Source organism: Argopecten irradians, chromosome 5 (assembly GCF_041381155.1).
Source record: "Argopecten irradians isolate NY chromosome 5, Ai_NY, whole genome shotgun sequence".
Classification (NCBI taxonomy): Eukaryota; Metazoa; Mollusca; class Bivalvia; order Pectinida; family Pectinidae; genus Argopecten; species Argopecten irradians.
In genome coordinates, this window is record NC_091138.1 from 7,341,667 (window position 1) to 7,463,562 (window position 121,896).

The 121,896-nt window shown below is 35.7% G+C and overlaps 4 protein-coding genes across 6 annotated transcripts; 2 read left to right on the plus strand and 2 right to left on the minus strand.

The window, feature by feature from the left end:
• Positions 1–25,627: 25,627 nt before the first annotated feature.
• On the plus strand, positions 25,628–30,106 carry LOC138322750 (polypeptide N-acetylgalactosaminyltransferase 1-like). Its single transcript, XM_069266835.1, has 3 exons — positions 25,628–25,845; positions 27,932–28,585; positions 29,107–30,106. The coding sequence occupies exons 1-3, from the start codon at positions 25,682–25,684 to the stop codon at positions 30,059–30,061; spliced, it is 1,773 nt and encodes a 590-aa protein (XP_069122936.1). The 5' UTR covers positions 25,628–25,681; the 3' UTR covers positions 30,062–30,106.
• Positions 30,107–37,668: 7,562 nt separating this feature from the next.
• Positions 37,669–55,165, minus strand: LOC138322751 (epsin-2-like). Of its 2 annotated transcripts, XM_069266836.1 has the most exons (10): positions 55,096–55,165; positions 52,858–52,939; positions 50,360–51,009; positions 49,919–50,024; positions 49,139–49,344; positions 48,214–48,240; positions 45,360–45,630; positions 44,650–44,904; positions 44,095–44,256; positions 37,669–42,508 (listed from the first exon to the last, which is right to left on the minus strand). In XM_069266836.1, exons 3-10 carry the CDS (start codon positions 50,855–50,857, stop codon positions 42,303–42,305), a joined length of 1,731 nt encoding a protein of 576 aa, XP_069122937.1. In that variant the 5' UTR covers positions 50,858–51,009; positions 52,858–52,939; positions 55,096–55,165; the 3' UTR covers positions 37,669–42,302. The 2 variants fall into 2 exon arrangements, with proteins under 2 accessions (XP_069122937.1, XP_069122939.1); XM_069266838.1 differs by lacking the exon at positions 48,214–48,240.
• Positions 55,166–55,328: 163 nt separating this feature from the next.
• Positions 55,329–86,765, plus strand: LOC138322754 (uncharacterized). 2 transcript variants are annotated; one of them, XM_069266840.1, is made up of 12 exons: positions 55,329–55,431; positions 58,878–59,047; positions 60,076–60,180; positions 60,576–60,630; positions 60,850–60,953; positions 62,617–62,737; positions 65,641–65,707; positions 66,099–66,126; positions 66,486–66,660; positions 79,391–79,526; positions 79,709–80,250; positions 80,797–86,765. In XM_069266840.1, the coding sequence occupies exons 2-12, from the start codon at positions 58,972–58,974 to the stop codon at positions 80,909–80,911; spliced, it is 1,524 nt and encodes a 507-aa protein (XP_069122941.1). In that variant the 5' UTR covers positions 55,329–55,431; positions 58,878–58,971; the 3' UTR covers positions 80,912–86,765. The 2 variants fall into 2 exon arrangements, with proteins under 2 accessions (XP_069122941.1, XP_069122942.1); XM_069266841.1 differs by having other exon boundaries at positions 62,620–62,737.
• A 3,685-nt stretch (positions 86,766–90,450) lies between these two features.
• Positions 90,451–121,020, minus strand: LOC138322753 (solute carrier family 15 member 4-like). Its single transcript, XM_069266839.1, has 12 exons — positions 120,834–121,020; positions 115,024–115,154; positions 114,057–114,367; positions 102,431–102,529; positions 102,119–102,204; positions 101,540–101,679; positions 101,091–101,260; positions 100,537–100,715; positions 96,901–97,087; positions 96,323–96,523; positions 95,770–95,904; positions 90,451–92,365 (listed from the first exon to the last, which is right to left on the minus strand). Exons 3-12 carry the CDS (start codon positions 114,340–114,342, stop codon positions 92,124–92,126), a joined length of 1,725 nt encoding a protein of 574 aa, XP_069122940.1. The 5' UTR covers positions 114,343–114,367; positions 115,024–115,154; positions 120,834–121,020; the 3' UTR covers positions 90,451–92,123.
• Positions 121,021–121,896: the final 876 nt, after the last annotated feature.

The following is a 121,896-nucleotide window of genomic DNA, read 5'->3' on the forward strand; positions in this document are numbered from 1 at the left end:
AATTTAAGGCCACAAACAATCCTTGGGGGAAGGGGAACAGAACTTGTAGTAAATGTTTGGCTCTGACCCCCCTGGGGGCAGGAGGGGCGGGGGCCCAATAGGGGAAATAGAGGTGAAATCCTTATAAATTGCTACTTGTCCTAGAGTTCTGCATGGATTGTAACCAAATTTGGCCACAAACATCCTTTGGGGAAGGGGGAAACAGAACTTGTATAAAATTTGCTCTGACACTCACCGGGCTCTGACCCCTCGGGGGCAGGGGCAGGAAGGGGGCGGGGATATTGTAACCAACTTATGAACCACAAACATCCCAATAAAAATTTTTGGGGGACCTAGAATTGAGGTAAATCCTATAAATCGCGCTACTTGTCCTAGAGTTCTGCATTGGATTGTAACCAAAATTTGGCCACAAACATCCTTGGGGGAAGTTGGAAAAACAGAACTTGTATAAATTTTGGCTCTGATCCCCCGGGGGCCAGGAAGGGGCGGGGCCCAATAGGGGAAAATAGAGGTATAATCCTATATAATCGCTACTTGTCCTAGAGTTCTGCATGGATTGTATACCAAATTTGGCCACTAAACATCCTTGGGGGGAAAGGGGAACAGAACTTGTATAAATTTTGGCTCTGAACCACCCCGGGGCAGGAGGGGCGGGGCCAAATAGGGGAAATAAAGGTAATTCTTATAAATTGCTAATCTTGACCTAGAGTCTCTGCATGGATTGTAACCAAATTTGACCACAAACATCCTTGGGGGGAAGGGCGAAAACAGAACTTGTATAATTTTGGCTCTGACCTCCCAAGGGGGGCTGGAGGGGGGGTGGGGCCCTATAAGGGAAATAATGGTATATCCTTATAAAATTGCTACTTGTTCCTAGAGTTCTGCATGGATTGTTAACCAAATTTGACCACAAAACATCCTTGGGGGAAGGAGGGAACAGAAACTTGTTTATAATTTTGGCTCTGATCCCCCGGGGGCATGAGGGGCGGGGGCCCTATAGGGGGAAATAAAGGTAAAATCTTTTAAATTGCATACTTGTCCTAGAGTTTTCTGCATGGATTGTAACCAAAATTTGGCCACAAACATCCTTTGGGGGAAGGGGAACAGAACTTGTATAAATGTTTGGCTCTGACCCCACCGGGGGGCAGGAGAGGCGGTGGGGCCCAATAGGGGAAATAGAGGTAAATCCTATAAATCGCTACTTGTCCTAGAGTTCTGCATGGATTGTAACCAACTTTTGTGCCACAAACATCCTTTGGGGGAAGTTGGAAACAGAACTTGTTGTTGTATTAAATTTTGGATCTGACCTCCGGGCGGGCCAGGAGGGGCGGGGCCCGAGGGCCCACATAGGGAAAATAAAGGTAAATCTTATAAATCGCTACTTGTCCTAGAGTTCTTGCATGGATTGTAACCAAAATTTGGCCACAAATATCCTTGGGGGAAGGGGAACAGAACTTGTATAAATTTTGGCTTCTGACCTTGGGGCGGGGCAGGAGGGGCGGGGGCCCAATAGGGGAAATAGAGGTAAATCTTATAAATTGCTACTTGTCCTAGAGTTTTCTGCATGGATTGTAACAAAATTTGGCCACAAACATCCTTGGGGGAAGGGGGGGGGTTAACAGAACTTGTATAAATTTTGGCTCTGACTCCCGGGGGGCAGGAGGGGCGGGGCCCACCATATAGGGAAATAAAGGTAATTCTATATTAAATCGCTACTTGTCCTAGAGTTCTGCATGGATTGTAAACAAATTTGAAACCACCAAAATCCTTGGGGGAGGATGGAAACTGATAGCAGAACTTGTATTTAATTTCTGGCTCTGATCCCCCGGGGGGCAAGAGGGCGGGGGGGGCCCCAATAGGCTCCACCAAATAAAGGTAACATTAGAGTATAAATCGCTACTTCGCCGATGTCCTAGAGTTCTGCATGGATTGTAACCAAATTTGGCCACAAACATTCCTTGGGGGAAGGGGAAACAGAACCTGTATAAATTTTGGCTCTGACCCCACGGGGGCAGGATAAGGGCGGGGCCCAATAGGGAAAATTAAAGGGTAAATCCTTATAAAACGCTACTTGTCTAAGAGTTCTGCATTAATTGTAACCAAATTTGGCCACAAACATTCTTGGGAGGAAGGGGAACAGAACTTAATATAAATATTTTGGCCTCTGACCTCCCGGGGCAGGGCAGGACGGGCAGGATGGGGCGGGGGCCCAATAGGGGAAATAAAGGTAAATCCTTATTAAATCGCTACTTGTCCTAGAGGTTCTGTATACATGGATTGTAACCAAATTTGGCCACAAACATCCTTTGGGGGAAGTGGGGAACAGAACTTTGTTATAAATTTTGGACTCTGACCCCCGGGGGGGGATAGGTGGGGGGGGATGATGGGGGGCAGGACCTGGGGCGGGGCCCTCAATAGGGGGATAATAGAGGGTTAAATCAAAATAAAAATCGCTACTTGTCCTAGAGTCACAAACAACTTGGCATAAGGGGATTGGTCAATTAAGTGTGCCAACTTTGACCACAAACATCCTTGGGGGAAGGGGAACAGAACGGGGGGGGGGGAGGGAGGAAGGGGAAGGGAAGGGTGTATAAAGGGTTTTGGCTCTGGTACCCTGGGGTAAGGTTGGGCCAGGAGGGGCAGGGGCCCAATAGGGGAACCTATAATAGACGGAAAAATCTTATTAAATTGCTAATTGTCCTAGAGTTCTGCATGGATTGTAAACCAATTTTGGCCCACAAAACATCCTTGGGGGAAGGGGAAACAGAACTCTGTATAAATTGTGGGCTCTGACCCCCTGGGGGCAAGAGGGGTGGGGGCCAAATAGGGGTGAAATAGAGATAAATCCTATAAAATCGCTACTTATCCTAGAGTTCTGCATGGATTGTAAAACCAAAATTTGGGCCACAAACATCCTTGGGAGAAGGGAACAGAACTTGTATAAAGTTTGGCTCTGACCCCCCGGGGGGCAGGTGGGGCGGGGCCCAATAGGGGAAATAGAGGTAAATCCTATTAAAACGCTACTAGTCATAGAGTTCTACATGGATTGTAACCAAATTTTGCCACAAACATCCTTGGGGGAAGGGGAACAGAACTTGTATAAATTTTGGCTCTGATCCCCTGGGGGCAGGCCAGGGGCGGGGCCCAATCCCGCAATTAGGGGAAATAGAGGTACTAAAGTAATAGAGTTCGCATGGATTGTAACCAAATTTGGCCACAAACATCCTTTGGGGGAAGGGGCAACAGAACCTTGTATTAAATTTTGGCCTTGTCTGACACCACCGGGGGCCCAGGAGGAGGGGAGGCCGGCATGGGGCCCCAATAGGGGGAAATAGAGCGGTCAAATCCTATATAAATCGCTACATTGTCCAGAGTAGTTCTGCAATGGATTGTAAACCAAATTTGGCCACATAACATCCTTGAGGAGAAGGGGAAACTAGAACTTGTATAAATGTTGGGCATCTGACCCCCGGAGGCAGGAGGGGCGGGGGGCCCAATAGGGGGAAATAGACGGTAAATCCTATAAATCGCTACTTGTCCTAGAGTTCTGCGATGGATTGTAACAAATTTGGCCACATAAAATCATTGGGGGTAGCGGAAGGGATGGAGCGGGGATGGGGAACAGAACTTGTATAAAGTTTGGCTCTGAACCCTCATGGGGGCAGGAGGGGCGGGGTGGGGCCCAATAGCGGGAAATTGAGGTAAATCCTTAATAAATCGCTACTTGTCCTAGAGTTCTGCATGGATTGTAACCAAGAAATTTGGCCACTAACATCCTTGGGGGGAAGGGGAACAGAACCTGTATAAAATTTTGGCTCTGCCCCTCTCCGGGGGCAGGAGGGGTAGGTGGGCCCAATAGGGGAAATAAAGGTAAATCCTATAAAACGCTACTTGTCCTAGAGGTTCTGCATGGATTGTAACCAAATTTGGCCACAAACATCCTTGGGGAAGGGAAAAACAGAACCTTGTATAAATTTTGGCTCTGACCCTCCGGGGGCAGGATGGGGAGGGGCAGTACGTGGGGCCAATATTCGATATTCGGAAAATAGAGTACAATGAACTTTTGATAATTACTGGCTACTGGTGTGGCCTACTTAGATCTTCAATTGCATGGTATACATTTTAAACCAAATTTACAAAATGAGACCACAAACATCCTTGGGTTAATCAAAGGTTAAAACAGAACTTGGTATCAAGATATGGCTTTGCTTCACCTGGCCCGAAGGGCCGGGGGGCTTATGGGATTGGGGGCCGGGGCCCAATAGGGGAATATAGAGTGTCAAAATCCTATTAAATCGCTACTTGTCCTAGAGTTCTGCATGGATTTGTAACCAAAATTGGACCACAAAACATCCTTTGGCGGGAAGGGCGAACAGAACTTGTATAAGAATTTTGGCTATTGACCCCCGGTGGGCAGGCTGGGGACGGGCGGGCTCCAATAGGGGAAATAGAGGTAAATCCTATTTAAATAGATACTTGTCTAGAGTTCTGCATGGATTGTAACCAAATTTGACCCCTAATACATCCTTGGGGGAAGGAAATCAGTACTTGTATAAATTTTTTGCTCTGACACTCCGGGGGCAGGAGGGCGGGCGGGGCTCAATAGGGGATAATAACAAGTAAATCTTATTACAAATTGCTACTTTTACTAGAGTTCATAATGGCTTGTAACCAAATGTTGACCACAATAAATCCTTGGGAGAGGGGGATCTGAAACTAGTATATAATTTTTTGCTCTGATCCCTCTGGGGGCAGGGAGGGGTGGGGCCCAATAGGGTGAAAATAGAGGTAAATCCTTTAAATGCGCTACTTGTCCTTAGAGTTCATGCTTTGGATTGTAACCAAATTTGGCCACAAACATCCTTGGGAGAAGGGGAACAGAGAACTTGTATAAATTTGTGCTCTGACACCCTGGGGGGCAGGTGAGGGGCGGGGCCCAATAGGGGAAATAGAGGTAAATCCTATTAAATTCAGCTACTTGTCCTAGAGATCTGCATGGGAATGTACCCAAAATTTGGAACACCATTACATCCTTAGTGGAAGGGGAACTAGAATTTGTATAAATTTTGGCTCTGATCAACACCAGCGGCCAAGAGGGCGTGGCCCCCCCCACTATGGGGGAATTTGACGGTTAAAATTCTATTTAAATCGCTACTTCGTGTCCTAGGAGTTCTGCATGGAATGTAACATAAAATTTGGCCACATATACATCCTTGGGGGAGAGGTGGGATACAAAACAGTTGTATTAAATTTTGGCCTTTTGGCCCTCTCGGGGCAGCGAGGGGTGGGGCACCAATAGGGGAAATAGAGGGTAAAGCCTTTAAATCGCTACTAGTCATAGAGTTCCTACCATGGGATGTAAACCCAATTTGGCCGAAAAAAAATCCTTGGGAGAAGGAGAACAGTACTTGTTAGAACAGCAATTGTATATATTTTGGACTCTGAGCCTTTGTGCGGCAGAGGAGGGCGCGGTGGTGCGGGAACGCCGAATATGGGGATTTAGAGGTAAATAAAATCTTTAAATTCGATACTAGTCTAGAGGGAGTTCTACTTGGATTGTAACCAAATTTGGCACAAACTATCCTTGGGGAAGGGGAAGAGGTTCAGAACTTGCTCATACATTGTTGCTCTGATCCCCCAAGCGGCCAGTAGGAGGGGCGCTTGGCCCACTCCACCCCAATAGGGGGGAATGAGGTGGTAAATCCTATTTTAAATCGCTAATTGTCATAGTGTTATACCAGGGATTGTAACCCAATTGTTGGCGAGTACTAAATAATCGTCACAAACATCCTTGGGGGAGTATTGTGAGAAACAAAAGTTGTCATTAAGTATAGGCTTTGACCCCCGGTGGGGGCTTGAGGGCCGCGGCGGCCGAATAGGGGGGGACCCAGGCTGACCAATAGGGGGATATTGAGTTAAATTCCTATAATTTCGCTACTGGTCCTTAGAGGTTCTTACTATGTAACTTGTTAACCAAATTTGGCGACAAACTATTGCTTGGTAGGGACGAATGTGGGAACAGAACTTTGTAATAATGTTGGGCTACTGAACCACCCCGGGGGCAGGAGCGGCAGGAGGGATAGGGGCGGGGGGACCTCCCAATAGGGACAACTGATGGAGTAAATCCTTTAAATCGCTACTAGTCTTAGAGTTATACAGGGTTTTGGACCACAATTTGGCCACTAACTTCCTTGGAGAGAAGGGTAATAGAAGCATTTAATCATTGTTGGCTCTGGCCCCCGGGGGCGGCAGGAGTGGCCGTTGGGGTACTCAACCACCAATTGGGGAAATAGAGGTATATCCTTTTAAAATCTGACTACTTTCCCTTGGTGTTTCTACATGGATTGTAAATCCAATTTGGCCACCAATATACATCCTTGGGGGGCAAGGGGAACAGAGTCTCTCTATAAATGTTGGCTCTGATCCCCAAGGGATACGGAAGGGGTGTGGCGCACAATTGGGGGGGGGGGGGGGGGAAATATAATACGAGTAAATCCTTTATATCGCTTACTTGTCATTGTTGTTGTCTACAATGGATTGTAACCAAAATTTGGCGAGACAAACATCCTTGGGAGTAAGGGGGATACAGAACTTGTTATTAAAGTTTGTGGCTCTGAACCACCTGGGGGCAGGAGGTCAGTACGGGCTAGACCGGGGTGGGGCCCCTCAAATAGGGGAAATTAGAGGAATTGAGGTTAAGCTAATTTTAATTCGCCTACTAGTCATAAAGTTCTACTTGGATTGTAACCAAATGTGGGGTCACAAAATCCTTGGGGGGGGTAGGGGAACAGAAACTGGTATTTTTAAAGTTAGGAGGATCTGCTCCCCAGGGGCATGAGGTGGCGGGGGGACCCCTTACACAATGGGAAAATTGAGGGTATAATACATTTTATTCGCTACTAGTCATAGAGTTTCTACTTGGATTGTAACCTATAATTTGGCCATAATCCCTGACTTGGGGGCAAGGGAGATCTAGATACTGGTATTAAAGCTATGGCTGTCTGGACCCCCCCGCCCTGGGGGGAAGGAGTGGCGAGGGGACCCACCCCAATAGGGGTGGGGGGAATAGAGGTAAATTATATAATAAATCGGCTTACTTGTCCTAGAGTTCTGCATGGGTTTTGGACCAAATTTGGCCACAATCATCCCTTGGAGGGGATGGGGAACAGTAATTGTATTAAAGTTTGGCCTCTGATTCTTTATTACCCCAGGAGGCTGGAGGCGGCGAGGGCCCATAATGGGGGAAATAGAGGTTAATCATTTTTAAATCTCTAATCGTCCATAGAGTTTCTGTAATGGATCAGTAACCAAATTTGGCCACAAACATCCTTGGGGGGAGGGGAAGGGGAAAGAACCTCTCTTATAAATGTATGGCTCTCTGAACCACGGGGGAAGGAGGGGCGGGGCCCAATCTCGGGTATTAGAGGTAAATTATATAAGTTACTACCTGTTCTAGTGTTCAGCATGGATTGTAACCAAATTTTGCCGAAAACTTCATTGGAAGAAGGGGAACAGAAATCATGTATAATTTTGGCTCTGTCCCTCTGTGGGCCTGAGGAGGGGTGGGGCCCAATAGGGGAGAATAGAGGGTAAATCCTCTTAAATCGCTACTTGTTCTAGAGAATATACTGAGATTGTACAAATTTGGCCCTAAACATCCTTGTGGGGAAGGGGATCAGTACTTGTATAAATTTTTTGGCATTCTGACCCCCGGGGGCAGGAGGGGCGGGGCCCAATAGTCAGGGAAATAGAGGTAAATCCTATAAATCGCTACTTGTCCTAGAGTTCTGCATGGATTGTAACCAAATTTGGCCACAAACATCCTTGGGGGAAGGGGAACAGAACTTGTATAAATTTTGGCTCTGACCCCCCGGGGGCAGGAGGGGCGGGGCCCAATAGGGGAAATAGAGGTAAATCCTATAAATCGCTACTTGTTCCTAGAGTTCTATGGATTGTAATAAAACATCCTATCTTGTCCTAGAGTTCCACCAAATTTGGCACCACAAACATCCTTGGGGGGGAAGGGGAACAGAACTTGTATAAATTTTGGCTCTGACCCCCCGGGGGCAGGAGGGGCGGGGCCCAATAGGGGAAATAGAGGTAAATCCTATAAATCGCTACTTGTCCTAGAGTTCTGCATGGATTGTAACCAAATTTGGCCACAAACATCCTTGGGGGAAGGGGAACAGAACTTGTATAAATTTTGGCTCTGACCCCCCGGGGGCAGGAGGGGCGGGGCCCAATAGGGGAAATAGAGGTAAATCCTATAAATCGCTACTTGTCCTAGAGTTCTGCATGGATTGTAACCAAATTTGGCCACAAACATCCTTGGGGGAAGGGGAACAGAACTTGTATAAATTTTGGCTCTGACCCCCTTAGGGGCAGGAGGGGCGGGGCCCAATAGGGGAAATAGAGGTAAGGTTTCCAATAAATCGCTACTTGTCCAAGAGTTCTGCATGGATTGTAACCAAATTTGGCCCAAAATGACCGTTGGTCGTGGGCTTCTGTAAAAACTACTTGACCTAGGAGTTGGAAAATGGGAACTATGGCTTGAATCGGGGCAGGAGGGGCGGGGCCCAATAGTGTATATAATTTTAAATCTCGCTGACTTGTTCGGGAGTTCTGCATGGGATTGTAACCATTTTTGGCCACAATGCATCCTTGGGGGAAGGGACAAACTGAATCATATAAAATTTGGCTCTGACCCCACGGGGGGCAGGAAGGGGCGGGGCCAATAGGTTAAATAGAGGTAAATCATAAAATCGCTACTTGTATTAGAGTTCTGCATGGATTTTAACCAAATTTGGCCACAAACATCCTTGGGGGAAGGGGAACAGAACTTGTATAAATTTTGGCTCTGACCCCCCGGGGGCAGGAGGGGCGGGGCCCAATAGGGGAAATAGAGGTAAATCCTTTAAATCGCCTACTTGTCTAGAGTTCTGCATGGATTGTAACCAAATTTGGCCACAAACATTGTTTTTAGGGGAAGGGGAAACAGAACTTGTATAAAATTTTTGCTCTGACCCCCCGGGGCAGGAGTTATAGGCATGGCGGCCCAATAGGGGAAATAGAGGTAAATCCTCTTTAAATCGCTACTTGTCATAGAGTTCTGCATGGATTTGTAACCAAATTTGGCCACAAACATCCTTGGGGGAAGGGGAACAGAACTTGTATAAATTTGGCTCTGACCCCCCGGGGGCAGGAGGGGCGGGGCCCAATAGGGGAAATAGAGGTAAATCCTATAAATCGCTACTTGTCCTAGAGTTCTGCATGGATTGTAACCAAATTTGGCCACAAACATCCTTGGGGGAAGGGGAACAGAACTTGTATAAATTTTGGCTCTGACCCCCGGGGGCAGGAGGGGCGGGGCCCAATAGGGGAAATAGAGGTAAATCCTATAAATCGCTACTTGTCCTAGAGTTCTGCATGGATTGTAACCAAATTTGGCCACAAACATCCTTGGGGGAAGGGGAACAGAACTTGTATAAATTTTGGCTCTGACCCCCGGGGGGCAGGAGGGGCGGGGCCCAATAGGGGAAATAGAGGTAAATCCTATAAATCGCTACTTGTCCTAGAGTTCTGCATGGATTGTAACCAAATTTGGCCACAAACATCCTTGGGGGAAGGGGAACAGAACTTGTATAAATTTTGGCTCTGACCCCCCGGGGGCAGGAGGGGCGGGGCCCAATAGGGGAAATAGAGGTAAATCCTATAAATCGCTACTTGTCCTAGAGTTCTGCATGGATTGTAACCAAATTTGGCCACAAACATCCTTGGGGGAAGGGGAACAGAACTTGTATAAATTTTGGCTCTGACCCCCCGGGGGCAGGAGGGGCGGGGCCCAATAGGGGAAATAGAGGTAATCTATAAATCGCTACTTGTAATGGATCAAATTTGGCCACAAACATCCTTACTAAGGGGAACAGAACTTGTATAGAGTTCAGGAGGGGCGGGGCCCAATAGGGGATTGATGGTAAAACTATAAATCGCTACTTTGTTCTGCATGGATTGTAACACAAATTTGGCCACAAACATCTTTGGGGGAAGGGGAACAGAACTTGTATAAATTTTGGCTCTGACCCCCCGGGGGCAGGAGGGGCGGGGCCCAATAGGGGAAATAGAGGTAAATCCTATAAATCGCTACTTGTCCTAGAGTTCTGCATGGATTGTAACCAAATTTGGCCACAAACATCCTTGGGGGAAGGGGAACAGAACTTGTATAAATTTTGGCTCTGACCCGGGGGCAGGAGAGGCGGGGCCCAATAGGGGAAATAGAGGTAAATCCTTTAAATCGCTACTTGTCATAGAGTTCTGCATGGATTGTAACCAAATTTGGCCACAAACATCCTTGGGGGAAGGGGAACAGAACTTGTATAAATTTTGGCTCTGACCCCCCTGGGGGCAGGAGGGGCGGGGCCCAATAGGGGAAATAGAGGTATAAATCCTATAAATCGCTACTTGTCCTAGAGTTTACTGCATGGATTGTAACCAAATTTGGCCACAAACATCCTCTGAACAGGTATAAATGATTTGGGCTTGACCCCCCCTGTTTACAGAATGTTTGTACCACAAAATTTGGCTCTGGTCCCACCCGGGGGCATAGGGGCGGGAGACCAATAAAAATAGAGGTAAATCCTTAAATCGCTACTTGTCCTAGAGTTCTGCAAATGGATTGTTAACCAAATTTGGCCACAAAATCCTTGGGGGAAGGGGAACAGAACTTGTATAAATTTGGCTCTGACCCCCGGGGGCAGGAGGGGCGGGCCCAATAGGGGAAATAGAGGTAAATCCTATAAATCGCTACTTGTCATAGAGTTCTGCATGGATTGTAACCAAATTTGGCCACAAACATCCTGGATGGGAAGGGGATCAGAACATTGATAAAGTTTGGCTAATGACCCCCCGGGCAAAGGGCGGGGCCCACCTAGGGGAAATAAGGTAAATCCTTATAAATCGCTAATGAAGTTTGATATGTGCAAACTAAGTCCTAAAATGGATTTTGCACCAAATTTGGCCACAAACATCCCTTGGCAACTTAAATCCTATAAATCGCAACTACTTTCACAGAACTTGCAACCATATTTAACTTGTTTATGTGAAGGGAAATAAAGTGAGTCAGCCCCCGGGGGTAGGAGAGGACGGGCCCAATATGGAAATAAGATTTTAAATCTTTATAAATCGTTTACTTGTCCTAAGTGTAGTATTTAGAGCGGTAAATTGATAAATTTGCGGCAACCAAATTTCACCAAACATCCCTGGGGAAGGGGAACAGAACTTTGAAAAAATAAAATCGTTTTGGCTCTGACCCCCTGGGCAGAGGGCGGGGCCCAATATGGAAATAGAGGTAAATCCTATAAATCGCTACTTTTTCAAATAGAGTTCTGCATGGATATCTTTTGTAACCAGTTATTGTGCCAAAACAGCCTTCCTGGTTGAACTCAACCAGAACTTGTATAAATCTTTTTGATGACCCCCGAGGGGAGGAGGGGCGGGGCCCAATAGGGGAAATAGAGGCCCCTAAACCGCTACTTGTCCTAGAGTTCTGCATAGAGGAAACTTTTAGTCATTGGGTGTAGGGATAATTAAACTACATTGTCCCTAAGGCCGCAAGGGGATACATTCACCAATTTGGGGTTAGAGTGTAAGTGCATATTCAGAATTCAATGATTTACAGAGGTTCTATATCCTCATTTTTATTTGTTCTTGGAAATCCGCTTGGGGGAATGGGAACTAATTTTTTGGCTTACAGCAAACTCTATGAGGTCATTTCGCTACTATGTTTCATTTGTTTTAACGAACATTACGTGACATTGGCTGGAGGGGCGGGTACTGGTAGTTTCATTTGGCGTGTATTGGCTCGGGTATTATACATTTTTAATCGTAATGCTGTACTATTTCGAATTTCAACGCTATCATTTAAAATGCTTAACATTGACGTGGAATTTGTCAATATTTCATGTTATTTGTTTCATCAGGGGGCAGTAATATTAGAGTTCTGGCGGGGCCCAATAGGGGAAATAGAGGTAAATCCTATAAATCGCTACTTGTCCCAGAGTTCTGCATGGATTGTAACCAAATTTGGCCACAAACATCCTTGGGGAAGGGGAACAGAACTTGTATAAATTTTGGCTCTGACCCCCTGGGGGCAGGAGGGCGGGGCCCAATAGGGGAAATAGAGGTAAATCCTATAAATCGCTACTTGTCCTAGAGTTTCTGCATGGATTGTAACCAAATTTGGCCAAAACATCCTTGGGGGAAGGGGTAAAGAACTTTTATAAATTTTGGCTCTGACCCCCCGGGGGCAGGAGGGGCGGGGCCCAATAGGGGAAATAGAGGTAAATCCTATAAATCGCTACTTGTCCTAGAGTTCTGCATGGATTGTAACCAAATTTGGCCACAAACATCCTTGGGGGAAGGGGAACAGAACTTGTATAAATTTTGGCTCTGACCCCCTGGGGGCAGGAGGGGCGGGGCCCAATAGGGGAAATAGAGGTAAATCCTATAAATCGCTACTTGTCCTAGAGTTCTGCATGGATTGTAACCAAATTTGGCCACAAACATCCTTTTTGAAAGGGGAACAGAACTTGTATAAATTTTGGCTCTGACCCCCCCGGGGGCAGGAGGGGCGGGGCCCAATAGGGGAAATAGAGGTAAATCCTATAAATCGCTACTTGTCCTAGAGTTCTGCATGGATTGTAACCAAATTTGGCCACAAACATCCTTGGGGGAAGGGGAACAGAACTTGTATAAATTTTTGCTCTGACCCCCCGGGGGCAGGAGGGGCGGGGCCCAATAGGGGAAATAGAGGTAAATCCTATAAATCGCTACTTGTCCTAGAGTTCTGCATGGATTGTAACCAAATTTGGCCACAAACATCCTTGGGGGAGGGGAACAGAACTTGTATAAATTTTGGCTCTGACCCCCCGGGGGCAGGAGGTGCGGGGCCCAATAGGGGAAATAGAGGTAAATCCTATAAATCGCTACTTGTCCCAGAGTTCTGCATGGAATTGTAACCAAATTTGGCCACAAACATCCTTGGGGGAAGGGGGGAAAGAACTTGTATAAATTTTGGCTCTGACCCCCCGGGGGCAGGAGGGGCAGGGCCCAATAAGGGAAATAGAGGTAAATCCTATAAATCGCTACTTGTCCTAGAGTTCTGCATGGATTGTAACCAAATTTGGCCACAAACATCGTTGGGGGAAGGGGAACAGAACTTGTATAAATTTTGGCTCTGACCCCCCGGGGGCAGGAGGAGCTGGGCCCAATATGGGAAATAGCGGTAAATCCTAAATCGCTACTTGTCCAAGAGTTCTGCATGGATTGTAACCAAATTTGGCCAGAAACATCCTTGGAGGAAGGGGAACAGAACTTGTATAAATTTTGGCTCTGACACCCGGGGGGAGGAGGGGCAAGGCCCAATATGGGAAATAGCGGTAAATCCTAAATCGCTACTAGTCATATAGTTCTGCTTGGATTTTAACCAAATTTGGCCCAGAAACATCCTTGAATTTGTGTAAATTTTGGCTTTGACCCCCTGGAGCAGAGTGGGGCCCAATAGGGGAATTAGAGGTATATATTCAAATTCCTTCAGAAAAGAATCAATGAACCTGTATTCAGAACATTACTAGGCATTACAAACCAGGTGAGCGATACAGGCCCTCTGGGCCTCTTGTTCTACTCGGAATGTTGTCAAATATATCAAACTATCCACACCTTATATTGGGGACTAATAAAATAGTCAAGTCTTTTCCCTTAACAAGTATACCTGACTAACAGGTCATTGCAAATCTAAGGGTGTCGATCCACGGGATAGATTGGCATCAAAATCTTAATCGCTTTAAATATTTCTTCATACATTTGGAACGTTAAGCGACCAAATGTTTTCACGTTACAACTATTATGGAGTTATTTTGTATAGTGTCATAAAATGTTAAACTAATTATAATGATTATTTTTAAATGCAATTACTGAGATGAAAATTGCATCAGACATGATCAACTATTAATGGATTCCGTTCTTTAAAGGCCCAACACCTTGCCAAATAAAAATTGAAAAGTCTCTTAACAATAATAAAAGAACATAATGAAATTGATATATAAGTCCTAAAATGAGGTTTTTGCACCAAATAAATGTAAAACTTTTTGCGCAACTTATGTTCACAGAAGATTCATTTCACTGTTATGTGAATAGCGCAGTGATAGTCAGCTAACTCAAAGTAGTGAGGACGACCCGCATTATGAAAATTAATATTTTATTTACTTTAAGCAAATAGTTTACGATGTGATAAGTGTAGTATTAGCGGTAAGTTGATAACATTTGCGGCATTACAAATATCACCAATCTCGCTTTATACTCCCCTTTGAAAAAATTAAAATTCGTTTCGGATAGGTAGTAGGCTTTTAAATGAGCCATGTATTGTGTTACCTATATTATGCAAGTAACTATTTTCAAATATATAATACTGCGGATATCTTTTGTATTCCAGTTATCTGTGCCTAAGGAAAGCCTTCCTGGTTGAACTCAACCACACGGCAACAACATATGATATAGAATATAAAGTTCATATTGGGCCCCAAACCGCCTACCTAGTGCGAGAGGAAGTTTGGTAGTCATGTGTAGGATAATTAAACTACATTGTCCCTAAGCTACAAACGGATACATTTACCAATAACAAAGGTTAGTGGTTGAATATTCAGATTTCATGATTTATACATAATATGTGTCTCATTTTTATTTGTCTTTATTTGCAATCCGTAATTTATGTCCGTGATATATTTTTAAAGGGACAATTCAATATCGGTGACAAACTCTATTGCAAATTACATTAACACTTTTACTGTATTATGCCAGGAAAGCCAATTATGGTGAATTGTGTGAGAAATGTTCAAACTCGCTCGCTGTCCGCCGTTACACATTGCAGTCGGACATCTTGTATGCCAAACCCTGGCCGTTGCTCGTGGAATTACTTCTGTCAAGAACTACTCAAATCGCTCTTACAGTAGTGTTTTTACATTATAAGGTAAATTGTCCTGCCAAAAAAATAATTTCACAAAATCCGCAGTGGTTCTGTGTTTCATTTGTTTAACGTACGTGACATTGGCTCGGGTACTGGTACCGCGTATATATTATACATTCTTAACCGTAATGCTTTACTATTTCGAATTTCAACGCTATCATTTAAATATGTTCCACCGCCGACAGAGCATAAATGATATTCATCATTTGAACAATAAATGGTGTTTTAGCGTGTATATATATGTCTAATTAACACAAATATAATAAAAAAGGATTTATTTTCCTTTGGCGCAATCATTCCATATAGGATATATAACCACGGATTTTTTTCGGGATGCAATTAATTATTTTTCATATTTTTAACTTGAAGTAAAATTAGAAGCTCAACCTTTTCAACGGCGGTAATGGTGTAAAAGTAAGTAATTTTTGTAACTGAAGAAAAATGCTAAATCGTCTGCTCCTATTTTTTGATAGTGAAAAAATACCATTTTGTCAGCGGTGGATCATCTTTAAAATACTTAACAATGACGTGGGATTTGTTAATATTTCATGTTGTGTTTGTTGTATTTCATCTGTAGCACTGCCTAGCTTTATTGCTTTTGCAAAATACATTCTAGTTAAAACCCAAATCGACAAAATAACACATTTCGAAAATAAAAGAAAGCAAATATATATTTATTAAATAAATATGGTTCAAAATTTTAAGGTTTTTTCAAGGTACATCCTTCAGTCGACTTTGAATAAAAAAGTAAATTCAAAGTTGTTGAGATTGTATCGTTTGTTTTTCGAAGTGATTGAGTTGTAATAATATGTTAGTCTGATAGGGAATGCCAGAAGTAGTGGTCATATAGATATTGTTCTACACTATTATGCCTATACAGTAGTTCCCCCATATGCCACCATCTTTGTCCAGTGCCGATTTTGCCGTTATAACGGGCGTGCACAGCGGCGCGTTACAGACAAAACGCAACTGGTCAACTTAACCTGCCATACTATAAGGCATTTTTTTTTTTTTTTATTTCTATTATTTTTTGCATGATATTATATATTAGACAAAATTTAAGAAAAAAACACCAACTAATAATATAGATAAACAACTTATAGTATAATATAGGACTAGAACGTGACCGACACATAATACATTCGCTTGTATCAATTTAGTAGCTTAACAATTTAGATACATGCGCATAAATGTCGTATATTTTAAAGATACAACTGAAATAGTTATCATATCCTCTTAGATTTGTAATAACAAACATGTCAGATATACAGTCTATCATCTATGCCATAAATGTAGTGGGTTTTAATTTAATTTTAATTTAAACCGTCAATAGTGATACGGTCGCCTTCTGGCTTCGCGCTAGGGGGGATGTCTCTCGTAAATCGGAGGGACTAGTAAAACTCCAGGGTCGCGGGTTCGAGTCTGGCTGGTGGCTTTACTACTCTCGCCCTGTTACATAAATGTAGATTAAAAAAAATTTCTCGTATGAGAGAAAATCGGGTAATTCTCCAAGTGGAATTTTCTGTATGCCTTAAAATAGAACACAATAGAGTTCCTTCATTTACCTAACGCAATATGCAGGGAACGAGACGTTCTCTGTCTTCGCAAACACACGCCATGTGTATTACACTTAATATTAAAGTCGCAAACCCACACACTACTGAAAAACAAATGACACGTCGACGGACGAATAGTGAATACATTGTATTATAGGTAATTGTAGTCTATTGTCTAGTGCTTATTTACGCATGGTCTGAAGGCCTAGCAGAGTGATTATAAATATTAATGATACCTCAGTCAATAAAGGTGATCCATGTGGTGTTAGGTTCGGGGGACTAGGAAATTTGCACTTAAAGAAGTTCGCAGATGACAAATTGCAGTGTTTGGCGATATTTTTGCGGTATTATAGGGATTTTATGTAGTGAGGCAATCCATTACATACATAATTGTGGCATGTTACTCAAGAACTAGGCCTTATCAACTTAGATATGCAAGATCATCAACTCTATAACTAGATAGGACTAATTTTGGAATTACAATTCTGTTGTTAACTGAATATAGATGATAATGTTAAAAGTATAATTGATCTGCAGCGATATAGATTTTTTTAAAGCAATGCGATTTGTTCCATAATTGTATACCCTTTAATCTGTAATGAAGCTCATTTTTCATTTTGTAAAAATTAAATTTTTACGTGTTCCATTATCGTCAATGAAGTTTTATAAGGACAGTTGTTTAAAACAGGGTTACATTTATATGCTCTTTCCATACCTTGAAGGTACGACGGGAAAACATCACTACCGAGAAGGAGCAACATACGCGATTTCAACCAAAGCGAAGTCATAAATTTTGGTTAATATACTGTATCAAATTGTGAGTTTTTTAATACTTAAAAAATGTTAAACATTGTTATGAAGGCAGTTTTTAACTCTTGGATAATTACAGGGACAGAAAAGAAAAATTATTACCTACTACCTATACTGATAGGGCAGATAAATCTGTGTCCTTGCGAGGAGATGTCACGGCAGAGTCTAACCTCGGCAAGCCTCGAAATTAGATAGTCGTGATCCTCCTCGGTCACAGATTTTTTTCTGTCTTAACCCTCAAGGTAAGGAAATATTCTAATATTTACCCCCCCTCCCCCCGTCTCTCTCTCTCTCTCTCTCTCTCTCTCATCTCTCTCCTCCTCTCTCTCTGTATATATCCTTTTGATTGATCAATGTGGTAGGATCCTATCTAGTAATTTTTATTTTCGGTTTATTCGAGTGGTAACTATTGCAGCAGCAACAACGTTAACAAGAACAAATAAAACAAAAAACACACCATTCAAATGAGTTAAGTCTTTAAGAAGTACCCCGTGGATATACTAGCTATATAATTACCTAATATATGCAGTGTGTGCATGAACAAATTCGTTTATAACCATACCTACAGTCCGTCGATAGCCGCGAAGTCGCAAAAATCAATTGTAATGCTTGGAAACTTCCTGGTTGTGAAAGCCCAAGACACAGAGGTAAGTTCGGAACTTGAATGAAGGAATTTTCTCTTGTTTTCTAAATAATTTTGTAAACATCTAAAGTACAATACCATGTATTTAAGGTTTTGAGGTCAAAAAAGATTTCATCTTATTTGATAGATTCAACATATTAGCATGTGATATAGATCTGATTTACGCGAGAGATTCCTATGCATTGCCCTGGATGTCACCAATGGTAACCGTAATAATACGGCGCTCTATGCGCGGGATCTTATGCACTACTGTCTGCCAAATCAATACTGTTGTTTTTTTAACGGACTCATTGATATTATTGCATGTGACTATGTCACCTAAAGCAATATAAACTTTTGTATGGACGATTTATTCACTTTTTAAACGTATAATTGAATTTTACAATAGGTTCACTGCAAAATATGAATATTAAAACCGAAATACATTCTATAATAATTATTTAGATTATGAAAGATGAAAAGGGTTTCTATGAGAGACTCGTCTTTTCTTTTTCCACTTGCTGCTTTACAGCAAACACAGTTGGAAGGATGCAAATAGGCTTCTGCGAATCTTATTGTAAAAAAAAAAAACATACTGCAATAAGGTAAATGAAAAAACATGGGATAAAATTATATATTGATTTTTGTAATATATGTTTCATAAACTTCTTGACAAGTATGGGGTTTATAGCTTATGTTCGACACCACATACGTACATATACTTGCCTCTACAGGAGATAAGATGGATATGTGAATGTTCTAGTAGTTGCCCGTTCAAAACCTTTATATTGCCTTCTTCTCTTTGTAATCATTAAAGTTACATGTGCCGTAACTGGGGCTAAAAATTTTCGACATGCTATTGTTTTCCCTTTTTGTTTGTTTCTTTGTTTGATTAATTAACGTCCTGAATTAACAGCAAGGGTCATGTACCTAACAACCGTAAGGACTCGGCCTCCCCATGTATGCGGTGTGTTGCGTGTATGTGTGCGGAGGTGAGTTTTTTTGTGAGACTGTGGTATATTCGTGTTGTGTCTTCTTGTATAGTGGAACTGTTGCCCTTTTTAAAGTGCTATATCACTGAAGCATGCGGCCGAAGACACCAAGCGACATACCCCACCCGGTCACATTATACTGACAACGGGCGAACCAGTCGTCCCTACTCCCGTTATGCTGAGCCCTAAGCAGGGAGTAAGAAACTACCACTGTTTTATAGACTTTGGTGTGTCTCGGCAAGGGGACAGAACCCAGAGCCTTCCTGCACAGGGGTTGAACGCTCAACTCCAGGCCATAAAGTGAGGCGGTGCCAGTAGGGAGGCATTAGGAAACATAAAGTCAGTTAGGAAAGAAAAGATAAGAATTTTGTCGCCTTTTCACGCATCATGATAGGGGCAAGTATAAATTCTAACGCCCTACCTAATATTATGTGTTTCCCATTTATAATCTATTGCCATAAGGTTTTGATGAATAGCTGTGAAAATCATTTCAAATTTTTGGTTTCATATAATAAAGATAGTTCCATACACACTTAATACTAGATGTTACTGTTAAAAAATGTGGTTTTTATGCAGGTTTAGTATACATTCTGCAGGACCGAGAACATATCGTTATGATTGCTACTAACTAAATGTGCTAAATGAAATTGTAGCATACAGTTTTATGAAAATTATAAGGAAATTTATAACTTTATTTTATACTAAGTTAAAAATGATTTAACTGATCGAGTTTTAAGTAAACAAATAACAGCTTTGAATTTCAGAGGATTGACAACAAAAAAGATCCAGTTATGAAGAAATTTTCAAAACAGATTTACAATTCAGAAGTAGTTAAAAGGACGATTCGGTCTAAGTAGAACATTAAAATTTGTATAATGGTTATGTCGGGTAAAATCCAGTGATTGTGCTAATGGAAATTAGATTCTGAGTCGGTTTTACTGTAATATGCCTGAAAGAGCCCATGTGATTGTGCACATGTGTGTAGATGTTTTAAATCTCGCTCGGCTGTCCGCCATTACACCTATTGTGGTCGCACAAGACTTCGTTTGCCGAACCCCTGTCCCTTGCTCGTATAGTACTGCAGTCTTTAGTCTAGAACTGGTCAAAGATCGCTCTGATGAGTAGTTGGTGTTTACTTATTTTGTACCCTTAAAGTGAATAGTCGGGCAAAGGAAACCAGGTCTAAATGCGTTCTTTGGCCTTCCAAAAGTCATTGTATACCATAATGATGGTCAAGTTCTGCTTACGGTGTCCAGTTTTGACCATTGAAATTTTGGGGAAGCCCCGTGTAAATTTAGCACAGTTCTAAATATAAATTCGCCAAACTCTTTGAAAACGAGGCTGCGTGGAAATGTCAACATGGACATGTGTTTCTCAGTCGTGTCGGTTTCGTTTCGTGTGATAAACCACTAATGCGGTATGTAAATTGTTGTTTTGAGATGATACATTTGATGCAAATGAAGTATTCTTACATTAATGACAATGCTTTGTTATTATTTTTCGATAAAAGCATCTTTATACATGGAAATCGACACCTATATATTCGGCCGATGCAGAGATGGGGCCCCGGCAAGGGGCAATTATTGCAGCATCGCATTCGTCGTATTTTACATCAACCGAATCATGAAGGTTAAATACAAATAATCGTAACATAATTTCCCATTTAAAACCACACGAAAACGTTCCACAACGTCCATGCATGTAGCTGTCAAAGATGTGAAAATAAATTAGCTCATACATAGATATTTTACAAGTACAATATATGTGTTAAATTATTCGTGTAGTTTTTTTGCAGAGATTTAATTAAATTATCTATGTCTCTTTTTTTTTGTAAACAATATTTGAGTTCTGGAGAGAGATGACATGAATGTCCAGCTGGAAGGAAACAAACTTTTATGATGTATATGTATTGTGCAATGTGTATATGTAAACGTACATTCCATGTAGCTGCTATAGAATTACAACTAGGAAATTCTCTCAAACATTGATAATATTTAATTCTTCACATTCATGTAGGCCTATGCTGTGAGAATTAACACATCATATATATTTCCAGAAAACATATAGGCCTACATGTATGTTACTTTCCTTTTCTGTTGTTTCCAGTTCTTTTTTGTGCTCTGGAGAAAAAGATGATTGAGTTGGAAGAAAAGTAATTAATTAAGAGAAATGTGTACCACAGTACTTTGTCTGTAGCCAGGGGTTCTATACTGTTTTAATAGTCCAGTAATTAATAATTAAATTGAAAATTTCAAAATTAAGATGAAATTGTAAATTCCATTTTTGAATGAAGTGGTTCCCCTCCTTTGAAAGTACACAGTGTGTATACCCTTTTTGGTTTTTAGGAATAATACCTGAATAGGAACCTGAAATAACATGACAATCAATCAGGTATGTGTGTGAATCATGAGGTTGGGAAGTTGTAACTTGAGTGGGGGGTTGAAATATAGAAGAAATAGCTACAGATAACTGGAAGTGGAAGGGTGCTTTATCATTGATCTGGTCATTGCATATTTGGGGTTTACAAGGCTTTTTTTTTTGTTATTTAGTCTCATTGATTTTGGAGCAACTTTGAATCCATATGGTACTGTATATCTTTCTTTTTTCCATGTGTAGCTATTTCTTCTGTATTTCACCCCCGCCCAAGTCACAACTTCCCAATAGGTACCACTTTTTTGTTTAGAACTCAAATCAAAGACAGATGTACATAGTACTACATACTACATTTTAGTCTATGTGTTTGTAATCACTGTTACTACAGTATTAATACATAAATGGTTTATGTACAAGTTACACATAGACAATAAATGTGAAATTTGGTTCAGACAAGAAGATTTTGTAACATTTCAGATAACTTGCTATTTTTATGGTTTTATTTATATGTTGAGTCTACTCTCTTGTAAAGAAGAATTTAGAAATCCTAAGACAATGGTATCTATATTGCTATATGTAAAAAAAATCCTTATATTTTAAAAGTAATTGAAAAGCTATCTCACAAGCCCTGACAAACAAATGGGCAGGCATATGGATGCAAGAATTATAATCACTGGATCTAGAGGACTAATATAAACAAATATTTCTACAAAGTTAAACAATGAAAAAGTATTGCATCATAATTTTATTTAATGATTACAGTTGAAAGGAACATTTAATAAATTAATACTGTTTAAATGTTCTGTTCATGATCTTCTAGGTCCATATTGGTAAAGTTTACTTTCAAGAGCACTCAAATCAACATTCTTCAGTCTTCATATGATGCTCTTTCTGTATTCATGTAACTATGCATGCATGGTGCCTGAAAAAACAGAACCAACAATTTTTATATCTGTTGAATATGACAAAAATTGAAATGATAAATTTCAAATATATATAAATGAATAAATGTAGGTTCATTCTACAGATTTTTTTTAATTTTAGAGAAAACATTTTATAAGTTGTGAATGTGTCACTGATGCATTTGATAGAATCAAATATTGTTTCAAAAAAGATACAAAATTCATTATCTATAGTTCCAACAAAAATTCGGAATAATTATAAATGATACATGGCTGCAGTACATTTCAACTCTGTAAAGTTTGTCATATACACATGAAGCAGGTACAGTTGTAATAAATATACAAACACTATTTATTATTATGACCAGAAATAATACTGTATGTGTCCTCCAAATATATCTAAAGAACAAGCTAAAACCTACATGTACATATGTATATGTGTATATCAGAACATATACAATACAATTTTACCAATTAACCTACAATGTAAATCCTACATACAATGTATCTGTATAACACTACCAGAACATGTACATAACAATAATTTACAAATTAAAAATCTATAAATATATACATCAGAACTGTATGAATTGACCGGTAGCATAATATTATAGATTAATTGAAACAAATCTTAGCTTGATAATGCACTAGCGGTTACATTCTAACTGTACATGCATTACAACGGTACATTTGATAAATATACAGGGCATTCATTACCCCTAAAGAGGCCCCACGAAAGAACCGCCATTTACCCCAGGGTTACGTTTTACGCGATTGGGGAACAGGTATGAAACATGTGACCATATGTGACCACTCATTCATGAAAAAATACTGCTAGGGACTATTTACATAGTGATCAAAATACGAAGACTCACTCACAATCAGCTGAGCAGGGAGTATCGGGTAGTAGGCCTAGGTACATTATGTACGTACAGTAGCGGTCCGGAGCCGCGTGCTCGTTTGAACTAGTGTTCTCTTCACTATAACAAGTTGTATTTACCGAGTCATTTGTTGGGATTGTCGCTGCTCCATTGCCTATGGTGGCTTATATGTGCCATTTCGTCATTTCGTTTTTCGTTATTTCGCCTTACAAAGGTGATAATCATCGTCTTTTCGCCCCGCTAATCATCGTCTTTTCGCAGCGCCAGAACGAAATAATTTCAGTCGCTAATTAGCGACGCGAAATATTTCGCCCCGCTGTTTATCGTTTTTCAATCCGATAATCTTCGTTTTTTCGCCTTCGCCCCGCGCGCGAAAAGACGATAATCATCGTTATTTCGCCTTCGGCTCGCCCGCCTGTTTTTGCAGGTACGTTTGTTCATACATAAGAGTATTGTAAATTGTTGTTGATTTCTGAGTAAGTGTTTAGTAAGTAATTATATATATCCACTACTGTCCTGGTTATATGAAGTTGATTACTGGTTCATTAATTCTAATAATTTAGACTAATTAAGATTTTATTGAGTTTTATTGAACCTCTTTTTAAAAAGGCCTCACTATACATATATATTGTGTTGATTTCATCACAAAAATGACCACAATTTACACAGAATAGAAATATATGTATTGTGCATCTACATATATATGTGTGTTGCCAAACTCTCACTAAGTTAAGTTTCTGTGATGTCTTTTCATAACCCCCGTAACGAAAATAGGGTGGTATACTGGAATCAGCTCGTCTGTCTGTCTGTCCGTCCGTCCGTCTGTCTGTCAGTATAAAAAATATCCGGACAACTCCTCCTATACTACTAATACGATTTCAACTAAATTTGGCAGTATTGTTTGGGACCATGTGTAGATGTGCATGCAGTTTTTGTTTGTCGATATTTTGGTTGCTTTTGTAATCGGGTTACTATGCACAGGTTCCAAAATGTGTCCGAACAACTCCTTCTAAACTACTGTATTTATTTCAATGAAACTTGGCTGTAATGTGTGGGACAATGTGTAGACATGAATGCAGTTTCATGCATATTTTTATATTTTGGTTGCAATGTTAACCAGGTCACTATACACAGGTTTCCCAACAACTCCAACTAAACCACAAGATCAATGAAACTTGACAGATTTGGGATTTTGTCAATATTTTAGTTGTAATCGTAACCAATATACACGGGTTCTTTGTCCGGACAACTTGTAAATTTCCTATGACCATGATATTTTTTTCAAGAACAAGTCAGACACTTCTGCACTTATATCTGCGCATGTCAATGCGGAAGGCGAAATAACGATGATTATCGTCTTTTCGCGCGCGGGGCGAAGGCGAAAAGACGAAGATTATCGTCTTTTCGCGCGCGGGGCGAAATAACGATGATCATCGTCTTTTCGCACGCGGGGCGAAGGTGAAATAACGATGATTATCGTCTTTTCGCGTGCGGGGCGAAGGAGAAAAGACGAAGATTATCGGATTGAAAAACGATAAACAGCGGGGCGAAATATTTCGCGTCGATAATTAGCGACTGAAATTATTTCGTTATTTCGTTCTGGCGCTGCGAAAAGACGATGATTCGCATTTTAGGTGAGTCAGTTGGTTGTTTTGGCGGAAACCTTTAGGTTCAAAACTACGGTAGCCATGTTTTGTTTACTACGGAGAGTGGTGGATGTTGCGCATGCGTTAAGATTGAGCTGCACTGATAGCCGGTCGGGAGGACGCATTAGGATTCCCATAACAAATATTAATTTCTTCGCATACAGAGCGATTTTGATGGGAGATTTTATTTTTCTATTTCATAAGAAAGTATACTGGATATATTAACACCATTTTACCGATTTTAGCCCTTCTTTGCCCGACTATTCGCTTTAAATGTCACATCGAAAAAACATATTATGTGTAACGACTTAGTACCTCATAATACTGACTTATAGTAATGTTGCTATTATGACTTTGTAACTTGTCGTTATTATATTGCAACGTAGCTATTAAGATTTGATATCTTCTTTCAGTGTGACACTTAACAGTCTCCCGTAGTTCGGAAATTACTAGTAATTCAATAATGAGGTCACGTGCGTCCACCGATAGAATGGACTATGACGCAAATATCAGCAGCAGAGGAGTTAACTTTAGTTTCATCGGGGTTTTTTTAAATTTAAAACGTGTGATTTAAAAGGTATTACGCTATCGAGTACATGCTAAATACTAAACATATATACACAAATATCAAGTTTCTGTGTATTTCATAGATGAAAACGACTTTCAACTGTTTCTGTATGTGTTTAAAATATTTATTTTCTTATTTGATGGTATTATAAACGCACATAAAATGCAACTGGTTGTACTTGCATCTTATTTACCGGTCTTTTCATTCCATATCATAAACACCAATAAATATAAGAATACACTCACGTGCTTTCGGGCCATGACAAGTATGTCAACATAGAGATATTGTTCCGCTCGTGTGAACGTGCGTAGCACGATGGCGAAGTTGGGTCTCGCGAGGCGTTGTGGGCTGCTGCCTGTTCTGCTTCTATTCATTGTCGGACAGACATGGATTATTCTGATATCTTTACCAAACTCTCCCCGACAGATAGAGCGGGATATCCGAGATACCCTCAGTATGCAGCATTTCGAGACAGCAAGGTAAGTGTACAATGCTATGATAGGCCTTAGTAATTTCGTCACGAATCAGCACTCTTATTTAGGTTGATATTTTTCAGAAAGCAGGATATGGTATACTGTCTCCGATATAATACTTGCATGTTCGTTGTAGATAAAGTATAGTAGAGTGGTGATATGTTTTATTGTCACTGCATATACAGTGTGTTCTATCAATTTACACGTGTCATGCGTGTGGCAGCACGTCAATTTACACGTGTCATGCGTGTGGCAGCACGTGTGTCGCCATTCGTTTATAACAGTGTTATAAGGCTCATTCATTCTAAAGATGCTCCACCGCCGACAGAGCATAAATGATATTCATCAGTTGAACAATAATTGGTGTTTGATCATGTATATATATGTCTAATTAACACAAAAATAATATAAAATTATTTATTTCGCCTTTGGTGCATGCGCAATCAGTACTTCCTTCCATGTAGGATATAGTGCCACATTTTTTCGGGATGCAATTAATTATTTTTCATATTTTTAACTTGAGGTAAAATTAGAAGCTCAAGCTTTTCAATGGTGGTAATGGTGTAAAGTAAGTAACTTTTGTAACTGAAGTAAAATACTAAATCGTCTGCTCTTGTTTTTGATAGTGAAAAAATACTATTTGTCAGCGGTGGAGCATCTTTAAGACACAAAACCGAGCATAAGTCACATAAGTGACTACAGATACGCATCCATAGCTGAAAAAAGGTACACTAGCATATGTTGGGGTCATATTTGCATTTATTGCAACGATGGCTAAATTGCCAATACATTTCTTTTATGTGTGTCAACTATACATAATTTGTTAAGAGAGCTCTTGCCTTAGATTGTAGATGGTATCATCGGTTCTATGCTGTTTTATAAGTATATGATGTATACGTCATTGCTCTTATAAACATTTGTGGTCAGACACACAGGGATTTGAGAATAAGTTACAGTCAGTTTTTATAATTATGGGTCGACTAGAGTGTCCATAAGTCATTTTTAGACATTGCTTAGAACTATATAGAGTATGATTTGTACCGAGATTTGACCTAGACCCCTAATACGTAAATGGTATATGGGCACTCAGGTGGGTCCATAATTATATTAACCGACTGTTACTAATTCTCAGATCCCTGTGTTTTGACAACGTTCCGATTTAATCGTCATTGCGGTTGGACATCTGACCCAATTTTGCTCAATACTAATTCAATTCAGATTGAGAAAAATACTCATATTTTATAAGTCATTTATTTCGTTGTCGAAGGTAGTCATTTTAGTTCTCTACCAGCATTTCAACACGCTCGCCGAACACCCCATATAAAGCATGTGTATCGCCACACGTGAGTTCAGTCTAACACTTCACTTTGGATGTTTGTTTCCCTGATTACATACAAAAACACTGTGATGATTACATACAAAAACACTGTGATGTTGTAGAACTAAGTACGAGGAAAGATAACTCGCTTGAGTTTGTTCCGAGGTTGTTTGGTGTTATATGTAGATATTTAGACGAATTATTTGTAATAATGAAATGTTCTTTATTCGTTATTTTCACTGGCAATAAGATTAAAAAAACAAGTTGACAGCTTAGAAGCACCGACCACATTTTATCCTGCTGAGACACGACCTCATGCAGGTGTATACCGTGGTCACGAGCTATATAGGGAATTTTGGAGGTCGACCACAGCATTGGAATGCAGGTAGATATAGAAAAAATGACTGCCTGCTCTTTGAAAACGACATGGAGAAGTTTCATAAACATTTCTAGAAATCGGATGCATAATTAGTTTTGCAGTCTAAATTGCATGCTTTTCAACTTCAATAGTCAGATTTACTTACAAGCGCAAGTTGCACGGTATTTAGGCGATATATATGAGGAATTTAATAACATGATTTAAACGTTTAGTTTTACTGTATATGTGATGTCTGGCTCGATAACCTTTTGAGAGATCTTGTACCATGAAGGGACACGCGTTTGAGGAAATAATAAAGTGGTGTGTCTAACTTGTTCAGTTTACTGATATTAATAAGACACTCCTATACAGTGACATTCCACAGTGACTCCCACAAAGACATCATTGTGTTACAGGTTGGGTGCCTTGAAGGACGACATCTACACATCACATCTACAGCAGACCCTTCAGACCATTCTAGCTCGGCACCGGGGATTGGTGGACAACACCCGCTTTAAATATAACGTATCTATCGGGGATAGCCTGTCTCTCCGACGTCCAGTTCCGGACAATCGCAACCCGCAATGCCATTACACACAGTTTCCTTATGATCCATCACTCAGCGTGTCCGTAGTGACCATTTTCCATAACGAGGCATTGTCCACTTTACTCCGGACTGTCCACAGCATCCTAGATAGATCCCCGCCGGAAGTCCTCCGGGAGGTTATCCTCGTGGACGACGCCAGTACCTTGTCCTACCTGAAAGGTGATTTAGACATGTATATATCCATGGTCCCTAAAGCCAGAATAATACGGAACCTCGGGAGGGCGGGACTAGTCCGGTCCAGGATGGTGGGGGCCTTAAATGCCACCGGAGACGTGTTGGTCTTCTTTGATGCTCATATGGAGTGCAACACGCGCTGGCTGGAACCAATTCTGCACGCGCTCACAGAAGAACGCACTGCCATCGTACAGCCGGACGTGGACATCATAAAAGCTGATACTATGGAGTACTTCAGTTATAAGGACGGGGAACGCCGCTCTAGAGGCGGATTTGGTTGGGACCTTAGGTGGGTATGCAGTATGATAACGATATCTATAGCATGAAATCGATCGTTACTGTTAAAACAGTAAATTAATTTTCATTATGGGTGGTAAATGACATGGAAAATAAAAGGTCATTGCGTGTGTTATACTTTTGCGTGCGAAATCAACACTTGTATCGTAAATAGTATGCGTTTGCACGCAGAAGAATTGCAGTCTCCCATTGCACGAAAACCATTGTTGTACATGTAGTATTATGCACTTTTACGACATCGGGTGGAAAAGACTTATATTCTTCACCACTTGCTCGCACTTACAACTTCAGTATATAGATAATGTAGTACGGTCTCTGTCTGGTAACATACACAGCCTTACGGATATCATGTCTAACTTGGTCTTCCACGTAATCGTGCGATGTATTCCCATTACGGCTGATAAAAGTGCAAGGCGGGTGGTGATGCCAGCTTTATAGACGGCCTATATCACGTTGATTGCATATGCTAACTTCACCCTCAGCTAATTATCTAGTCTTTACATTCTTTTGTAGATATGCCTGGTTCGAGGTCCCTGGATTCGTTGAATTAGCCACTAAGTCTAAAACTGAACCGTTTGTTACCCCTGTTCTGGTCGGGAATGCGATCGCCGTACGACGGGACCACTTCTTCAAGATCGGAGGTTTCGACCAAGGACTGGACATTTGGGGAGGAGAGCACTTTGATCTTTCCTTCAAGAATTGGCTTTGTGCTGGAAGAGTTTTAACCGTCCCCTGCTCCAAAGTCGGGCATCTCTTTAAACTAGGCGTTCAGAGCTACAGTTTTGGCGGTGATCGCAATACAGTCATTCTGAAAAATCTTATGAGAGTAGCAGAGGTGTGGTTGGATGAATACAAAGATGTCTTTTATAGGGTAACGTTAGGTCGGAATCAGTTTCTTCCTGAATTTGACAAAAGTTCGATCATAATGCAGAAAGGTTTGAAAAAAACATTACACTGCAAATCGTTCAGTTGGTTTCTCAAGAATGTACTTCCGGAACAGAAAGTGCCCCCTACCGACGCCATGTTTTATGGGGAGATAACAAATGTGAGAACTAAAGCTTGTTTCGTTGCACTGGATGACAACGTCTACATAGGAATGACATATGCATGCTTTAAGTATAGAATCATCCCCGAAAACTCATTTAAATTTTCAAAGCATGGTGAATTTATGTTCGATAATCAGTGTATTTATATTGATTCAAACAACTTCTACCTGCGAAAAGGCGAATGTGACCAAATTAAGGATGTGCTTCCAGGGAAGTGGATATTTGAGACCTCGCATCCAACGTCAAATACGGGAAGTCTGAGATTTCAGTATAGAGACAATTTACATTCGCTTTGTGCTGCACACGTGACAGGTGCGATACCGGAAGTTCATTTTAAAGAGCAGATGGTTCAGGGCTTAACTTGTAACAACACCTCAACTTATCAAATCTGGTCATTCATGTACAGACTGGCTGAGTTGTGAGTCTGAAAATAAAAATTAGAACGGATATCGCATATCTTGATTGGCTGTCATGTTTTGGTTATTTATCCTGACATAATAACGAGACTTCCTAATTGCATATTAGATATTTTGTAAGGCCATTGTGAAACAGGGCATTAACATATTAAACGATGAAGGGATAACCATGTTCACTTTGAATTATCGGATATTTAGTTTACTTTAATAAACAAACTATTAGTGGAAAGTTTTGCGGGACTAACAAAATATTTCGACTTAAACGGAGTATTCGAGTTACGTATATGAGTTGAGTTAATGAGATCCAAGGGTATTGACGATTGATACTTCACCTAATATGTTCAAACAAACAACGATCCCTGAAACAGGAACCTTATACATTTTACGATGTTAACATATCAGATGGACTTTTTGTCTTTGACATTAATGAGCAAACTATATTTTTCTTGTAATGAAAGTTCCATGGAATGATGTTAATTACCTTTCATAAAGTCATTAATGCCTTGTGCTACGTATTACACCTGATTGGTTCAGTCCCTATAGTGAAATTAAACGAGAAACTGATCTTATACGGTAAAGTTTGATACGCTGAAGCAATATGTATACATAAAGGTTTTTTTTAGTGCCAGCATCATACATGTAGTTTGTCCCACACTAGGTATCAGTCTAGATGTGCAGCAAGGTCAACAACGCATCAACCATGAACAAATAATTCATGGAACATTGTTATGTATTTTGTGTTAAAATTGTATTTATACGGTAATGGCAATTTTAAATATCAAAAGGAGCGAGTGTATTATAATACAACTAATTATTATGTCCCAGTGTCCTGGTATATAAACTGTAATTAATATCATATCCCTATGTCCTGGTATATAAACTGTAACTAATTATCAGATCCATGTATCCTTGTATATAAACTGTAACTAATTATCAGACCTCTCTGTCCTTGTATATAAACTGTAAAAAATAATTAAAGATCCCTGTGTCCCGGTATGTAAACTAACTTATTATCAGATCCCTATTTCCTGGTTTGTAAACTGTAACTAATCATTAGATCCATGTGTCCTTGTATAAACTGTAACTAATTATCAGATTCTTGTGTCCTGGTATATAAACTGTAACTAATTATCAGATCCCTATGTCCTGGTTTATAAACTGTAACTAATTATCAGATCCCTGTGTCCTTGTATATAAACTGTAACTAATTATTACATCCCTGTGTCCTGGTATATTAACTGTAACTAATTATCGAATTCCTGTGTCCTGGTATATAAACTGTAAATAACTATCTAATTCCTGTATCTTGGTATATAAACTGTAAACTAAATTTCAGATCCCTGTGCCCTTGTATATAAACTGTAACTAATTATCAGATCCCTATGTCCTGGTTTATAAACTGTAACTAATTATCAGATCCCTGTGTCCTTGTATATAAACTGTAACTAATTATTACATCCCTGTGTCCTGGTATATTAACTGTAACTAATTATCGAATTCCTGTGTCCTGGTATATTAACTGTAACTAATTATCGAATTCCTGTGTCCTGGTATATAAACTGTAAATAACTATCTAATTCCTGTATCTTGGTATATAAACTGTAAACTAAATTTCAGATCCCTGTGCCCTTGTATATAAACTGTAACTATAATTATCAGATCCCTGCGCGCTGGTATATAAACTGTTACTAATTATCAGATCCCTGTGTTCTCTGCTAGTACTTGTTTGTTTAATTCTATACGGATTTTAACTCCAAGTAGAATTCTTCAGCAAAAGCTATCGTACATTATGCACGCATACGATATATATAATTGTAGATACACCAACACAATTTCTAGAAAGATGTGTCCAATATCTCAGCTGATTATTTGACAAAAAACATATCTGTATTTGACCTTGCGAATTAATATCTCATTACCATAAATACTGATACATGTAAATATTTGACATTTGTTAACATTTCTGTCTTTTAATTTACCGTCTTTGACATTTGGCAGCCAAAAAATCAAAACCTGACCCCGATCAGATATCCATTTAGCTCGGATTGATCGAGTGATTAATTTAAGTACCTGTACTCCCCCTCACCTCTAATATCATTGGACACCTGTTGTTATGACCGTTTTGAGTCCGGCGGGATTCCTATAGCAGCCCTCCAGAGGACGCCAACTGTTATCCCTGTACACCAGGAGAAAACATTTGATTATCACTTGTATTAATTCATTACACAACTAGTCCCGAACTCCAGCGATAGAACTCTCGCTATACCTGTTGCAACCGTACATGTCAGCATGGGATGCATTATTAATTCCGGATCTTCCGACCCCGGCCCCGATCGTTGTGTTAGACACGTCCTAATACACCTATCGATCGCTTGTCGTATATGTACTTGAGTACGCTGTTTAGCATCACACAGTTAGTGAAACATTTGTTTCGTGCTGGTAAAAGTAAACTCCAAATGACTATCAGGGTTGTAAAGAGTGTGTAATTAGTAGTCCACTAACGACTATACATAAACGTCTTTATTACGTTTAAATATCGTAAGCGGGTGTAATTAACCCGTGTGCTGTGAACGCTGTAAATATTTCGTGATATTGTGAAGGTTTGTTGTGACTATGGACGAGGTACTGGAGTACAACCGTAAAACTTTGACCGATGTCTACATGACCGAGGTTAGAATAAGGACTGTAGATGTCGAGGCCAAAGTCAACTTCCTTCGGGATCAGCTGACAAGGAATGAGAATAAAGAAATCCTTCAACAGGAGGTCGACAGTATCAAAGGCAGAGGCCGTATTCTCAAGGAGCAGGTTGATATGCTCGCCACTGAATTCGAGACAAAGTATTGTGATTTAAAGGCCGCGAGGACAGAACATCTCAAGACAATAGAGGTAGAGTATTGTTCATTCTTGTTAAAATTAAAATCTGAATCGGAAAAGTGTCACGACATTTGTAAATCTGGAAACCTTCAGGAAGTGGAAGGTGTAATCAAATCGTTAGACGAACTTTTAAATCATACGAATCTGTCTGATATTGAGATTAAAGAAGATTACTTTGAACCGGTCCAAACTGCTGCAACACAACTCAAAGACCTCTTTGGTGAAATCTGCAGTAAGGATATTCCTATACCAGATAGGAGTCACGAACACTCAGTCACGGCTGTTCTACCGGATGTGGATATGGCTGATGACTCGGACATAGCCTCGCTTCTGGATTCAGAACCATCTCCAAAACCCGCGTCTACTCAAGAAGATGAAGTTTCAGAGAAAAGTTTGATTCATAGTGAAGCAAGTGCGAAAAGTTATCATGATGATGAATCGCTTCATGGTTCTGAACACGAAGCAGCTCCAAAACCATCGTCTACTCAGGAAGTTGTAGATTCAGAGAAAAGTCTGATTCATAACGAAGCAAGTGCGAAAAGTTGCCACGACGATGAATCGATTCATGGCTCTGAACATGGAGCAGCTCCAAAATCTGCGTCTGTTCACGAAGATATAGATTCCCAGGAAAATTTGACCCCTTTTGAGGTCCGTGGAAAAGATTTTGATGACGCTGATGACAAAGGTAAGCCTTCTGTACACGATTCGAGTATCAAAAGTGAAATATCTGCAAAGGAAACAGACTCTGACAATCTGCATCAGCTGTACGACAAAAGTAAATCAATGTCGGATAACGCTAGCGAGTCAGAGAAAAGTTCTATTCAAGTAAAAGTAATTTCAAAACAAGAAGAAATTGTGTCTGATCGAGAAAAAACAAAACCAGTGGCGGTTGGACTAACATCGGATGAGCCTCAATCTGAACGGAGTTCCAGGTTAGGTTCTGCTAAAAGTGGTAGACAGTCAGTGATTAAGTCAGATGTATCTGCTGTTGAACTGGTAGATGATGATGTCACTGACACGTCGCAGGTTCTTGAAAAGGAGGACGACAAATCTGTTGCACAAGACACCGAAGATGACGTAGAGTCGGTTCAGTCGAAATATTCATATGCAACCAGCTATGAGGATGCTGCTTCCTCAAAATCAACGAGTCTTCCAAAGTCAAGGGACGCTGCGGATATCGGTGTTAAAACTGTTGAGAAAGACGTTGTTGAGCCTTCTCATGCAGGAGATTCAGATCCCAAAAGTGATGGACTTGGTAGCGGAGTATCTGTCAAGGGCGAGGAACCCGAATCAGAGCAGGGCGATTCTTCTTTAATGGAAGCAGTAAGTAAACCAGTGAAAGAAGAGTTTATTGAATCTAAAGAAGAAACTCCTCTTGGAGAGGAAAAGACAAAATTTACAGATGCTAAAAGTCAAAAAGACCATTTCATTGTTACAAAGGACGATGAAAGGGAAACATTAGACACATCCTTATTGGAACCAGTATCCTCTCCCGTGCCTATTATCGATGTATCTAATGATCAGAATTCGGAAGCAGCTCCAGATCGAATGAAAATGGAGGTATTACGAAAATCTGGTTCTAAGGAATATCCAAAAGAGAAAGTTCCAATCCACGGAAAGATTACTGAAGTGTCAAAACGGAAATCAGAGGAAACCCGTGAAGCGATCAATAAAGGTACTGGCGAGAGTTTGAATGATATGCATGAACGGGAGGAGCTGCGTAGAAGTAGTTTAGACACCAGTAGTGATGATGATGGGGGCCATAATGTTCCGGGTCATCCTGCTCCTGCAGGACCACACGACATTCTGGATATACTACACACATTTAAAGTCCGAGGTGGTGACGAAGTAATATCAATATGCCCCATGTCGTCTGGACAGTCCGCGTGGATAACACGGCAGAAGGGCAAACATGTGTTTCGTGCAATTAAGATGGTGTCAAGGTCGGGAAAGGTCGTACAAACGTCAGGATTCCCACGTGCTGTAGTTGACATTTCTACTGACCGGAGCGACGGGCTTCTGGTCACGTGTACGGACAGTGTAGTTAGGCAAATGCTGGCAGTCGACAAGTCAGTGGTCAAGTTTGAAACAGATGATGACTTGACCAGTTTGTGTCAGTTGAATAACGGTAACATTGTCGTCTGTCATTACCTAACATCCAAGGTCGCGTTGCTTAACCAGACAGGTGGCGTGCTTGGTTGCCTGGACGGCAGAGGACGTGATAGACCCATCATTGGCAATCCTTGGAAAGTCAGAGTTAATGAAAATAACGACGACATTGTCATCATCAATCGGCAGGGTCCGCCTTCAATCGTTGTTGCCGATAAAGATCTCCGATTCCGGTTTTTATTTGACGGGAAATTTACATATACGGCAGCTAATATTCATGATTTCAATTCTTCCGGTTCTCCCCGTGAACAAACAAGTGTCACAACTTCCGGTTCAATATGTGACAGCAGGTTTATACCAGTAGACGCGTGTTTTGACAGTAGTGGTAACATCATCATTGCAGAATACAATAGAAAGGCGGTTCTCGTGCTGGACGCTGATGGTTGTCTGGTGGGCACGCTGTATAACGAATGTACCCGACCCACATCGCTGGCTCTGGACAGTCAAGGTCATCTGTGGGTCGGCTATGTCAATGGTAAAATCGATATCATTAGACATCTTAGTGAGAAAATTAACTGGCTCAAATAAACAACGTGTAAATGCAACAAAATCCATTCAATTATGCAAACGTTAAAAAGTAGACTCAATTTGGAATTTGCTTTCTATCCCGTAAGTACGATTTTCCCAACTTTCTCTCCAATTAAAGCATGCTGAATCTTGTATTATATACTCATCAATAATGTTGTCACTATATGTAAGGTTAAAGAACTGTATAACATATTAAGTATATCTATAATAAATAAGTCTTTATTCTATTCTGTGTTATTTACTTTGTTTACAGTCCACATCAGGTATTCCAGATATTGGAGATTTATATATCCACAGGCTTATCATTTTCAATGTCCGTTTTAAGCTTGTTATGGAACTTTTAATAAACTGGGAAACAACCATAAACGACACACTACGTTTACGAAACAACGCCTAGAAGGTTTACCAGACATCTATTTTTCAAAATATCTAAAGACTTTCTCTAGCTACGCAGTATTAGATATTACTGTACAGGAATCCGAGAATTAGTTTTCTGTCTATATTATCAATTTCGATCAACCAGAGTGCCTATAGACCCTTTATAAAAGTTTTAGAGGTCTTGATAAAAAAATATAAAATCATAATCCACATATAACTAACGATATTTTAATAAATTTTGTATCTGAATCACCGAATCACTGATGGCCATCGAATTAAGCCTTTAGGTTTTTTAGAGGTTTTTTGACACTTAATTTATAGTCTACACGCATACTTTCCCATTTGACTAATGGTGATTCCTATTTTTAGTTAAAACCCATTTTGTGATAGGCATTATATATGTATTGTACATGTTCCTTTGGTAGTTAAAATTATGTTAAAAACCTGCATGAATCATACAGACAGTTTCCACCGAAATTTCTTTTTTTACAAAACTGATGGTAGAAACTTCCTCGGGTGGTCCCTCCGTTAAACCTGCCCTAAAACTGTTTACATTGACAGCGGAAACTAAATGTCCGCGTAATGCATTCCATAGTTGAATCACTCTGTTACTAAAGTAACTGAAAATCAGGTGTTTGTAAAATAACTAATTCTCATATACTTATACATAGTAACCTGTGGAAGGTACCATTTCCCGTTTTGAATTTGAAGTTTCTGTTTCTCTGTTAATTTTCTTTCTCGAAAATGTTTCCAATGGGCTTTTCTTACTTCTTTCTAAAATAGCGATGTCCATCACGACATTTTAAGGTAGTATAAAATAACTAATTAGGTCAATAGAGTAACAATAATGCGGGAAAGCCATGTTGATGGCCAATCTTATTGGCTTTCAATGTGTGACTCTGCTGTAATTAATTCATGGCCCGGAGTATCGCTGATACAGTAGGAGATACAGCACCTTCTACAGGATTAAATCAGCAAAGATAACCAACATCTGGCCAGGGAGGCATCCTTATGTCTATCAATAAAATCGATTTGTTTACCCTATAAACTAGTCTACGATTACGCTACACATATGCAGATAGTAAATAATGGATGGTTCGTAGTACTATATGTTGTTTGTTCACGTAAGCTACCGGTCACTCCGGTAAGACAAACTTTCAACTTTCACCTAACCCTCGCAACCAAGTGTAGGCTGACCAGATGCATTCAGCTCACACACAGACAAACTTCCAACATTGAGATCACAATGTTAAGAAACGTCCAACATTCAACTAGACACGTAGGGAAACTTATAACATTCAGCTGGACACTTATAGACAAACTTCCAACATCGAGATTTCAATGTTAAGAGTCCAACATTCAACTCGACACCCGGGAAAACTTATAACATTCAGCTGGACACTTCTGGTGCGGATTTGGATGCCGACATGGCAACATTAGCCTATTGTTACTCTAGCTACTGTTAAATCAGAAAATATATCACCTTCAAAAGAAAAAGTCGGCCAGAAGGTTATATATTTCCACTACAACAGTACCTACTGGTTGCTCATAACTGGTGAGCTTCAAATACACAGGGTGACCCAACGTACCCATCATCAAGTTACAATAGTCTTAGTGTAGTACCAAGTACATAGTTTATGTTTAAAAAAAAACACACATACGAATTGTTTTCTTAGATATTTAATGACTAATAATTAAGTCATATCTGATAACATTGCAAGTTTGCAAATCAAATTTCATACTTATAAAATATAGCCCACTAGACCTAAGGCATCGAAGCAACACTCAGTAGAGAGATTTCTTTTTGTTTCAAAATAATTTCACTGTAAAAAACAATATTTGTTTTGAACTAGAAATGACCAAAGATTGTTTTTTATCAAAACAATTACAGAAGAACATGTTTTGATTCAAGCATAATTAACAATGAATGGGGAGACAACTATTCTTGATTAATGATGGGGAAAGGCAATGACTGAATAAGAGCTACATCACAAACACAAGACATTTAGCTACCCATCCAACAAGTACTGGCAACGTAATGTTAGTTCTATACTGAGATTTTAAATTCCATAACACCTAAATGAATGATCAGTAATAAGATAAATGTTCTTAAGGGCTAATACGAGGTTTGATATTCTGATGAGTTGAATGATATTTACAGAGGATAAACAAGGACAAACTGTTACCAATGGTTACAGGTATGATGTAGTTATAAAAACGTGAAAAACTAACATTGGAGGTAATTGTTTTAAAACCTGTCCAATCTGACGACTTCGTGGCAGTCACACAGGTGGATATACAAGTTACATTTTATCATAATGAAACTTTGTCAATATACAGAGGGGTCAGGTAAGACAGGTTCTACAGTTTTATAGACCAAACACCAGATTCATCACTGCTCCAGTCCTTTAACTCATTAATATAGGAACTTCCATAGAAAAGCATTAGTTCTTATTATAACAGTTAATAATCTTAAATTTTCCAATGCTTTCCTATAGATTTTTTTTCAGATGCAACCCTGAATTACACTGAATTAATTACAAACTATTTTAATTTGTGAAAATGTTGTTCATCTGTTAAAATATTAAATATCTTATATCTGATAGAAATAATTGACAGACTTGTCTGTATAGACTTATCCTCAGATAAATCAGGTGAAGACTAAAAAACAGTGATGAATCTAGGGGTCTGTTATTGCAAACACCGACAAGTACAGAATTCGTCAGAATGGAATACAATACATAAAATTCTCAACACAAAGTAATCCAAAATGGGAAACATATTTTGAATTGTATTACTGATGGTAGACTAAGAGTGAGTGATGTAATTACACTTACCAGGTTCACCATATCTAAAATACAAGAGTTACTTCCCTTTGTGACAACTTCGCGTCCTCATGATCAAAAGGCAAATTAATCTTAATCATTTATCACTTTCACATCGGGAGTTATGATTTGAAACTAAAGCTTCCAAATTAAACATAATGAAGAATTAACTTTACAAGATAATCCACATATAGAAACTCTTGGGAAAAATGGTTCTATAACATACATATAAACACAAGAGCTTTACCATGACCCAATGGAAACACTGCCCCTAACTTCCATGATCACATTCTGAATTTAAAGTATCAACAATTGCCAAAGTAATCTGTGCAGGTGCTGTGTTCCTACTTTGTTCAGGGATACAGGAATACATCAAACTCGAGTGCTTCAACACATTAACATTGACAACCAACTACATGGATTAAAAACAAAATGCCATTCATAGCTTCACAGTAAAAATTCTGGTCTGTACATTATATTCATAAAGGGTGTTGCCAGGGCCAAGACAACACTAACAATCAGATCTTTGTAGAGGGTATGTGCACCAAAAGCTGCATATTATAATCAGATCTATAACAGGTACATCTCTTAAATGTTATTCCCTTTCTATGCTGATAAATGATTTAAAGGAAAAACATCTTTCAGAAATAGTTCTGAGGCCAAGCAAAGTTACAACTGTGTTGTTTGAAACAAATGTTTGGATCTAAATGCTAAAAAGGAAATCATTACATTTAACTGTATTCTTTGTGATCTTTTTTTTTAAAATGAAAAATACATCTTAACAAACTTGTGAGAAGTATGGCTTCATGCTCTGAATTCTACAACAAAGAAAAGAAATAGACAGACAATATTGACAGTGACTGCATTACTAACACTAGAAGTACAATATTGAAAAAGAGGATGGCACATTTCTAAAGGAGTTTTTGTTCTACAAGAGCTTTTAATCAGTCATAAACATTATAGCACAAGAAAGGACGGAACATAGTCACTCTTAATGAATATCAAGTTTTCAGCTATTTTCTTTTTAATTTTCATTCTTTAAAAAGCTTCAGAATAGAAAATCTTCAAATTTACATGAGAAATTTAATTTTAAAGCTGCTTCATCATCATGAAAAAGAAAACAAATATCAACGGTCCTTACCCTATACCCATTTCTTTAATTAACAACAGTGAAAATATTAGCCAAAACATTTTCATGAACATCTATTTTGTTGACATTACTTGATGCAAAAAAAATTTCCGAGAGCATCTATGCAATACAAAATCAGAAGCATTTGGCACAATAAGAAAATTATTGATTTCTATAGCTTAGATCACAAGTTTGTTACAGTGTACATTATATTAGGTATTGACCATTCTGTAAATTTTTTTACCATGCCTTGTATGACAAAAACTTGCTAATTTTTGATATTTACTTTATATATAGCTCCTGTACACAAGCTCAAGTTTAGAATGTTAAGATATATATAAAACCCTACAGAATTACAGTCAGTTACTATTACACTGGTGTAGTACATACTCATATGTAAAACACATGCACTTAAATCGTACTGATCCTTCAGGAGAAATCCCAATCTTTACTGTTAATATCCCCACCCAGATCCCCTTACCAGTACAATTCCTGAAGCTAACAATTGGTCACTCTATTTATAGTTTGATAACAACTGTCTTTGTACCAGATACACAACCATTTCACCATCTCCTGTTAAACATAGAACCAGCTGTGAGACGTACATTATTCATGGGTTCTAGCTATAGAACATGGATGAATCTATCAATGATTCCATGTAAATATTTAGTTTGGTTGTGGAGACTACTTAAACAAGATCGGCAATATCTTCACCTCAACCAACAAATATTTTCTGACAACACCACAAGGCTTTCATCTTGATCTCAAAAACAATATTTCGTGCTCCATGAATAAATATAAAGTCATGAATTGAAGACGTCACCCTTTCTTCAATGATTTATACAATGGAATATTCACATGAGGATCCCAATGTAAGTATAGCATTAATAGATTGTTTACAGTCAACAATACATCAGAGTAAATGATTTGACAGAGTAATATATGTACACCATGAACAGATTAGAAGTTCAAGGAAAATAATACAACCAAACACTGTTTTTATGAACAAAGAAAAGCAGTTTACACTTCTGGTTATGCTTTGCCTATGATACAGATTGAATATAAATATTAAAAATTCCAGATGTCCACTCTCTTTAAAATTTAGCCCAGCCTGCTTTGTACGACAACTACAAAAGGACAGGAAACTACTGAACACTAGGTATACATGTAAATACACTCAATGAAGCAACATCAAAATAGTATATGGTTGATTAAAAAGATCTAGTTCAATCCACCAGATATAATTACTTGTACTAATTTGATTGCCTGACTGACATGAAGAATAGTAGGGGGTGTCGATAAATAAATGGCTAAGGTTATACCAAAAACCACATTTAATGGGTTTTTTTTCTTCACCAAATTAGGAAGAACAAAATTGACTTGTACCCTGTTACTCCGTATTTTCATTTTTATGTTTTTTTTGTTTGTAGATCAATTTAATACATGAACATATAAAATTCTACTATTGGAAAAATGAATCTTTGTATGAAAATTTAATCATTTTGAAAAGACATCACTATTTTTTTCAGTATAAGGACAAGAGGGTGTTGATAAGCCTGTAATTGTAGACCCTAACTTTCCACATTAAAGTAAAATTAAGTCATTGACCTAGTCCTGAACTAATTAGGACCAAGTCCGGAACTATTTAACATAGCCAATGATGCAACTACTACACAAGCACACAGACAAAAAATAAATAAATAGCATGGCTGGAAACCTATTTATATACATAATGCTTTTCTTTGAGTCCTCTACAGCACTTACATTGTATTCAACCATACCACAATCTTCATCAAATATCAAACAAAGACAATTCTAGAAATAAACTACACTATTATGGGAAATTAAATGTAAATTAAATTTGAACAAAAATATCTGCACTATATAGCACAAATCCATTTACTACATTTTATCATTCCAAATCCATATTTGAGAAAACATACTCCCTTAAATTTTTCTGACAGCATGTCACATTTTCATTATCTGATATCTTTCAGTGTTAATTCATGAAGTTATAAGTTAAACATGATTTTGTATGTGTTTAAATAAAGTGACATTCATTCATTGCTATTGATTGTGACAACTCTCTGAGGACCAAAACGAAACATGAACACACATACAGCTCTATCAAAACAGGCTGGGCAAAATATCAATTTGTTGAACATCATCTTGAAATCCATTTCATATGAACAGATAAAATTGTGAAACCTGATTCACATTTTTACAATGATTGTGTTCTCCATGTGGCATGGGAAACTACAGTGTACAGAAAATTCAATCATATACATATACATTTATAATAATTACAAGTTCATCAATATATTAATTTTATAGTATCACATTTTCATAAGAAGGGGTTCTGCGATTGCATAGCCCCATTATTCATTGGAACGAGGGGGTTTGGTAGTAAAGTTGAAGAACTTGGCTGTGAGAATCCAGAATTATATGTGTTCGTCTGCATCTGATTCAGGGTCATTCTTGTCATCTGCTGTTGTTGTTGCTGTTGAAGTTCAAACGGATTTGTAGTTTTAGTGGCAAATGGGTTTTTAGCTGAAACACAAAAATGAGCAAAAAAATGTATTTTGTCAAACAGATTTTATGGAACTTACACCTTTCTATGTTTACAAGATTTGCCAAGCAAAAATTAAAACTTTAAGATGAGTTCAATAGAATCACGTATCGAATGAACACAAATTCAAGATGGGTTTGATCATATAACTACAACAAGAGGCCCAGAGGGCCTGTATCGCTCACCTGGTTTGTAATGCCAAGTAATGTTCTGAATACAGGTTCATTGTTTCTTTTCTGAAGGAATTTTAATATTAACCTCTAAATCCCCTATTGGGCCCCACCCCTCCTGCCCCCAGGGGGTCAGAGCCAAAATTTATACAAGTTCTGTTCCCCTTCTTCCAAGGATGTTTATGGCCAAATTTGGTCACAATCCAAACAAAACTCTAGGACAATAAGTGATTTATAGGATTTACCTCTATTTCCCCTATTGGGCCCCACCCGTCCTGCCCTCGGGGGGCCAGAGTCAAAATTTATACGAGTTCTGTTCCCCTTCCCCCAAGGATGTTTGTTGCCAAATTTGGTTACAAACCATGCAGAACTCTATGACTAGTAGTGATTTAAAGGATTTACCTCTATTTCCCCTATTGGGCCCGCCCCTCCTGCCCCCGGGGGGTCAGAGCCAAAATTTATACAAGTTCTGTTCCCCTTCCCCAAAGGATGTTTGTGGCCAAATTTGGTTACATTCCATTCAGAGCTCTATGACAAGTAGCGATTTAAAGGATTTACCTCTATTACCCCTATTGGGCCCCGCCCCTCCTGCACCCGGGGGTCAGAGCCAAAATTTATACAAGTTCTGTTCCCCACCCCAAAGGATGTTTGTGGCCAATTTTGGTTACAATCCATGCAGAACTCTAGGACAAGTAGCGATTTAAAGGATTTACCTCTATTACCCCTATTGGGCCCCGCCCCTCCTGCCCCTCGGGGACCAGAGCCAAAATTTATACAAGTTCTGTTCCCCCTCCCCCATGGATGTTTGTGGTCAAATTTGGTTACAATCCATGCAGAACTCTAGGACAAGTAGCGATTTAAAGGATTTACCTCTATTTCCCCTATTGGGCCCCGCCCCTCCTGCCCCGGGGGGGACAGAGCCAAAATTTATACAAGTTCTGTTTCCCCTCCCCAAAGGATGTTTGTGGCCAAATTTGGTTACAATCCATGCAGAACTCTATGACTAGTAGCGATTTAAAGGAAATGTTGACGGACGGATGGACGGACGACGGACGCCGCGCCATGACATAAGCTCACCGGCCCTTCAGGCCAGGTGAGCTAAAAACCTACATTTCAAATAATTTCAATGCCAAAATGTGGTGTGAATATCCAGCAGATTAGCCATCTTGTTATACCATTCTCAAATCAAGTCATTGTTAACTGACGTCAAGTGATGATGCCATAATAAATTTTCAACCAATAATAAAATAGTGACATAATAATCATTATCTGGGGAAAGTCGATAGGTAAAATTCTCTATTCTAGCATACATCCTGTAATCTTTATATAACAATGGTAATAAACTAGTTCTATTTTCTAATAAAGACCTATCAGTGACAGCAGCAGATAGTGAGTACCTTGAGTATTTTCTGTGGCCACAAGCTGGTCGAGGTTGACTAGACTGGCATTGTCCCCTAGGAACTCCTGAGGGGTCTTTCTGTGTTTCTGTTGTTGTTGTTGAACATTGGTCAGTCCATCACTCATACCGCTCATGTTCCAGGCATCCTCCTTCTTTGGTTCTGTAAAACCAATCAAATATTTAAAATTGATACTTTTACACGAGTTCACTTTCATATTTACAAATATAGCATTCCTTTTTCTTTTTTTTTTTTTTTTTTGTGAGGGGAAATGATGATCCAATGTTAAATTGTCTCAACTACAAATTTAATCAAACATTCAAGTTACTTTTGTTACACTAAAAGGGAAAAAAATACTACAAAAAATTATTATTGAATTATCTCAATTACAAAAACTTTCCTTTTTTGTAAAGGAAAGTAATTCTGGATGTTTAAATTATCAAAATTACAATAAAACACATTCCCTCAACCGATTTAATTGGTTTTATTTAATATGAATATACACATTATGTGGGCTAAATGATACATCTGAGTTTAAAAGATTATACCAAATACCTCCTAAAGGATCAAATGCCTCCAATTCCTTATTAGTTTTGGCAGGAGAACTCCCAGCACTTCTGCTACCAATCAGATCAAATGCATCATCAACGCCCGAGCCGTTCGATACTGGTGGAGCACCACCAGATGCTGTGAAGTTGGAATCAAATGGTGTTGGTTCAGACATGACCTGTTGTGGAGGGGCTGGCGATCCCCACGGTGAACTTTGAGCAGGCACTACACCTGATGTCCCCCAGGGATCCGTGCTCGAAGCTGCAGAGAAACAATGAAAACACAATTGATATTTACTGCTTGCATGTATTAAAGCTATGAATATCTAAATGTATTAAGTGACACATCTGATTGCCTAATACAGAAGTTTGAGAGGGAAAAAGACATCTGATCAACATACACGGATGGTGTCACGTTTATCACACACTTGTAAAGTTCTAAATGATTTTATTGTTATCCATATATAATAGTTTTATTTCAATAGATCAAAGTTTTCTGCTAAAACATCAGTTTTGGTAACTTGTCAGCAACTTCAAAAATTAGCATCTTAATATCAATCACAACATATGATATTTTTAATTGACAATATACAAGTATATATCACAAACGTTTATATGTACATGGTATGTATAAGAATGTAGAAAATTTATTGGTAATTCAATGTATCAACTGTAAATAAGAAGTTGATCCAGAGTTCCAGGTGAGAGTGGCCATACCTGCAGGATACGGGGGCGGTACTGGACTAACATTCACTGGTAACGGGGCAGGAGCCGGGGCACCCCAAGGATCCGCATTACTGGCAGGGGCAGCAACTTTAGCTGGTGACCCCCAGGGATCTGCTGCAGCAGACGGGGGTGGTGGTTGAGCCCTAGGGGCCTGTCCTGGTGGTCCTGGCAGTGGACTCCCCCAAGGGTCTGTAGGTGCAGGTTGGGCTGGAACTCCCCAGGGATCTGAGGGCGGAGCCTTTGTATTTTTGACTGGATCATGCTGCAAAAGAAAACCGACATCTATACATCAGGTAACTGTCAGAATCTTTTATATGTATTATAGTATAACAAAATTTATGAGGAAATAATAAATCTTTTTAAATTGATTAACAAAAAAAATTTTTGATGATTCAAACAGATCACATCATAAGCGCGCAAAAAAAAGTCTTTCTCTTTTGTTTGTAAAGTTTGCAAAATAGCTAATCAACAATCTCCGTATAAGGAAATCAAAACTGCAGTAAACAATTAAAAATTATCAAGAATAAAATCCTGAAGTACATATGTAGACAATAAAAACCAAAATTAGCTGTAAAAACATGCATTTATGATCTATAATATGAAAGAAATATTTATAGTGATTAATAATTTGTAGTCAATAAAAACAAAATATAACAAGAGGCCCATGGGCCTTAACAGTCACCTGAGTTCAGATACAGAATGAAACATATAGACACGTTGGTCAGTGATTTTACAAACTTGACTTTTTAATCATGAAAATTATTTGCTTCCATCAAACCTGTGAACTCAGGAATTTTTTTAGAAATTTTAATCATTTTGACCCTGTTTGGTGCCACCCCTCTAGTCCGCCAGAGGGTTAGCGAGGACCGATATGGATGCTAAACAGCTATATCTCAGACTCTAATCAAGTTTGAATCATTTCCTATGAAAATTGAGCAAATAATGTTCATAAATGTGTTTTACCCGTATAAACTAAAGAAAACTTGACCCTCTCCCCAGGGGATAATGTGAGACCCCAAGGTCATATAATTCACAATTTTTATAAAACATATCTTATGACCTTTCCATCTATAAAGGGTATTTGATTCTACCATTTTCAAATTTTTTAGAAAAAGATTTTTAAAGTTTTATCTATTTGACCCCTTTTGGCCCCATCCCTCTGTCCCAAGTGGGGTCAGCCAAGACCAATAATGGCAATATGGATATGATGTTAAAATGCTATATCAGGCTAATAATTCTAACCATGTTGACTCATTTCCTATAAAAATTGAGCAAAAAATGCTCATAAATGTGCTTTCACTTCATAAACTATAGTAAACTTGACCCCTTCCACAGTGGGAAACGTGAGACCCCAGATTCATATAATTCACATTTTTGTATTGGACCTTAAGACCTTTCCATCTATGAAAAATATTTGCTTCTAGCATTTCCAGAATTTCAGAAGAAGATTTTTTTGAAAATTAAGCCAATTTGAGCACTTTTGATCCCGCCCCTAAGACCCCTGGGGTCAGTCATGGAAAATTTGTTAATAGGATTCAATAGCCATCTCATATCGATAATTCTGGGAATATTTGACTCATTTCCTATTACAAATGACCAAATACCTGGTAATGCTCAAAAATGTGTTTTCCCTGTATAAACTATAGTAAACTTAACCCCTATCCCCAGGGGGAAACTAGAGACACCAGGGTCATATAATTCACAATTTTTGAAGTATTTAATTCTACCACATCTGTGAGTAGAGAAGATTTTTGCAATTTAACCTCTTTTGGCCCCTCCCACAGCCCACTGGGGGGGAAGGGACCATATAATGCCAAATTTTGATTGGTCTTACACCTTAGAAGTTTTGTGCAAAATTTTATTGAAATTGCTTCAGCAGTTTTGGAAAAGAAGTCAAAAATTTGAATTGTTAATCTTCGCATGGACGACGACAGACAAAAGGCAATTAGAATAGGTCACATGAGACTTTGTCTCAGGTGACCTAAAAATAAACAAAAGGAATTCAAACTTTGTCAAATTAAAAAACTCTATTAAAATTTTACTAATAATATGATGTCATGCATGTTTTCGTTTGATAGGTAGATAAGAATACAAGGAATTTATATATAAAATATACACAAGTTTGCACATCATTGTAAGAAAATAACAATGGAACATATGCAAGATTGGTACTTTGAATGGCTTAAATCATGGATATCAGGCAACGTCAATGGTCAAAGACTGCTAATTTTAAGTTTAACAGTAAAATTTTACAATCAGGAGAATGATGATGGCCTTATCAGCCCTGCTGGGAAATATCAGTATCAAGCTTACAGACACAATATTGTACACGAGGGAGGGGAGACAACTGTCAGTGCAATAAGCATGCAGCTAGAAGGGTAAGCTGAGTACTACACCCTATCTGAAAATTATTGATAAATTTCAGAATCTTCATACACCGTTTATATGATATATGTTAAAGTTCAGTTTAGGTAAAAATTATTTCTGATTTGTTATATATCTGATCAACTACTGACATACTTTACATAATTTAATATTTAGTTACTCGACATTCCTCAAATGCACTGTGCAAAATGTAAACATTAACAATGAATGCTAAAATATTCAAAGTTCATCCTTCATAGGAGTTAATAGGGGATTAATATCTAATTTAAATTACAATGATACTTTGATAACAAGCGTACAGCTGAAGGCATTCCAGCACAACAGAATAAAACATACACAAGGGTAACTAATTATCATAGTCATTAGAGCAAACCATGGGAAGACATGGTGCAACAATGGCGTCTTTTCCAATGATAAAACATCATTGACAGAAAAGGTAGAACTGAAATTATGGATTAACCTTTTTACTTATCTCCTTCTTCCTTTCCTAAAGGAACATGGAAAAAAGAAAAAAAAAACCAAAAGAAAATCCCAACAAGAAAAGCAAACTCCACAAATATCAATCGATGACAAATATAAAGAAGAAAAGAAAAAAATGTATATAAAGTGATACAAGAAATGTGTACAAGTGCATAAATTTTAACAACAGAAAATGACAGATTGGAAATTAATTATCTGAAATAAAAACATATTTTCGATAGATATTTGAAATTTATGGAAAATCTTTAAATACAGCAAAACAATTGTGTCATACTTTCCTATTTAATCATAACATCCTGCTATTGAATGTATTAGCATCCTAATAGAGATATTATTAGATAATAAATATGAATTATCATATTAAATCATCAGATTTATAATTAAACTCATAGTCATTAGAATCTATATACCGGGTACTAGATGTGTATCATTTAGAAATGTCGGTCAAGTAATTAATTTCTAAAAGCTTTATTAGCTTATAGCTTTGAATGAATAGAATGTATTATTGGAAACTGCTTATACAGTATTTTTTTTGCCTTAAAATTATATTTCACAAATTTTCAGTTTGTAATATTACACAGTTTCCACTCATTTGAAGTTAAAAGGGCTGCAGTGGCAGAGTGATAAAGGTGTTCTGACATATTACCACTAGCCACTAGCCATCCACCTCTGCGTTTTGAGTTCATATCCCATTCAGTCATTCGTAATACCAGTTACTGACCATGGTGTTACTGACCATAGGTCAGTAGATTCCTTAACCTAACCTGACGCATCCTTAAATGACCTGGGCTCTTAATAAGACACAATACAGAAAAAAAACCCAATTCTTAATGTGATAACAATTAAGCCAAAATTAAATCTATTCTCCGATAAAATAACAGGACTAAAAACATCATTTGACCTACTTCTTCCACGGCTTGTTTTCTGCTCTCGTCCAGGGCCATTTGGAGTTTGATGTCATCTGACTTTTGTTTGCGGACATTTTCATCATGTTCCTCTTTACTCATGGCCAGTGCCAGTTGTAGCTGAATCTCCTCCTCCCCCACAGATGAGGGGCGTGCATACTCCACATCTGTTGACAAACGCCTTCCTGTACCCTCTGTCGGAGATGCTGTAAGGAGAAGATGTCATTATACACACAAACTGCAGTGAGAACATCAGTGAAATAACACTTGTTGTGATGGAAACTTTGCTTATGCTAAAATAGTTATCTTTGCACAATACACAGTCTATTAATACCCTCTTAAAATATTGTTTGGCTACAATTCCTATAAATAAATTTATATAATTACAGGTAGTCAATTAATTCATTCACAATTTGGTGAACTGAGCATGCTAAAATGGTTTGGTATATATGCATCCTGTCTCATTTAGGTGGGCCTATACATGTATATCAAATATGATGTTTTATACATAGTACAGGAAACAGGTTTTAGGCCAGACAAGAGTATGTACAAATAGATGGAAAGATGGATGGACAAGTGGAAGGTCATAACACAAACCTTTACCCTCCCCCATCTTTGAGTCTAGATCGAATTACCAGGTACTGTCTACATACAAACACTACTGGATTATCTTTTTGATTTTTCCAACAGACTTTCCTCTAAATACATATTAATATAGTTAAAAATATAAAATCCTTCAATGATAGTAGAAGGCTAGCATTATAGGATATGAACACGTACAAGTTTCACTGCCACCACTAAGAGCGTCTCCTGTGGCCCCTCCGTACGGATCAGCATAGCCACCCGAGCTTGTCTCTAGACTAGGACTTCCAGCACCATACTTAATCTACAAAACATGAGTAAGATTTTCTTTTATTCAATATATATTATGAAATTTGCATTTGTACAATTAATTATATCCAACAGCAATTTTGACTTTCGGTTACAAATTATATAGTCGTTTAAAAACTACTCTTTATTTCAATACCAAATAGATCAATAGACCACATAAGGTATTACAATCAGAATAGTAAATGTATATAACTGTGATTTCCCAAAATTAACATAATAAACAGATCCAGAAGTTAACATAATAAACAGATCCAGAAGTTAACATAATTAACAGATCCAGAAATTAACATAATAAACAAACAAAAGACAATAACATAAACTTCTAAATACCTTGTTATCGCTTCCTATTCCCATTGCACTTTGTGCAAATCGTTCTTTTGCTTTAAGTGCTTTGGCTCGTTCATTTCTAAGCCTTTCGTCATCTTTTAATAGAGCCACAAGTTGCTTTGCCTTTTCCCGGACATTCATGCCTGAATCTCTATTATCTTCCTTGTGTTGAAAATCTTTCAATGTTTGAATGGCAAATATATTTTCCTTACATTGCTGAGCAACCTTTTCACTGCCTGTTTTTATAATGTAGTCTAGTAATACTAAAGCCTTATACACATGTCGCCAGTTTTTACCGTGATCATTGAGCCTCTTCCAGATCATCTGCATCACTTCAGTGAATGCGACAACATTGTATGTTAAGTCTGCGATTTCTCCCATCAATGTACTTGATGGACCCCATGGATCATTTGACGTCGCTTCACGCACTTTGACTTGAGCTTCAGAGTAATTCCGGACAACATTTTTAATTGTCCGGCGAATTGGTGGCATGTTAGACATGATGATTTTTGTGTGGAATCAGTCAAATTGGATGACCGTCTCAATACTTTTTTTGTAACTGCTTAGAAGCGGTGGTCTGTGTACATCAAAGCTGCATACCTTATCATAAGTTCTTCACTTCTCCTGGTGGCCTTGTAAGTTTACAGATGTACCTTTATAAAACAGAAAGAGAAGTTTAATGAAAAGCTATATCTAGATCTAGAGATGATATGTAAACTAGTAAACTAGATCTAAATACATGATGGATATTTCATACAGTGATAAATATAATCTACACATGTATTATGTACATCTTGAGTCCTACGCTCATGCAATGTGAAATTTTGAAAGGAGTTTCTTGAAATATGTCACTTTAACATTGTTCGTTGACTCATTGTTTTTTGAGGTATAGATATGAATGTAAGGAATCCATGAGAATAGCTGTAAATTGATAGCTGATACATTAATTAATTGAAAATTTGATCTATATTTATGTACCATATTCGCTGTAATTAGCGACCCTCCTCCTATAAGCACCCTTCCCCTCTAGATCTTCTGGAAAATGAGTTAAATTTTAAATTATATAAACGCCCCTCATGAATGTTCATGATCAATTGTGATGTTTAACATTGTTATTGTATCCCATATTGTGTACATGAACTTGGGTTGTGAGTCTTTCATATGTGAATTACAGCAATAATGAGTCTCAAAGGAAAAAAACAAGCTTAAGGTACAGTAAAACCCCTCTAACTCAAACCCGGATTTCTCGAATACCCCCTATTCGTCGAATTGGTCGTATGGTCCCGACCGCATGTCCCTATATAGCTCGAACAGCTATTCGTGGAATACTCCCTTAATCCTCAAACAGAAATATATCCCCGTTTCAGCAAATACATAGTAACTACCCATCGTTGAACAGGTATTCGGCCCTTGATAATTTTTTACCTGTGTCACATCTGACTGCACCGACCGTCACAGATAATTATAATAGCTCACGACCTGTGTTTATACAGGTGTTGTATCAAGCCTTTCGGTAATTAAGGGATTAACGGTGACAATAGTACCTACCTACACAATTGCCAGTTGTTGTTTGATGCAAACTTTATTTGAATATTTTAGAAAAGGCATTAAATAATAATTAATGTCTCTCTCATAATAATCTTACATATAAAAATACGGAAGATTTTGATTCGTGTTCATAGAAAGTATACATTGTGAAATGACAAAAGAGTCGGAAGAAATCACTGACGTCTGGCTTCCTGTATAAGTTCAATATTTTTTTTAAATTTCTGTTGTTTTTTTTTCAAAAGATATAAACGATACCAAAATTTGATAGTGCTAAGTACAAATCACATTGACCCATGTTCGTTTTTATCAGTGCGTTCCGTATCTTTTCCCGCATATTGTATTTTCGTAACTTTTCTCATGAACGCTTTTACAATTAAAAGGTAGACATAGGTATCGTTGTTTGTTTGTAACTATGCTGGTTAATATCTTTATAGTGTGTATTTATTTTGTAAATGTGTTAAATGATTTTTGATAATTAAATCATCGAAATTGTACACATTGTCTGTTTTAAGCAATACCACGTTTGACGATCGTTTACATTTGATTTACTTTGTTGTCAGTATTTTCAAACCCACATTTCATGTAATACATATTTTTTTTCAACTTGATATTGCTATCAAAAATCACTTTCATGAACAATCCAAAATGCTGAAATTACGGTAATTAAAATGTCATTGCAATGCATTGTTTGTCATTGGGAGACCGGACATTTTGACTTAGTAAACGTCACTGAAAGGTTTTGGAGTATATGAGCTAGCACTAAATTTTGTATATTATTTAGTTGTTTTGGATGAATTTTTAAATATCCTATATACTGGTTATTTCATGATCAATATCTAATTGACATATTACATTTTGATAGGTCTTATTTATAGTGTAATTATGTATATATATATATATATCTAATCCCCTTAAGATTGCACAGAATATCCTCTGGAGAAATGAATACTTACCATTTAACAACCGCTGTAGAATACTGAAGAGTCCTGTTCAAATTTGCACTTTTTAATTAAAATCCTTTGGATTTATTACTTTCTGTAAAGAAACAAAGGCATGTTAAAACAGCTATATAGAGGATCAAATACATGTATATATATTTAACTGTATTTATATATATTTGTGAAAGACAATGACAGTCATTTATTATACCACATCTACTATGATCTAGTCAATCTTTGCCACAATTGACTTCAAACTTTAATTTGAATTTTGAACATTTTTCCTGCTCCTAATATTAAGATAAAAAATTCTTGTACTAGCTGGCATGTTTTCCAGATGTGCAGATGTAGTCTGTTATGCAGATGTAGTCTGTTATGCAGATGTAGTCTGTTATGCATGAGTTATGCGATGTAGTCTGTTTATGCGATGTAGTCTGTTATGACTGTCTATATGGCTGTACATATGTCAGAGTTTGATACTATCATGCATTAATGATTACATATCAATAGAGATGTTATAATATTGATCAACCTGTCATTGGATAGTTGTTGTTTGAAGCAGCATTCAATTCATAAACATGTACACCTGTATATGTGTATGTAAATGGAAAATAAACTTTGTAACTATAGATTAACAATTAGTGGTCTTATTAAGAAATATTTATTACTTTGCACGTTATAAGTTTTCAAACGTTGATCACTACTTTTTGTGTTTGATATTACTTTTGTGTGATAATGTTGTTAGTGATTTACATAATTATATTCTCCATATATACCAGTGTTCAATCTACGATTATTTTTCGTGGGTCCTTTTCAATGGTTTTTGTGAAAACAAAGGGTCCCACAGTCCTATAGATACCCATTCCCAGAAATTTCATGGGTCCTTTTCAATTCTGTGAGTCCAGGATTCGGGTACTCGAACAATGTTAGAGGTATAGCACGACGAGACACTTTTGATCATTACGTCGTGTCTAACCTCTAACAATCAAGGCAGGATTCACACGGCGCAGAAATGGGCTCGATATAAATTCAAAATTTCAAGTTGTGTTTACACTAACCTTTTATATCCTGAAAGAATTATCCCAAATCATCTTAAATCCAAAATTCAAAACGTCACTATTGCACTGTTATACCGAATTTAGACATTTTTTTACCCCCACCACTATTTGTAAGTCTACCCGGTCGCCATTTTTACTTGGTTGTTACAAATTACGGAATGGTGACGGAAAGTAAAAGTATCATTATCTATGAAATGTTTTGCAGTATTTCGACTAAAATGCATTAATTTATTTAAATATTTCCAGAATCAATCAGAACCGATAAAAAAATACCTGTTTTCGTGCATATAAACAACCGTGGTTACCACTATTAATATTATCTTTCCATTTGATACACCGTACTATAATTTGATGAACCGGAAGTGACGAAAATTTGAATAGGAATTAACCTAGATTATACAGCGATGCTATGGGTCAGCTCTTAAATGTGTGATTATTCCGTGGATTAATGTTATGTCATACCTATTCTTATACCAGGATGTGTTCATGGATAACTACTGATTCACGCTATACATGTTTTTTGACATTCTGGTAAGTTTTTCACTTGGTAATTAAGCGTCAAAGTTCCGCTCAAATTCTAGGGCGGAACTTGCGAAGACTCGTATAGGTTTCGGGCATTAGATCTCGATATTGCACATCAGAAGTTTCTCAATATCGAGATCTAATATTATTGGATAAGGACTCGGGATGCGCATGTAGATTGATCACATTATACAAACCATATATTATAATTAAAACCAGTCGAACAAAGATGGGTAAGTAAACGGTCTTACACGTGTGTTTTAATCCATCTCACACAATGCCTATTGTGTAATATTGTGTATAACTGTAGAAACTGGTTATTTTCGTTTTAATAACAAATACATCACGACCAGACGATACATGGAATATGGTATCTCCGATTCAAAAGTTTTTGCTATAAAACATGTCCCGTGTCTGTGTGTTGAAGACACGTCTTTTAAAAAAACATAAACCCTTCCAATGTCCGTCAATTAACATTGACCGTACACTAAGTCATGACATCATGATATAATTTTGTGAGAAGTGTCATGATTGAATGATCTAAAATTGTGCATGGAACTAAAATCACACAATCCATTTTAACTAAGAAATTGCTAAACTGCATTAAATGTGAAAAGGTAGTGTTCCGTATTTTTTTAAATGTCGTGAAACATGTTACTTCTACGCATTTTACCTCTTCCGTGATTCCTAAGAAAAGCAGGAAATGATAAATTCTCAAAATGGCCGCAGCTTCCTGTTTAGTAACACACGGTGGAGGTAATTTCAACAGCTACACGGCGATTTACGTTTTATTTATTTTTAAAGAAAATGTACATGTCATGGAAAACTAGAAATCCTTTCATGTGGTATGACATATATTTGTATTTCTCATAGGTCTGTTGATTATGAAAATTCCTCTAAATTGGAAAAACCATGTAGACACATATAGGTTTAAACATACAGGGAGGTAAATGTAACAGCTTTATACCTCTGGCATAAAAGAGTTCTCACTTGCTGACAACAACCATGGGTTTGTAATATTTCTTATTTCTTTCAATAATGATCAAAATCTTACGAAATAAGACTTCAATGATTTTTAAATATTTAATATGTACATGATTGTTACTAGAGTGAAACACCACTAACAGCAAAATATTTAGTTTTACTGTTTACGTTACCAGTAGGGGAGTGATGCATGAGACTGTGAGAATCCTGTATTTTCAGTGTGTGTACATAATTTTACCCGTAGGCCTATATACCTGTCACTCAGAGGTGTTGATCGCTTAGTACAGTACATGTAGGCCTACATGTGCTGTCATTATCAGTACGTACTCTTATGGTTTGGTTCACTTCTAGGCCTAGATGGTGATGTATGGCGTACTGCACAATGAAGAGGACTAAACAACATTACATGATGAAATTTTGTAATATCATTTTAATGAATTTCATCAAATTTTATTTACGGATTGAGCAAGACGATAATTTTGCCTTGTGAATGTACATGGTTCTATGATTTTGGCATCAACTGAACCTGTTTCAAAATTTGCCCACATTCTTCTGACATTATTTTACCTCCATGTTAATGTAACTTTTCTGTTGTTATCATACCATATTTTTGAGTTTTTGATAGTGCACAAAAAACACCTGGTAATATGTAACATTAGGCCTAATTATATATATTTTGATATGTATTTTTATATATAGCTATTGTCAATAAGAAGAAATTTCAGTTGTGATTGCTATAATTAATGGAAAACAACACTACTGTATTAAAACTTTCAAAGTTCTATTATTGTTTTCACACAAGTCTGACATATTTTGTCAATAAAAATAAATGATAACTTGATATGGGCCTTAATTTTTTGCCTTAAAAATTTCTTACAATACAACCTATATATGCATGGCTGTTAATAAATCAATTTAACATGTATATTTATTGGCAGATGTAGAACGGCAAACCTTAGTGGCATTACATTGATTAGGGTGTAAAATGATATATTTGTTTTATTATCTGCAGATAATTGTGAAACAGTATCAATTGCACCAGATGATACTTTAATATTGAAACCAAACTGTAAAGTTAATTGCTATAAATAATGTAGAACGAATATACGTACCCGGCCTACCATACCTTTCAGCCAAGTACGAATTGGTCCCTATGTGTCGTAGTGGAGCAGTGCCTCCGAAAATCACTCGGGCACCATTTTGTATACTTTTTTTTTGTAGGTTTCCAATTGTTTTATGCGTATACAAGCATTTACTTAATATTTTTGTCCAAAACAACATAGGTACCATTCTTAAAATCTACCGTACCGCTCACAAGACGTCAAATTCATAATTTGTACAATTGCCATATATTTTCTCTTCAGAATGGCCTTCATATGTATATGTAAAAAAAAATAATGTTTTGCTGGGAATTTGATTTTTTATATGGTTCAGTTTTAATGCCTAGTAGGTAAGCGATATAAAACAAGTAAGATAAAATGCATGGAAATGATTTAATATTGGTTTACATAATCATTACTTTGCTCCAATAGCAGTAATAAGCACCAATTGTAGCTCTATAAAGACGACACCATTTTCTGTCTAAAAGTCTTTGAGCTACAATATTGCAGCTATAAATAATGATAATGTGATGAATACAGTCCTAACGTCTTGTATTCTAAATTTGTTAAACATAGAGCCTGGTTATAATTAGTCACTCATATATGGGGTCACAGTGGCTAAAGGGTTAAGGTGTTCGGTCAGATGACAATTGTTACCAATAGCTAGCCCTATATAGCCTCTATACTCACGGTTGGTTTTGGAATTTGAATCTCATGTGCATATGCATATGCATGCTCATGAGGTAGTTGCTAGCTATATACTACCGTAACTGCAGGTGTGTGTTTTTTCTCTGTGAACTCCAAATTCTCTCCACCTCCTAAACCTGGCACATCCATATCCCACAGTGATTTTAGTATATGATCATTTCAGGAGTCTGTACCTATTGATTTGGGGAAAATACTGCATTCTTACTTCTTTGAAATGTATATATTTAGCGAAAGTTTTCAATTTGGAAAAATATTTACATGAAATGGAGTAAGTACATTGCAGCTAAATTTCGATTTGGCCCCAAATGCACCCCCAAAAAATCACAAATTACCTTAAATAACCCTGCAGGATGTTCACATATAAACCACTCATTGTCAGTCTTCATTGCATATCAGTTATGAAATCTCTGTTCATAACATGACTTCTCTGTACAAAGTACAATATTTATATAGTACCAATATTAATGATAAATTATCTATGACTAATCCACTATAAACATCAGCAGTCTAAACATTTTCATTGATTTATTCTTGTGCTTAACTGAATCACCTAGCTACTTCTGCTTAATGTGTTTTTTTCATATATGTTCTGATATAAGTTTGCCTAATGGTTTTTGTGGCTATTTGATCTCATGCTTCTTTAGTAGAAGTTCTGCTTAAATTAAATGTATTTGAAACTATTTCAAAACATTAGGCTGTTTCTCATGCTCAGTGTTATGCAAAACCTGCAAAATTTTAAAATCAAAAGAAAAAAAATGTTGTTTTGGATGCACTAATACTGATCAACCAGCTACATGTAAATGTGTATATATATTTAAACCAAATACATGTAGCTAATTTGCAAAATAGATTTATAAACTTCTGCCCTAGCTGATATCTTTAATACTAACAGCCTTAAAGGCCCAATAATGAAGTGTTCATTTAGCACACTTCGATTATTTTAATTTTCGCCAGATCAAGTTCAAAAACTTTTTGTTGGTTTAAAAGCTTAGGAAGTTTAACTTTAATATGTTTACCCATTGTATTTTTAAAGTACAGTTTAAAGAGATTTATACGGCACTTCATTTATACACATTGTGAATAATGGTTACTGTTTTGATTGTATATAGAATGAAGTATTTGTTACTATATATATATATGACTTTATTGCTTTTGAATTATGAACAAAAGGCAGAACATTTTGTTAATGATGTAACAAAATATAATTTAATTGTTGAAAGGTATATGTACAATAATTAAATACCAAAGTTTACTTGAAATAAACGGTTTTATATATAATTTAATTTACTAATTACAATAATATACAATGTGTACAACTGTACATACATGTGTACTAGCATCTAACTTGACATCAACCAATATCAAGCTGCCAGTAGATAATACCTATACTCGCCCTAATATAAGTATGTCCCTATGAGAGCCCTCAAACTCTGAGTGGTGAGTTTGAAACCTCTAGATCTGTGGTCTGTTTGTTATGGTTTTGGTATAGATTTCAGCATGCATGGTTCTGCACTATAAATTACACACCATGGTACATATTGGGGGAGGAGAGGGCTGTCCTATCTTGTCCTGTGCCATTTCATGTGAAGGCCAGTCGTTTATATCTTACAGACATTTCAAGTTTTGATATGTTGTCTATTTCAATATATCCTTTTTATTTCAGATGAAATCAGTTAATTTTGAAAGTAGCCATGCAACCATAACAAGCAATATGGCTAGATAGTGGATCGTACATAACATGTGCTGAACTTACCAAGATGAAGGACTCAGCCTCCATGCTGGTGTTTTCTACACTTCTCTTTGTGCTGGTGTATAATATAAATACATCTAATGGTAGGTATCATCTGGACTAAAACAAATAATGGCTTTATTAATTTCTTATAATTAGTTTTTCTCTGTTTTCATACTATATCTGACTTTCTGATTGGCCAATTCTTTTTCTTCATACCTCTATATTTCCATTCTACTTTCAGTTTCCCGTTTGATCTATGTTAAACCAGATGGACAATATCAGGCTTTGAGCTCCAATCTGGTCAAGCGTATGAATATTTCACGTTTCCGCCGAGTCTCAAACAATGTATACAATGTATACTTACACATATCCATAACGGTCAAATAATTCTTAAAAAGTGGTTTTAACATTGTGCGGTCTTTAAAATCCTATAGTATTATCGTGTTGACAAAATAGCATGTATTGAAAAATTATCATCGCATAGTTTTCATTTGTTCGCTTGTTTCAAACTGTTTTGTATTGAACTATATATTGAGAAGCTGATGCTATGGCTGTAAAGCCTGTTCCGTTTATTGAACTTGGTGACGTCAATACTAGCGCAAGCGGTGAATTCAAAAGATATACGTGTATGGTTTTGAATTTGAATGATCGTAATGAAAATATAAGTAATAAACTGTTACCAGATTGGACGTACAGTTGATATGAATCCCATCTGTTAGAAAGATAAATATTCATCTTCCTTCCAGATGGGTTTCATATCAACTGTATGTCCAATATGGTAACAGTTTATTGCTCAAATGAATAAAAATCCAAGAATAGCACCAAAATCCTACTTAATCATGACGTCACGTTATTTGAAAAATTATTAATTAGCAAAAATTGATGTCAATATTTTCTAACTGCATCAACTGATTCCAATATGCTAGCTAAGGGTATTCAGTACGATACTCTCTCAGGGAGAGCATAGTTACGTATCATAATAAGAGAGTAAAATACTGAATACCCTTGGCTAAGTTGGCTAACAAAGTTACATCAGGTTATGAAATAAATTTAGTTTGCAAAATTTTGTGAGAATCTGTTACGCTATTTTATGTATTTGTGTTTTATGTACATGTTTTCCCTTATTTAGCGGCTTGCCCTGTCCAGTGTGGCTGGAGAGCGGAGTGCCAGAATAGCACCTGTCAGTGTCCTGCAGGCTACACCCTCCACCCTAACCAAAGAGACTGTCGGGCAGGTAAGATCAACACGAAAAACTGTGATATATCACTAAAAGTGTTAAGAGGATGTAAAACAAAATTAACCGAACAAATAAAGGTATAATGTTATACCGGTATAATGTTTTAATGTAAAGTGTAAACAAAGTTACCCAAACAAATATAGGTATAATAATATATAATTTTTAATGTAACTTGTTTATCTCTCCTATGGAAACAAAAATATATAGCTGGCTGCATGGACCTGTGTGTTGATCAGCAGTCCTTACTAAGGAACCCACACTATAGCTAACCACAGATGCAGGCTATTGTTATAAAAGGGTCATACTTTGAAGAATTGAATTCAAATTTAGAAAAACAACCTAAGCTGCAAAAATATCATTTAAGTTCATGGTTGCTTTTCTTTTAATTTCAGCCGTTTGTACTGCTGATGACTGTTTAGAATGCGATTCCGAAAACAAATGCCAAAGGTAATGCTTATATATGGTATTCAATACAGATATCCTGAACTATCCAAAAAAAATTACTCACAATGAAAAAATGTGTATTAGTTTTGTATTAAATAAAGAATCAACCATATGCATGTAATAGCATTAATTTTCCTTGATAAATTTGCCTGTTTTTATGATAAAGACTGTATCTATGTATTTTCATACTTGTTATATAACTCTTTTTAACTCTTTTTATAGATGTACCAATTTTTTATCGGAGCAAAGTGGAGAGTGTTTAGTAAAGTGTAATGGTGAGGCTAAGATCCTACAGAGTGGACAGCTCCAGGGGAGTGTCTGTACAGGTAAGTAGAAAATATATATAGCATATAAAATACAATGTACAAATTATAATATGCATAAAAGATTGATGTCTTTTGGAATATTTTTCAAAAATTTCACATGGATTCATTTAACAATGTTCTAAATCACCACATTTTATACACCTTTCTGTCATGACATCCGCATTCCTAGATTGATATAGTGACAGTGGATACACCTGTGTTAGGGTACCTTTGTTGTACCTGTGTGTAGCTAATAACTAGTTTATATAGTGCCTTTGTTGTACCTGTGTAGCTAATTACTAGTTTATAGTACCTTTGTTGTACCTGTGTAGCTAATTACTAGTTTATAGTACCTTTGTTGTACCTGTGTAGCTAATTACTAGTTTATAGTACCTTTGTTGTACCTGTGTAGCTAATTACTAGTTTATAGTACCTTTGTTGTACCTGTGTAGCTAATTACTAGTTTATCACCTTCTAGCTACTGTTGTAGCGGAAAAGATATTACCTTCTGAAAAATCAGTCAGAAGGTGATATCTTTTCCGCTACAACAGTATCTAATCACCTACATACTTAACTACCGTATGTCTATTACTAGTTTTGTCTCACCGACCAAAGTCAGTTTGTCTGCTGAGGGTTCAACCTCTGATTGAGACTGTCCTCACATGTAAGGAACTATTACAGTGAGGATTTTAGAAGACAGCCCCTGGGTCTGAAAACTTTGTATAACAGGTATATTTTTGTAGTGTACCTGTGTAGTTTGCTAATGTATACACTCGTACCATATGATTCATTGACTGGTTTGTGACCTGAGGTAATAAGCCTATGGTTACCGGGTGCACTGTCAGTGTCATGGCCCTAGACGGTATACTCTAGGTAGATAACAGACATTTGGATGTGTATGTAGCCTCGGGTACCTACACGGTCATTACCATCCTGGTATCATCTGTCTGTCTTGGTACATTGGTCTACAGGTACAAAATGTTAGGTGTAATAGCATACCTGGTAGTCAATAGTCTGTTCTGTAGAACACATTGGTTTAATGTGCTTTTAACTGACAGGGTCATTTAAGTACAGGTCGTGTTTAGAAGGTGAAAGAAAGCCAGAACACTTGGTGAAAACCGCCGACTTGCTTTCAGCACATGGCAACTTCCTCACATGGGATTTACACTCGCAACCCAGAGGTGGAGGACATGTGATAATGTCAGGACATTCAACTCAGCCACTGCAGCCATGTGGAACACAGATTTAAGATATGATGTCATATCTTGTTATAACCACCAATTGCAAGCAATTAAAAGCAAATAAAAGAAGGAAATAAATACACTGTACATGTAGCTGTCTAATAACAAAAGTATACTCTTGATAGCAAAACAAAATTCACATCAGCTGATTCAATATTTTGAAAGTTTTCTTTGGCTTACCTTATTTCAGGAGTTAGATAATGGTAAATAAAAATAGCCAATAACCAATATAAAAATAATCCACAAGAACAAAAAATATAATTCAGCATCAACCCTTACATTTAGGAGAGTTGGGTTTATGTGTATTATAATTGTGTATTAATATTTGATCTATATTTGAGGTGTAGTACAGTTTTATGATAATTTGAATTGAATGTTTGGTCTATACCTATTGGTATGATGGCTGCAATAAGGTTGTATAATAACTGTGATTGTTTCCCCAGAAGTGAAGAGTGATGAGAGTAACCTAGACATCATTATAGGAGTAGCCGCTGGTGTGTCTGCTGCCATCATTATTTGTCTCATCATGGGCATCATAGTCTACTGTCATCTCAGGAAAAACAGGTAAGGTCATCATTTTCAGAGTTATGTCCCTTTGATTAACAACTACTTCTCCTGAACTGCTGCAGGGATTTTAATGAAAATTGGGGTTGGGGTACAAGTGGGGTAAGTTAGCACCCTGGACAGCAGTTCTGTTGATTCTCATGTCACCCCATCTACTAACCAATTCTCAATAATGTAAAGTACAAAGATAGCATTCTGGATGTAGCATTTTTGTTCACTTGAATGGCCTTGACCTACTTTTGAGGTCAAATAGTCTATTTCATAAGCGAATAAATTGATCTTATAAATATTAGTTGTATGAAAAAAATGTGAGTGTCTGAGCAAAAAAGAAAACCTTGCCAGAACTAACATTTGAAAAATGTCATATACTAATAATATGAGGGTGTTAACTTATCATTCACTTGATATACTAATCCATTTGTATGTGAATGTTATTTAATAATTCACTGGATATACTTGTACATTTGTATGTTGATGTTAACTTATAACTCACTGGATATACTTGTACATTTGTATGTGGATGTTAACATATAATTATAACTCACTGGATATACTTGTACATTTGTATGTTGATGTTAACTTATAACTCACTGGATATACTTGTACATTTGTATGTGGATGCTAACTTATAACTCACTGGATATACTTGTACATTTGTATGTGGATGTTAACTTATAACTCACTGGATATACTTGTACATTTGTATGTTGATGCTAACTTATAACTCACTGGATATACTTGTACATTTGTATGTGGATGTTAACTTATAACTCACTGGATATACTTGTACATTTGTATGTGGATGTTAACTTATAACTCACTGGATATACTTGTACATTTGTATGTTGATGCTAACTTATAACTCACTGGATATACTTGTACATTTGTATGTTGATGTTAACTTATAACTCACTGGATATACTTGTACATTTGTATGTTGATGCTAACTTATAACTCACTGGATATACTTGTACATTTGTATGTTGATGCTAACTTATAATTCACTGGATATACTTGTACATTTGTATGTTGATGTTAACTTATAACTCACTGGATATACTTGTACATTTGTATGTTGATGTTAACTTATAACTCACTGGATATACTTGTACATTTGTATGTTGATGTTAACTTATAACTCACTGGATATACTTGTACATTTGTATGTTGATGTTAACTTATAACTCACTGGATATACTTGTACATTTGTATGTGATGTTAACTTATAACTCACTGGATATACTTGTACATTTGTATGTTGATGTTAACTTATAACTCACTGGATATACTTGTACATTTGTATGTGGATGTTAACTTATAACTCACTGGATATACTTGTACATTTGTATGTTGATGTTAACTTATAACTCACTGGATATACTTGTACATTTGTATGTGGATGTTAACTTATAACTCACTGGATATACTTGTACATTTGTATGTGGATGTTAACTTATAACTCACTGGATATACTTTGTACATTTGTATGTGATGTTAACTTATAACTCACTGGATATACTTGTACATTTGTATGTTGATGTTAACTTATAACTCACTGGATATACTTGTACATTTGTATGTTGATGTTAACTTATAACTCACTGGATATACTTGTACATTTGTATGTGGATGTTAACTTATAACTCACTGGATATACTTGTACATTTGTATGTTGATGTTAACTTATAACTCACTGGATATACTTGTACATTTGTATGTGGATGTTAACTTATAACTCACTGGATATACTTGTACATTTGTATGTGGATGTTAACTTATAACTCACTGGATATACTTGTACATTTGTATGTTGATGTTAACTTATAACTCACTGGATATACTTGTACATTTGTATGTTGATGTTAACTTATAACTCACTGGATATACTTGTACATTTGTATGTTGATGTTAACTTATAACTCACTGGATATACTTGTACATTTGTATGTTGATGTTAACTTATAACTCACTGGATATACTTGTACATTTGTATGTGGATGTTAACTTATAACTCACTGGATATACTTGTACATTTGTATGTGGATGTTAACTTATAACTCACTGGATATACTTGTACATTTGTATGTTGATGTTAACTTATAACTCACTGGATATACTTGTACATTTGTATGTTGATGTTAACTTATAACTCACTGGATATACTTGTACATTTGTATGTTGATGTTAACTTATAACTCACTGGATATACTTGTACATTTGTATGTTGATGTTAACTTATAACTGTCATGGATAATCACTGTATTGTACATTTGTATGTTGATGTTAACTTATAACTCACTGGATATACTTGTACATTTGTATGTTGATGTTAACTTATAACTCACTGGATATACTTGTACATTTGTATGTTGATGTTAACTTATAACTCACTGGATATACTTGTTTATTACACATTTGTATGTTGATGTTAACTTATAATTCACTGGATATACTTGTACATTTGTATGTTGATGTTAACTTATAACTCACTGGATATACTTGTACATTTGTATGTGGATGTTAACTTATAACTCACTGGATATACTTGTACATTTGTATGTGGATGTTAACTTATAACTCACTGGATATACTTGTACATTTGTATGTTGGTGTTAACTTATAACTCACTGGATATACTTGTACATTTGTATGTGGATGTTAACTTATAACTCACTGGATATACTTGTACATTTGTATGTGGATGTTAACTTATAACTCACTGGATATACTTGTACATTTGTATGTTGATGTTAACTTATAACTCACTGGATATACTTGTACATTTGTATGTGGATGTAACTTATAACTCACTGGATATACTTGTACATTTGTATGTGGATGTTAACTTATAACTCACTGGATACAACATTATACCATTATATGTTGTATATTGTTCATTTCAGACAGAAACTTAATCTACAGCAACAGAAGTACAAGGCTGAAAACATGCAACTAGGAAAATTAACTGCCGTAAGTTTTTGTTAAATCTAATTATGTCAATAAATTACCGTTGGCAGTGTTTTATAAAGTGTTACAGATTTGCTTTCCCATATGATATTCAGTTCAAACTTGACTGAAACATTCCAGATATTGTGAAATCCATCATAAAACATTTATGTAACAACTTTTTCCTCACTGTCAGTTTTATAGTTCAAGCTTTCATTGATTTTGATAAAGTATTTTTCTGCATCCTTCATCTATTTCTACTCAGAATTGGTATTTTGCCTATTCTTTTAAAAGACATATAACATGATAGGAGAGTCTGATCACTGTTAGAGATATGGGTCAGGTCTTTATGCTGTATACATTTGACAAACTTATTTTAAACCTATTTCAAAGACAGTATATTTCTATATTTCAGATTCCTACTTATGACAACAAAGGCTACGGTGAGTGAAAAACACAAATGTCATGTTAATGAATTTTAATTAGACTAAAGAACAAAATAATGTACTTGTAGAAGGTCTGCCATGCCATGAAATGAAGATCTGCTAAAAGTACAGAATTGACAAAATAATCTAAACAACCAATTTTCATTAGTCATTACAGTCAAGTGAAGCTCTTCACCTTTGAATGGATGTTAAGTTCAAGGTCATGACAAGGAGTTTGATAGGTACTGGCTATATAAGTTGATGATTTTTCCCTAGATATTCTGGTTTTTCTTTCTTCATCTCCAAAATCTGTTGTGTTCTTACATGACTTGACAAGAAACACAATGTTGTATATCAATGTCTTTGTGCTATACTAGAACCTGATGTGGATATATTGCGTACACGGTTGAGTGGCGTCGTGGACCGAGAACAGTACCAAATGGAGTATGAGAAACTGCTACCCCAGGCAGAAGTTCTACTGATGCTCCTCAATCAAATCCGACGTAAACTACGAGCGATGAACAACAGCGATCCTCGTGTCCCTACTTACAAGTAAGTAGCATTGTGATGCCTTATAATCATTAAATAACCTTAGCTGAGGACAGCTAGTAAACACAAAAGCATTGCTAGGTATTTCTATATTGATGTATCTGCTTTTATTAAAGGCTCACTGTGTTTCCAAAACAAAAGAAGTATCTTAAAAACAATGATAACATAAGAAAATGTATATTAATGGGTTAAAATGAAGTTTCAACACCAAACAAATGCAAATTTCCCTGGGTAATCTATGTTAAAGTGAAAGTGATAGTCAATTAAAGTTACAATTAGGACGACAGCGTGAAACATTAAACAATCCACATAATTCAAATTAGTAGTATTTAATTTATTTTAATTGAATTATTCAGAAGCAGGTGATAAGTGTAGTTATAACCAATCTGATAAAAATACTTGGGCTGGGTATTTGAAGGTCTAAAATGATACAAAACATATTGACCATACAGTGAAACAATACACGTCACATATTGACAATACACTGAAACAATACACGTCACATATTGACAATACACTGAAACAATACATGTCACATATTGACAATACAGTGAAACAATACACGTCACATATTGACAATACAGTGAAACAATACACGTCACATATTGACAATACACTGAAACAATACACGTCACATATTGACAATACACTGAAACAATACACGTCACATATTGACCATACAGTGAAACAATACACGTCACATATTGACAATACACTGAAACAATACACGTCACATATTGACAATAAACTGAAACAATAAACGTCACATATTGACAATACACTGAAACAATACACGTCACATATTGACAATACAGTGAAACAATACACGTCACATATTGACAATACACTGAAACAATACACGTCACATATTGACAATACACTGAAACAATACACGTCACATATTGACAATACACTGAAACAATACACGTCACATATTGACAATACACTGAAACAATACACGTCACATATTGACAATACACTGAAACAATACATGTCACATATTGACAATACACTGAAACAATACACGTCACATATTGACAATACACTGAAACAATACACGTCACATATTGACAATACTCTGAAAGAAACAATACACGTCACATATTGACAATACAGTGAAACAATACATGTCACATATTGACAATACAGTGAAACAATACACGTCACATATTGACAATACAGTGAAACAATACACGTCACATATTGACAATACAGTGAAACAATACACGTCACATATTGACAATACAGTGAAACAATACACGTCACATATTGACAAACATACAGTCAATGACAATAACTAAAATACGTCACATATTGACAATACAGTGAAACAATACACTCACATATTGACAATACAGTGAAACAATTGTCACATATTGACAATACTGAAACAATACACGTCACATATTGACAATACTGAACAATACAATCACATATGACAATACATGAAACAATACACGTCACATATTGACAATACACTGAAACAATACATGTCACATATTGACAATACACTGAAACAATACACGTCACATATTGACAATACACTGAAACAATACACGTCACATATTGACAATACACTGAAACAATACACGTCACATATTGACAATACACTGAAACAATACACGTCACATATTGACAATACAGTGAAACAATACATGTCACATATTGACAATACACTGAAACAATACACGTCACATATTGACAATACACTGAAACAATACACGTCACATATTGACAATACACTGAAACAATACACGTCACATATTGACAATACACTGAAACAATACATGTCACATATTGACAATAACACTGAAACAATACACGTCACATATTGACAATACACTGAAACAATACACGTCACATATTGACAATACACTGAAACAATACACGTCACATATTGACAATACACTGAAACAATACACGTCACATATTGACAATACACTGAAACAATACATGTCACATATTGACAATACACTGAAACAATACACGTCACATATTGACAATACACTGAAACAATACACGTCACATATTGACAATACACTGAAACAATACATGTCACATATTGACAATACACTGAAACAATACACGTCACATATTGACAATACACTGAAACAATACACGTCACATATTGACAATACACTGAAACAATACACGTCACATATTGACAATACAGTGAAACAATACACGTCACATATTGACAATACACTGAAACAATACACGTCACATATTGACAATAAACTGAAACAATACACGTCACATATTGACAATACACTGAAACAATACACGTCACATATTGACAATACACTGAAACAATACACGTCACATATTGACAATACACTGAAACAATACACGTCACATATTGACAATACACTGAAACAATACACGTCACATATTGACAATACACTGAAACAATACACGTCACATATTGACAATACACTGAAACAATACACGTCACATATTGACAATACACTGAAACAATACACGTCACATATTGACAATACAGTGAAACAATACACGTCACATATTGACAATACATGAAACAATACACGTCACATATTGACAATACACTGAAACAATACACGTCACATATTGACAATACACTGAAACAATACACGTCACATATTGACAATACACTGAAACAATACACGTCACATATTGACAATACACTGAAACAATACACGTCACATATTGACAATACACTGAAACAATACACGTCACATATTGACAATACACTGAAACAATACACGTCACATATTGACAATACACTGAAACAATACACGTCACATATTGACAATACACTGAAACAATACACGTCACATATTGACAATACACTGAAACAATACACGTCACATATTGACAATACACTGAAACAATACACGTCACATATTGACAATACACTGAAACAATACACGTCACATATTGACAATACACTGAAACAATAAACGCCACATATTGACATTACACTGAAACAATACACGTCACATATTGACAATACACTGAAACAATACACGTCACATATTGAAATACACTGAAACAATACACGTCACATATTGACAATACACTGAAACAATACACGTCACATATTGACAATACACTGAAACAATACACGTCACATATTGACAATACACTGAAACAATACACGTCACACATATTGACAATACACTGAAACAATACACGTCACATATTGACAATACACTGAAACAATACACGTCACATATTGACAATACACTGAAACAATACACGTCACATATTGACCATACACTGAAACAATAAACGTCACATATTGACAATACACTGAAACAATACACGTCACATATTGACAATACACTGAAACAATACACATCACATATTGACAATTAACTAAAACAATAAACGTCACATATTGACAATACACTGAAACAATACACGTCACATATTGACAATACACTGAAACAATACACGTCACATATTGACAATACACTGAAACAATACACGTCACATATTGACAATACACTGAAACAATACACGTCACATATTGACAATACACTGAAACAATACACGTCACATATTGACAATACACTGAAACAATACACGTCACATATTGACAATACACTGAAACAATACACGTCACATATTGACAATACACTGAAACAATACACGTCACATATTGACAATACACTGAAACAATACACGTCACATATTGACAATACACTGAAACAATACACGTCACATATTGACATACTCTGAAACAATACACGTCACATATTGACAATACACTGAAACAATACACGTCACATATTGACAATACACTGAAACAATACACGTCACATATTGACAATACACTGAAACAATACACGTCACATATTGACAATACACTGAAACAATACACGTCACATATTGACAATACACTGAAACAATACACGTCACATATTGACAATACACTGAAACAATACACGTCACATATTGACAATACACTGAAACAATACACGTCACATATTGACAATACACTGAAACAATACACGTCACATATTGACAATACACTGAAACAATACACGTCACATATTGACAATACACTGAAACAATACACGTCACATATTGACAATACACTGAAACAATACACGTCACATATTGACAATACACTGAAACAATACACGTCACACATATTGACAATACACTGAAACAATACACGTCACATATTGACAATACACTGAAACAATACACGTCACATATTGACAATACACTGAAACAATACACGTCACATATTGACAATACACTGAAACAATACACGTCACATATTGACAATACACTGAAACAATACACGTCACATATTGACAATACACTGAAACAATACACGTCACATATTGACAATACACTGAAACAATACACGTCACATATTGACAATACACTGAAACAATACACGTCACATATTGACAATACACTGAAACAATACACGTCACATATTGACAATACACTGAAACAATACACGTCACATATTGACAATACACTGAAACAATACACGTCACATATTGACAATACACTAAAACAATACACGTCACATATTGACAATACACTGAAACAATACACGTCACATATTGACAATACACTGAAACAATACACGTCACATATTGACAATACACTGAAACAATACACGTCACATATTGACAATACACTGAAACAATACACGTCACATATTGACAATACACTGAAACAATACACGTCACATATTGACAATACACTGAAACAATACACGTCACATATTGACAATACACTGAAACAATACACGTCACATATTGACAATACACTGAAACAATACACGTCACATATTGACAATACACTGAAACAATACACGTCACATATTGACAATACACTGAAACAATACACGTCACATATTGACAATACCTGAAACAATACACGTCACATATTGACAATACACTGAAACAATACACGTCACATATTGACATACACTGAAACAATACACGTCACATATTGACAATACACTGAAACAATACACGTCACATATTGACAATACACTGAAACAATACACGTCACATATTGACAATACACTGAAACAATACACGTCACATATTGACAATACACTGAAACAATACACGTCACATATTGACAATACACTGAAACAATACACGTCACATATTGACAATACACTGAAACAATACACGTCACATATTGACAATACACTGAAACAATACACGTCACATATTGACAATACACTGAAACAATACACGTCACATATTGACAATACACTGAAACAATACACGTCACATATTGACAATACACTGAAACAATACACGTCACATATTGACAATACACTGAAACAATACACGTCACATATTGACAATACACTGAAACAATACACGTCACATATTGACAATACACTGAAACAATACACGTCACATATTGACAATACAGTGAAACAATACACGTCACATATTGACAATACACTGAAACAATACACGTCACATATTGACAATACACTGAAACAATACACGTCACATATTGACAATACACTGAAACAATACACGTCACATATTGACAATACTCTGAAACAATACACGTCACATATTGACAATACACTGAAACAATACACGTCACATATTGACAGTGATACACTGAAACAATACACGTCACATATTGACAATACACTGAAACAATACACGTCACATATTGACAATACACTGAAACAATACACGTCACATATTGACAATACACTGAAACAATACACGTCACATATTGACAATACACTGAAACAATACACGTCACATATTGACAATACACTGAAACAATACACGTCACATATTGACAATACTGAAACAATACACGTCACATATTGACAATACACTGAAACAATACACGTCACATATTGACAATACACTGAAACAATACACGTCACATATTGACAATACACTGAAACAATACACGTCACATATTGACAATACACTGAAACAATACACGTCACATATTGACAATACACTGAAACAATACACGTCACATATTGACAATACACTGAAACAATACACGTCACATATTGACAATACACTGAAACAATACACGTCACATATTGACAATACACTGAAACAATACACGTCACATATTGACAATACACTGAAACAATACACGTCACATATTGACAATACACTGAAACAATACACGTCACATATTGACAATACACTGAAACAATACACGTCACATATTGACAATACACTGAAACAATACACGTCACATATTGACAATACACTGAAACAATACACGTCACATATTGACAATACACTGAAACAATACACGTCACATATTGACAATACACTGAAACAATACACGTCACATATTGACAATACACTGAAACAATACACGTCACATATTGACAATACACTGAAACAATACACGTCACATATTGACAATACACTGAAACAATACACGTCACATATTGACAATACACTGAAACAATACACGTCACATATTGACAATACACTGAAACAATACACGTCACATATTGACAATACACTGAAACAATACACGTCACATATTGACAATACACTGAAACAATACACGTCACATATTGACAATACACTGAAACAATACACGTCACATATTGACAATACACTGAAACAATAACACGTCACATATTGACAATACACTGAAACAATACACGTCACATATTGACAATACACTGAAACAATACACGTCACATATTGACAATACACTGAAACAATACACGTCACATATTGACAATACACTGAAACAATACACGTCACATATTGACAATACACTGAAACAATACACGTCACATATTGACAATACACTGAAACAATACACGTCACATATTGACAATACACTGAAACAATACACGTCACATATTGACAATACACTGAAACAATACACGTCACATATTGACAATACACTGAAACAATACACGTCACATATTGACAATACACTGAAACAATACACGTCACATATTGACATTACTCTGAAACAATACACGTCACATATTGACAATACACTGAAACAATACACGTCACATATTGACAATAACACTGAAACAATACACGTCACATATTGACAATACACTGAAACAATACACGTCACATATTGACAATACACTGAAACAATACACGTCACATATTGACAATACACTGAAACAATACACGTCACATATTGACAATACACTGAAACAAAACGTCACATATGACAATACACTGTCACATATTGACAATACACTGAAACAATACACGTCACATATTGACAATACACTGAAACAATACACGTCACATATTGACAATACACTGAAACAATACACGTCACATATTGACAATACACTGAAACAATACACGTCACATATTGACAATACACTGAAACAATACACGTCCACATATTTGACAATACACTGAAACAATACACGTCACATATTGACAATACACTGAAACAATACACGTCACATATTGACAATACACTGAAACAATACACGTCACATATTGACAATACACTGAAACAATACACGTCACATATTGACAATACACTGAAACAATACACGTCACATATTGACAATACACTGAAACAATACACGTCACATATTGACAATACACTGAAACAATACACGTCACATATTGACAATACACTGAAACAATACACGTCACATATTGACAATACTCTGAAACAATACACGTCACATATTGACAATACACTGAAACAATACACGTCACATATTGACAATACACTGAAACAATACACGTCACATATTGACAATACACTGAAACAATACACGTCACATATTGACAATACACTGAAACAATACACGTCACATATTGACAATACACTGAAACAATACACGTCACATATTGACAATACACTGAAACAATACACGTCACATATTGACAGTGATACACTGAAACAATACACGTCACATATTGACAATACACTGAAACAATACACGTCACATATTGACAATACACTGAACTGAAAACAATACACGTCACATATTGACAATACACTGAAACAATACACGTCACATATTGACAATACACTGAAACAATACACGTCACATATTGACAATACACTGAAACAATACACGTCACATATTGACAATACACTGAAACAATACACGTCACATATTGACAATACACTGAAACAATACACGTCACATATTGACAATACACTGAAACAATACACGTCACATATTGACAATACACTGAAACAATACACGTCACATATTGACAATACACTGAAACAATACACGTCACATATTGACAATACACTGAAACAATACACGTCACATATTGACAATACACTGAAACAATACACGTCACATATTGACAATACACTGAAACAATACACGTCACATATTGACAATACACTGAAACAATACACGTCACATATTGACAATACACTGAAACAATACACGTCACATATTGACAATACACTGAAACAATACACGTCACATATTGACAATACACTGAAACAATACACGTCACACATATTGACAATACACTGAAACAATACACGTCACATATTGACAATACACTGAAACAATACACGTCACATATTGACAATACACTGAAACAATACACGTCACATATTGAATACACTGAAACAATACACGTCACATATTGACAATACACTGAAACAATACACGTCACATATTGACAATACACTGAAACAATACACGTCACATATTGACAATACACTGAAACAATACACGTCACATATTGACAATACACTGAAACAATACACGTCACATATTGACAATACACTGAAACAATACACGTCACATATTGACAATACACTGAAACAATACACGTCACATATTGACAATACACTGAAACAATACACGTCACATATTGACAATACACTGAAACAATACACGTCACATATTGACAATACAACTGAAACAATACACGTCACATATTGACAATACACTGAAACAATACACGTCACATATTGACAATACACTGAAACAATACACGTCACATATTGACAATACACTGAAACAATACACGTCACATATTGACAATACACTGAAACAATACACGTCACATATTGACAATACACTGAAACAATACACGTCACATATTGACAATACACTGAAACAATACACGTCACATATTGACAATACACTGAAACAATACACGTCACATATTGACAATACACTGAAACAATACACGTCACATATTGACAATACACTGAAACAATACACGTCACATATTGACAATACACTGAAACAATACACTCACATATTGACAATACACTGAAACAATACACGTCACATATTGACAATACACTGAAACAATACACGTCACATATTGACAAATACACTGAAACAATACACGTCACATATTGACAATACACTGAAACAATACACGTCACATATTGACAATACACTGAAACAATACACGTCACATATTGACAATACACTGAAACAATACACGTCACATATTGACAATACACTGAAACAATACACGTCACATATTGACATAATGAAACAATACACGTCACATATTGACAATACCTGAAACAATACACGTCACATATTGACAATACACTGAAACAATACACGTCACATATTGACAATACACTGAAACAATACACGTCACATATTGACAATACACTGAAACAATACACGTCACATATTGACAATACACTGAAACAATACACGTCACATATTGACAATACACTGAAACAATACACGTCACATATTGACAATACACTGAAACAATACACGTCACATATTGACAATACACTGAAACAATACACGTCACATATTGACAATACACTGAAACAATACACGTCACATATTGACAATACACTGAAACAATACACGTCACATATTGACAATACACTGAAACAATACACGTCACATATGACAACATTGACAATACAATACACTGAAACAATACACGTCACAATTATTGACAATACACTGAACAATACACGTCACATATTGACAATACACTGAAACAATACACGTCACATATTGACAATACACTGAAACAATACACGTCACATATTGACAATACACTGAAACAATACACGTCACATATTGACAATACACTGAAACAATACACGTCACATATTGACAATACACTGAAACAATACACGTCACATATTGACAATACACTGAAACAATACACGTCACATATTGACCATACAGTGATACACTGAAACAATACACGTCACATATTGACAATACACTGAAACAATACACGTCACATATTGACAATACACTGAAACAATACACGTCACATATTGACAATACACTGAAACAATACACGTCACATATTGACAATACACTGAAACAATACACGTCACATATTGACAATACACTGAAACAATACACGTCACATATTGACAATACACTGAAACAATACACGTCACATATTGACATATACACTGAAACAATACACGTCACATATTGACAATACACTGAAACAATACACGTCACATATTGACAATACACTGAAACAATACACGTCACATATTGACAATACACTGAAACAATACACGTCACATATTGACAATACACTGAAACAATACACGTCACATATTGACAATACACTGAAACAATACACGTCACATATTGACAATACACTGAAACAATACACGTCACATATTGACAATACACTGAAACAATACACGTCACATATTGACAATACACTGAAACAATACACGTCACATATTGACAATACACTGAAACAATACACGTCACATATTGACAATACACTGAAACAATACACGTCACATATTGACAATACACTGAAACAATACACGTCACATATTGACAATACACTGAAACAATACACGTCACATATTGACAATACACTGAAACAATACACGTCACATATTGACAATACACTGAAACAATACACGTCACATATTGACAATACACTGAAACAATACACGTCACATATTGACAATACACTGAAACAATACACGTCACATATTGACAATACACTGAAACAATACACGTCACATGAATTGACAATACACTGAAACAATACACGTCACATATTGACAATACACTGAAACAATACACGTCACATATTGACAATACACTGAAACAATACACGTCACATATTGACAATACACTGAAACAATACACGTCACATATTGACAATACACTGAAACAATACACGTCACATATTGACAATACACTGAAACAATACACGTCACATATTGACAATACACTGAAACAATACACGTCACATATTGACAATACTCTGAAACAATACACGTCACATATTGACAATACACTGAAACAATACACGTCACATATTGACAATACACTGAAACAATACACGTCACATATTGACAATACACTGAAACAATACACGTCACATATTGACAATACACTGAAACAATACACGTCACATATTGACAATACACTGAAACAATACACGTCACATATTGACACATATTGACAATAACTGAAACAATACACGTCACATATTGACAATACACTGAAACAATACACGTCACATATTGACAATACACTGAAACAATACACGTCACATATTGACAATACACTGAAACAATACACGTCACATATTGACAATACACTGAAACAATACACGTCACATATTGACAATACTCTGAAACAATACACGTCACATATTGACCATACAGTGGACCTTTTTTCAAATTCAGTCGACATTGTGTTTTGAATATTGTGACAATAAAAGACAATTTTGATAAAACATTCTATAACCTGGAAAAAATCTACCAAACATTGATTTGGTTTATCGTCTGTGTAAATTAGTTTCTATTAATTTGTATTCTTAGTTAGCATTTCTAATCCAACTAAGTAACACAGATGCTTTAAACACTTGATTGGAATGTTCATACTTGAATGATATTTTAGAATAAATTTTGTTTGGAATTTCCCATTTCTATAACAAAAATAGTAGGTTGAGTTGTTAAAACTAGACAGCGATATACAGAATGTTTGCATATCTATATTTGATACGCTGCTGAAAACTGATATGTATCGGTATATCGATATATTGATCCAGCTCTGTAAAATAAGATCCTTATAATAGAGGATCCATTCAATAGAGGATCTGATAACATTCCATTAGGGGTCATGTTGGGATTTTCTATATCTTGCTACATCAATTGTAAATGCCATTTCGTCCCAGTATGCATAAACATTTAGCTTTGTGGCGCTCTTCGCGCGAAAAGACATGAAATGATTCTGACAGCTTTTTCAAAGTAATTTGTCCCCTGAAATTCACTTTCAAGATTCTGAAGGTAGCAATTTGATTGGCCATTTCCAAAGGTCATCTGGAGTCATACTGGAGGTGACCCCTAATTAGATGTTGTCAAATCCTCTAATCAAACGTAGTGATAATAAGAATCTGTGTTTTAATCAGATTGAGTAATAACAGAAAGCTAATATCTTTTACGACTTCAAATTTATCAATTTCGTTTTACATTCCATTTTATTACAGACTTAATATATGGCAGGTCTAACTTTTGGGATTTACTTATATACCAGTGTGACTTATACGTGTACAAAAACTGAAAAAGTCTTTGAAAAAAGATCTTTGCCACTTATACGCAGGTGCGACTTAACAGCTGGAAAGTATGAAAATTTATTTGGTACTTTGCTTGTATAGAAATACCAGGTATATCTTTCAGTGATTTGTGTTTGTATTGTTTTGAGTTATCTTATTATCTGTTTGATCACTGTGTTGATAAAACCATTAAAATAGCTTGGTTTAGTTTATAGTTTTATATTTTATCGTTCCAGGGGAGTTATCCACCAGTTGTGTAGGGTCCTAGTACTACTCCATAAGAAGGAGCCTGTCTCCAGCATTCCAGCTGATGCCTTAGGACTGTTTGAGTGGGCTCATCAACTATTGGAGGATTACCATTTAGAGAATCAGGTTAGTATACCTATATCATTAACAAATCAGTTATAGTCATACATGAATGAGATGCTGTTGTCATACATGAATGAGATGCTGTTGAAATATTTAAAATAGTTATAATACAACTATGTCCAGATATTTTATAATGACCAAATCAAAGACATCTTAATTTCTTGAGTATTTTAAATATTTAATAGGAGCAGACACCACCGGATTCTGAGGAGGCACCTCCCAGTAAAATCTCTTACATTGAGGTACCAGAGGAGCAGCGTAAGAGCCTGTACCACCAATACGCAATTCCACATGTTCATCGTCAGAAAGACAATAATGGCCAAAGTAACCACGGTAACGGTCACAGTAAACAGCCGTCCACAGCATCACGTCACTCTGACACAGGGTATTACAGTAGTACTCCTGTACCTATAGAGTACCACAGCAATACCATGCCAGCCACACGCAGCACTACCTTCCATCCCGAGCCCAAATCCTCTAAAACAAACAGAAAGGAAAATCGCAAGTCTAAGAGTGCTACCAATATCCATCATAAACTCCAGGGCAGTGACTTATCTATGGGCTATTTTACAAATGGACGGTACTATGAGCCAGGCCCACAACATGAGATATATGCTCCGGCCAGTTCCTATAGTGACCGAAGTAACCACCGTCTGTCTACATTCCAGGCAGTGACTCTCCCTCGTACACAGTCTTTCTCCTCTGCCAGCAGTCACTCCGACGGATTGTAAGTATATATACCAGGGGGTAGTTAAAGTTCAAATGATGTGTGTGTTGTAATGTTGACAATTATATGTATATTATTATTGGTATATCGAATGTGTTATGAGATTTGTTAAATAATCTAACTGGATATTTATCTTAAACATTTTACTGTAAATAAAGGGAGATAACCCAGGCTAATACTGAATTGATGTGTCTGATTAAATACTGATGTAATTTAATAAAAAAACCGAATTGATAAATTTTTTTATATTAAATCTTTTTATTTTGCTTTTGAAAAAAAAATGTTAAGAATGTTAACACTATATTGTGCTGTTATAGATATTATTAAACAGAAAATGCATAGATTGTATGATTATAAACAATTCCTATTTTCTTTAACCTGTTAATTTCGTTCTGTATTAAATATTGCTCAATCTAAACATCAATAGTTAATGACCTACCAGTAGTAGATCTCTTTGTTTAGTTCATTTTATTATCATCAATTTCTGAGTTTTAAAATAATCTACTCTAACTCTAATCTTCCATTATATTATTTTCTTCTTTTAAGGCCAGAAGTTTCAGACCGAGAGGAAAGGGATGAAGAAGGTGAAGAAGATGACACCAGTGAAAACGAGGCTTTGCCCTTTGACCCCAAGGATGCCACCGAGCCAATGGAGGTTTGAAGTCTACAGACACCGACTAGGAAATGGTGTAACATATCACTAAGTTGTTACATTCCTGTACTGGTTCTAAGATTGTAAGTGTACTGAATGTAGTTATATATTTATCATACACTGTGTACGTAATGGAGGTCGACAGTGGCTGCCAACTCTGACACTGTATTGGTTGTTAGTACAAAGGGGTGATAACCAGATATATATTGGTGCAAAATTAAATACCTAATACAAAGCTGGTATTTTTAAACTTTCTTCCATCCAATTGTTACATTATTTTGAATCCTTCGGTATTTGTTGTGTAGTTCTCTGTTTTAAAAGGTTTTTATTGGGTTTTGTTGTTTTAAACCAGAAACAATAAATTTTGCTTTGGGTCCATGTTGCCTGAAGCCTCAGCTTATTTGGTAATCTTTGGAAATACTTATAATGCAATAATGAATGCTTAACATTTTGATATTTTCGATAGTTTTATTGTTTTGTTTATTTCATGCTTATTTTTAAGCTTATTCTGTCTATATAAATCAAAACATTGTCCAAGTTGTTTCTGTAAGAAATTATTTAGATTTTTGAAGTTTACTGTAGTATTTGGTGCTTTTTTGTTTGTTGGAGATTTTTGAGTTAATGATATGATTTTTCTTGGTCCAAAAAGGTCTTTACGCCTTTTTTCTTATCTGATGCAGCTATCCTCGACTGTTCAGATTCCTTAGGTTTAGGAGAGGATATGGAAGTCCAGTTGTATCCAGGAGTTGTAATTGAACAATGTGATGAAAAAGTAAGGACCATGAAAATTATATGTCAGGCTGCTTTTTTTAATTTCAACATACATATCATAAAAAATAGTGAACTTGATTAGCAAAGATTTGAAGATGTCTTTTCAGTCACCCATGTACTATAATGTTACTGTAGATCTGCAAGGCTATATTGTGTCATTTTCCTAAGCATCTCAAGCTCTCTTACACTGAATATGTCTCAGATCCAAGAAAATCCTCTATTTTTAAAATTTTTCAATGAATTTTGAATTATTGTCATGTGTTGTTACAATATGATCAATCTGAAAGAAAGCCTGCTCAGTATATTTATCACTTACTTAGGACTTTGTAATGTATATATTTTATGAAAAAATGAATCAGGTATTAGGAACTCTTTGATGATCTCCCTTCTTTTCTTCTACTGAAATCCCAGGGCTCCACACTCTGTTGACAATCACATGGTTTTTCTCATTGGAAAAGCTTATTCATGGGAAGGTGGGAAAGAAGAGCTAGTTTATCTAACCCTTTTCTGTCTTTTTTTTAATTCTTTTTACTATGGTACATATCATCTGGACAGCTTTTTCCCCTCTGTTTGAAAATCTTTTAGCTTTGAGACAGTATTTTCTGAATCAATTTTAGATATCTCAACTTCATGCAGATCATTTGAAATCTTTTTAGAACTTTTTATTTCATTTTGTATCTTCAATATGCCGGCAATGCATGTTTAAAATGAAATAATGAACTAATGTCCTAAATTATTTATGTCTACTTTGTCAAAATACATTTCTCTACTTTGTCTTGGCATCAAAAGATGCAGTTATTTGTTTATACAATATATTACTTGTATGATCCATTAAAACTCCGAAACTGTATACTCTGAAACTGAATTAATCTTATTTGGTAGTCCTGTCTCTGTCTGACATTTCTCTCAATGTTGACGATAGAATCTCCTGTGGTTGTGTGATATACTCATCTCGTATATAGAATATGTTGACTTCGATACACAGAAATCATATTTATAATCAGGGCTAATTTGTGAACACCTAATCAAAATATGGCACGTCTAGTCACAGACAAATCCAATGTAGCTTCACATTGTATGATTGACATATTTATTAGATGTGATGGTTGTCTCGTTTTTATTTTTTAAAGATCATGATGTATTTTAAATTAAATGAAAACAAACTGTATTATAGTTGAATATGTTTAATATTTAAGTTGTTAATAATTTTCATACATACAAAACTTTGTAGATTTTAAACACTATATAGTTATGTAATTATATTATAACAGTTTTAGAATACTTCACGGATTATTGAATTTTATTTTTCCGTTTTAAAATTTCTAAGAAATTACTAACTTAAAATATTTTAACCATTAATAAGACTTAAAAATCCTGTGTTATTTTGAAATGATCTAACTGTTAACTAGAATTTTGTTATTACCTAATAAGGGAAATGTGATAATGATTTGTGCAAAATGATCCCTCCTGAATTTATTTATTTAAATCTATCAGATATATATTTAATAACTATGGTCTTAATATAATTGGAATATTTTTTTCTAAATGAGATTTTCAACCATTCCTTATTAATTACTGGTAGGATGCTATATTCACTTGTTAAAGATGCTCCACCGCTGACAAATGGTATTTTTTCACTATCAAAAACAGGAACAGACGATTTAGTATTTTTCTTCAGTTACAAAAGTTACTTACTTTACACCATTACCACCATTGAAAAGTTTGAGCTTCTTATTTTACTTCAAGTTAAAAATATGAAAAATAATTAATTGCATCCCGAAAAAATTCCGTGGCACTATATCCTATATGGAATGAAGTAATGATTGCGCATGCACCAAAGGCGAACTAAATTATTTTATGTTATTTTTTGTGCTAATTAGGCGTATATATACACGATTAAATGCCAATTATTGTTCAAATGATGAATATCATTTATGCTCTGTCGGCGGTGGAGCACTTGTTAAATGGATTTATCAACAATTAATTTTCAGTTATCTATTTTCTTTTTCGTTTAAAATTTTTTTGAAAAAAAATATATTTATAACTAATAGATTCACTCTTTGTCATTTAATTAGATATTTTGTAAAAAAAAAAAATCAAATCCACTTCTTGCCAGTAAACTATTTTCTTTACTCTAAAATATTATGTGAAAGATACTTTGTCAGTGTTATGAATTTTATACATTGTATAAACACTGAACTTATATATACTGGGTAATAAACTATTATCATAGCAAGCACAATATGTCATATCTGTTTTAAATCTTCTGCTGCAATATTCTTTTTACTGACATAAAATAACCATAAAAACCTAGATTTGCATGGTATAACTACTTTTTGTTAAACTTGATGTAGTCCTGTGCCTTTATAGAAGTATATATATTGTATGTGCTCCTTAAAATCCATTTAGGAAAGGCGTCATGGAAGAAATTTTAATCCTATCAATTATTCAACCTATTTAACACTGTTTAAAGAGTTTTAAGTTTTAATCTGAACATTCTGTTTAGTTTTATAAAAGTTTTGTATGGTTGTGAATCATTCTTATATATTTTACTGACAATAATAAAAAAAATGGATCCTTGTATCATAATAACTGTTGATGAAGTTATAAAAAAGACTAAGATTTAAGATTTTATGATTTATGATGTAGATTCAAGTGTTTCATTTCATTTTGCTTAGCTTGTACTTTTTGCCGTATTTCTTTTCTTCTTTGAACTCCTGTAGATAATACAACTACATATGTATTTGAAGCTACCTTAATAGAAGAGTTCAGAAGTTAAGGTGATTTTTACAAATTACATATTGTCTTCATATGTGGATTAGATGTCTCACTAATTAGATGTAATCTCAGTATTGTGTTCATATGCAATATGAGCCCAAAATCTTATCTCAGAATTTATTAGGGAATAGACCCCTAGAGTAATAAGTCGTAAATGTAGTTAAAATAGGTTAATTAATAACGCAATATCCAATGTTAAGTAATCAATATAATTTTAGGTGCTAAACATTCTTTTTGACCAGCCATACTTTATACTTGTTACAGAGTTTACAATTTTCCTGTTTTTACAATTTTAATCTATCAAATTACCATTCTTTATTCAGAATATGACAGTTCTTGAGTAAGCTGTTGATTAATCTAAACATATTTGTTTTCAGGACTTTGTCTCTGACCATTTTTCAACTGTATCTAGGTTTATGTACAATTAAATGACGATGGTAGCTGATATGCATGTATTATTATGGCATTCACGATTGGTCGTGATTAGGACCTACATATTGTAAACATTGTTGTACAGCCACCCTATGTTATACTGCCAATATCGACAGTGGAAAAATGATGGCGGTATAACGGGGGACTTCTGTTACAGTTAGTAGTATATAATACTTATTGTCTCCTATGTAAATCTGATCTGATCTCAGATCTCCGTAGATTCCATGCAATGTACACCAGATCACTGTATACTACTTATATGTTATGTTAAATGTTTTGTTTGATAGTAAAATTGGTGTTTAAGAAATAGTCACAAACTGGTTTAAACTGTTTAAACAAATCTGGCATATTTAATATTTGAGAAAAATTGAAATGAAAATGATTTTGAAATTATTGAATGAGGTGTTAGTAAAAAACCTTTTGATGGAGATTACTACCTTATTAATTACATTATTATTTTTTTTAATCTGAAAGAAACAGTTGTTATAACTCTTAACCTTGATAGCTTAATTTGTTTAAAAATTTATGAGAACTAAACATAGAGCTATTATATAAAAATTTATGAGAACTAAACATAGAGCTATCTGTGTAGTAGTTCCGATCTTCATACACAAGTCCTGGTTGTTGAATTGAATGTGTATGCATGATGATTAAGTGGTGCTAAATTAAATTGGGCGGAGGCAAAGAAACTATTTTCTTCAATTGATAAAATAGATATATTCTGTTGTTTTGAAATGTGTATATATTTTACAGATTGTTTGTTGAACATCTGGTCAACACAACAAGAAAGATCTCTTTGTCTGGTATGAAAAAAAAATTTTTGGTACTGTTTTAAGATTTGGCAAAAAAAATTCATTTAAGGCTTACTTTTTACATCAATAGGATATATTGTATGTACATAATTATGGATTTTGATTACACATTTAGACGAAGTATTTTGATGATTTAAGTCTGTATTTGTGTACCAGATACAAGAATAAGTGTATATGTTGGTATAAACATTGAAATCCTTACAACATTGAGTTTTTACGTGGCATTACATAGGAGATGTAATTAAAGGTATAAATTATCACACGGTTATAATCATGTAATAAATTAGATAGAAAACTGACAATAACAATGTTTACCAGTTAGATTGATACACTCTAGGTTCAAATTAGGTTTTTGCAATCCATAACTGTCCAAAATTGATCTATATGTGTATACCTATTATTGTTAGTCCATTATGTAAGAGATCAGGGTACTAGAAACTGTGATGATCATGTTTAATCCTGGAATCTATTATCTATCTCCAGACAAAATAGTTTTTTCATGTTTTACAGGATGGAAAGATATGTAATGTTTTATTTTTTAGTCAAACTGCACTTTCATAAGTTTATATTATATATTGACTTCTTTCCAGGAATATAAATTTGACATAAAACCAGCTGTGATATATTCTTTGTCGTTAATACAACCAATTTTTAAAATTGCATGAGAAACAGAATTTGGATTTTGGAAAAAAATTGGATCTGAAATTGTTTGCTTTTAAAAAATGTATTCAAAGTTAAAATCAAAGATATATGAATTATGTCTTAACTCCATCATCAAAAATAATAAATTCTTCTGATGGAAAAATGCTATTTGAAAATCTCCAATCTCATTTTGTAAATTGTTTTTTTCAACGAGATACAGTAAAATGTAAGTTTATATTGACCTGTGAACACCGATTGGAGAAAAATGACCTGTAAATAGTATGTACCCCACGTAGAGATTATAGTGTAGGCATGACTGATGTGTTCATGGATAACTTATTGTGTGTTATATCAGTAACTCTATACAGTGCTTTTGATGCCTACCTTATAATAACATTATAGTAATAATAAACTTATTTTTATCAAGATTGTCAATACTTTGTTGTATTTATTAATTGAATATTATACAACAATAGCATGTATACACTATCGGCCAATTGACAGCAGAGATCTAACCATTAATATGAATAGTATGACCATAAGTGTACTACGCCTTACTTATAAAGGAACGACCACCATCAGAAATGTTCAGTGATAAACTTCTCAAGTAGTGTCCGTTTTGGATGGAAAGATTCGTGAAGCCATGCTTTCCATCTGTAAACTATTACGGGATGGCAGCTGACAATCCTTCATACAAAGTCTTCAGGGTTGTCATGGATGTAAATGCACTTTTCCGGGAAATTGGTCAAATAAAAACCGGGGCACTTCAGGAAACTATTCAAGAGACAATACAAACAACAGAAAACGGCACTTTTACACCAACAGATTTGTCAGTCTTTACAAGTCTTCACCAGATTAGGCTACAAAATACACCTTCGACGAACTTCTAAACAAATCTGAAGAAATTATGGCGACCTCATCCAGTAACATCAGTTGCATAATATGCAGTACACATGTGGACTCTCACTTCAAATAAAAACATGATATCATCATGTTAATAGAAGGAAGCTTGATTGTACACCTTAACACGTAATGTTCACTTGTCGATCCGAACTCCATGGAACTTTGTGTCAAATGGATCTCTCTTTTTTTTTTTTTTTGCATTGTAGCCAGACCCAGCCCGAGTTGTACTTCATGGTTATGAATGTGACCAATGATAATCGATCTCTTCATTTTATCATGTTAGTAACAAAGTTTGACAAGGATGAATTCAAAAAATAACGAGAAAGTAAAATAATTTGTTCCAAGTGTTAAACACTAATGAAAGGAACGTGCGCTAAACCTGGCTATTATTGACAGGTGTAGAAGACGAATGAAAGGAATGTGCGCTAAACCTGGCTATTATTGACAGGTGTAGAAGACGAATGAAAGGAACATGCGCTAAACCTGGCTATTATTGACAGGTGTAGAAGACGAATGAAAGGAACGTGCACTAAACCTGGCTATTATTGACAGGTGTAGAAGACGAATGAAAGGAACGTGCGCTAAACCTGGCTATTATTGACAGGTGTAGAAGACGAATGAAAGGAACGTGCGCTAAACCTGGCTATTATTGACAGGTGTAGAAGACTAATGAAAGGAACGTGCGCTAAACCTGGCTATTATTGACAGGTGTAGAAGACGAATGAAAGGAACGTGCGCTAAACCTGGCTATTATTGACAGGTGTAGAAGACGAATGAAAGGAATGTGCGCTAAACCTGGCTATTATTGACAGGTGTAGAAGACGAATGAAAGGAACGTGCACTAAACCTGGCTGTTATTAGCTCACCTGGTCCAAAGGACCGAGGTGAGCTTATGGGATACCGCAGCGTCCGGCGTCTGTCAACAATCGACTTCTCCATAACCGCTGGTCGGATTTCAACAAAATTGGACTGGTAGCATCCTTATGGGCTACTAACTGAAAATTGTACAAATGATGGGGCTGACCCCCCAGGGGCCTGAGGGGCGGAGCCAAAAGGGGTCAATTTGGCTATTTCCATATAAACGACTTCTTCTCTGAAATCAAGCATGGGATAGCACCCATAATGCAATGGTAGCATCCTTATAGGGTGGGGATTCAAAATTGTACAAATGATGGGGCTGACCCCCCGGGGGCCTGAGGGGCGGGGTCAATTTGGCTATTTCCATATAAACGACTTCTTCTCTGAAACTAAGCATGAGATAGCACTCATAATGCAATTGTAGTATCGTTATAGGGTGGGGATTCAAAATTGTACAAATAATGGGGCTGACCCCCCGGGGGCCTGAGGGGCGGGGTCAAAAGGGGCCAATTTGGCTATTTCCATATAAACGACTTCTTCTCTGAAACTAAGCATGGTATAGCACCCATAATGCAATGGTAGCATCCTTATAGGGTGGGGATTCAAAATTGTGCAAATGATAGGGCTGACCCCCCGGGGGCCTGAGGGGCGGGGTCAAAAGGGGTCAATTTGGCTATTTCCATATAAATGACTTCTTCTCTGCAACTAAGCATGGTATAGCACCCATTATGCAATGGTAGCATCCTTATAGGGTGGGAATTCCAAATTGTGCAAATGATGGGTCTAACCCCCCGGGGCCCGAGGGGCGGGGTCAAAAGGGGTCAATTTGGCTATTTCCATATACACGACTTCTTCTCTGAAACTAAGCATGGTATAGCACCCATAATGCAATGGTAGCATCCTTATAGTGTGGGGATTCAAAATTGTGCAAATGATAGGGCTGACCCCCCGGGGGCCTGATGGGCGGGGTCAAAAGGGTCAATTTGGCTATTTCCATATAAATGACTTCTTCTCTGCAACTAAGCATGGTATAGCACCCATAATGCAATGGTAGCATCCTTGTAGGCTGGGGATTCTAAATTGAGCTAATGATAGGGCTGACCCCCGGGGGCCTGAGGGGCGGGGTCAAAAGTGGTCAATTTCCATATAAATGACTTTTTCTCTGCAACTTAACATGGGATTGCGCTCATAATGCAATGGTGACATCCTTATAGGGTTTGGATTCAAAATTTTGCAAATGATGGGGCTGACCTCCCGGGGGCCTGAAGGGCGGGGTCAAAAGGGGTCAATTTGGCTATTTCCATATAAACGACTTCTTCTCTGAAACTAAGCATGGTATAGCACCCATAATGCAATGGTAGCATCCTTATAGTGTGGGGATTCAAAATTGTGCAAATGATAGGGCTGACCCCCCGGGGGCCTGAGGGGCGGGGTCAAAAGGGTCAATCTGGCTATTTCCATATAAATGACTTCTTCTCTGCAACTAAGCATGGTATAGCACCCATAATGCAATGGTAGCATCCTTGTAGGCTGGGGATTCCAAATTGAGCAAATGATAGGGCTGACCCCCGGGGGCCTGAGGGGCGGGGTCAAAAGTGGTCAATTTCCATATAAATGACTTTTTCTCTGCAACTTAACATGGGATTGCGCTCATAATGCAATGGTTACATCCTTATAGGGTTTGGATTCAAAATTTTGCAAATGATGGGGCTGACCCCCCGGGGGCCTGAAGGGTGGGGTCAAAAGGGGTCAATTTAGCTATTTCCATATAAACGACTTCTTCTCTGCAACTAAGAATGGAAGAGCACTTATAATGCAATGTTAGCATCCTTATAGGGTTGGGATTTGAAATTGTACAAATGATAGGGCTGACCCCCGGGGCCTTAAACGGCAATAGATGCGAGGTCAAAAAGGTCAATTAGGCTACTATTTTCATATAAATTACTTTGTCTCTGAACCTATGTATTGGATAGCATATTTGTATGGTATCAATAGCATCATTGTATGATTGTGATTCAAAATTAAACTTTGGGAGTCAATTTTGCTTATTTTTCTAATTGTCAGAGTCTTGTGAAAATTACTAACAAAAAACCAGGTGAGCGATACAGGCCCTCTGGGCCTCTTGTTGACAAGTGTAGCGGACTTATGAAACGATACCAAAGCGATTAGACAGAAGAATGAAGAAAAGAAAGGAATCATCTTCACGAAGCTAGGTTCAGGTGTTGTGATTATGTAGTAATCCCTAACTAAAAGATGACCAGCCGATACTTAGCGTTTACGTTTGGATGAATACTGCTGAAACTGATGGTCTAGGATTGTGCTAACTTTAATATCAACACAAAACACATCCACTTAATTTCTTAACATTTTATTTCTTTTTATTCTCTTTTCAATAATACTACAATTCGAATATTTCTAGCACGATTATATTTGTTGGACACGGCTTGTCATTACAGTATCATGTTTTCAATAGAATAACCTCAGAGTCGATCTTCTGATTTGTTTTTCTATTGAAGCTCTCACCACTTACATTATGGGATATTTTCACAAGTGCTCAATCTCGAGATTTGCAAATATAACACTTTCACGGTGTTGTTATTCTCGCGATAGATACACTTTCATACATTTAACAAAGGATTTTTTATACATGTAAGACATTTTACCGAAGATGGAAAATTTCGCGATCATGCGACCTTCACGCAATTAGCGAACGTTTTCCCCTCGCGTAGATTTCCAGGTTAACAGAATTACGTACAGAAATATCATGTCTACCATATGGAAAGTCTTTGTCTACTAAATATCATAAGATAAAAAGAGTAAATCACAGATTTTTATGTACATCAAAATAACAATTTTATGTGATATAATACTAAAAAGTAATGTTGAATAATGAACGTTTTAAAGGAAATAAAATCCATCTGGAATGTAAAATCACATTGGAAAATATTTTGGATTGCACATCACAGACTAGATTATAGACGGGAACTAAATCAAAATAAATTAATGCAACATAAATAAAAACTATGTATAATTACTTTATAGCATCATGGTATTTCAGATCTGTTTATGTATTAATGAACTACACGGGTTTTGTTAATTAAGTTATACATTAATTGATATATACATTCCCGACTGTTAAATCATTTCTTGCAAATGTACTTATTTCAGTGGTAGATTTATTTCAGTGGTAGTTTTATTTCAGTGATAGATGTATTTTATTGATAGATTTATTTTAGCGGTATTTATATTTCAGTGGTAGTTTTGTTTCAGTGGTAGATGTATTTTATTGATAGTTTTATTTTAGCGGTAATTTTATTTCAGCGGTAGTTTTATTTCAGCGCGTTTCGCTATGCCTTCAAGGGCTATTTCGTGTACAGCGCTAAATGTTGTAAAGAAGGCATTATTTCCCTTATAGAAAATCTTATTAAAACCGTGGTGTAACCTTTATCTATTTTACTGTCCTGTTAGTTTTCACTGTATTTAATGCTCTATTATTACCACTATCATATAAAGTACAAAATGTACCTCTTACACTTGTGTTCATTATTCCTATTTATCGTTTCTTCCTTTTGTTAAGATGCTTTAGTGAAATAGAATAAGAGGCCTGCTGGCTGTGTTGGGAGATGGATCGAAAACAGTGCTGGCATAATTTGTAGTACATGTTATTCTGTTCATTTTCTTTAAAACGTATAAATAATGAAGGCACTTTTGAATAGATGAATGGGATTTCGATTCATGTATGTTTTGTATGGGAAATACCACAAAGGAATAGTATTTGTATTGCAATTGAAGAAGGATGAACAATTTTATGCGATTTGATCTTTGATGCAAGTTTATGATGGATATCTTATAGCTAGTAGACTTACAATTTTATGAATATATATAATTTGTATATCGATCCTTGATCTATTTTTTCAGCAATTCCTCAAATAGTTCTATTAACTGAATAAGGTAATGTTTTTGTTCATAGTCGTACACATCTAAGTTCCATCTAAGTGATGCAAGTGACGGACATACACTTTGTACTACATCCTGGTATCTGTAACTACAGGGTTGTCATGGTAACCAAACTCATCCCTTGATTTCTTTTCTATGATAGGATCAGTATTATACCGCTCTTGTTCTCTGTCCGCTTCTGACGAAGCACGAGATTTATACAGCTTGGCGATGATAAGGAACACGAAGAAGTTGACCACCATTAGTCCGCCTATAAGGAAGAATAGGTACTCTGCCTTGCCTTCATTGATTTCATCAGGAAACCAAGGATCTGAAAAAGACCAAATTAGTTACAGTGGTCTGGTCCCCTATAACAATAAAGGTACAACTAACAATCCCACCATTTTATGTAAATAAAAGAATAATACATTTTTTACCATTTTTTTTTACAATAGTTTTTAGTGCCAATGATTAATAAAAAGCTATCAAAAAAGCCAGTTTTTTCTTATCTTTTTCAAAACAAGAAACTCAACAAATCCCCATTTAATGAATGAAAATATGAAAATGTACTGAGAATTATATTCCGCTTAATTTAGCTAAGTAACAAATCGTGTCGGAGGATATCACAAAAAAAAACCAATACCCTTGTCTCGAGAATCCTCTTTGTAAACATGGATGCCCTATCACAGAGTATCTACATACCTCCCGCTGACACAGCCTTGACTATCACAGAGTATCTATATACCTCCCGCTGAAGCAGCCTTGACTATCACAGAGTGTTTACATACCTCCCACTGAAGCAGCCTTGACTATCACAGAGTGTCTACATACCTCCCACTGAAGCAGCCTTGACTATCACAGAGTGTCTACATACCTCCCACTGACACAGCCTTGACTATCACAGACTGTCTACATACCTCCCACTGACACAGCCTTGACTATCACAGACTGTCTACATACCTCCCACTGACACAGCCTTGACTATCACAGACTGTCTACATACCTCCCACTGACACAGCCTTGACTATCACAGACTGTCTACATACCTCCCACTGACACAGCCTTGACTATCACAGAGTGTCTACATACCTCCCACTGACACAGCCTTGACTATCACAGACTGTCTATATACCTCCTTCTGAAGCAGCCTTGACTATCACAGACTGTCTATATACCTCCCGCTGACACAGCCTTGACTATCACAGAGTGTCTACATACCTCCCACTGACACAGCCTTGACTATCACAGACTGTCTACATACCTCCCACTGACACAGCCTTGACTATCACAGACTGTCTACATACCTCCCACTGACACAGCCTTGACTATCACAGACTGTCTATATACCTCCTTCTGAAGCAGCCTTGACTATCACAGACTGTCTACATACCTCCCACTGACACAGCCTTGACTATCACAGACTGTCTATATACCTCCTTCTGAAGCAGCCTTGACTATCACTGTCTGTCTACATACCTCCCGCTGACACAGCCTTGACTATCACAGACTGTCTACATACCTCCTTCTGAAGCAGCCTTGACTATCACTGTCTGTCTACATACCTCCCGCTGACACAGCCTTGACTATCACAGACTGTCTACATACCTCCCGCTGAAGCAGCCTTGACTATCACAGACTGTCTACATACCTCCCGCTGAAGCAGCCTTGACTATCACAGACTGTCTACATACCTCCCGCTGACACAGCCTTGACTATCACAGACTGTCTACATACCTCCCGCTGACACGGCCTTGACTATCACAGAGTGTCTACATACCTCCCGCTGACACGGCCTTGACTATCACAGAGTGTCTACATACCTCCCGCTGAAGCAGCCTTGACTATCACAGACTGTCTACATATCTCCCGCTGACACGGCCTTGACTATCACAGAGTGTCTACATACCTCCCCGCTGAAGCAGCCTTGACTATCACTGACTGTCTACATACCTCCCGCTGACACGGCCTTGACTATCACAGAGTGTCTACATACCTCCCACTGACACAGCCTTGACTATCACAGAGTGTCTACATACCTCCCGCTGAAGCAGCCTTGACTATCACTGTCTGTCTACATACCTCCCACTGACACAGCCTTGACTATCACAGACTGTCTACATACCTCCCGCTGAAGCAGCCTTGACTATCACAGACTGTCTACATACCTCCCGCTGACACAGCCTTGACTATCACAGACTGTCTACATACCTCCCGCTGAAGCAGCCTTGACTATCACAGACTGTCTACATACCTCCCGCTGACACAGCCTTGACTATCACAGACTGTCTACATACCTCCCGCTGACACAATCTCGACTATCACAGACTGTCTACATACCTCCCACTGACACGCCTTGACTATCACAGACTGTCTACATACCTCCCGCTGACACAGCCTTGACTATCACAGATGTCTACATACCTCCCGCTACAGCTTGATATCACAGATGTCTACATACCTCCCGCTGACACGGCCTTGACTATCACAGAGTGTCTACATACCTCCCACTGACACAGCCTTGACTATCACAGACTGTCTACATACCTCCCACTGACACAGCCTTGACTATCACAGACTGTCTACATACCTCCCACTCTGACACGGCCTTGACTATCACAGACTGTCTATATACCTCCCACTGACACAGCCTGACTATCACAGACTCCACTGAACAGCCTTGACTATCACAGAGTGTCTACATATCTCCCGCTGAAGCAGCCTTGACTATCACAGACTGTCTACATACCTCCCGCTGACACGGCCTTGACTATCACAGAGTGTCTACATACCTCCCGCTGACACGGCCTTGACTATCACAGAGTGTCTACATACCTCCCGCTGACACGGCCTTGACTATCACTGAGTGTTTACATATCTCCCGCTGAAGCAGCCTTGACTATCACTGAGTGTTTACATATCTCCCGCTGACACGGCCTTGACTATCACAGAGTGTCTACATACCTCCCGCTGACACAGCCTTGACTATCACAGACTGTCTACATACCTCCCGCTGAAGCAGCCTTGACTATCACAATCTGTCTACATACCTCCCGCTGAAGCAGCCTTGACTATCACAGAGTGTCTACATACCTCCCGCTGAAGCAGCCTTGACTATCACTGAGTGTTTACATATCTCCCGCTGACACGGCCTTGACTATCACAGAGTGTCTACATACCTCCCGCTGACACGGCCTTGACTATCACAGAGTGTCTACATACCTCCCGCTGACACAGCCTTGACTATCACAGACTGTCTACATACCTCCCGCTGAAGCAGCCTTGATTATCACAATCTGTCTACATACCTCCCACTGACACAGCCTTGACATTCACAGACTGTCTACATACCTCCCGCTGAAGCAGCATTGACTATCACAGACTGTCTACATACCTCCCACTGACACAATCTCGACTATCACAGACTGTCTATATACCTCCTTCTGAAGCAGCCTTGATTATCACAATCTGTCTACATACCTCCCACTGACACAGCCTTGACTATCACAGACTGTCTACATACCTCCCGCTGAAGCAGCATTGACTATCACAGACTGTCTACATACCTCCCACTGACACAATCTCGACTATCACAGACTGTCTACATACCTCCCACTGACACAATCTCGACTATCACAGACTGTCTACATACCTCCCACTGACACAATCTCGACTATCACAGACTGTCTATATACCTCCTTCTGAAGCAGCCTTGACTATCACTGTCTGTCTACATACCTCCCGCTGACGCAGCCTTAACGATGACTAGAATCAGGGTCGACACGTAGTTTCCGATTCCTGACGTCATCAGGAACAACCCCATCACTAAACCCTGCATGAAGTCAGGAGCTTCGGAGTACGCAAACTCAAGACCTAGATAGGTTGGTATCAAAAGTATGAAAGCAGTTACAAATAATCAAATGATAATGTTAGTTAGGATAGAGAGGCCAATAAAACCAACGGGTCCACTTTAACGAACATTCCTTATCTTTAAAGAAAAATCAACTTAAAATTCTCCACAGGAAAATATTGTAGATTTTAAGGAAGACTCCTTATAACTTAAGATTTCCCCATAATTCTGTAATGCTTTTCTATGAGGCATTTTAAGTTAAGGAATTCTTTAAAGTTAAGTAATGTTCGTGAAACTGGGTTCTGGAGACTAAAAAATTAAACAAAATGTTTCCTAAATAGTTTTTAGCTGATACTGCAGTGAAATTTCTTCACATTCACTGTTTTTAAATGTAGAAGAGAAAATGATCATTGAACGATTTTGCTTGTAGTTTTAGCTTACCCGATATACTGGCGAAAACCTCACTGGCTCCGACGAGGGCAAACTCGGGCACTTGAAGGAATACAGACAACGTTGATGCATTGAATTTGTCATCAGCCAACTCTTGAATTATTCCCCCTGATTCTGACAATTCCTGCTTACGGTAGATTTCCAATATCCCAGCTACTACCACCGAGAGCGCCGCCAAAATCATCCCAAATCCTGACAAAATGAAAGACGATACTGTTATAGTACTTATAGTATAAATCGTGTGTCAGAGTATACTAATGATAGGAATATCATTCAGACCTTATATTTATAGATACGCCACTACTGGTTAGATCCAAAGAGTAGCAAAAAGGAGACGTTTTGGAATAGGTATAAGAAACGGTTTGCTATCAATGTAATTCAATACGGCGCAACCAAATTCCATTTGTGTTTCTTAGCTTTGTAAGAGCGATACCATGGTCATATGACAAAGGAATATGTCAAAGTATAAGTTTATTAGTTTTGTGTACAAGACACACACCATACTTCCCAACCTGAATAAAATGTTTTGGTAACTAAGAAGAGTTTGGTAACTAAGAAAACAAACAAACCTATCCGTTGTAGATGGGAAGGACTGCGGCCATATTTAGCGAGCAGTGGGTAGATACCACGGTCTATGATGGGGATGAGAACCAGGATTATAACAGTGTTGAAGATATTTAGTACAGCAGCAGGCATCTTAACATCACCGACCATCACATTCATCCTCTCACTCTGTAGGAAAAACGTTGACTGCATCTAAAACAAGAAAAGTTGTGTTACAGGGAATGCTCTTCCATTCACAACGTCCTTAGAGTGGAGTCAATAGTATAAGGTATGTATTAATGCAGAGGATTTGGAGACGACCAAGCTTGACACAATCTGAAGTCAATCAGAGACAACAATGAAGTTTGTTACATAATGAAGTGCATTTTTTAACTACCGTAAATTGGAATATTATGGCGTTGGAAAAAATTGCCTTTTTTGTATCAAAATAGGGTGGTTAAATTTTGGTGTGTTTAAATTTGGCGTTTCCCTTTACAAAGCAAAATTTTGGCACATAACTTGATTGGATCAAAACGAAATATGAAGATTTCATTTCTCTGACACACACCATTTATATCTCACAAAGAAAACTGATGTGATTAGTTTTTAAGCCTTATCTTTGTCCTCAATAAAAGTAATTATTAGTCACATATCTAATTATATACATATTTGCATAAAAGAAAAACTTTCAAAGGTAACGTAGTTTTTCTCGGTTGACATCACATACAGTACCTCAAATGTATATTTATATAACGTGATTGAGTTATTTACCCGAGAGTACATGTTAACATACCTAACACATGACATGAAGATGTACTGATCGTTATATACAAACAAATAAATGCGTTGCCAAATTTTGGTGTGTTAAAATTTTGCGCTTTCATGCCAAACGCCAAATAAGCAAAAACATGACCACATCCAAAATATCCCAATTTACGATATGTAAGTCGACACTTTTTGTTTTGAGAAATCGGAGTATGATATTCTTTGTATCCATGAGGTTGTCTATAAATTAAATTTAACTTAATGCCAGTTACTGCTACAAATACACCTAATTATCTTGTTTGTCCTCTTATTATTCGTATGTATTTGAGATGTTCGTTAAAAGTTACCTATGTTTTAACGATTTTGTTTTCTGTTTGTATACAACGATGATCAAGACAACATCGCGAATAGGGGTCACATAGAGGTATTACATTCAGTTCATTTAGATATAGAGTTACCTGTGAGTATACTGCCCAGTACATGATGATGAGTAAGACTGGATGGATATAGAGTTACCTGTGAGTATACTGCCCAGTATATGATGATGAGTAAGACTGGGTTGATATAGAGTTACCTTTGAGTATACTGCCCAGTACATGATGATGAGTAAGACTGGGTTGATATAGAGTTACCTGAGAGTATACTGCCCAGTACATGATGATGAGTAAGACTGGGTTGATATAGAGTTACCTGTGAGTATACTGCCCAGTACATGATGATGAGTAAGACTGGGTTGATATGGAGTTACCTGAGAGTATACTGCCCAGTACATGATGATGAGTAAGACTGGGTGGATATGGAGTTACCCGAGAGTATATTGCCCAGTATATGATGATGAGTAAGACTGGGTGGATATAGAGTTACCTGTGAGTATACTGCCCAGTACATGATGATGAGTAAGACTGGGTTGATATGGAGTTACCTGTAAGTATACTGCCCAGCACATGATGATGAGTAAGACTGGGTTGATATAGAGTTACCTGTGAGTATACTGCCCAGTACATGATGATGAGTAAGACTGGGCTGATATAGAGTTACCTGAGAGTATACTGCCCAGTACATGATGATGAGTAAGACTGGGTTGATGTGGAGTTACCTGAGAGTATACTGCCCAGTACATGATGATGAGTTAGACTGGGTGGATATAGAGTTACCTGTGAGTATACTGCCCAGTATATGATGATGAGTAAGACTGGGTGGATATAGAGTTACCTTTGAGTATAATGCCCAGTACATGATGATGAGTAAGACTGGGTTGATATGGAGTTACCTGAGAGTATACTGCCCAGTACATGATGATGAGTAAGACTGGGTTGATGTGGAGTTACCTGAGAGTATACTGCCCAGTACATGATGATGAGTAAGACTGGGTTGATATGGAGTTACCTGAGAGTATACTGCCCAGTACATGATGATGAGTAAGACTGGGTTGATGTGGAGTTACCTGTGAGTATACTGCCCAGTACATGATGATGAGTAAGACTGGGTTGATATGGAGTTACCTGAGAGTATACTGCCCAGTACATGATGATGAGTAAGACTGGGTTGATATGGAGTTACCTGAGAGTATACTGCCCAGTACATGATGATGAGTAAGACTGGGTTGATGTGGAGTTACCTGTGAGTATACTGCCCAGTACATGATGATGAGTAAGACTGGGTTGATATGGAGTTACCTGAGAGTATACTGCCCAGTACATGATGATGAGTAAGACTGGGTTGATGTGGAGTTACCTGAGAGTATACTGCCCAGTACATGATGATGAGTAAGACTGGGTTGATGTGGAGTTACCTGAGAGTATACTGCCCAGTACATGATGATGAGTAAGACTGGGTTGATGTGGAGTTACCTGAGAGTATACTGCCCAGTACATGATGATGAGTAAGACTGGGTGGATATAGAGTTACCTGTAAGTATACTGCCCAGTACATGATGATGAGTAAGACTGGGTGGATATAGAGTTACCTGAGAGTATAATGCCCAGTACATGATGATGAGTAAGACTGAGTTGATGTGGAGTTACCTGTGAGTATACTGCCCAGTACATGATGATGAGTAAGACTGGGTGGATATAGAGTTACCTGAGAGTATACTGCCCAGTACATGATGATGAGTAAGACTGGGTGGATATAGAGTTACCTTTGAGTATACTGCCCAGTACATGATGATGAGTAAGACTGGGTGGATATAGAGTTACCTGAGAGTATAATGCCCAGTACATGATGATGAGTAAGACTGAGTTGATGTGGAGTTACCTGTGAGTATACTGCCCAGTACATGATGATGAGTAAGACTGGGTGGATATAGAGTTACCTGAGAGTATACTGCCCAGTACATGATGATGAGTAAGACTGGGTGGATATAGAGTTACCTTTGAGTATACTGCCCAGTACATGATGATGAGTAAGACTGGGTGGATATAGAGTTACCTGAGAGTATACTGCCCAGTACATGATGATGAGTAAGACTGGGTTGATATAGAGTTACCTGAGAGTATACTGCCCAGTACATGATGATGAGTAAGACTGGGTGGATATAGAGTTACCTGTGAGTATACTGCCCAGTACATGATGATGAGTAAGACTGGGTTGATATAGAGTTACCTGAGAGTATACTGCCCAGTACATGATGATGAGTAAGACTGGGTGGATATAGAGTTACCTGTGAGTATACTGCCCAGTACATGATGATGAGTAAGACTGGGTTGATATAGAGTTACCTTTGAGTATACTGCCCAGTACATGATGATGAGGAGTAAGACTTGGTGGATATAGAGTTACCTGAGAGTATACTGCCCAGTACGTGATGATGAGTAAGACTGGGTTGATATGGAGTTACCTGAGAGTATACTGCCCAGTACATGATGATGAGTTAGACTGGGTCGATGTAGAGTTACCTGAGAGTATACTGCCCAGTACATGATGATTAGTAAGAAGACTGGGAGAACACGTAGTACAGAGATCACTCCGTCCACCATATCGTCACTATAGGGACCGCCATTCCTCTGTCGGGCTTTCTTAAACCCTCCACACTTAGTGGCAGTACAAACACCAAAAGCTTTACCCAAAATACTTCCTGTAATAGAAAATTTAATGAAAACAAGGAATGGATATTATTTATGACTTAATATTACATTTAATGAATATAAGTAATTTGATAATCTGTAGTTGCATTGCTTTATCTTCGTTTTTATGTATTCTTTATTCTATAACAGTCACACAGCTGGAATAGTGATGGCTTATTACACTACAATTTATATTGATATGCGAGGCTACTGAAAAGAACTTAAGATCCTTTGTACATTACTAAAATTGATTTTAGTGTATAATTGCTATATTTGTACAAATGCATCATGTTATGTAGATAGCTAAAAGACATTGAAGGTGCAACACAGTGCGGAGCATGGATAAATAACGAGAAGACTGCATCCTCCTAGGGTTTCTCTCTCACCTCCGACAGCAGTGTTGATGTAGAGGTTCCTGGCGGCGACGAAGATGATAAGAGCGATGAACATACTGGCTAGAGGAATAAGGAAGCCAATTGTGAAGCTGATGTTTTGTTGGATGTAGGCCACACCAGAATAGGCCACAAGGGATCCGGCGTTGATGAACCAGTAAAACCTTCGAAATATGAAAACAGGTTACCTCCCTTTTCCTAGTCACTACACTCCTATCATAAAACCTATAAAGTCTATACTGGGCGTTATACATCGTCTAACATTCAGTGTATATTTTGGTACTTTTCAACCTTACGCAAGTACTGGGTTTCCATTCTATTATCTTTACAACAAATTTAGTTTTTTTCCAGTGTATGAGACGAAGGATATTCAAGGGGAAAATGGAAAGTAGGTAATACGCAACCGGCATACGTGTTTTTATCATGAAATATTTTTCACTCACCAGTTAAAGAAGGATTGGACAGCGTCTGGACCGAGGTCCTGTACTTGTTGTGCTCCATAGGGACCGACATTGGCCTTGATTCCTCCTGTTCCTATGGCCACGAAGATCAGCCCCATGAAGAAGTAAGCTTTTCTTGTCTCCTGTAGAAAATAAAGGTACGACTTTCTATCATGATAACGCAGGGTGCTTTTATTAATTTTGACCAATGGAATTCTAGTATATGTACCTATCACTAGATTTGCAAAATATGTATTCTGAAATGATACACTGATGTAGATAAGTTAAAATTATCAATTCATTTAACAAAATTTTCGAGTGGATGATTAAATCCTGTCTTCCATAATCACAAAATTATAAAAATCAAACAGGACATATTACTCCTAGAGAAAGCATAATCTGGTGCTGAAGAGAGACGTGTTCTACAAGGTTTTATCTTAATATTTTGACACTCCCGTCTTTTTACCCGTTTAGCCAACATTACATTTAAAGAGTTTACATTACATTGTACCATGCAAGTCTTTGCTTGACCATGACAACAATAATAGTTTACAACAACATGTAATGTCGGTAATCACTCACGATACTTAGATCATAGTCGGCCCCTTCGTCGTCTTTCCCGAACCATCCTGTATAATCTATGGCAGCCGCTGGCAGCAAGAATAATCCTATAGGGAAAGGGTGTTATGGATCTGATACTAATATAAAATAAATGTGACAGACGCTAGAATTAATACATTTCTTTGTACTCTGTATATCATTTTATAGATTGCTTTAAATGACAGTTACATGTATATATAATCATCTTTCAGAATTATTTCTTTTGTTTGGATGGATTAAGCACCCGATTGGCGAAATGATTCCAGGTAATGCTATACGATGTTACCAGCTTACCTAGTAAGTAAATCAGACCGGATCCTAGAATGGTATTGTACTTCCCCGCGTATGAATCCGATATATATCCTCCAATCACAGGGATAAGGTAAACAGTACCTGAAAATAGTACGTTAGATCTTAGTACAACAATGGCAAATTTATATTCAAAGTCAATATAACGATAATAAACTAGATATAAAACAAAGTAACAAAAAAAAAAAAAAAAAAAAATCGAAGTCAACGTAATGACCATATTTTACATGTAGGTGTCTATTGTCAATGAAACATAACGTAAACATCGAAATTCTCTGCCAAATTGTGTTATTATTCCAAAAGTATATTTGATTGATCAAAGTGATCAAGCGATATACTCGCGCTCGATAATAGAGTAATGTTTAATACATTCAACAACTGTAGTTACCAGGAATTATTGAATAATAAGAAGATATTTTGTCCAAATCACAAAGCTTTCATGGCAAAAATGCGTTAAAATGCAGATAATGCAGAGGAGAATTCTCCATTCGACTATGGGTTTGTTTTGCTCTTTATTCTTTAATGTAAAATGATATAGCCATCATATGCTATTCCATGTGTTATCAAGATGCAGTGTATTTGTGTACTTAGAAATAGCGATCTCAGAAATACACCAACTTGATCCTCTATAGAGTAGCAAACTCCTACAGCGTCTACTGGGTATTTGTTTTGGGATTTAAATCAATTTAAATTTTTTGTTTGAACCATATGTGTTTAATCGTAAGGTTAGTAGACTTAGCCAGGTAAACCTGTACTAGTCTATAAATCGGATATGGAAGTGAGAGATAGCATGGGCACCCTCAATAGCAGTTACCTGAAGTTCCATTCCCTGATATAGTTTCAATAGATATTCGTCAACGTTCTAAAGGGATATTATGTGAGTGGTTAACATGGACCAATGGTTGGAGTACATGTTGTTATGACTTATACACTTGATCACATACTGGTTTTCACAAACACTTTGATGTGCACAGTCAAATATAAAAATGAGATTAAAGAACATTAAATGATGAAACCTAACGTTTTATATTAGTTTTAGTTTCCTGCAAAATTGATGACAGAAATTGTAAGATAAATATTGACATGACACACACCGACAAACTCAATGTATTAGAATTGTGAAACCTCCCTCGGTCTTCCATCCTTCAGACGTGTTTTAAAACAAAAACTGATAGAAAATCACATAATTACCGAAGGCAAGAGGTACACATGGTGAAGTATCAGATTTTGAATCTCTATCACGTTTCACAGATAAGGACACATGTTTTGTTCCTGATAATAACAAATGCATGCTGTGGTTTAGAGAAAAGTGGTCATTGACTCTCCTTTAATTATAACGTAGAAAAGCAGGTAGGTGAACAATCACAGAACCTCAAAATGAATACTTTAACAGAGAGACAGATGTGATATCCATACTTTAAATCAAGTTTCATGACTTCAGATTTCAGAACACTAAATGCCCACCCTGAATATTGTCTATCAATGTTTACGTACCAGAAAAAATTGTGGACACGATAACGGCTGAAGTGCTAGACAACATTACGGTACTGGTACAGAACAGTACCATGTTGGCCATCACACTGTAAAATGTCATTCTCTCACACAACTCCATACCCAGAATACAAGCTGCCTGTTTTGTATGTGTAAATATACGTTTGTCTGTCTGTGGCACATCCTTGTCTAGTGTCCTTTGTGTGACGTCACTAACTTCATCTATCGGTAATATAGGAGTTGTCTCCTTAAAGCTGTCCTGAAGGAACATCACTGATATCACTTATATGTTTCCGTTAACAAGTATCACATATTAGATGAAGATAAAGATTTCACTTTCTGTAACACAACAGCTGTTGACGTCTTTAACGAGCTATACATTTACCAGTTTTTTAACATACTCTCCTTTGTAGTGTGTACACATGCTGTTTTTGTTAATTAACGACACGATAATCCGTTATATTATTGTACCTCTGATACTGCTAGCACACTAAAAGATTCCCATCTGACAACTATACAGCAGTGATTTGATGATGCTATATATACACACGTATATCTTAATACAGAGTCATGAAACTGTCATAAAAACACATGTTTCCAGGTATCATTAAAGTATTTTTCTGTATATACGTCAACAAAGGGACCTAAAATTCTTCAAGCGTTGTTGGACTGTAGTTTGGTAGATCTTGGTTGTCGTTATGCTACATCCCAAAATCGATAAAACGATGATAACTATAGGTGGCAATATAAAGGGTACATATCTATTGCGACATCGACAACGAATTTTCATATCTTCGATGTGGTTTAAATTAGTCACATTCCCAGCTTGCTTCGTTTGTGGAAGGATAAATATCAGAGATAATCTGGCAACAGAACCCATGAACAATGTACATCACATACATGTACATTTATATATACTAACGTGACTCTTTAAGATCTAACGTGCACTTGAATCTAGATTTTTCTCTTAACGTTCTTCAAACAGATACCTTTAGTTTTAATTTCATAATTTGGTTACTTGTCAGCAGTGCATATGTTCAGAAATAGTGAGATTTGAAGTATCCCCGTTCTTACCCTGTGTTCGAAAACCCAAAGTGGAACATCTCCTAAATATTGTTTGATTAATAAATGTCTAGTCATTCTAAAATGTTTGAATACATTAAGAAAACATTTTCTAGTTTAGATAAGTCATATATCTTTCCAAAATATTCCATGTACCATTTTGGGCAGTTTTCCAATTTGGGTAGCGTCACGTGATATCAGTATTGTGATGTTCTCCAACAGTCGTCCTTATGTTAAATGCACCATGGATTTACGAATGTATAGGCAGCGCTTTATTTGCTTCCATAGTATGTAAACGTATTTCAGACTGTCAACGAGAAAATGTTGGGATGAATGTAAGATATGATATGTACTTTACCTGCAAGACTTTTAAACCCTAGTGTAAACTTCATCTGTTATATAACGTGATAATATACTGGTGTCTTAGATTAATCATTTCTCTGACACCCCAACAAAACATCTTATCGTCTTCGTCGCCGCCAGGAACCTCTACATCAATATGGAGGTATTTACTAGATTGTATATACAGACCAAGAGGATTGCTGATGCAAAAAAACGAACGCTTTCTAATACCCGTCCATTGCGTATAGGGTGTCCATGTCCTTATACAGGTACCGTGCACTACCCGTCTAGTAGGCTAGATCTGGTACACGTGTTATCAGGAAAAACAACAAACAAATCATACCTGTCACAAAATGTCGGTCAGCTCAGGTGTTACTGTGATAATGGGTACACAATGATTATTGCAATTACATTTTATATTATTTTATATCATTAAGATAGCAATTAGCCCTTTTCTTTCTGTTTCTTTGTTAAATAAAAAAGAGAAAAGAACGTGATTTTATTACCCTATGACACATGCTAATAATTGTATATTATTGTATACCAGTAATGATTGTATATTATTGTATACCAGTAATGATTGTATATTATTGTATACCAGTAATAATTGTATATTATTGTATACCAGTAATAATTGTATATTATTGTATACCAGTAATACAGTATAGTTATAATTGTATATTATTGTATACCAGTAATATGTTATTATTGTATACCAGTATATTGTATATTATTGTATACCAGTATAATTTATATTATTGTATACCATAATAATTGTATATTATTGTATACCAGTAATAATTGTATATTATTGTATACCAGTAATATTGTATATTATTGTATACCAGTAATAATTGTATATTATTGTATACCAGTAATAATTGTATATTATTGTATACCAGTAATAAGTATTATTGTAACCATAATAATTGTATATTATTGTATACCAGTAATAATTGTATATTATTGTATACCAGTAATAATTGTATATTATTGTATACCAGTAATAATTGTATATTATTGTATACCATTGTATATTGTATACCAGTATATTGTATATTATTGTATACCAGTAATAATTGTATATTATTGTATACCAGTAATAATTGTATATTATTGTATACCAGTAATAATTGTATATTATTGTATACCAGTAATAATTGTCTATTATTGTATACCAGTAATAATTGTATATTATTGTATACCAGTAATAATTGTATATTATTGTATACCAGTAATAATTGTATATTATTGTATACCAGTAATAATTGTATATTATTGTATACCAGTAATAATTGTATATTATTGTATACCAGTAATAATTGTATATATTATTGTATACCAGTAATAATTGTATATTATTGTATACCAGTAATAATTGTATATTATTGTATACCAGTAATAATTGTATATTATTGTATACCAGTTATTGTATATTGTATGTTACCAGTAATAATTGTATATTATTGTATACCAGTAATAATTGTATATTATTGTATACCAGAATAATGTATAATTGTATATTATTGTATATTATTGTATACCAGTAATAATTGTATATTATTGTATACCAGTAATAATTGTATATTATTGTATACCAGTAATAATTGTATATTATTGTATGTATTTATATTATTGTATACCAGTAATAATTGTATATTATTGTATACCAGTAATAATTGTATATTATTGTATACCAGTAATAATTGTATATTATTGTATACCAGTAATAATTGTATATTATTGTATACCAGTAATAATTGTATATTATTGTATACCAGTAATAATTGTATATTATTGTATACCAGTAATAATTGTATATTATTGTATACCAGTAATAATTGTATATTATTGTATACCAGTAATAATTGTATATTATTGTATACCAGTAATAATTGTATATTATTGTATACCAGTAATAATTGTATATTATTGTATACCAGTAATATTGTATATTATTGTATACAGTAATAATATATTATTGTATACCAGTAATAATTGTATATTATTGTATACCAGTAATAATTGTATATTATTGTATACCAGTAATAATTGTATATTATTGTATACCAGTAATAATTGTATATTATTGTATACCAGTAATAATTGTATATTATTGTATACCAGTAATAATTGTATATTATTGTATACCAGTAATAATTGTATATTATTGTATACCAGTAATAATTGTATATTATTGTATACCAGTAATAATTGTATATTATTGTATACCAGTAATAATTGTATATATTGTATACCAGTAATAATTTATATTATTGTATACCAGTAATAATTGTATATTATTGTATACCAGTAATAATTGTATATTATTGTATACCAGTAATAATAATTGTATACCAGTAATAATTGTATATTATTGTATACCAGTAATAATTGTATATTATTGTATACCAGTAATAATTTATATTATTGTATACCAGTAATAATTGTATATTATTGTATACCAGTAATAATTGTATATTATTGTATACCAGTAATAATTGTATATTATTGTATACCAGTAATAATTGTATATTATTGTATACCAGTAATAATTGTATATTATTGTATACCAGTAATAATTGTATATTATTGTATACCAGTAATAATTGTATATTATTGTATACCAGTAATAGATATTGTATACCAGTAATAATTGTATATTATTGTATACCAGTAATAATGTTATTATTGTATACCAGTAATAATGTTATTATTGTATACCAGTAATAATTGTATATTATTGTATACCAGTAATAATTGTATATTATTGTATACCAGTAATAATTGTATATTATTGTATACCAGTAATAATTGTATATTATTGTATACCAGTAATAATTGTATATTATTGTATACCAGTAATAATTGTATATTATTGTATACCAGTAATAATTGTATATTATTGTATACCAGTAATAATTGTATATTATTGTATACCAGTAATAATTGTATATTATTGTATACCAGTAATAATTGTATATTATTGTATACCAGTAATAATTGTATATTATTGTATACCAGTAATAATTGTATATTATTGTATACCAGTAATAATTGTATATTATTGTATACCAGTAATAATTGTATATTATTGTATACCAGTAATAATTGTATATTATTGTATACCAGTAATAATTGTATATTATTGTATACCAGTAATAATTGTATATTATTGTATACCAGTAATAATTGTATATTATTGTATACCAGTAATAATTGTATATTATTGTATACCAGTAATATTGTATATATATTGTATACCAGTAATAATTGTATATTATTGTATACCAGTAATAATTGTATATTATTGTATACCAGTAATAATTGTATATTATTGTATACCAGTAATAATTGTATATTATTGTATACCAGTAATAATTGTATATTATTGTATACCAGTAATAATTGTATATTATTGTATACCAGTAATAATTGTATATTATTGTATACCAGTAATAATTGTATATTATTGTATACCAGTAATAATTGTATATTATTGTATACCAGTAATAATTGTATATTATTGTATACCAGTAATAATTGTATATTATTGTATACCAGTAATAATTGTATATTATTGTATACCAGTAATAATTGTATATTATTGTATACCAGTAATAATTGTATATTATTGTATACCAGTAATAATTGTCTATTATTGTATACCAGTAATAATTGTATATTATTGTATACCAGTAATAATTGTCTATTATTGTATACCAGTAATAATTGTATATTATTGTATACCAGTAATAATTGTATATTATTGTATACCAGTAATAATTGTATATTATTGTATACCAGTAATAATTGTATATTATTGTATACCAGTAATAATTGTATATTATTGTATACCAGTAATAATTGTATATTATTGTATACCAGTAATAATTGTATATTATTGTATACCAGTAATAATTGTCTATTATTGTATACCAGTAATAATTGTATATTATTGTATACCAGTAATAATTGTATATTATTGTATACCAGTAATAATTGTATATTATTGTATACCAGTAATAATTGTATATTATTGTATACCAGTAATAATTGTATATTATTGTATACCAGTAATAATTGTATATTATTGTATACCAGTAATAATTGTATATTATTGTATACCAGTAATAATTGTATATTATTGTATACCAGTAATAATTGTATATCATTGTATACCAGTAATAAATGTATATTATTGTATACCAGTAATAATTATATTATTGTAATACCAGTAATAATTGTATATTATTGTATACCAGTAATATATTGTATATTATTGTATACCAGTAATAATTTATATCATTGTATACCAGTAATAAATGTATATCATTGTATACCAGTAATAATTGTATATCATTGTATACCAGTAATAATTGTCTATTATTGTATACCAGTAATAATTGTATATTATTGTATACCAGTAATAATTGTATATTATTGTATACCAGTAATAATTGTATATTATTGTATACCAGTAATACATGTAATATTGTATATTATTGTATACCAGTAATAATTGTATATTATTGTATACCAGTAATAATTGTATATTATTGTATACCAGTAATAATTGTATATTATTGTATACCAGTAATAATTGTATATTATTGTATACCAGTAATAATTGTATATTATTGTATACCAGTAATAATTGTATATTATTGTATACCAGTAATAATTGTATATTATTGTATACCAGTAATAATTGTATATTAATTGTATACCAGTAATAATTGTATATTATTGTATACCAGTAATAATTGTATATTATTGTATACCAGTAATAATTGTATATTATTGTATACCAGTAATAATTGTATATTATTGTATACCAGTAATAATTGTATATTATTGTATACCAGTAATAATTGTATAATTTGTATACAGTAATAATTGTATTATTGTATACCAGTAATAATATGTATATTATTGTATACCAGTAATAATTGTATATTATTGTATACCAGTAATAATTGTATATTATTGTATACCAGTAATAATTGTATATTATTGTATACCAGTAATAATTGTATATTATTGTATACCATAATAATTGTATATTATTGTATACCAGTAATAATTGTATATTATTGTATACCAGTAATAATTGTATATTATTGTATACCAGTAATAATTGTATATTATTGTATACCAGTAAATTGTATATTATTGTATCCAGTATAATTTATTGTATACCAGTAATATTGTATATTATTGTATACCAGTAATAATTGTATATTATTGTATACCAGTAATAATTGTATATTATTGTATACCAGTAATAATTGTCAGTATTATTGTATTATACCAGTAATAATTGTATATTATTGTATACCAGTAATAATGTATATTATTGTATACAGTATAATTGTATATTATTGTATACCAGTAATAATTGTATATTTATTGTATACCAGTAATAATTGTATATTATTGTATACCAGTAATAATTGTATATTATTGTATACCAGTAATAATTGTATATTATTGTATACCAGTAATAATTGTATATTATTGTATACCAGTAATAATTGTATATTATTGTATACCAGTAATAATTGTATATTATTGTATACCAGTAATAATTGTATATTATTGTATACCAGTAATAATTGTATATTATTGTATACCAGTAATAATTGTATATTATTGTATACCAGTAATAATTGTATATTATTGTATACCAGTAATAATTGTATATTATTGTATACCATTGTAATAATTGTATATTTATTGTATACCAGTAATAATTGTATATTATTGTATACCAGTAATAATTGTATATTATTGTATACCAGTAATATATTATTGTATACCAGTAATATGTTATTATTGTATACCAGTAATAATTGTATATTATGTATACCAGTAATAATTGTATATTATTGTATACCAGTAATAATTGTATACAGTAATATATTATTGTATACCAGTAATAATTGTATATTATTGTATACCAGTAATAATTGTATATATTGTATACCAGTAATAATTGTATATTATTGTATACCAGTAATAATTGTATATTATTGTATACCAGTAATAATTGTATATTATTGTATGTATACCATGTATACATAATTGTTATTATTGTATACCAGTAATAATTGTATATTATTGTATACCAGTAATAATTGTATATTATTGTATACCATTGTATATATTGTATACCAGTAATAATTAGTATATTATTGTATACCAGTAATAATTGTATATTATTGTATACCAGTAATAATTGTATATTATTGTATACCATTGTATAACCAGTAATAATAATTGTATATTATTGTATACCAGTAATAATTGTATATTATTGTATACCAGTAATAATTGTATATTATTGTATACCAGTAATAATTGTATATTATTGTATACCAGTAATAATGTGTATATCATTGTATACCAGTAATAATTGTATATTATTGTATACCAGTAAAATAATTTGTATATTATATGTAGTATACCAGTAAATATTGTATATTATTGTATACCAGTAATAATTGTATATTATTGTATACCAGTAATAATTGCATATTATTGTATAACAGTAATAATTGCATATTATTGTATACCATTGTATACCAGTAATAATTGTATATTATTGTATAACAGTAGTAATTGTATATTATTGAATAACAGTAATAATTGTATATTTAAGCATTGAACGTCTTTCAGTTGGCATTCATAGCCAATACGAACGAAAACTGGACAGAGGCAAATTCCATGAAGCGCTAGAGTAACCTTTGATAAAAATCAGTATGTAAAACACATGTTCAAGAGATGTTTTTCAACACACTATTTTTTCTAAAATCTGTACAGCAGGTTCTAAAACATAGTTATTTCTCTGAGTAACCCAAACCTCCGACACAACAAGACAAGTCTGAGCAGGACCCTACCACGTCTACAATGCTGGTATTCAGGACAGGATCTGTTCTCGTAATACTACTTATAGATAAAGCACCACCGTATGTTTATAGTAGTGACTATTATGGTTTTGATGGCTCTGTTGTTTATATTGTGATTTAGTGATTGTTAGAGTTCTGATGATTCTGTTGCTTAAACATATTGTGATTTAGTGATTGTTAGAGTTCTGATGATTCTGTTGCTTAAACATATTGTGATTTAGTGATTGTTAGAGTTCTGATGATTCTGTTTTTTATATATTGTGATTTAGTGATTTGTATAGTGCTGATGATTCTGTTGCTTACACATATTGTGATTTAGTGATTGTTAGAGTTCTGATGGTTCTGTTTTTTATATATTGTGATTTAGTGATTTGTATAGTGCTGATGGTAATGTTGTTTATGCTTTGCTTTACGCGTTATAGTTGTGGGTACATAGCTACATGTACTCGCTATGATAATAACGGTGTTTTATAAATGATATCAGGTGCTGTTTGTATCTACAAAGATGATAAGGCTGTGGAGTTTAAGTTAAGAGTGTGTAAATAATGATATCGGAATAGTAGTGATTTTCCAATTTTATGTTATCTATTATTTTCTTTTACTTAACGTTGCAATGGTAATATTGACAATGATTCTGATACAGGCATAGAGAAATACCAGGTTTTTTTAGTAAGGCACTGATTAAAATATACATTTCAGCATAACCACACGAGACTGTATTCACATTGTAAATATGACTCTGTACTGTATGTTACTGTGACCATACTGTACATGTAACCCATGGAACTGGTGTATAAAGCTAGGATCAGTGTATCTCATGTTCTACACTTCTGCATGTTTTACTAGTGTTTCTATTACTACTTTTACTGCAAGAGAGTTACCAGTTCAAAGTCTAATGTGCTAAATTTGAAAATAAGACATTAAAGTCAGGAGTGAATTTGATGATTTAGATGGAAAGAACAGTCAAGCAGTAATGTTATTTTGCATTAGAAAACAATGTGTATGAGGAAGAAATGTTTGGTGGTAATTCATGGTATCTTACCTGAGAATACAAAGCTAATGCAGAGGTTGGGGATAATTTATGTTAATTTACCTGAGAATACAAAGCTAATGCAGAGGTTGGGGATAATTTATGTTAATTTACCTGAGAATACAAGGCTAATGCCGAGGTTGGGGATAATTTATGTTAATTTACCTGAGAATACAAGCCTAATGCAGAGGTTGGGGATAATTCATGGTATCTTACCTGAGAATACAAAGCTAATGCAGAGGTTGGGGATAATTTATGTTAATTTACCTGAGAATACAAAGCTAATGCAGAGGTTGGGGATAATTTATGTTAATTTACCTGAGAATACAAGGCTAATGCAGAGGTTGGGGATAATTTATGTTAATTTACCTGAGAATACAAGGCTAATGCAGAGGTTGGGGATAATTCATGTTAATTTACCTGAGAATACAAGGCTAATGCAGAGGTTGGGGATAATTCATGTTAATTTACCTGAGAATACAAGGCTAATGCAGAGGTTGGGGATAATTCATGTTAATTTACCTGAGAATACAAGGCTAATGCAGAGGTTGGGGATGATTTATGTTAATTTATCTGAGAATACAAGGCTAATGCAGAGGTTGGGGATAATTTGTTAATTTACCTGAGAATACAAGGCTAATGCAGAGGTTGGGGATAATTCATGTTAATTTACCTGAGAATACAAGGCTAATGCAGAGGTTGGAGATAATTTATGTTAATTTACCTGAGAATACAAGGCTAATGCAGAGGTTGGGGATAATTTATGTTAATTTACCTGAGAATACAAGGCTAATGTTGGCTGCGTCCGAGCTGGGGATGTCCAGTTTGGAAGTACAGAATAACACAAGGTTAGCCACAACACTGTAATAAGTCAAACGTTCACAGAGTTCGGTCATCAATATCGACACAACAACTAGACCAGTCTTGCCGCTAAATGCGGACTTCTTTTCCTCGCCCTTCTCCATCACTGGCTCGTCTATACTTCTATGTAAGACAATTGTGTTCGGGGGCCTATCACCGCCAATGAGAGGTTCCCTCTCGTCTGCTTTAAATTGGGCCATACCGGCGGCTTTATATACGGCTACCCTGATAAGAAAATGTAATCTATTAAGGTAAAGTAAAGAAAGAATAGAATATCTCCTTAACAGCGCAAATAGCTAGGAAAAGGTCCAGTCTCCTTCAAAAGACTTGCAGTATATTATCACAAACCGAATCGCATGTCAAAAGATTTGAATTAGAAGCAATAACACCGGAACTGGAAAATATTCATATTTATCAAATCATATTCACCAGTGAATTAGTTTGATAGTATTTGGATTGTGATTTACAATAGCCCAAAACAGCGGTGTCAAGGTACTAAATAGTTCTATAATATATCGAAATAATACATTTACGAACAAACTCCATCAACATCAAATATTTACACTGCATTGGAAATCAACCACTAAGTCACTCTGAACTATACAGAAAATATACTCATTATACAGATCTCCACCACCTTTGTTTAAACGTCGTATACGACATTTGTTTCTGTATAACTCTATAGATAAAGTGTATAGCTTTTCAGATAAAACGTGGAGATGTTCAGATACAATAACTTCTATCTCTGAACAGGCAACATATCAGAAAACCGTTATCAAATATTTACCCGGTACTTAATTCCTCTTTGATAATAGTATTGATATTTTTAATAAACTTTTCGTGAGCTTACATTATCTCAATTTTGACTTAAATATACCCACCTGATTATATAAAATCGGTGCTCAACATCAAATTATATCAAAATGTCTGATAATGTAGTTGTGGACATATTCAGATCAGCTGTCACCAATGATCGCCAATGATGCTGGGATGCTTAAAAGTTCACCGTTACCTGTAATAGACAGATGTAGAAATGTATATATAAATATATGAAGTGTTTGATAATATAAATAAACGACATAACAAATAACTACACATACAAGGGAAGGAGGCAACTGAACTTAGAATTCTTAGAAAATTAAAATTTCCTTTTATTTGAGCAAAAGATAGCATAGGAAGATGGCTATGCTAATTGATATTTAGGTCGCAAAATCAACAAGAGGCCCATGGGCCTTAACGGTCATCTATTAAAGCAATACAAAAGAAATCTTTTAATAGAAGAAGTTCAGGTTCTGACATATCTCTAGGCCTTTTAGTTATTCAAAAGAATTCGTTTATCCTATTTGACCCATGTGACCTTGAATGAAGGTCAATGTCCTTCATTCAAACAAACTTGTTAGTCATTCATTCGTGCATGTCAAAAGCCCAATATCAGGTATCTAGACCTCTTAATTATTCACAAAAAGTCGTTTAAATACTTTCGTCTATTTGACCCCTGTGACCTTGAATGAAGGTCAAGGTTATTTATGTGAACAAATTTGGTAGCCCTTTATATAAGTAACCTTGGCCTTTTGATTGTTTTTAGCCTATTTGACCTATGTGACCTTGAATAAAGATCAAGGTCATTATTCATTAAAAAAACAACTTGGAAGCTCTTCATCCCAGCATATCACAGGCCCAATATCAGTACCTTGGCGGTTTTTGGCTCTTGAGGAGAAGTCGTTTAAAGATTTTAGCCTATTTGACCCCCGTAACATTGAATGAAGGTCAAGGTAATTTATTTGAACAAATTTGGTAGCCCTTCATCCCAGCATGCCACAGGCGCAATATCAGGTCTCTATGCCTCTTAGTTATTCACAAGAGGTCGTTTTAAAGATTTCAGCATATTTGACCAATGTGACCTTGAATGAAGGTCAATGTCATTTATTTGAACAACCTTTGTAGCCCCTCATCCCAGCATGCCGCAGGCCAAATATGAGTACTCTGGGCCTTTTGGTTCTTGAGAAGAAGTCGTTTAAACGTTTTGCCTTTTGGTCCCTTGTGACCTTGAATGAAGGTTGTTATCATAAGTAACTTCATGTTGGTACATTTGACGCACCACCTATACTCGTGCGCAGTAATACTGTATGTTTGTAAAGTAATATCTAGTCAGTGAATAAAATCAGCCATGTTGAATAGCACGTGTCTTCGTCCTGTTCTATCCTTGTAAGATTAAAACAAAGGTCAGGGTCATTCATTTGAACAAACTTTGTAGCCCTTCATCCCAGCATGCCACATGCCAAATATCAGTATCCTAGGCCTTTCGGTTTGAATGAAAAATTTACACATGGCGCACGACGACGGACGATGCATGATAACAATAGGTCATCCTGACCCTTCGGGTAAGATGACCTAAAAGCAAAAACAAATGTACATGTGTAATGTGCAGTCATGTCGATGTTGGATCCTATTAAAATACCAAATAGGTTAAACTGCTCATTGTCCAAATTTTATAATGAATCTATGTTGACAACACGGGTTACGCGACATATAACAAGCCATCCAAATCTGGGTTTCGAGTTTTCGAACCAGAACCCACGGGACAGTTTCCCGTGCTGCCATAGGTTTGTAGGTTTCCTTCGATCTTTCCAACTGCTTTCCACCACCTAAATCTGGTATGCTTTAAATGACCCTGTTAATATTACTTACAAATGAATTAATGATAAATGAAAAAATGCACCCCCCCCCCCCAAAAAAAAAAAAAAAAAAAAAAAAAAGCGATAAGAACACGTTATAATGAAAACATGAAAACCACGACAATATAAAAGTTAATAATATCATCTGTGGAAACTAAATTACGTGAATTACGATACAACGACGTGCACCAAGAGAATGTCCTGCATACTAAGTCAGACTGGCTTTGATAGTATGACTGTGCATACAATGTTAAACACACATATTAACAAATTAAATCTAGTATTTATTGTACTAAATCTCGACATTATCATTATAGCTGGGTATGACCTGAATCGTACTGAAAATGTCATAGAAGATAGAACTAACATTGCTACTGTCGATATTAATGTTATCCTGAATCGTACTGAAAATGTCATAGAAGATAGAACTAACATTGCTACTGTCGATATTAATGTTATCCTGAATCGTACTGAAAATGTCATAGAAGATAGAACTAACATTGCTACTGTCGATATTAATGTTATCCTGAATCGTACTGAAAATGTCATAGAAGATAGAACTAACATTGCTACTGTCGATATTAATGTTATCCTGAATCGTACTGAAAATGTCATAGAAGATAGAACTAACATTGCTACTGTCGATATTAATATTATCCTGAATCGTACTGAAAATGTCATAGAAGATAGAACTAACACTGCTACTGTCGATATTAATGTTATCCTGAATCGTACTGAAAATGTCATAGAAGATAGAACTAACATGCTACTGTCGATATTAATGTTATCCTGAATCGTACTGAAAATGTCATAGAAGATAGAACTAACACTGCTACTGTCGATATTAATATTATCCTGAATCGTACTGAAAATGTCATAGAAGATAGAACTAACATTGCTACTGTCGATATTAATGTTATCCTGAATCGTACTGAAAATGTCATAGAAGATAGAACTAACATTGCTACTGTCGATATTAATGTTATCCTGAATCGTACTGAAAATGTCATAGAAGATAGAACTAACAATTGCTACTGTCGAATATTAATATTATCCTGAATCGTACTGAAAATGTCATAGAAGATAGAACTAACATTGCTACTGTCGATATTAATGTTATCCTGAATCGTACTGAAAATGTCATAGAAGATAGAACTAACACTGCTACTGTCGATATTAATGTTATCCTGAATCGTACTGAAAATGTCATAGAAGATAGAACTAACACTGCTACTGTCGATATTAATGTTATCCTGAATCGTACTGAAAATGTCATAGAAGATAGAACTAACACTGCTACTGTCGATATTAATGTTATCCTGAATCGTACTGAAAATGTCATAGAAGATAGAACTAACATTGCTACTGTCGATATTAATGTTATCCTGAATCGTACTGAAAATGTCATAGAAGATAGAACTAACATTGCTACTGTCGATATTAATGTTATCCTGAATCGTACTGAAAATGTCATGGAAGATAGAACTAACATTGCTACTGTCGATATTAATGTTATCCTGAATCGTACTGAAAATGTCATAGAAGATAGAACTAACACTGCTACTGTCGATATTAATGTTATCCTGAATCGTACTGAAAATGTCATAGAAGATAGAACTAACATTGCTACTGTCGATATTAATGTTATCCTGAATCGTACTGAAAATGTCATAGAAGATAGAACTAACATTGCTACTGTCGATATTAATGTTATCCTGAATCGTACTGAAAATGTCATAGAAGATAGAACTAACATTGCTACTGTCGATATTAATGTTATCCTGAATCGTACTGAAAATGTCATAGAAGATAGAACTAACATTGCTACTGTCGATATTAATATTATCCTGAATCGTACTGAAAATGTCATAGAAGATAGAACTAACATTGCTACTGTCGATATTAATGTTATCCTGAATCGTACTGAAAATGTCATAGAAGATAGAACTAACATTGCTACTGTCGATATTAATGTTATCCTGAATCGTACTGAAAATGTCATGGAAGATAGAACTAACACTGCTACTGTCGATATTAATGTTATCCTGAATCGTACTGAAAATGTCATAGAAGATAGAACTAACATTGCTACTGTCGATATTAATGTTATCCTGAATCGTACTGAAAATGTCATAGAAGATAGAACTAACATTGCTACTGTCGATATTAATGTCGTCTCTTCAAAAACAATGTTTTTATCATTAGTTGTGTTTAAAACACTAAATAATTAATACCGATCGATTTGTGTATGAGGCAATGTGAGAAATAACACCAAGTACATAAAGGCATTAGTATTACGCGGAAGTTTCATATTTCCTGGATCCTCAGCTTTCCTATTCAATGTATAGTTCGTTATATATTATAATGAAAGCTTTGACCATCGATCTTGTCTATAACTGTATGTAGTATAAATATACAATTATAGTATTTTTAAATAACTAATGTTACGGACTGAATGTGCTTCCCAACAAAAGAGACGAAATACAAAACACTTTCCGGACAGTTTACATGCCATGCAGTTAGCCATGTTATTATCGTGTATCCAGTAAAAACAATGGACGTAATCAATCAGTGTTAGAGGTGTATATCCATGTATTCTAGGTAGGTTATAGGGATAAGGGATAGAGTGATTCGCGAGTATTATTTTAACCGTGACACCACACACCACACACCGTTTTAAGGTATATAACCACAACGTAATCACCGAAACACACACAGAAAACATATAGCCGAAGTATTCCTACTAAAACAGTGTTTCCTTTGATTCGTAAGGTTGATTTTGAGAGTGATATATCTAACATATATAAATTCCTCGATCAATTTTTATCATTACTTCCTTGTTAGTGTGTGTCTTTAAAAATATGACACTACCTCATTTGGTCACACGATCACGTGATTCCATACGTTACAACCTCTAAAACGAAAGTTAACGACTTTTGTGGAGAAATAATCCTCAATTGTCAACAAATGTAGTATTAACCAAAACATTTTTTTTAAGTATGCAATATGCGTTTTTTCTTGTTTCTGTAAGCTAAAAGGAGACAACCAGTTTCAAAAGGTGAATTATCAGGTCGATCGAATCTAGATGATCTGATAGTCGGTTTTAGCATTTCTCGTCAGAATTTTCTGTCACCAATTTGTTAGTTAGAACTAAAGGATGATATTTGCTGATGTTTACTTTCACAGTACCGGAGACGGAGGCATTCCCATACTGGACTATCCCATTGGCGATCCTATTTCTTGCCTTTGTTATCAACATACTGATAATCATTGCAATCCGACGGTGTTTGCCCAATAACTGGAACAGTGCTATCCAGAGTTTGACAGCTGTTTTCCCCTGCTACATCAAACTTTTTGGACGTGATGAAACTACTGGTCCGGGAATAGAGGAGGATGAGGAAGCTGGAATGATACGCGAGGAAGATCGACACCCTATTCAGGCAACACTAGACGGTACTTCTAGTGATCCTACTACCCAACCAAAATATGGATTTACTACTCATACCCCTCACGAAGAAGCGGAGTTAATAAAAGGATTAGACTATTGTTAAATGACAATTCACGATGGATGTATGATAGCCAAGTTTTATATTAATCAATAACATTCCGTTTTATTTCGCCACGTACTAGTTTTCTTAGCTTAGGAATACATTATGACAGAAGCAGGACTTGACTTAAGGAAGTGTTTATTTCCGTATGCTAACTTATCCTTATGTGCACCTGTTCAGTGTACAATAGATTTGGTGATTTGTGATGGGGTAGTCTACTGGATGTTAAAATATAGGTGTAAACACCTAAGGAATCTGTAGTAATCAATGTCTCGTAAAATGATAATGAATTAATGATAACAGTACGGACAAATCTATATCAAATAAGTTATCAACAGCTAATGTATCATTATTATACCTCATTAGACATGTACGTCAATCTGGATTCTGTCACGAACCAATATATCTATTATTAGTTCCCAGATATTCCAATTACACCTGTATAGACATGGATCCTTCTATACTTACATTTCTTCCATTGTGATGTCTGTGTCCGAGTATTTCTTCAGAAATCCGTGTGTTATGGTGACTATGGATGACGTAAATAGAGAAAACCTCATTAATGGAACAACATCAGAAAGTGAAAGTGGGAGTATAAATGACCAATGTGTACCGTCCTATATTTTGTGATACCTGTGTTGTACAAGTGTTTCCTGATACATTTTATAGGAGTTATTTCCCTTTACTTTGTACCTGTATATAATTTTCATTAGAATTCCTATTTGGGAAAGACATTACATAATGATTGTGAGAAATGCAATGATAACCTTATTTGTTTGATAAAGTATGACAAATAGTTTCACTATGCAGTTAACCATATCGTAATAATTCTTGTATGAAATAGATACCTGCCAATAACAGAAAACATTGGGACCGAACGATTATAATGATTGTTAGTAACTATAAATATTATTAAGCATTAATTTAATTGTCAAAATGCTTTGGTAAATAGTATGTTTTCATTATTTATTTAGATATCATTGAAAATTATGGATAGGATTAACGTCAATTTCTATGTTCTTGTAACATTTACACGAAGATTTTAATTTTAACATATTAGAGTCATGAATTAGTAAACGAATCTTTGTTATCTTTGCTTTGTGATCCAAGAGTCATTATATTTCTAAATTCTAGTAATATCAAATCAAGGAATTCTTCCGTGTCATGTTTGCCAGCTACAGAAGTTTTTGTTTATTGATGATTGAATATATTATTTAGATTTGCAATGTTATTGTGTGTATCGAAGCAAGTACATGTTTATTGGTACAATTGTTAATCCCGACGTTTTATTTCGATTTACAGTATGTAGTCATTTCGAAAGGTCTGCAGTGATACGTTCTAAGAAAACCCCAACTGCAAGTCCATTCTCATTAAAGGTATTACGTGCTTACCGGATGGAGTACAAAGTGTTTACGTGTGTGTATATTGCTACTAGTGTATGACAAGGAACTATGCCTTTGTATCATTGTCCATTTTGATAAATCATCAATTAAAATATATGGTAAAATGTTTTCGAATATTTTCATTCAAT

Bases quoted from the DNA above. Each gene is read 5' to 3' on its own strand.
- LOC138322750 (XM_069266835.1), top strand. From the start codon at position 25,682: ATGGCGAAGTTGGGTCTCGCGAGGCGTTGTGGGCTGCTGCCTGTTCTG. The intron at 25,846-27,931 runs GTAAGTGTACAA...ATTGTGTTACAG, and splicing joins CAGCATTTCGAGACAGCAAG to GTTGGGTGCCTTGAAGGACG. The intron at 28,586-29,106 runs GTGGGTATGCAG...ATTCTTTTGTAG, and splicing joins GGATTTGGTTGGGACCTTAG to ATATGCCTGGTTCGAGGTCC.
- LOC138322751 (XM_069266836.1), bottom strand. From the start codon at position 50,857: ATGTCTAACATGCCACCAATTCGCCGGACAATTAAAAATGTTGTCCGG. The intron at 49,345-49,918 runs GTACGTGTTCAT...TTCTCCTTACAG, and splicing joins TAGTGGTGGCAGTGAAACTT to CATCTCCGACAGAGGGTACA. The intron at 44,257-44,649 runs GTATTTGGTATA...TTGGTTTTACAG, and splicing joins GGCATTTGATCCTTTAGGAG to AACCAAAGAAGGAGGATGCC.
- LOC138322754 (XM_069266840.1), top strand. From the start codon at position 58,972: ATGAAGGACTCAGCCTCCATGCTGGTGTTTTCTACACTTCTCTTTGTG. The intron at 59,048-60,075 runs GTAGGTATCATC...TCCCTTATTTAG, and splicing joins TAATATAAATACATCTAATG to CGGCTTGCCCTGTCCAGTGT. The intron at 60,181-60,575 runs GTAAGATCAACA...TTTTAATTTCAG, and splicing joins CCAAAGAGACTGTCGGGCAG to CCGTTTGTACTGCTGATGAC.
- LOC138322753 (XM_069266839.1), bottom strand. From the start codon at position 114,342: ATGGCCCAATTTAAAGCAGACGAGAGGGAACCTCTCATTGGCGGTGAT. The intron at 101,680-102,118 runs GTGAGTGATTAC...TATTTTCTACAG, and splicing joins CCGACTATGATCTAAGTATC to GAGACAAGAAAAGCTTACTT. The intron at 101,261-101,539 runs GTGAGTGAAAAA...CATATTTCGAAG, and splicing joins GTCCAATCCTTCTTTAACTG to GTTTTACTGGTTCATCAACG.